The 144,179-nt window shown below is 36.1% G+C and overlaps 1 protein-coding gene and 1 long non-coding RNA gene across 2 annotated transcripts; one reads left to right on the top strand and one right to left on the bottom strand.

Annotated features, from left to right (window-relative positions):
* The first annotated feature begins 2,079 nt into the window (after nt 1–2,079).
* LOC129239322 (lachesin) lies at nt 2,080–120,883 on the top strand. The gene is made up of 9 exons (XM_054874758.1): nt 2,080–2,208; nt 54,164–54,273; nt 55,353–55,538; nt 68,740–68,840; nt 79,077–79,168; nt 79,340–79,468; nt 116,791–116,910; nt 119,509–119,679; nt 120,114–120,883. The coding sequence occupies exons 1-9, from the start codon at nt 2,118–2,120 to the stop codon at nt 120,881–120,883; spliced, it is 1,770 nt and encodes a 589-aa protein (XP_054730733.1). The 5' UTR covers nt 2,080–2,117.
* Nucleotides 64,667–120,303, bottom strand: LOC129239323 (uncharacterized). The gene is made up of 3 exons (XR_008581832.1): nt 119,458–120,303; nt 65,120–65,330; nt 64,667–65,045 (listed from the first exon to the last, which is right to left on the bottom strand). It is a non-coding gene; the product is annotated as an uncharacterized LOC129239323 (long non-coding RNA).
* Nucleotides 120,884–144,179: the final 23,296 nt, after the last annotated feature.

Consider the following 144,179-nt stretch of genomic DNA (forward strand, 5'->3'; position numbering starts at 1 on the left):
AGTAGTTGCAAATTTACAATCATTCACTATCACACCACTTGCGCCTTACACAAGCTTTGGCTTAACAAGAATTTTGCCCATTATGATGACAAGTCAATTTTACCGACAATTGGCCAATATTTCAATAACCACATCCTGTTACCAGGGCTGTCAACGTTACTTGCCACCTTGTTGACAACTCTAATGAGCCGGCAGACGACGTGATAGCATTTGACAGCATATGTGCTACGAGTGACTGGTGTTGGCCGTGAATTTGAAGATGACTATGGCCGCGACTGCAGAACTTATGAAGGACCACAAGTAGTGGTGCGCCAGCTGGGTGGCGCACATTTACAGATAAAACACAGTGTTCGTTTCAAAGTGCGTCTGTGTGTGCCTCTGCGTGTGCCTCTGCGTGTGTGGGTGTGCGTCTACGCTGAGGTCACTCAAAAAGTTCGCCCTACGGAAGTTTGCATATCGTTGATGGTAATTGGCGAATTGGGAATTAGACTTCCTCACACATGCATACATACATAGTACGTGTGCGTATCGATTTGTGATTACAGACTTTGTTGGTGTAATATTATATTTTTATTGTTAAATATAGAAATAGCAAAACTTGTGTGCTGCAGTATACTCGCATGGGTGGTGGAAACTTGTGGGTGGAAGTGTCACTTTTCTGTAGATGGTGGAAAACATAAAATTAGTTGGTTGATGGATATGGAAATCCTCGTTCGTCTTGATTTTTGATATTTTTCATATTTCTTTCCAACTTCCCTCTTTGTTTTGGAAGTATTCGTTGTGGTGTCAGCCAACGTCATAGCAGTGGAACCTACTTTCGTAGCCATTTTTCAACCACTAAAACCAGCATCATACATTTGGTATGAATAGACCCGTCAGCAGCTAGCTAGTATTTGCCGTACTCAATCCCACACACTCACAAGAACACACGTAGTTACTTGCTAACTCACACGCACACGCACCCCCTTCCCTTGAAGAAGGCATTGCAATGTTTCCATCCACACTACCGCACGCCACACCACCCAAACCAGCCACATCAGCAGCATTACAGCCACAACCACAATGGATATATGTATGTGTGCACATACCTACATATACAACGTAAACTTTATGCCCCTACTGAATCATCACGTCGCTGTCTGAATCAAAGCATAAGCCACCAAGTGCCACCACAGCTTGTAGCACTTGTCATACCATTTGTCAAAACAGCCAAGTATACTCCTCCTTCGCGATAGCATTGCGCATGTGCTGCACTTCTGCTGGCATTTAAACTTACATTTTTGCTGCCCTATTGCAAAATAGCAAAAAAAAAACATAGTCCACCATGTGCTAAACAAACTGCTTGCTACCCACCACGTGGTGGAAGGTATTACACCGCTCAGCCATTGTTTGACACATTACCTTCCACACATTTCGAAGTTCGATTTTTCGTCGCTCGCACGAAGATTCGCCGTTTGGGCATCATTCGGCGCTCCAAGCCAGTCCTTGCTCTCGTGCAACACAACACATGAGCCGAAAAGTAGGCCCGAACAGCTGCCAACTACATCGTGCAGCATTCGAATTGGTCCAAGCGTTGCGGCTGGGCCAATGCGAGCTGGATTAGGAAGCTGTGACTTTAGTTTCTGTGTGTCGCTGCTGTAAATTGGACGTGTGAATTGGGCCAAGACGAACGCGTGTGACATAGCATAGTGAGATTTGGTGGCTATTGCAACAGTATTAAAAAAAGATAATAATTAACCGAAGCGAAGAATGTTAGTGTTAATAAAAATACGAAAAAATAACTGCAGAATGACCGAAAGATTTTAATGTTGAAAACAAAAATACATGAAAATGCTAGCCAAGTTAAGAGCTTATTTGCAACGATTTGCTTCTAAAGTTTTTCAAACATATTTACACAAAAAGTGAGAAAAAATGGTGTCGAATAATATTAAAAATGTCAGCCTTGGTATAAATAAATACAACAGACAGGCTTTTAAGTAAATTTTGTATTTAAAAGTGTCCTTCCTTTTTTTCTTTAAAAAAAAATAAATTGTGTTTTGGTCAATGAAATAATATTGTTACCGCCAAAAAACAAAAAGTTAAGCAGAAAATAATATCAACAACAACAATAAAAAACAATGACATTAATGTATCGCTTCTTTCTGGGCTCGATCAGTGAATATGAAAAGATGAGGATCGTTTTATTGCTGATTATTACGCTTATTAGAGGTAAACAACAACAAAAAGCATTCAGTTTAAGTATTTCTTTGACAAAAACAAAATTCTAAACAAAATTTAAAAACGACCTTTTTTAAAACTTAAAAAAGAACAGAGACGCTAGAAAATAATCGTTTAATTTTAAGCATTTCTAGCTAGTAATAAAAAAAGCGGTATTTTATTTGGTATTGCAGAGCTGTCAAATTAAAGTGTCCATTAAAAAAATTTAAGTTATGCAAAAATGAAGAGTAGATTTTCATCAACAATAAAATTTCTTTTTATACAAAAATGAAAAAAATAAGTTTATTAACAAATAAATTTTGTCCCATGCAAAATCGATAAAAACAAACTATTCACAAAAAATTTACTCTCATGAAAAATAAAAAAAATTGGTTACCCTGCAAAAAAACCACACCGAACTTAAAAAAAGAAGCATCTATCAACAATTTTTTTTTCACTCTTTGGCAGATAGCGACATAAACCAATATTTCGAACATGAAATTGTATCAGTTTCTCCTGTATACTCATGCACCTCCGTTATTCATCTTTTTCTTAAAACAAAACAAATTCGGTATGCTAAGTTTAAAAATCTTCGAGAAGTGATACCAAGCCACCCAGATCACTTTTTTTCAAGGGGAGACTGTAGAATATACTTAAAGTTGTAACAGTACTTTGAGGTTGCTTTTGCAAAAGAAACCTAAGTTGAACTAAAGTTCTAATTTGGCCAAATCTTAGCTAAGCAAAGTGTCATTCAAAATACGCGCCTAATTCTTGTTTTAAAGTAAAAAAACAAAATAAGTAAAAATTTATATTCTTTCAAGTTTAAATGTTTTTACGCAAAATATGTACGACTTCTAACAATTATTTGTGAAAAACCATCATTTCGTGAGTGTTACTCCTACCGTAAGGCACCTTTTCAAGACGAACTTATTTTAATTTTTGTAATTACTCTTATTTTCACTTGCTAATAATCAGCTGTTTGCCCAGATTAGAATCACTTAAGTCACCGATGTGCATGCTCGATATTTGCTCGAAAAGAAATTGGTGAGACGCAAAATCTTAAGTTAGAATTGAGTCCCGCATGAAAATGCATTGTAATATTTGATCTTCATATTTTTCTATTTTCTTGAGACTGTGGGCACAAAACTCTAAAATTATAGAAAACGTTTTTTTTCTAATATCGGTTAGACCTCGGCAGGCGACCCCCGAGTAAATTTATGACACCTAGCAACAGCCAGAAACGCACTAAAAATTGGAGGAGAAGCTCGGCCTAACAATCCTAACACGACCAGCAAAAGTAGTACGCACTAATTATACAAGGTTGCGCAAAATGAATCACTCCCTCGAAAAATTTATAATTTTTTTAAATGGTCTCATACGTCAATCATATTTCACGCTTAAGAACTAGACAGCTGCAGTATACAAACTGGCAAGCAATGGAGCGCGCATTATGATTAATATTTCCTACGGTTCCAGGGATTAACAAAGGCCCACAACAAATGCCTTCCATTCAGATTTCTTCTGCTCCAGTCTCTTAGCTTAATTTCAGGTTAAATTCATGGCGCGCGTTTCCAAATCTAGCAATCGTCTCCAAGCATTCGATAGCCTCCTTCACCTACGACTGTCTTGGGAATTCTAGTCAATAGCACGTATAGGATAAAATAAAAATTAACGTCACTCAAAATCTTTTTTTATTTAGTTTTAATTTTGGTGGCCGCCGTAGCCGAATGGGTTGGTGCGTGATTACCATTCGGAATTCACAGAGAGGTCGTTGGTTCGAATCTCGGTGAAAGCAAAATTAATAAAAACATTTTTCTAATAGCGGTCGCCCCTCGGCAGGCAATGGCAAACCTCCGAGTGTATTTCTGCCATGAAAATGCTCCTCATAAAAATATCTGTCGTTCGGAGTCGGCTTGAAACTGTAGGTCCCTCCATTTGTGGAACAACATCAAAGACGCACACCACAAATAGGAGGAGGAGCTCGGCTAAACACCTAACAGAAGTGTAAGCGCCAATTATTTATTTTTTATTTTTTTTTTAATTTTGGTACTAATTTTAAATTTGCGCCACCCTATTTTACAATTATATATAGGTATATATGTCGTATACAGTGGCACCTCGATTTAACAGAGTAGCAGCGGATGGATAAGTTCTTCGAGATATTGCTAGTTCTGTCATTTTATGATGTTAAAACAACAATATAAAGAAATTCCAAAAAAAAAAAAAAAAAATCCAATGAAATTCAGTAATGTGTACTATAGTTCCATAAAATGTTTTCAGTCTTTGTATGTTGAGTATAAATTTCCCAATCGATTTAAAATTAATTTCCTAATGAGATAAAAATTGTATGCACACCTCAGACCTCGAAGATATTTCAATACAAATTTATGATTAATTCCCTAGTTAGTGCAAAGCTCGAAATATTTATAAGCACTACATTTAAAGTCTAATTTGACCCATATTGGGATTAAATGCTAAATTTGTATATGAAAATTCGTGAATAGGTAAAGAATTACAATAAACCAGAAAATAAAATGGTAGAAGTCTACAGAAAAATGATGCACATACAAGGCTGAAAAATGTATAACATTTTAGAAAAGAGCTAAAACAAGATTTCTCGGAGACTCACATAAATATTTAACTTTGTAGAGGTTGTCCTGAAAATGTACATTGGGGTTTCATACTTACTCTAACCATTCTAATTTTATACCTCTTTTTATATACACTCCATTTTTATAAAAATGTAGCTCATATTGCAGCAAAAATAATATAATGCAAAGTCTCAAACTTGATAAAAAATTTCTTCGAAACTTTGAACTTTTTAAACAGAATTAAAAAAAAAATTCTGAATACGTAGTTTTATAATCAATTGAATTTTAGTACAACATAGTGTAAATTTCGAGTAACTACAAAATCCCATGATGTTTGACTATTTTTTTGTTGTTTTGTTGAAGTGTCACGTTCTTTCTTCTATTTGTGGTATTTTGTAGCTACTGAAATTTGCACTTATTTACATTAAAATTATATAAATATAATAAATTTATTAATGAAAAGAAGGCCACCAAACTATGTATCCTGAAAAATTCGGGATGAAAATCTTCATACAAATTTTGAAAATTTGAATTATTTGGTTTTTGTAGTAGTATGAACTATATTTTTATAAAAAAAAGTGGTGTATTTATAATTTTGCAACAGGGTGTATAAGAGAAGAAAGCATAAGGGTACGTATTAATAGTGTTGAAGGCAAGTAAAAGACTGAAAAGGATACAAAAGTGGACTAAGAATTATAAAATTCTGACATGAAAAAGCTCCTCATAAAAAATATTTCCTATTCGGAGTCGGTTTAAAACTGTAAGTCCCTCCATTTGTAGAACAACATCAAGGCGCACACCACAAATAGGAGAAGGAGCTCGGCCAAACACACAAAAATGGTTTAAGCGTCACTTAATATACATATATAGGTATATATGTATATATAAATATAAGATTATAAAATATATTATCCGAAGTCCATGTAGATTTTTAATGTTTTAGAAGTTCTCCAGAAAACGTATTACGTTTTATTTAACTAATCTTGCAAAAAACTTTTTTGGACTGGCTGTAGAGAGTTTGGCACCTTAGTTGGTAATTACGGACATCTTAAATTTTATTACTTTAACGAAGTTATATTACTTCAATAGCTCGTTTGTGATTTTGAATGCTAAATATACGGATTTTCTTAATTTTCTTAAAACATTTCGTCACATCTGGGTCTCGAATCTGTGAGCTGTATGATTTACTCGTCTTATCCTTCAGGTGCAGGCTCTATGCGGGGTGACTGAGATTTCTTGGCTTTGATAAATCAAACATTAATAGAACAATAATGAAATACAGGTATATGAAATGAGACCAAATGTCAGCCTTTTTTTGAAGTTTCAAATAACTCTATGTTATATTTGCCGGGCTTTTGTCATTAGGAATTGGATACCCCTGTCTTTCATTTAATTTGATTTCATTTAGCTTAGATAAAGACGTTTCGTTACTGCTAGTACTCGTAGCTCAGAGCACTAGCCAAACAAAATTTTTAATGCCCCCTGTACTTTGAGTAGTAGTAAAGAACTCGAAATCGGCCGGAAACGAAATTATTAATGTGTACGATTTTTAACAGGTAGGCGAGTAATAATGTGAAAACAACAAAGCATTGAAACTCTTGAAAATAAAAGCTAGCGACACTAGAAAAACATAAGGAAATGCTTGGTTTTAGCAAATAATGAAGTAATTAGCGCAGCTGTTACATTCCTCAAATGTTTAAAAATGGCCGTTTGGCCATACAAGTTTTCAAAGACAAGCAAGCCAAGTACAGCAAGAAAAGCCATCATTCATTTGGCCACCACTTTAAAAAGAAAGTGGCTGTTGCTCACCAGTGACACAGCTTAGTATACGAGGATTAGGCCTATGAAACTGGAACTCTCGCTTAAATGGTGATGGATTTTCCGAACAATTAAAGCGTGTACTATCATTCAATAGGTCATGAGACCTACTATGGAAATGAAACCACAAGTAATAACGATCGTCCTTTGACTCTACTCATAAAACCTATTTGCAATCGAATTCGTTAAAAGTCAAAGTTCGCACTGAAAATTTAAGTTCCCTTTGTTATAAATAAGAAAGACTAAAAAAGCCAAAAAGATAACACAAAGGGATTTGCTTTGAAGGCAGTGCTCCACCAAAGCGAACAGAATGTGCAAAGAAATTGCTAGAGGAATGTAGCATGTCCCTCACTTCACAGATTTAGGATCTACTACGGAATTGGAGATATACCTCGTAATTGTTTATCTTAACGGGCGAAACCGCTTCCATAGAAATGCACAGTGGATGGCGGCAAAAAATAGTTTTTCTAAAGTGGAAATTTTTAACCTTTCATGAATGCAATGTTTACTGAAATAATTAAAATAGATATATGGAATCTGAAAGGACTTTTAGTTTGGTGATCACGTTCATACGTTGGCTGGGCCATGTTGTCCGAATGGACACAAACGCTCCTGCTCTGAAAGTATTCGATGCTGTACCAGCTGGTGGTAGCAAAGGAAGAGCAAGGCCTCATCTGCGTTGGAAAGATTAGGTGAAGCAGGACTTGGCTTCACTTGGTGTGTCCAACTGGCGCCGGTTAGCACGAGAAAGAAACGACTGGCGCGCTTTGTTAAACTCGGCTAAAGTGGGCCTTCCCTTAGTTGGACCACAACTATTTTCGGATTACTCTAATATCTGGCCGAAGACTAATTTTAAAAATTCGAATTTAGAGACTGGAATGTCTTGCCTTTTGTATGACAAGTGGGCATCACTGGTGAGTGACCACGCCCATTTTCAAAACTCCTCGTTATTCCAATGCAGTAGCAACCTACATATGTTAAACTTCAGCTTAACCGTATAACTCTTTCTTAAAAAGACGAGTCGACGTGGCAGTAGTGAATAATTCCTAAACGGTACCTTTCTTATCTCTTCTTTGACATTTGTGAAGTAGACAGAGCTACCTAATTATCCATTATAGAACAGCGCACTAAAATTATTAAAACTTCCTACGCTGTACTTTAAGAACAACTTATCGTGATTTTTTTAATTTAAATACGCGTCCAAATGAGTCGATAATATAAAGGTGGTGAAAAAGTTTCAAGCCATTTCTACGAGGCAGAACAGACGGGGGCTTTTTGAAAAGTGAAGAATATGTGAATAAACCAACAATAATTCCAAAGCTGAAATACAACATGCGGATCGAGATTTCCGAACTCAGTGTGATAATGTGTGAGCCAGTCCGTGAAAATATTAATTCTCGTATGACAGCCTGTAGACGTGCTCCTGGTGGGCATTTAAATGATGAAATTTTTCATTTTTTTTAATAGGCGTATTTTGGACAAAAATAATGTACATGTTTTATTTTGAAACAAGACTTAGGCTCGTCTTTTGAAACACTTTTTATTCTATGCAGCGTTTAATACTAAGCTCGCCCACTGAGCGCCATACCGTTCTGGCAGATATGTCGATGACACAGTCCAAAATTCCTTGGCATGGAGCATATTATTATTGCAGTGATTTTTTAATTATTATTCAGCCATCCTTTGGCGTATTCTTTTAATACCTCGACAGATTTTTCGATTACTCAGTGACTGCTATTCTGAATGTTCGATTTTTTCGCGAATTTTATAACTGAAGCCTTCCACACTCGTACAACATCTGACATTTCTCTATTACTGGACCTCGTCGTTTTCAGGAAAATAACTGCTTGTTATATTTATTCATATGGTGTTTTTAAATGGCAATAGTATTTACTTTCTTTTAACAGTATTTTTCTGCTTCGATTTTCAAGGCCGTCCTCAGAAAACCTAGTTGTCAAACTACTTTCCATACTTCCTAAAATATTAATAGTCATTCATCTGATAACCGTTTTGGACCTTAAAAAATAAGTTTAGCTAAAAGATTCGATGATTCTACGAAAACAATTGCGAAACAGTCTTCGAACATAATTCTCTTGACAGAACTATAAGCTTTAAAAAAACAATTTTCTGTGAACGCGTATTTGACTGAAGTTATTTGCGTAGAGCAACAGTTAGCTAGTTAAATCACAAAATATACCTCTTTGAGTTACTTGGACATAATAGATTTTTATGATTTTATACCAACTTATCAATTTAAAAAAGCAGTATTATATGGCCACGCCTTAAGCTAATTAGTAAATCGCTTGGAAAAGTTTCTAATTAAATTTTCATTTCATTTATTGTCTCACGACAAAATTGACGGATGAAAAGTATTATATAAAATACTTTACATATAGAACATGTACGCTTGCCTTTTAATCTGTCTGTTACAAAGATAATACTTTCATAAAAATCACAGGACTCGTGCACAATTAAATAAATAATATTTCCTTCAAATATTGAATTTAATATTGGCGAATATTTATTTACACCGGAGTCCATAAAGTAATAGACAAAAAATTAATTAACTATTCCGAAGCGCAAGCAAAATATTTAATATATGTAAGTACGATAAAGTGTTTTATTAAAGAGTTTATTAATATTAAGCACTCATGACACACAACGAGGGAAAATTATTTTTAATGACAACATCACCGGCGATGGGCACGGCAATAAGGTGCCGCGGCAATTGGCATCAGGTTTACTATACATAAATTGTTGAAATTGATATGCAAACGCTTGAACGTGAGTGCAATGTACAATAAACAAATAAATTTCCGAGTGTCACAATATGAGTGCCGTGCCGGAAAAGCGTGATTTAGTGGAAAAGTATTCTAATCCGCAATTCAAATTCAATCCATAAATTCAGTTTGGAAAATTACTTTTACTCAATTCAAAGTAAAAAATGTGACCCCGTTTTGCCTTGACTATGGCCTTGAGACGGTCCAGAAACGAATTGCAATTTTCCCGACTGTGACTTGCAGGTATTTTGGCCCACTCGCGGACAATGCATTTTTCAGGGCCTCGAGACTGGTGAATATTTTAATTCAAGCCTTGCTCTCCAAAATGGCACAAAGGAATAATCCATCGGAAATTGAACGCTTTCGACCAAGCGAGACAACTCCGCCTTGCTCTCCAAAATGGCACAAAGGAATAATCCATCGGAAATTGAACGCTTTCGACCAAGCGAGACAACTCCTGCGCTCTCTCAAGTCTGACTTGTTGCTGCTTTGGTGTGAGATCATACGCCTTTCGGGTCTTGTATGGCTTGACTTTGAGATCATATTTCAGTATGCGGCGGATGCTGTGGTCAGATATTTTCAGTCCTTTCGCCATTTGATTGGCTCTTCGTCGGGGATTTCGATTTCGCTCACATCACTTCTTCACTTTTTGAACCATTTCACGTGACGTTGCAGTCTTTTGATGATCACCTCTATGACGTTTCGCCCGAAAGTAAGCATTGAGAAGGTGAAATAAGTACGGGTAATTTACAGTTTTTCATACGAGTTTATTTTGGCAATAAAAAAAATTGTGTTTTTGTAATTTTAATGTTTCAGCACGGCACGCTATGCAGTGAGTATTAAGACTAGTTCTACAAGGAGTTTCACTCATGGCGTGCTCGAAATCATATTTATGGTACAATTCTGCTTACATTCAGGGAAATAAATAAAGAGTTGACACATTTTTTCAGAAATAAAAAAGGAGGAGAAAAATAAAAAAAGAGGATATTTTAAGATACCCCAGACCTATTCTATAAGAATTCTGCATGATTTTTATTTTTCTCATTTTGTGGTTCATTATAATAGTTCATTATAAACTATTAAAAGTCGACTTTACGCAAATTTAATTTTTATTTATTTAATTGTGTATTAATATTTAGGCAAAAAAAGAGCTTACCGAAATAAGAAAAAACCTCCAGGCCAATATAAGTAAATTTTATACCAATCGATTACAGTTTGATTCTACACTGGTACTGCCAAAAGAAAAATTAGTTAAAGTTTGATTTCCGATTACAAAGTAAAATCCTATTCTTAATAAAGATCCTTAAAGTATACTATTTTTTGTTTATGTCTATTGTCAATCTTGCCGTTATTTGATTTTGACTGTAATCAACTTTGAATTATTGCTTCTTAAAGAGCAAATGCATTTTTGGGGAATTTCTTTCAAACTCAAATTTCTAACTTACGAGGGCTGCCTTTGAAACTTTTGTTTCCAATAATGAAAATACAGTTAAATAGCAATAGAAATGGTTCTACTTCTTTTCAAAATATTCTCCTTGAACGGCAATACGTTTCTGTATTCGTTTGCACCAATTTTCAAAACAGTTTTGCCACTACTCAGAAGGAAATACCTTCAAAACAAGCTGTTTAAAAGCTTCAGGCTTTGAAAAACTTTGACATGGCTTTTTATTTTCGATTTTCGGGAACTAAAAGAAATTATTGGGCGCCAAATCAGGGCATTGTTTTGATATTTTGAGTGCTAAAAACTCTCTTGTGTTTATCGTGGCGAAGGATCATTTTTCTTCGACGGTGGTTATCCTTAATTCTGCAAAAACTTCTGGGAAACAAATAGTTGAAAGTTGCGGTATTACCAAATTTTTCGAAAAAAACTGGTGACTGGGTTGTAGGTGTTTTTCCGCGAACAACTTTTGTTGGATTGTTCGACTCGTCTTGCAATATCCATACTGTCGATAGCGGTTTTATTTCCGGCTCATGTGCAAAATCCAAGATTCGTCATCTGTTCCGATGCTATAGACGTGGGCGGCTTATTCAACATTTCTTAACATCAATCCTCACGAGTTATTTTATGGGCAATTGATAAATTAAGCGGTATCCAACGAAAGCAAATCTATTTGATCACTAAATGGTCAGGCAATATTGAACGTATGCTAGTCCCACTAATGCCCAAGGGTGCCTTTTACTCGCGATATATCACATGGCGAGCCTGTGTTATCAATTGACGCACAGCATCTGTTGCAAACAACAACCATTTTTGGAGGGACCCAATGAGTTCCGGTGATCGCACCTGAAAAACTCGACATGAAAATAGTACTAAGTAAAAGTTCAAGTATTACAACAATAATTATTGAAATTATATACAGTTATTCCTATGTTAGTTACATTGTTGGAGAGGTGTTTGATATAAGGCAAATGTGCGAGAGTATGCAGAAGGGAAAAGGGAATCAGATCGCAAATAGGTTTTGTCTAGTTTGTTGTGCCTGATAGACTTAACACCAAGAAATATATGGTTTTGATATCTAGAAGTAAAAACGGACCTCTTGGATTTAAATTTACTTAATATATATTGAATTGAACTCTTTTCAGTTATTTAGCCAAGCCAAGTAAACTTTTAACAATTAAATAGTTTATATTGAGCCTTTTGCAAGCAGAAAATATAATATTGTTCCCAAATCATATAAAATTCAATAATTGCTTGAAAAAATGTCACGTTATCCAGCACTGATGGGATATGTAATCACCCATTACATTACGGCTCAAATGAAAACCTTCCACCAAAAATTAACCGGTGTAGAAGTTTGAAATTTTTCACTCACATATTAAGCAATACTAGAAAGTACTGGTAAAAATTTGGGTGTGATCGGACCATTGCCACGTCTACTTTACAAAAGAGAATTTTTTATGGAAGTTTTGAATGGAACTCCTTACTTGCCGAGAATTCAACTATTTTTAGTTACATAAAACTGTTTGATGAATTTGAAAATTCCCTCCCTTTTAAATTCTGTGGGGTAGTTTTCGAGATACCGCTATATACTGTGAACGTCAAAAGTAAGGGTACACCACATATTATTGAAATTGATTTTGATGAGTTTTGACTATGTATTTATTACCTTGTAATTTCAATTATTTTTATAAAAATATAGTTTACTCTACAACGAAAAAATCATTCAAATCAAAGTCTCGTACTTTGTATAACATTTGTATAATTTTGCTAATATTCATAAGAATTCCAAACTTTTTACTCAGAATTTGTAGGAAAATTTTCGGAATGCAGTTTTATAGATCATTGAATTTTAGTGCTATAAAGTGGAAGTTTCAATTGGTTTAAAACTTTCGTTGATTTTTTTCACGAATGCTCGATAGATAGATATGAATGAATGAGATTTGCACTTTGATCTAATGGTCTTTTGTGCCCTCTACTCATCACAGTACCTCATCCATGCCCAGTTCCCTTATTAAACTCAGGACAGAGCTGGGTTAGATTGAGCGTATGTGCCTTTCTTCTACCTGGAATTGGCCACGATGACTCAATCTTCTATGCGCTACAGCGCTGCATTCCAGGAGAAGGTGCATTGCAGTCTCCTGGGATTGGTCGTTGAAACAGATAACTTCGCAGCTTGCAATGGCCTGTGAAGATGCCTGTGAACATTCTCAGATTATTCTTGGTTTTATTATTCTTATATGTTTTTAAACTTCTTTTGGTTGTACCCTCCCAGTTTGGTGCCAGCAAACCTCCCTTCGCCCTAGATCTTCGCTTCTGAGCTTCTCCTTGTTGGTGTGTTGTTCCATGACAAGGACGGACTCGGATCATATTAAAGGCGAAGTCGCAGCCTCTCTCTCGAATGCGTCCGCTACTTCGTTCCCAGTTATGCCCCTGTGTCCTGTGACTCAAATGCAATTGTGCATTCCTTGTAGATTCAGTTTTTCGATACACTCAAGTACCAGTGAGGATTTAATCTCAGAGGAAGATAAGGCCATGAGTGCCGCCTGACTGTCACTCAGAATGGCAATTCGCTCATTCCGAACATTCCTATCTAAGTCTATTTCTGCACAAATTTCATACAGCTCCGCTTGGAAGATGCTTGGAACACTGCCCATCGACACAGACCCTTTGGTTCTGGGGCCATCAATTCCAGCGCCTATGTCTTCTGGGGTCTTCAAGCAATCTGTGTACCAGTGCAGGGTACAGTCCTGGAGATTCTTTTCAAATGCAGGTATACTCCAGTTCAACTTACTGTTCAGTTCAATTCCGAATGTTAGTCACCCATTTGGCTACGGGCACGCCTTGTATACAGTAAATTGATTAAAATAAAAAATTAAAAAAATCGATGAATTAACTAATTTTTTTATTTTGCTTGGCCGCGTCGGATTCGAATCATTTTTAATCTTTCAATGCACTTGTTGATATTGATGCCGCATTATTTACCTATAGATGTTATTTGGTTGTTGAGAACAAACTTCTGATATTATTCTCCGTTATTATACCTCACTTGCTTCAGAGTAAGAAACTGTAGGCCACCTTTCTTGTGAATAAGTGGTTTCCATTGCTATTTTACTGTTACTTAAATTTTTTAAACTGTTTATTCCATTTGTGGGTGGCATGTGCACAAAAATTATATATATTTGTCATTCCATCTGTTTCACAATTGTTTGATTTTCAATTTTTTTATTGAACAAATTGAAAACGGCACCTTTATTGTTATTGCTGTCCATACAAACCTTGAAAATATCTTCGTTTTTGCTCTTGAATGTTGGCGATTAACAAAGGGGACGAGTTGTACTGCACGAAACAAGAACAACATTTTCAAAATTATATATCTATAACTGCTACAAAATTCTAAACACTTGGTAGCCGCTTTTTTCCACGTTTTTACAAATTATTTTACATACTTTCTCGCCTTTTTTCCATTAGATATGAAAATTTTAGCTATATTTTACCTTGCGCACAATTTTAACTTTCACTGAATTTTACAGCAAAGAAATTACGGAAAAAATCAGCTTCCGTTTTCTTTTTCCTACACGGTTTGGGTTTGTATGCGCGAGTTGACTATCGGCGATCGGTTTTTCGATGGCGGCTGCGGTTTGACGGCTGCACGCGTTGTGGTGGCGCCACAGTTTGCACGTGGCAAGTTGCAAATTGGCATGCACTTGAAATACACACCCATACATACATTATGTATGTCCATGAAAGCAGTTAGTGTGTGTATTCACACATACATATGTGTTTTAATGACGCAAATTATTTTATTGCGGCTTAATTGATTGCTATTTAAAATGTTAATACTTTTTTTTAATACTTTTTATTTATTGCCGTCAAACGCTCTCACACGTTGTCATACGCATAAACAAACACACGTACAGATTTATATTTTTATGGCTTTTCGGTCGACAAAGCCATTGAATGGCCCAATGTTAGCACATTGTTTTTATGGCAAAAGTTGGTTCCTTTGTACGATTATTTATTAAAAAGTTAAGTATTTAACTACACTGATTTTTCATAACAATAAATTCAATATTTAACTATCAAGGTACAAATAAACGCCGTTTTGGTTGTATTGGCATATACAGGGTCGTTTAATATTAAATATAGAAATAAAATAGTTTAAAAACAAAAACGCAATCAAATTATGAAACTGTTATCTAGGATTATGCCATAAAGAATACAACAGTACTTAAATAAATTTAATATTTAAATTTAATTTAAATAACATTAATACATTTTGATGACTTTATCTCGGCAGGCTAATCACCTACCCTACCAGAAAGCAAAATAGATTAACGAAACCAACGCAGGACTGAGTCTTGTCGAGGTCCTATGCTCCCGAGTGGAGTGAACAAGGGAAAAAACACATCGCGGCCATGGCTCTACGATTTTTTTCTTTGAATGCCTAAGGGCTGTCGAAAAGCCCACGATATTTTACTAAGACCTAGAAAAGAAATTTTACGAGTTTAAATCACTCAATCGTGATGGTCAATGCACGTCAGCAAAACGCAAAATTAAGAATCCTTCCAATTTTGATTGCTATGTCGCCATATTCGAACATGTTGTATTTGCCCTAATATGACCCAAAGTTTCAAACTTTGTGCAACATTTTTCAAAATTTTATAAATATTTTCAATATTTTATCAAAACTTTTAACTTTTTAACTAAAATTTCGAGAGCACTTCTGGATATGTATTTTTTAAACCTGATACATTTTAATTTATCAGAGTGCAAGTTTCAAGGCCTGCAAACGTTTCTTCGATACAAAGTACGCACTCGATTTTTTTATTTGGAAGAAAACGCTTAGCATCGTTAACAAAAATAATTGCCAAAAATTAACAATATTTGTAACTATTGAAACTGACGCTTTTTACATTAAAATTCAATGGGCTATAAAACTGCGTACATAGAAATTTTTTTAAAATTCTGCTAAAAAAGCTGAAAAGTTTAATGTTGTTTTGAAAAATTTATGCAAAGTTCAAACTTTGGGCTATTTAACTTTCGTTATAATTGAACTATATTTTTATAAAAGAAGTAGTAGTGTGCTTATAATTTTACAGTGCGGTGTATATGGCAAAAAATCGTAGGAGTAATTAGTACAATCAAGTCCTGTCGCGCCATCCTGCTCAAATCACGTGCGCGAATTATGCGTTCTTCATTTTCAGGCTAAAAATATTTAGTTACTATACTCCCGTAGTGCCATTGTCAGTAACAGTCTGTATATCCTCCTTTTTTTTTGTAATAAATACTTGACTTTGAAACCCATGTAACTGCAAGCCATAATGCGGGTGGTTACAATAGTTTCTCAACAGTCAGATGTGGGTTGTACCTAACCTATTTACGCATATACGGCAATTTTGAAAGAAAATTTAATGGGACATTTTAGCATTTTTGCGCTAACACCCAATTGGCTTATGCTCGATGAATTTCATGGTAGCAAAGTTCCTATTTCTGGGGGTCTACTCTGTAAGAAGATGGGAATAATAATTTAATGCGAAAAGAAATTTATTATTGTTTATCGTATTTAAATATTATTTAATTATTATGTAATAGGACTATGAATAAGTTCGTGCGGTTTTTTTTTCGAAATTTGAAACTTCATTGACGTAAAATGGTTACAAATTTAATATTCAAAGTATTGTCCATCGCTTACTACTACTTTTTCCCATCTTTCTGGCAATTCACGGATTCCCTTTGTGAAAAATTCGGTCGGTTTTGCCGCAATCCACGAATCGATCCATTTTTTGACTTCATCGTAATTACGGAAGTGCTGGTCAGCCAGGCCATGTTGCATCGATCGGAAGAGATAGTAATCGGATGGCGCAAGGTCTGGACTATACGGCGGGTGGGGTAGGACATCCCATTTGAGCGTTTCTAAGTATGTTTTGACCACTTGTGCAACATGCGGCCGAGCATTGTCATGTTGCAAAATAACTTTGTCGTGTCTATCGGCGTATTGCGGCCGTTTTTCTCGCAGTGCTCGGCTCAAACGCATCAATTGTCGTCGGTAGACATCCCCCGTAATCGTTTCATTCGGTTTCAGTAGCTCATAATACACAACACCCAGCTGGTCCCACCAGATACACAGCATAACCTTCAGGCCATGAATATTCTGCGCCGACGTCGATGTTGAAGCATGGCCAGGGTATCCATACGTTGCCCGACGTTTTGGATTGTCGTAATGGACCCACTTTTCATCGCCAGTCACAATTCGATGCAAAAAACCCTTTCTTTTGTGCCGTTGAAGCAGTTGTTCGCATGCCATAAAACGGCGTTCAACGTCTCTTGGCTTCAATTCATACGGCACCCAATGGCCTACCTTTCGGATCATTCCCATGGCTTTTAAACGTTTGGAAATGGTTGATTGATCAACTCCCAAAGTTTTTGCAACCTCTTCTTGCGTTTGAGCCGGATCTTGATCGAGCAATTCCTCCAATTCGGTATCCATGAACTTTGGCGGCGCACCCTCGCGTTCTTCGTCTTCCAAGCCAAAATCACCACTTTTAAAGCGTGCAAACCACTTCTGGCACGTTCGCTCAGCTAGAGCATGCTCACCATAAACTTCCACCAAGATACGATGACTTCCGGCTGCTTTTTTCTTCATATTAAAGAATTCCCCGCAAAAACACATTATTTGGCACGAAATTCGACATTTTCAAGTGTGGTAAAAATATTGTTGTTTACGCTTCAAATAAAAAACTTATACTGACGTTTGTGCCTTACGACAGTAGCTCTCCAATGAATGTTTGGAAATGTGGATCGATGGAATAATAATCAAGTTACGCCATTTGTTGTAAAACCGCACGAACTTATTCATAGTCCTATTAGTTTATTTCTATATACAACAAATATTCTACAAAAACAATACTATCTACTCACAGCTTTGGGTATTTAAATATAAATTTTTCAGTATGTAGTATCTTAGCAATCCAGTTTGTTTAGAAATACAGTTTAGAAATTGTTTTTATAATAAAATTTACTTTCGCACCGCATTAAAGCGTATACTCAATGAAATCCAAAAATTAAAATTAGCCTCAATTACCCGATCTACAAACCTTAATTCTGTTCCTGATATTGAATGGAGAATTCAATTGAAATTTGGGTTACACTTTCACTTACAGCAGTAAAATATTTCCAACTGAATTTCTATTACAATGACGCTTAGGCCACGTAATACTATATCTCCTAGTGAAACAATCTGCTCAAATTTATTCACTATATTGATAATTGGATGCTCTGTTATTAGGGCTCTGTCGATTAGGCGCACTAAATTTACTAATCAAAGCTCGATATGGAACCGAATTTTTAAGTATTGTTGCACTTTAACAAAATTAATTTCTTGTGTTATGGTATAACGGACCAATTTGTCAACACACAAATATTAAATATAAATCCATGGTTGCCATGACTCTATTTGTTATCAATTGGATGGTTGATATTTTAGGCAACCCGAAATGGTTAGCCCTGTAAAATGTGCAAATAATGCATGTATTAATATATCGTAGTGTGTGTGCGTGTATATTTTGTCACTTAATATGATTGTTTTTGTTCGTTTTTCGCCGCCCTTTCACAACACAATATTCACTGACTATTTTAACAACGATTAAATATTTAAACTTTAACAAATTACTGGCAATTCGTTAACGTTAATTGCTCTGATTTAAAACTTTCATTTTAAATCCTCCACTTTACATTTTTTAAACTGTTTAACTTTAAGGATATGAATGTTTATTTGAAACATTTAAATAATTATTACTATTATTAACTACAGTTACAGCCAGCTTACTGAGCGTTTTTATCGGAGATTTTTATTTAAACAAAAATCAATTATTATAGAAATATGTTATTCAATTATATTATATATTCGCCGTTGCTGTTTACAAGATCTTTCCAGCTCTCGACCAATTTGTTGATGCCGTTCCGCCAAAAATGGCCTGGTCTGGCATCAAAGAAGTTTAAGGACCTCTTTGTCATTGAAGGTATCGCCCTTCATATGGTTTGACAGAGAGTGGAAAAGATGGTAATCGGTGGGTGCAAGTTCCGCCAAGTTCCGGATGTTGGAGAACCTCCCATTCGAGCTCTCGGAGTGCGGTTTTGACGACTTGTGCAACATGGGGCCTGGAGTTATCGTGAAGGAGTATGGTTTTACCATATTGATTAGGTGTTTTCAGTCGAATAGTCTCATTCACGCGGTGTAGCTAAGCAACGTAGAGCTCCTTTTTGACCGTGCATTCCTTTCGAGCATTTCCCAGCGCATCATAACCTCTCAGTCCCACCAAACACATATCATGATCTTCTTTAGATGAAGATCCGGCTTGACTCTCGGCTTTGACGTATCTCTACACCAAGAAGCATTTCTCTCAAAAAACTGATATTGTAATATATTTAAAATATAAACTCAAATGTATTAAGTTAAAGATCATGTTTCACTAAAAGTTTAGTGGTAGTGAAAAGGATTACTGATAATGCTATTTTTTCCACTATGAAAGTTTAATAAACTTCAATTTAATAAATTTTTTTAACTATCAATAAATTTTCGTATTTGCATAATTCATTTTGCATATTAACGGCCACTGAATAGAAATTGGTTGTGCAAAAATGCCCAACCCAGATACTGTATCAAGTTTTCGATCTTGCATTCTGAGACGCTTAATAGAATTACGAAAATTTGCGACTTTAGAAATGTTGTGACCCAATGCTTTGGATATATTTCCAGTAATATGTATGCACGCGGTATCAATTGCAGAAGATTTTAATATATATTTTTGCTTTACCAAATGCCCTACAGTAGCAGGGTTGAGAGATTTTGGTTCTGTCACTTTAAAATATTTGTCGCTTTAGCAATTTTGTATTGCAGATAAGAGCGAATTATTTCACTTTTCTGTGGCTGGGTGTTTGTCCTCTCTTTTCATATATCGAACTTTCGCCTTCTGTTCTGCTATGGATAAAGTGGAAATGGCGGCAATGCGATCAATCATAAACGTCATCTGCAGAATCCTGGTACGCAATATAAAAGGCATTGTCAGGTGGAGTCGAACACGCAGAATAGAGTGGAAAAACCATGTGAAGCACATGCCTGACCATCCACTTACGGCAAGGTCACCCGGACGTCCCCTAACGATAGCACAAATGAAGGATATCAAGGTCTACCGAGAATTAATAATAACCTTTTACAATTATAAATATTTTATATTAATTATTGATCAGGATATGGTCCTAAAATAAAGAAGAAGAAAGAAGGAGAAAATTCTTCTGTATTTGAAAATATTTACCACTAGGGTAGGTAGGTAGGGTGGCTGTCGCAATGTCACATTCAGACCTTTCGTAGGTCCATTGTGATACCACTGGAACTTATCCTTACCCTATGGGTTCCTTTTCAAGCCATCCGGTAGCTTTAATAAACGAGCTAAGCTTCGTTAGTTTTAGATGAGCTATGCCCGCTACATCAGTTAAAAATGCCGAATCAAGAGTGCGGATCCTCTTTATAGCTAAGCTTTCACTAAGTGAGTGTGTGTCTGACTGTATGTCTGACTGTTTCCTCTTCTTCTGTATTAAGACAGCTTTTACAGAAATCGAAGTACCGGAGTCCTAACCTTCTGCCTATTAAACAATGACCAGTTAATATCCCTTTCATGTTGCTTATAGCTTCTCTGTTAAACACAAGCTTTTTTATCGACCGCGGTTCCATTTCGGCCATATTTGTCTGCTCAGTTCACATGTTGTGAGGTTTTGCCAACTTGTATTTACCTTATTGATGGCTTTTGATGGTAGTTTACAAGTGGCGAATCCATTTTCTGCTAAAATAGTTATTCTTATTTCAATGTTTCTGACTGAGCCGATAGGCTTGGTACTTTAAACATATTAATTTATAATTTAATTATTTTTTTATTTTATTTTAATAATCTACAGTACAAATTACCTTAGGGACTAGACAAAACTGTAATGAAAAACAAGCCAAATTTGCAACTAAAAAATAAGCAGTCAATATTAAGCAACTCAATTTAAAATTCTTATAAAATTAGAGGTACATGAAATGAGATCAAGTAGGCTGGAATTGGATATTAAATTATAGTCTCCAAGCTCGGGAGCAATGGTTCGCAAATTTAATCTTAAGGATTTGCCCATAAAAGGAGTAAACATTGCGCAGACTTTTTTGTGGAACATTAAAGCTTATCCGCTCAAGTAGAACTGAGCAGTCAATGTTACCATTAATAACACTGAAAATAAAGGAAAGTGATGCGCCTGTTCTTCTGTGTTCTAAAGATTCCAGATTAATTAGCTTTAGCCGAAACTTATTTAATAGAACAGGGGTCTCAAATCGTAGGGAATATAATGCGTGCTTAAGAAATATTTTTGGAGTGCGCTTTATTTTATTTATCGAAAGTTTGTTTAATAAATAATAATAATAAATACTATATTTTTTGAGTATGAATTTGTCGGACCATAACTACGATTTTTCGGATTATCTCTACCCATCGCCACAAACTTGTGAACCTTCCCTGAGTTTAGCGAGTTGTTTTGAGTATCAGAGTACAGTTTGCTAAACTCTGTAAACTACATACAAACAAGCAAACTGAGCGACATTACCCCAATGTATTTATGCATTGACTATAAAAAGCGGTCAGTTATGTAGTTGTTATTCAACAATTCATAGAATTGAATTTAGCATCGAAAATATTAATTAAATCCTTACAGACACACACAGTGTGATAATTGCAATGCAAACAAATTATTTTGTAAAATTATACATTTTTACACATTTTCACCTACATACGTAAATGAGACGCCACCAGGGAAAATAATGCAATATTATTTGGAAATACTGTTAATATTTTATCAAAGCGCTTAAAACCCGTACGAGTATTACGCCTTGTATACTGCAATGTTTGGAAAACCAACTGCAGAAGTGCAACTGGATGAATTAAGCCGTCGAATAGAAGCCACTATTTATTAGGCGACTATTCGATAGGGAATTTACACCCATGCGTATTTAGATGGTTATTTTTTGAGGCACACGCATAAATGTTTGCGTACGTTCATGTCGTGCCAAAGTTTTGTAAATCAATTGTTTAAATTGTAATAATTTTCAATTACGCTGAATATGATCACTAATCATAATACCTTCATAATTGCACAGAAATGTGTGAGTGAGAGTGCACACTCATGTGCAATAAAAAATATATATAATATAATTGAATGAGTTATTGGTAAATAAAAACTAAATTTAATTATGCTTTAATTTTCCACATTTGCAATGAATTCGATTTGATGAATAATTATTTAAAAGTACGAGGGTGCATCAAAATGTCGCCAAAAATTAGAGCAGCTGGTCTTGCCACCATTCCAGATTTTGTTTATTAAAAAGCATTTATTTTCCAGAAGAATGTGCTGAAATCTTCTCGCCTGCGAAATATTTTGCTGCAACAGTCTTTTGAAACCGACGCCTAGATGCGTTTTCGTATTGTATTCTAAAAAGTGAATTTCGTATGTTCAGCCAACAACATTTTTTGTGCAGGAAAATGTTTAATTTTTTATTAATTACATTATAAATTATTGGTCCTTAGTGGTACCAGATGGAGCATGACCCTTACTTTGCCTTGTAGCAGGCTTCTTGTCAAAATCCTGCGTTTTTTACGAATCTAAGTAAGCTTTGAAGCTCTAACCCCGAGATACATTTCATTCGGGTTCTAGCTAATGCAGGACAAGAACATAGAAGGTGTTCTCTTCTAGTGTTCTCTTCTAGTGTGTGCCGCTATCAAATGTCTATCCAGTATATCCACGATAGTTCTGCTGTCCTTTCTAGGCAGGGCTAGTACGAATCTGGCGTATTTGTCTGCATTCTGTGTGCGCATGATTTCCGCGGTTTTACAAGTGGCTAGATCATTTCACCTCCTTTCTATCCGTGTTTTCATGTCTGTATTTAAAGGTTTCAGTATGTCGTTTTCTTGTTCGAATTGTATGTAAACAGCGCATTTGGCAATTTCAACTACAATTTCGTTTCCTGCAATGCCCTTGTGTTCGTGTACCCAATAGATGTGTAACCGTCTGTCTGCGGCTAGTCTCTCTATGGCTTCCCTGGTCCTACGAACGTTTTTAAATGCAATTTCATATGAGTTTATTGCCTTTATTGCCGCTTGACTGTTAACGTATTATATTTATGTGGGAATTGGTCGATATCCTTGCTAGTGCTATTTCTGCAGCCTTTCTTACCGCAAAGACTCCTGCTTGAAAAATACTGTAATGCTCAGGGAGCTTAATTGACCGCCTGATGTCCAGCTCTGCGCAATAAATCCCTGTACCTACTCCGTCCATCATTTTCAAGCCATCAGTAAATATATTAAGCATATTGGGGCTAGGTTTCATACCTCTTTTCCATCTTTCTTCATCTATTGTTGTTCGGAATCTCTTCACTCGATTGAGTCAATGGAGTGATATTTAGTTAGATATAATTTTTCTAACCATAACATGGATTTCTATAAACATATTCATATTAAAATACCCTCGATATCTGTGGGTGTTTTGCGCTTTAGTCTTCTTGGTTGAAGTTCTATTCGCGGTATTAGCTCAATTTTTAGGTTTTAGTGCGCTAGTAGTCGTAAAATATGTGTATGCTTACTGCTGCTTCTATTCACTGTTCCAGTGACTGTGTCTCTGCCGAGGTCGTGGTGAATATGGCAATTTCTTATGTACCTATCTGCGTTTTTGTTGTACTTAGTATCTTAGATTGACTTCACTGTATAATTTGTAGGTTTGAATTACTGACAGCTTCTCATATTTCTAGTCCGGATGTTCATGTCGCTCTTATTATTGACTTACCTATCTAAATATTATTTGCATATTAAATAAGCTTAGGTGTGATGGTTTTCCTAGTAGCCAGTAGAGTTGTCGAGAAAAATATAACGCAAACTAAATACATGTTTGTGAGGCATTAGGGAACTTTTCTCTGTCGACTGAAAATAATCAAAGAAAAATTAGTTCTTGCTGCGAAGAAAATAATGGACCCGCGCTAGCAAGATTTTGTCTATGGCCGTTCAACAGGCATGAAAATTGCTTAATTTAGGCAGTTTTGTGTTTCATCGGTCTAAAATGTATGTCAAGTCGATACAACCCACACTAATTTCTCGAAAGACTTTCTACTGTGCGTAACAATATTATTGCACAAGTTGGAACGGTTAGGGCTCCAATCAGTATTCTTATGCCGGATTAGCTCAATAGAACCGTCTAAGTTGAAAATGAAGTAATACAGGGTGGCTGATGAAAGCCGCTACCAAAAAAAAAAATTGAATAACTTTTTTTCTTTTTAAGTTATCTGTTCCATTTTTGTTTTAATTTGCAGATTGATCTTTAAAATTTATTAAAATGGATAACTGGGACACGCAAACAAGAATTTGGATAGTCCGCCGCTATCACGCACTGGAGTCCGTAGTTTTGGTACAGAGAGAGTACAGGCGGATGTTTGGCGGCGATCCCCCGAGCAGATGGACCATAATGAGACTGGTGAATAATTTTGCTGAGCAAGGAACAGTCGCAAGAAGGCCTTATCATCGAAACCCACCAGTTCGGACGGAGGAAACGATCGCTGCTGTAGCTGCAGCTATACAAAGCAATCCAAGGGTTTCAACAAGAAGCTTATCTGCTCAACTTGGTATCAGCCGACAGTCTTTGCAAGCAATAATGCACAAAGATTTAGACTTCTTTCCCTACAAAATTCAAATGGTTAACAAACTGAATGCAGCAGACTTGCCGATTCGCTTGGAATTTTGCCAGAAGATCCTGCAAATGGTGGAAGAAGACCAAAACATGTTAAACTGCCTTTTCATGTCTGATGAGGCCCATTTCGATTTAAACGGCAATGTGAACAAACAAAATTGTCGAATATGGAGTACTTCTAACCCAAAGATACTCCACGAGACGGAATTGCATCCTCTTCGCGTGACAGTGTGGTGTGCGGTTTCTTCACGCTGTATTGTCGGGCCTTATTTTTTTGAAGAAAATGGTCACACCGTTACGGTTACTGGAGACCGTTATTTGAAAATGCTGAAAGAATTTTTCTATCCAGAACTACGCCGAAAGAGAATTCCTTTCAATTCTGTGTGATTTCAACAAGATGGGGCAACGTCTCACATAGCCCAGACTGTTATGACAGAGTTGCGACGAAAATTTCCCAATAAACTGATTTCAAGAAACTCCGAATTTCGTTGGCCCCCCAGGTCGCCTGACCTTACTGCACCTGACTTTTTCTTGTGGGGTTTATGTAAACAAGAAGTTTATAAAACAAAGCCAACAAATTTGGATGAACTAAGACAATCCATTCGGGCAACAATTGCGGCTATTCCTGTCGCAACTCTCAAAGCAGCAATGAACAACTTTTTACTAAGATGCCGCACTTGTGTCAACGAGCATAGGGGGCATTTAAATTCAATTATTTTTAAAACTAGTTAAGCTATATTTAATAAAATTTAATGACCTTCAACTTGAAAAAAAAAAATAAATGAATTCCATACACTAAAAAAAAAGTTATTTGAGTTTCTTAATGTAGCAAAATTCATCAGCCACCCTGTAGTAGTAGTCGTCTTTGTAGTAGTAAGTAGTATTCTTGGCCCACTTATTTTATTTTTTTCTTTTTTTTATGACATAGGAACTTGTTTAAAGCACTCAAACTTTCTGCTCTATGCAGATGGCTTAAACATTTGTAGAAATATTTTTGATCATATTTATTTAGTTATGAAGTCTGTCGGGCGGAAAGCTCTTGCTAAAACCATTTAAGAATTTGCGCACATCGATCACCATGAAAATGGTAAAACGATCACCACAGCCATTGGATACTACGCTAATTTGAAGCAGAAACAAACAAATGTGGCGGTGGAAAAATGCCTCTTCAACCCAGAGTACACATCGTCTCAAAAGTTCGCAGTCGCAATGGCAAATGCATAAATTAGGTTACAAATTGCTGACGCATACAACATATTTTTCAAATTTATTCTCCTCTTCAATATATTGTTTCGAAATGCGATGAAATCTCGGTTGTTATTAATACGTTCACATATGCATTAATCACCTATAAATCCGTCAAATTAATGTGTGTCCGTTCACATATGGCAGATTACCTGCAAAATTGACAATAAGCTGTCAATACTGTTGTGAGAGGTTTTTCTTCATAGAAATTATTTTGGTGAAATATTTCGGTGTTTTTGGTTTCTTTAATTATTATTAATGATATGAAGAAAATACAAGGAGAAGGAATAGCTAATTTAAATGCGCAATTGGCTGCTAATAATAAACAGTTGAAGGAAATCCGTATGCGACATTTACTGAGGTTGCAAAAAATTACCGCAGCAATGCGCATGAGATATTCTATATTACAATTTATTATAAGTAATAAGAGGACAAAACGTTTATGGACACACGTTTTTTTCTGTAAAATGAATCCCTAATTAATATAATAATATTTAACAAAACTTTTATTAGAATTATGTTTACAGACCTGTTTTCTTTGCCGGCATCCACTTCATTTAGTTTTTATTTTGCTGTTTCTCTTTACATTCGTAATAATAATTATCGATAATACAGAAAACACAAGGTTGTACCTCAAAAAGTATCGTTATTATCTAGGATTATTTTATAATCTTAGATTTTGGGAGAGAAATTTTGTATGAGAAATCGCGCTTTTTAATTGCGGATTTTGAGTTAAGCGCGAAAAGTAGATCATCTGAACGTATTATAAAGGATTCACAGTAGTGATCATTGCTGAGTACATGAGGATTTTTTTCATAATATTGACGAGGTCTTTCGAGTAAAAATTTGATTATTTTTTTTAATATTGTTAATTATTTAACCAAAACTATATGAATCGAGTTTTCAAACTTTATAAAGAATTTATAAAAACTCAACAAATTTTCATTTGAATTTTTAACATTTTGATCCGAATTTTTAGAGAAATTTCGAGTATGCAATTTTATAATCCATTAATATTTGTGCAATAAAGAGCAAATATTAAGCAGCTAACGAATTTCGTTGGTTAAAAATAAATCTTATTCTTGATAGTTCCTGTGGTTCTTTTTTTCATATAAGAAATGTAATTCATGGAAAGTGGGGCTTATTTTTTTCCGCAAATGCTCTGTGCATATTCTTCCACAAGGAATTCGCTTGTATAGTATGCATAAAGTATAGAGGGCTGTTTTCAAATTTGAATTTAAAATTTTCACCAAACTTTTTCCATTCAACGAATGTCCCAATTTTTTTATATAGACAAACTGCACAAAGTTAAAAGCGATGCTTTAATAGCTTGAAACACCATTTTTTAATTAAAGTGCTGTAGCCCATTGCAAGCTGCATACTCTAAAATTTTCAGGAAATTAAAAAGTTTGAAACTTATATAAAGTTGGTTTATGTGGTTTTGGTTAAGAAAGGAGCAGTACTAAAAAAAAGGAGCAGTACTCAAAAGCATTGTAAATATTTATTGAAAAAAAAAAAATCATCACATATTCAGTTATGTTCACTACTGTATGTCGAATGTAGGTAATTAGAGGGTTTTGAGAAATCATGAGTATTATTTGGCGGCTATAAAAAAGTAGAATAATCATTTGATTAAGGGGTACATACGCACAGTGCGGCCGATTCCCAAAAAGCTGGTCGAAAGTCGAAAAAAAAGTTTCTAGATAGAGTTTTTTTGTCTTTGGGTTGGCTACAGTAATGCCTTGAGTAGTGAAAACCATTCATAGCAACGTCCTGTACCCTAAGTATCCTCTGTATTTTCAGTCGCAACGTCGCCTTCGTTTGAGCATCGTATTACTGTCGATGAATAGTGAAAGTTGTACACATTTGAAAGATTTTGTAATGGAGTAAATTGAACAAAACCAAATGGAATCATCTTCGGAAGGTTAGTAAAATACGAGAAATCTTTAGTACATATCAATACCTCGACACAAAATTTTTAGCTGCAGCAATACGTAGATACATTTTTTGCAATTTTTTTTATAAAATTTGAGTTTTCAAACTGTATAGTAATACAACGCCGTCATATGCTGCTTTGAAACTTATTAAAGGTTACTCAAAAAAGTAATGGTTACTGAATAAAACAAGATTCAGCTGCTACCACTTGCTACCTTGCGACCCCGAAAACATATAAATTTACATGCATCTTGATTATGTTCTTGAATATACGCTATTTTACGTGAGGGGGTGGCCAATAGGGGTGGAAGGGGGTGGATTTTCAAAATTTTAAGATGAAATTCGTAATCAGCGACCCCGACAACCCCCGAGTAAGAAATTTTGAATCAATTACTTAATTTTTTGAGTTTTGGGCAGCTTTTCGGGAATCGGCCGCACTATGATACGTCCAGAATTTTCAAAAAATCGATTTTTTACAGATTATTATTCTTTACAGCTGAAATTGTTTTTCTATAGAATTGGTTTAGATACTTTTAATAAAAACTTTTATAAATATAATTCAAGTGTGACGTTTATGACGTAAAACGCATACTTTTTTTTTAAATGCCATAAATTACAAAATTTTTCGAAATTCAAACATCTAGCTGCACAGACTATAACTACAGCTTTATTCTACAAGAAATTTTTACTTTTTACAGATCCATCAACATTTCAAGGAGAAATGATGCAGACCGTGGAGCAACTTTTTTTCATTATACTTTGGGTCACGTGATTTTTTATGTACTAATTTTTGTAAAGAAAAATTAAAATAATTTTTTTAAAAAGTTTAATTACTAATACACAATGCATACATTTGTTTTATATTTATTTCTATTATCCTTTCTAAAAACAGTTTTTATTTTATAGCATTTTTGGGGCTGCTGGACGTATGTAACACCCTCAGTATATCGAGCAGATTATTTTGAAAAATAAAATTTTTGTTTTGCCGACGACAGTGATGATTAATTCAATTTTCAGGAACTTATTAAGCCACCCTCGTATGTGTGTAAATAAAATTGTATGAATGCAGTAATTTTCCGCTGCATACAGACTATAAACGAAATAAATTATCCAAATGCAATACTGAGATAAGAACTTTTTTGTTTGCAAAAGTGTGAATACATAAATTAAATTTTATTTAAACATTTGAAAAGAGTAATCAAAATAAAAGTGAATGAATATATACATTAAATATGTATATTCTATGCGTGTATTTAAAAATGATGGATAGATTTATTTACACATACACACAACTGCTGAGCTATGTTGATACCTATTAGCCCCTTTCAACTGGATGCACAAATTTAGTGTCTCCATAATAAGTATTTAGTAGATGTTGGCTATCCGCAGCCATATAAAAAGAATTTAAATATGCACACACATTCGTATATAGGTATGTATGTAGATACGCATGAGCGTTTGTCGTATTGCGCATAAAGGTGAGCGATGCTGGTCCATTGCTGTTCGTTAATTCCTGTGTGACTGTAACCATGTCCCAAATGGCGAATATGTATGTGTGCACATACACATGCACACATTTTTATGTATGTGTTTGATGTGTATGAGATGCAACAAGAACAATTTGCGGCATTCTAAAGCGCTTTAAAATCTCTCGGACCAATGGATTTCATATACGTCTATATGTATCATCTAACCTTTAAAGTAGTCTCTGCTAACTTGTATACTTTTCCTAGTACCAACTCTGCGACTGTAGATTCTCTACTGGACTACTAAACTTTAGTACTTATACTAAAGTACTAAATCGTTGGGTTCTAAAGAGTGATGTTGGTGACATTATACAAATTTAAATAGTGAGTTCAAAGCAGAATGAAAAAAAAGCAATTAAAACTAGAAGCTCCTCATAAAAAACCATACGGCTACAATAAGCAGACAGTCATGTTCGGGACGGGTTGCTGGAAAGCAGAATTAGTCTTAAGATTGAAATTGTAAACAAGAGTGGATCCTTAGTAACTTCTGTTTTCTTTTGGGCGGCTAGCCCATTAATTTTTTTAAGTGTAGCAGATCGGGAATCCTTAACCTGTATAACGTTGTATCAACAATAGTAAAACTCCAATGAAATTGGTACTCACTATGTTGCAAAACGCTTAAGCAAAGATGGCTCTGCATTTTATTATATTAAGCAAAAATTTCGAGAGCTTAGTGAGACGCAAATCACAGGGGGTGTTTTCGTAGGTCTAAGAATTATAAAGCTGATTGAAGACTTTCTATCTACTTTCAGCGTTACTGAAAAAAATCATGGAACACCTTCATTGATGTCACAAAATATATCTTTGGTAACAAGAAAATCGTTGAGTTTAGCGAAAAAATAAAATTGCTGTTCGGCTTCTATTGTAAAATGCAATGCAACATGTGATTGAAATTGCATTTTTTTACTTATATTTGAGCTTAATATTCAAAATATAGGTAGCAACGAACACAGAAACGGTTTCATCAACGCTCGCTGCATGCGAAAGCGTTCCCAACGAAAATAGCAGCTCACTATGCTCGCACATTACTATTAGAGCCTTATGAGAGAGGCGGCCCTGTATTCCATAACAAGAAAGCTAGCTGCCCTAAGAAAGCAATATGCCATTTCAAAACATCAATAAAAGTCGAAGTGAGTGAGTGACTTAGGCTTGGCCTTTTATCTGGCAACTGAAATTTGGTGAGTATTATTATTGAAATATGGCGAAATCTACGGCTACCTTTCAATTTGAATAACTCAAAGAATGATTAACCCTAGTCAAATTCATGAAGTCTGGCCTCCCGCCATCAAGAACAGATGTATGACTACAGTTAGTTTCTTTAAAATAATTTGTTCTGATTACTAATATATTTTAACTTTCTTTTGGGTATTTTTTACTCCGAAAAATACAAACCGATTATGCATGATTTTGCAATTGTTCCAACTTACCAAGAACCATGAAAGAAATGTGATACAACTTAAAACTTGAATCAATTTTAAGTTCAGTACGGCGTCGTTTGACAGATCTTAGTATGCGAAGATAATAAGGGATGATCAGATTGCAGGTACCTTTTCAAATAGGGTTTTTGTTTTTGGCAGATTACGCATGACTACTGTCAACCTACATTTATACTTTTTTTCAGCATACATCATGAAAAGACTTACACCTCAACAACGTTTGGAAATCGTACAATGGTATTTTGACAATCGACGCTCTTTGAAAAGTGTTCATCGCGCGCTCAGACCAACTTATGCTGTTCAGCGATGAGACCCATTTTTGGCTTAATGGTTACGTCAATAAGCAAAATTGCAATATTTGGGCTGAAAAGCAACCTAAGAGAAGCCATTCAAGAACATCCATTACATCCTATCAAAACAACCGTTTAGTGCGATCTATAGACTGGAGGAATCATCGGCTCATATTTCTTCAAAGACGAGACTTGTGCCAATGTAAGAGTGAATGGCGAACGCTATCGCGCCATGATAAACGACTTTTTGAAAATTTAAAAAATCCAAGCCCGTGATTTCCACAACATTTGGCTCCAGGAAGGCGGCTCTACTTGCCATACAGTTCGTGAAACAATGTATTTACTCCGTCGTCGTTTCGGTGAGCGATTTATCTCTCATCTCTAACCAGTGGATTGGCCACCAAGATCGTGTGATATCACACTTTTCTAAAGTCGAAATGCTTTGTGAACAAACCAACTTGGATTGAGGCATTGGAAGCCAACATTACTAAAGTTATTCTTGATATACCGACCGAAGTTCTACAGCGAGTCATTCAAAATTGGTGTATACGGCGTAGTTTGAAAGCCGTTATCTTTGAAAAATAAATGTCAAGAATGTTTCTACACAAAAATAATAAAGAGTGCCCAGTGAAATTAAATTTTCGTTGTTTTATTTCAATTTAAAATCCGATGCCTCTAAATTGATCGCACTTTATAAGTTTTCAGCAGCAGCGCCATCTGTCGTCAGACACAGAAAAGTTCGATAAATGGATAGTTTTGAGTCAGACAAAAGACATGTAGATGGGAAATAAAGGCGATGTTACAAAGCTAATTCCTCTTCAAATTTTCCTGATTTCTTAATGAATCTATGGAATCTGTTGAAGCAGAAAAAATTCAATCGATCCATTTTTAATACACCTGACCTAAAATTGCGCCAAAATGGCCTTTCAATTGCCGGATAAATACGGAAATTGCTCTGGATTGCCATCAAAAAGGCGACACATATGAGGTGGTTACTGATAACTATAGTAGCCATATACTGGTCTGATTCCTTCTCAGCTTGATAAGGAATCCCGCTATGCACCGGTGGTCGACCTATTTTTAAAAAATAAATTGTTATTTTGCAGGCGCAGCTGCACCAATCATCACTACGTTTTCGATAACAAAATCCCGAATGTACCTAACGATCCCTGTAAAATTTCGACCATTAATGGATTCTAATCGCATTAGGATGAGTTGAAGATCAGTTTATCAGACAGTTCGTTACCCTGAATACCACAGTGCTCTGATACTCACGTGAGCTCAAGCTTGCTGTTCAGTTACCTTTCTGGATAATTCTTGGGAAGGTAAGAACGTTTTCCATTACTCTGAATCGGTATTTGTGCCACCGCCTGTCATTTATCCCATCCACTAAGCTGAAAAGTGCAAAATCCACCGATTGAAACGCCAAGTTCAGCATACAAATGTATGATTTGTCCGAAAAAAAAGCAAATTCGTTCTTGTATAATAGTGCCTACACTCCTATGTGACCTACTGTATTTATGCATCCCAACACTACTACACAAACGCAAATATAAGTATATATGCATCCCAAAGCCTGCATACTTACATGCGATTAAATATCTGCCCGCAGATCTCCGCCTGCTGCTGCAAAAAGCGGCTCAACGCAAACACACCGTTCAACAGCTCAGCTGCAGCCTATAAAAAAAAATTCATTTGTGGGAAAAAATTCTGCTAACCACACAGCATAGTTAAATTTTTAATGAGTCCGGTTTATTTTATGGTGTGGTGGCGGTGGCTTACGATGAGGCAAAGGGGCAAATTAGCTTCGGAAGGGGTATGCATAGTTACCGGCTAGATTTAATGGAGCATTTAAACGTTATTTAACTGGCTGTTTTACTTTATTTATTTACTGTTTTTCTTACTTAATTTAATTTATGACGAGCAAACATAAAGGTCGTCAAATGCATTTTAAAAAAGTAAAGTGAACACCGTTGCTTCTTATTGCTCGTCTTAAGGAAGCCTGGATAGACTACGAATATGGCAATGTTTAAACTTTGCTTTAAAGAAGAGTCCATTATTTTTTATTTATTTATTTAAATCGGAACACTGCAATTTTTTAGTTAGTTAAGTGCGAGTTTCTGTACTAAAAGTGAGGATCTTGGAGAATGTACGTTTTTCGGAGCCGAAACTTTAGATGCGTAGAACTAAAACTAGGCATATAACTTACGTCAATAAATTTATTTTTTTGCCGGTTGCCTGCTAATAATAAAACCAAGTCATACCCAATGAGAGCTATAGATTGTAGCTTCAGAGGAGCGGACGGAAATTTAGTCTTAACATAAAAAAGTGCGCGCAGTTCAATACTATAAGTGATGATTCCAAATGAGATGGGGTGCATTATTTGTAACAAATTTGAGTGCGTTTTATTAAGTCGTCATGATGCGAATACAAAAGATAAAGAATACAATAAATTTGTAAGATGACATCACACGATGTCCAGTAGAAGAGATAAAAATGGTGCAGATATCAACTTTACATATTTAGCTCAGAGCTATGAGCCTACAACCTTCTAAAAAGCGATGAGTGGTGACTTAAGAACGCAATGGAAAGGTGTCATAGACGAGGGGGTTGAGTCTTTAGTCAATAATAAAACTTGGGGCTTGGTAAGCCAAAGAAACTATTTCTAATACAAGGTTGTTCAAAGAAAAACGAAATGAGAAAAGTGTAATTGCAAGATTCAAGGTTATAGATTGTGATGAAACATTTAGCTCAGTAGCCAAGTTTACCTCATTGCATATCATTTTGCATTATCCTATGAACATTCAAGGTTATAGATTGTGATGAAACATTTAGCTCAGTAGCCAAGTTTACCTCATTGCATATCATTTTGCATTATCCTATGAACATGACCCAACGATAACGCAATTCGTTGTTAGAACCGCGTTTTTGCACGGAAACCCTGAGGAAGAAATTTACATGCACCAACTTATTGCCTATGCGGATGATTCCGGTAGGCTTTGGAAGCTAAATAACAGCATTTACGGTTTGAAGCAAGTTTCCAGATAGTGAAATCGAAAATGTTCACGAACCTACGTTCTCTCTGTGATTGCCGAATGGTAGTAACGCACCAACCAATTCGGCTACGGCGGCCGCCCAATTAACCAATTTATAAACAGATCAACAGTCATCCATGCCTTTTTATTCGCCATCAAATGAACTGGAAGGTGTTTAATGCTCTTACCTCTTAAAGCTCGTGGTATAAGGAACTGGTTGATTAAGAGAAGCTTTAACATTTTATCATCAGATGCGTTACTGCAAAAGAAAAACGTCACCCGATATTTGGCCGCTTTAAAACCACCAGCTGATTTTTCTATGTACGTTCTTTTAGGCATTTTCTTCCAGGACAAACCCGTTTCGCCGGCCTTAAATATTTGATCTGTTCAATTATTTTTCCTAGTTTATCCGGAAAAGTTTTTGCAGCATTTTCGTCTGCTGATGCTACAGGGTTTGATTGAAAAGTAATGAGCCTTATTTTTTTCAGCAGTTTTATTAAACCTTTTGGCTTATACAACTAATATTCTTCAAAATAGGACCCTTGAGCGTCAATACGTAAAATAAACAAGCCGACCGACGGTTCGTTCATCAAAGGTATACCGGGGGTTACAGGAAATCCCCGAACCGTGTTATTTCAATATCGTGTAAAAAAATGCCGTGTATAAAAGGGGTTCATTGAAATAAAAATAATGAAAACATTTTATATTTTGGTTTTTTGCGGAACCATTTATAAGATTTAGTTGTAAAGTGTAGAAAACAGTTGAAAAGCGGAAAATATATTATCCTTCGAGTAAGATGAGTATATCGACTGCTTGAAAATATTTTGTTTTGTTTCGCTTTTTGAAAATAAATCGCCCACACTTCAAATCTGCTTTTTCACCCGCTTTTACAAAAGTGGAGTTACTGCGAAATGTCATAAATTAGACACTTTATAGACAATTTTTTTACTTTTTATTGTTGCTAAATATATATTTGATTGCTTAAAATAGTTTGAATTATTTTATAATACTCAAATGGGAAATAAAATTTAATCAAAACTGCTGGTCCATGTATGGACCCATATGCGGTGTAGGGTTAAAGAAGATGATCAATTAAAATACAAAACTGTCACCAAATAAATAAATAAAAAACTTTTGAAATGAAACGCACTCAATTTTTTTGAAAAGCATTAAAAAGTTCCAGAGCCCTTTTCACAATTTTTAGCACGAAACAAAGAGAATTTCGAATAAGACAGAAAACATTTTCTAGTTCAAGCAAAGAGAGAATTTGAAACTTTTACGCAAATTGAAAGTAACACAGAAATTAATTGTGTGTCATTTGTTGAAAAAAAATGCAAAATTGAATGAAATTTGTATGCGCGCCACAAATGGTAAACGGCGAATGGCAAATGGCGTAAAGCAAATGTTGCACGACTGCCTAACGGCTGCAAGCATTTACTTACATAAGGATTTTAGCGCAAATGGTTGGTTACAAAGAGAGGGGGGTGGTAGCAGCTGAAAATGATGTGCTCTGGCGGACAGACATTGGCGATAGTCGATAGTAATTTGGGCTAGGCGAAGGGAACAAGCAAAGGGATTGTGAAAGCCATGAGAGCTTTGCTTTGAAAGCGCCAAATGTATGTGGGTATGTGTGTTTGTCAAAATTTAAATTATAATGTCTTACAGCGCGCTCTAACTCTTCCCTCTTCAACTACGCGTCACTACCCTCTGCTTCAGCACTTGTGCGGCAACTCATTTCCCGCAGTTGCTGCTATGCGTCCATGAGTATAGTCTGCTGACACCAAATACAAATGACTTTCAGTCAGTTTCCCCAAGTTAGCACCACGCCAGGGCTTTAAATGAAAGACAGTAATCAAATATAGTATTTCTTGCATTAGTTTAGTCAAATTATTGCGTAACAGATATTTGCATGAAAGCTTCAATACAGCGCTAAGTAAAATCTCACAAAATCGTATACGTTCTGAGATTTTGGGGAAAAGACTTCATTCTACCTATTTCACTGCCTCAGTATAATATAAAGCAGTTGGTTAGCTGTTCTTTGCGCTCCTCAGTTCACCCTCGCGAATTTTTCCATTATCACATATCATTGCGGATTTGCAATTCTCGGCGCAGTCCGCGCGAACTCCACCACTAATCTTCATTCTTGAGCTGAACTCCCTAGCACCCACTTTGTGCCACAAATTTCATCACAGCTGATATTATATTTATCGCCATAAAAAGGTGTCATGCAGATTTGTATCTTTGGGTTACTTATGACCTTAACAAACTAACCACCTCCCTCCACGTTGTGTTGTATCTCGCTTTTCTTATTTTTACTTGTGTTTTGTTTTTGTTTCTTTAGCACGAGTTCAACGCCATTCTCCACCACGACATTTACTGCCTATTTTCTTTGCCAGCATACGAGTATACATAAATTTCGGTGCTCAAATCCCTCTTGTCATTGTGTGATTTAAACTTTGATCCGTTGCTCCCTCACACTCTGCGATGTTTGTTTTTGTTTTCGTATTTGTGTTTGTTGTACACGGCTTGTTGTGTTTTTAGTATTAAGAGCTTGACTTCATAATGGTTTTTTGTCCTTCGCAATGCTTTATGCGCCCAACAAATTGACATTGGCCTTAAGCAGCAAATAAAAAGGCCAAAGGTGCTTAGCGCTCTCAAAATTCTTGAAATTTTTATTAGAGTTTGTGAAGGAAATTGCACTGTAAGAATCACCAGTTGGTGAAGCTTATTAGGTGATCAACAAATAAGAGATACCATATCTCGGTTTAAATTATATAATACATGCATATAAATATACATACCTGATCATATGAAGCCTCTGCCGTGAATCCTTTAGCAGACCTGGTTTACATTGCTTTTAAGTCTTCAATTAGCCAGGTCTTAGACATAATTTAACTTAACTTAGATTTCGTACACACTTATAGATTATTATTCAGCATGACATCGCAATGGCACCAGCCATATTATTGTACGAGGCTGCAATAAGTACCCGTGTTAGAAATGAAGACACCATTTTTTTTATTTTAATTTTTTTTATTTTTCAACATAGTCCCCCTTAAGAAAGATACACTTCTCCCAAAACTCCAACCATCTTTTTAACCCCTCCAAAAGTTAGGATTTCCCAAACTCGCCAAAATACGCCTCTGTTTCGGCTATGACTTCCTCGTTTGAACTAAATTTTTTTAGGAAACAAGAAAAAGTCGCAGGGAGTCAGATCGGCTGCATACGGGCGTTGCGGTAGCAATTCATAATGCAATTCATGCAGTTTGGCGGCGACAACTCCGGATAAATGTGCGCTGTGAGCAATCGTGGCACTCATCGGGCCGACACTTTTTTCATAGCCAAATATTAATTCCCGTTCCAGTCGGCACACCTATGGCCTCTGTTACTTCCCATACTTTCAATTGCCGATCAGCGAAAATCATGTCGTGGACTTTTTGAATGATTTCCTTGGTAACCACGTCTGCCGGGCGTGCTGTGGTTATAGATGTCGTCCCCATAGGCAGGGGAGTTTAATCATGGTCTAGTTAGCTGACTTTCGTTTATTCGACAATTTATCCTGAATTTTATACAGGTGTTATTGGATGTTTTTTTTTTGCTTATTTTTTTCTAATATTTTATCTTCATCTTCCAAGTTAATCTAAAGCTTTATTTTCCCTACAAATTTAACACAAATAGGATTACGGGACTTACATTAAAATGCGCCATTTTAATTCCTGATAAATGTAAACAAAATATGGTATTGATAAACAAATTAGGTTGGTCGTTATTAAGGCTTCAAAGCGCAAGCAATTCGCCGCACCGTGGAATAGTTTGGGCCACCAACCACACAAGGATTTAGGCTCGCACCTCATTTGAAATGGTATTTTTTGGATGTTTCTTTAAAAGCTTTGTTTTCAGTATTTTATTTTTGACCCATTATTAAAGCATACACATTTTTTTTGGACATGCAAAGTTCTTTCAAAAACTTTTCAGCCTTAAAAAAAAGTGTTCCCATATTTTTTCAAAGATGTTGCATTGGAGACCATCTCTCGCCTCTCACACATTTGGACTTTAATTTGTGGGGTATGCAAAGTCTAAACGCTTTGTGGATAAACCAAATTGAGGCATTTGAAGCCAACATTACTAACGTTATTCATGAGATACTGACCGAAGGGTGTTAAGGGATGACCGAATTACGGTTACAGAAATAAATGTCATGCTTGTTTCTTCACAAAAATATTAAAGATTGCCCAATAAAACTGAGTTTTCCCTTTATTACCATTTTAAGTTCTCAAGCCCTTAAGAAGAACATAAGTAAATAGTAAATAATAAGTAATTTAAAACAAGTTTCTTGGAAAGTGAAAAGCGTTTATTGTTATCAAATTTCGTCACCAAACAAAAAAATACTAAACTTAAAAAATTTCGGGATCCCGAAATTTCCGGGATCGTAAAAGCATCGGAATCGCGGGATCGGCAAAAATCAGGAGCAATCACCGAGAAACCAGCAGTTCAACCCTATTGATCAGAAAAAGACCTAAATATTACATGTTGGCTTTCAACTAACGGTTTCCTCCAATCGTTTCTATCGTACTTATAAAGTTCTTTAAAATCGCAATTGATCGATGTCAATACTTATAACACACGGCATTTTTTAAATGACTCGCTGGCTTTTTTTAGTTGTGTTGCAAGTAAAGATTTCCTAATGCATTCACCTCATCATTGCCAGTCATGACACACCCACCATCACTTGCTTACGATACACATGTGTACCTACTTACTTGCCCATCTTCATATTAGCGTTCACATTATTACGCCAAAACTCCTGTGGGTCATTGCCAAAAGTTGGGAATCCGCCAAAAAAGCAGGGAAGTATTTATGGCAAAAAGTTGGCAGACACTAAACTCAGTTGTATTTATACGAGTTTGTATGTACAGGTATATAGTTCGCTTACCCACACATATATGTACACATACAGGCGCACATGTGTTAACTCGAAGACATAAATAATTGAGTGAATCAACGAAATCAACACAATCAACGAGGCGGCACTTCATTTGCAAATGCTACCAGCAAAGGGAGCAAATAACTGAAAACGGTAGGGTTGGAAGAACTTTTTCGATTCTCTACTTTTTGCTGAAATGGTTTTCATTGCCATGGCGCAGAAAAGCGCAAAAAAGTAGAGAAAATTTGAGAAAAAAGGAAATTATAAAAACTAAGTAATATTCACAGAAAAAAACTTTAAAATATAGAAAAACTCAGAACGTACAAAAAACTGCTGATGATATGCGAATCGATTTCATTGGCAACGCATGAATAAAATATGGATGTGCACAGACAACTTTCGCCTGCTCTTGCACCACATACCCCATCCTTCCGTTTGGCAGTGTAAATGTTAAACCCTCCACTTGACGCTCAACCATTCAACATTTAAATATTTATATAACTTTATGCAAGTTCATATTCAGAAAGACCAAATAAAACAAAAAAAAAGAGAAAAACGATGCAACCAACAAAAAACACTTTAGTAGAAAGCAAATATTGTACGCAAATATGCAGTTGCAAGCGGAAAAAGTTAAGAATGCAGAAAGGAAGAGGGAAAAGTGTTTAAAAGTGTTGGCATTTATAAGAATTTGTAATGTCATAGCATATGTGAGTGCGAGGGTCTGTGGGTGTATGGTAGCGAAACGGCTGCAGAAACTGGCTGAATCGACACAATTGACCGAAAATATGATTTATTATAAATTTTAGTGCGTTCAGACACTTCGAAGGAAGAAAATAAAAAGCCGGCGATTCTATCACCAAAACCAGTAGTAGTTTTACGGCAAGAGTGGCTGAGTTCAGGTGGGGAGTAGAAGTTGTACAACTTAATGGGCGTCGCTTTCGACAAAAAAAAGAAAAACTTAATGCCTCTGTTTGAATAACACATTATGACTAGATGCCCTTTAAGAATTAAAATACTACCGAAATTAATATATAATAAGTGTTTCATCAAAATTCAAAAAAAGTGGGTATGCAATTTCATAGTTCATTAAATTTCCGTAAAACGAAATACAAGTTTAACCTAATTATTTTTGTATTGTATAATAATTTTCCCCTAACTTTCTCCATATATCAGGTCAATCCATAAGTTCGTGCGATTTTTAAAGGTGGTTTTAAAATTAATAAAAAATATGTTTAAAATATTTATTAATCAATAATATATTTTCCTTCATTATTTACAAAGTCTTACCAACATTTAGGCAAATTTTTATAATAATTCCCTGCTCAAAAAATTTTTTGTCCTTGGAGCCAAGAGTAGCTCTTCTTACTCATATGGGATTGAAGGCCACGGAAAAGGTGATAATCACAAGGTGCAATATCCGGAAAGAATGGTGGATGCGCCATTAGCTCGTTCAGCTTGCCTAATGTTTGCCTTGCGGTATGAGGTGTTGCGTTGTCGTGGTGAAACAAAACTTTGCGTCTATTCACTAAAGACGGTCGATTTTTTTTTAAGTGCCTCATTCAGGTTTGATAGCTGATGGGAATAATAATCAGCAGTTATCATCTGATTTGCTTCCAGAAGTTCATAATAAACAATACCGGCCATATCTCACCAAATAGACAGGAGAATCTTCTTGGGGTGAAGTCCATCTCTAGGAGTTGGTTACGGTGTTTCATCTTTATCTAACCAGTGGCGTTTGTGAACAGGGTTATTGTAAGGGACCCATTTTTCATCACCAGTAACAATACGGTTCAAAAAACTTTCATTTTCAAGACGTTGCGGCAGCTGAGAACACACATTCACTCTCACGCATTTTCCCAGCTTTGAAATCTTTCCCAACTGAACCAGCTACCTGTGAACTGTTCCATGCAAAGAATTTAACCTCTGAGCTATCATATCGACTGTCAAATTTGGCTCAGCTTCCACGAGTTCGAGCAAGGCGTCGGAGTTAAAGACTTCAGGACGACCAGCGCGCGGGGCATCCTCCACGTCGCAGTTACCATTTTGGAATTTTGAAAACCACCACGCGCAGTCCTTACACTCACGGTATCCTCTCCGTGAACAATGTTTATGTCTGCAGCAGCAGTTGTTTTATTTTTACCGCTTTTATAAAAAAAATACAAAATATGCCTCTTATACGCGTTCGAAGATTCCATTTTATTTTTTACAACACGTGCTTCTATCCGCGATTAAAATCACTTGTTGAATGCACAATATATCAAAGAACATATAAATAGTTCCGTTATGGTCCGCGAATAATTTTTTGTATGCCAAAATCATACAAAAGTGAAATTCTGGGTAAAATACGCACGAACTTATGGACTGACCTGATAATAAATGCACGTCAGAGGACGAAACAAGCAAATCATCATCAGGAAAAAAACTCTCAAAAATGAACGAAAATTTTGGCAGACTTCAAACTTACACTTTGCTACACAAAATTTAATTGACTACTAAACTGTGTACCCAACTTAAAGGAAAATTCTCATTAAAAAGTTGAAGATTTTGATGAAAATTGCCGAGTTTTTGTAAATTATGCGATTAAAAACAAAAATAAGAAAATAGTCAAAACTTTTTGGTATGTAGTACCTTTGTAATAATTTTGGGGACTATATAATACAATTTTATTATTTTACAATACAACACATTTTTATTAAACCTTCCTTCCCTGTATTTCTTAACTGAGTTAAATGATATTTTGGTTCTAAATTTTAAATTGGAGAAGAAATGCAGAATATGCCCTTTTTCTGGCATGGTGGCGCTGATGTTGAAATAAATTTTGGAAAATATATGTCTCACCATAACTAAACTTATGCTCATATAATTAAGTTGCTATACCCCATAGTAATCGAAGAAAACAGTAAGCAAAACCTTGACATTTGATCGAACTTGGTGTGCTTTTTTTGGTCTTGGCTCTCCTGGACTCTTCCATTGGGATTATAGGACTTTGGCTTCCATGTCGAAAACTATATACCCCTGATTCGTCATCAGTTATGACCCTTTTAAGCAAATCTGGATCATCGTTGACATCCTTCAACAATTACTGATGCTCAAGCGACGTTGGTTTTGGTCAAAATTCGGCATTTTCGGAACGAACTTCGCTGCCAAACGCTTCATGAACAAAATTTCTGAAAATATTGCATGGCATGAGCCAACCTATATGCCGATATCCTCAACAACTTCTCTAATTGTGACGATTTTTCATAACAATTTTCTTCACCTTCGCAACATTTTAATCGGTTGTTGATGTGTCCTCCTTCCATGTGTAGTCCTTCACATCTTCTTGACTTTCTGTGAAAAGACTGTGCCACTTGTAAACATTTTTTTTTACTCAGAGCACTCTCACCGTATTCCACTGTTAAGATTTCAGGTGTTCAAGTGTTTTTGAGCACTTAATTCAATTTTTTACACAAATTTGATGCAACTTCTTTGATCAATTTTTTTCGTTAGCAGAAAATCGCAGAACACGCTTAACACTTGTCTTATTTATGCCTCTTACAAACAAGCTGTCCATTAAAATTTCATAGCAATCTTTGGGTCGCGTCTAGGTGGTGCAAAATTAATCATCCAATTTGTTTTTGAATCATTTTTACTTGATAAAACAAATAATTTTGAGTGAGGAAAATTTTTATTTGACCTTTTCGCTGTGTTTGGTTACCACAGCTGTCTAGTCATATATAACTGACGTACGATACCATTTACAAAAGGTATACATTTTTCGTTAGGGGATTATTTTTTCGCCACCTTGTATAAAGAACTCGAGAAAGCAAAAAACTAGCGCTGATAACAGACTTTATTACAATGAAAAAATCAACAGAAGTCGTTAGTAATTGGAATCAAACCCGACAGATGGGCTGGACATATCTGGCATAATATCTGACAGATCTACTGATGATAGTATTTTTGGTCCAGTACGTAAGAAATATGCACGCTTGTTGTTAAGTAACGATTAATAGTTGCAAATTTATTTTTCTTTTCTAATTTCCATTTCATTTTTATATGTTTTGTACTTATGGATTGAATTTTCCCTGTAGATATATTAATTTTTAATTTTTTTTTTGTAATAAAACTGAATGGTTTTTGTCTTATAAATACTTATGTTATATTTTATTACTTCTTTTGAATGCTTTTTTGAGAAAATATTGGCTAACCATGGCTCCTATACAAGGGCCATGTCGTAACCGTCCTCCTCTAGAGTAAGAAGTTCGGCTGAGGCCAGTTTGCTGCGATGAAGATTAATTTGTAGAATATTCAGCATTTGCCTTTGGTTGTATCGCGGGGCTGGTTTCCATATCCGTTCACCTTCACGAAGGTTTAGAGAAGAAATAAGGATTTTCTGAGGTCCTGCTCAATCTCCTCTGTCACTAGCGTGTTGTGGTTTTTGCCCTTCGGATGCCGGTTTTTGAGGCGGGGATACACGCTCCCCACGCCTAACTATATTTTTCCGAAGTGTGGGTATAAAATATCTTCGGCCAACTTTCTGATTTGGAGGATGTAAATTTGTCCCTCGCCTTTAACCGGCTTGATGACCTTTAACACCCTCTAATCACCCGTTGGCACATCAGGATCTGCTGTTGTAGTAGCCGTAGCTCATTTTCTGGCTTTACCACTTGAGGGATAAGAACATTCGCTTTGGGCATAGCCGGAATACGGTAGTTCTAGCTGTCGTCCTTGGATTTATATTGACAGTAGAATCATCCTTTTGCTTTAATCTCTCACCATCTCTTGTATTCCGTTGATCGCTCCCGTTTACTCGCTAGCTCTCCCTCAATACGGTTTTCAAACTTGGTATCCGAGGCCTCACACCTTTTTTTGTCCCTGAAGTACGCACGACATTCTTCAAACTTGACTGTTGCTCAGACCAACCTATCCTTATTCTCCTTCGAAAGATCGGTCCGGTTTTCCAGACGAGCGCAGAGCTTGATCGCCGCCTTGTATTACGCTTTAGCCTTGAACCTCTGTTTGTTTACCTTCTCCATTATGTCGCTTTCGTGATCAAAGTCTACTGGGACTATGGCATCACTACGTTGCAGCATGCTGGCGTTGTTGTTGGAGTTACGACCCGGGTCTACAGGGACCCTGGCATCACAACTCCTTATAGTGGCAGTAGTATTACAACAGCTAGAACCTGCTCCAATCCCAGCAGAGGTGCAGTCGCTGGCGACGCGGCTTATACACTCACCGATCGCTTCTTCCATCGACGTTTGGGCTGATATCCCAGCCCGCCGTTTACCTTTATCGGACTCCAGCATGATTTTTATTCTGGTAATCCAACCGTTGCATTTTATGCCTTCTGCCAGGCACCCCATAGCTATGTCTCGAGAAAGAACTAATATAGCATGAGCGTGCATATACGGCTCGTGAACTTATTTGCGCGATCATAACAAATGCGAGCTTTCTTTCGTCTTTGCTAGACGCACCGCATCTCCTGGCAGGCCGCGCCATGATCATAGACACGCTCCAAAAGATTACAAGAGAGAGACTTTCCGTTGAAGTACGCTGAGCAATAATAGATTATAATCTAAGAGCCTGTATTCTTAAGGTAGAATTCAATACCCAAGAAAGAAAAAATGGATCACAAATTAAACTGTTAATTTCATTCATGACCAGCTCATACCCAGCCATAGAGCGGGTATCGTCAAAGAGTACCATCAAATGTTATTTAAACGTCACTAATTTAATTTTTTAGAGTTCCTCTTAATGGAAAACTTTAAATTCTTAAAAATAAATATATAAACCAACTCTGCTGCGATTGAAATCGCAGCTTTCATGTGAATTTATCATAGCGGTAACAAATTATTCAACAAATTTCCAGATATTATTAATGACTTCAAGCAGCTACAAACAAGTGCATGTTTGGGATTGTCAATGTATGTATGTTTGCGTGTGCCAAATGACCATCAACAAGAGTGGGAATGTGCATAACATGCCAAGGAACTCAGTGGTGAGGCCAAGGGAGAAAAGCAAAGGACATATGGATGGACGCATGCTGACAGAGGCATTATAAACGGATTGGAGGCCGTAGCCGCAGGCAGAGACACCAAAAACAACACCAAAGATTGTGTTGTGTGTATGCATGCATTACATACAAACATATATTTTATTATGAATTTTTTTTTTTGCTTTGGAAAATTTATGTACATACATATGTAAGTTATATGGTACTTCTGTGAGTTACAAAATAAATACGGTCAGTTGTGCGAATGCTTTCTTTTTTCGCATGTACATACATATGTATACACAGATGTGTAACATTAATATCGTCTGTACGAGTATGTACTTCAAAGTATTCATATATACATACATATATATTTAATACTCATACTTGTATGCACATTCAGAATATGCAAGCCGACTTAAATGCCATATATAGTAAATGTGCATATGTGTGTTGGCACAGACTTTCGGTTTCGGAAATGTAAATGGTCATCGCCAGCTGCACTGTGGCTAGCAGAGTTCGCATTCGCGGGCAGCAAGGAAATCCTCACTAAGAGCTTCAGCATTTTACTATACTTTAATTGTTGTAAAAAACCACGATTACGTCCGAATTGTACAGTACATACATATTAACGTATATTTGTTTGTGAATATGTATGCTTTAAAATTCACCAAAACTGCCGTAGTAAATATTGAATATTTTACCTCAGAATATAAAATAATAATAAAATATTGCAGACGGGGAGAAGAGGCGTACCCTTTTATAAGTTTTGTGGAATTTTCAATTTATTTACACGGTAGACAATATTTTTCTCAGAGGTCTTTCTTCAAGCATGGGTTGTATATAGAAAAGTGGTTTCTCAGTTTCCTCAGGTTGATGATTTTAAGCGTTTATTTCTTTCAATTTAAACTACAAATTCGCCCATGCAAACTACAAGGTCGCCCATGAGTATTTGAAATACCAAAACTAATTTAAATACAAATATTTTAACCTTCAAAAGGTCTTCCTCTTTCTGGAATTTATTTAATCCAAAAACTTCCGATAGGTTGCGCTTTGGGGCAAAAAACGTTAAGAAAAATGTATTTAAAATATTTTAATGGTTTTTTTTTTCAAATAAGTTAAAAAAAAATACAGATATACGAATCTTTTACTTTTCCCTCTAAGCCACCTATACAAAAATTCTTAATTTAAGTAAACAAAAAAATTAATTTCAATTTTTTATTTAAAATTTTTTTAAGTTTTTTTTTCTTTGCACCAAATACAATTTTTTGTTTTGGGCCTGCAATATGCATTGAACTTATCGTACAAGCACCTGTGTTCAAAAGTTTAAACAATGACTTCTTTTATATTTTTGAAAATATAGTACATTTTACAATATAATAAAAAAAATAAAAAAAGTTAACAAATTAAAAAAAAAAATACATCAAAATGTGCAAATTTCTATTCAGTATTTTAAAATATTTAAGGTATGCAGCTTTATAGCCCATTCCTATTGAGAGGTGCAATAAGTGTTGCCGTAACCATAACCTTAGCCGCAACATTACAGCATTTGTCGATTAGTCATGCTGTAACCATAAACAGCTGATATTGAATTAGAATTAGTTACATTTGCATTTTGTCATAAAAATACGAATAATTTTTTTACTAAGTCAATTAATTTTTCGTCATTCATTTCTCATATCCAAATTTTTATCGGAAATATGAAATATTATAAAGTAAAGTAAAGTATTTTACAGCTGCTTATAGTTACGGGGAAAAACCAAAACTCAATAGATACATTCAACTACGGTTATGGTTATGGCGTTATGGGTTGGTCCATATAATCGTTTACAGTTACTCTCATATGTCTGATCAGAACAGCTGATTGCTATGGTTACGGTTATGGCTGCGGTACGGCAGCAGCTTGAATGAGATCTTCCAATTTAAATTGCTACATTTCTCAGTTGCAAGGAAAGAATTTTCTGTACTATTGAACCCTTCCTTTTAGGTTAGATAGATGTAAATGACAATTTAATTATTTCTTGATTTTAATAGTCAGCTCGAAATCATAAACTTCTAAAAATAATTTTTTTTTAAATATTGGTAGAAAAAAATAGGGTGCTAGTTTTTTCGCTGAGGTGTTGAACTTTTCGTTCCATATAAAAGCCTTCCGAACACGTGCTTTATACTCACATACAAGGCAATTCTCAATATAATTACTATGCAAAGAAAAAAAATTGTCCAAAATTAACACACTTGATGAGCATTGAAGAAGGAGTTAAAAACTGCATACCTTGAAATTTTCTCAAGACTCTAATTAAAAAGCTGAAATTTAAAAAACGCAAACAAGGTGAAAAATATTGAGTTTAAAGGGAAATATACACTGAAAATTCAAATGCCATTCAGAAAGTCCTAGCTTCTTATTTCTAACACCAATAAAAAACTTCAAATTATTTGATATTCAACTAAATGACAGGCCTGTTAGTACACACAGGTATGCAAAACTCGTTTTTAAACTGGAAGTCAAGATTTTTGAATGCTTTTCAAATTTCACAGTTCGATTCTCCTTCGCTCACATAACCTATAGTTAAGAGGACCCGGTGTTATAGAAATTTAAAGAAATCGATTTTTTTGTTTTTTCGATATCTCGATTGTATAGTATCTTAAGAATATACTGTGAAGATTTCATGCGGGAATTCCCAATATTATAGCTTCTACAGCCCATTAACTAGATAGAGCTCATTTATCTCGAAACATCTTTTTTCGGAATGGTCTTGTCCAAAAATATTCAACCGAATCGTCGGAAATTTTAATCACAAAAATTTTTTAATTTTTTTATTCTAGTACGGGACAAAGCTACAGTCACACTGAATACAAATTTTTTTGTTTTTTGTGTTTCAGATAAATAAAGGGTTATTTTTAAGCTATTATCTTTTTAAACAGTTGGGTTAAACAGCTGACGCACGTTTCGTGTTTTGTTTCACTGTCAAACATCTTCAGTTTGGCCTATAATTTAACTAAGAATTGTCTTACAAACGAACAACGCTTGCAAATCATTGAATTTTATTATAAAAATGCGTGTTCTGTAAATAAGCAGAATTGTCGATTTTGGAGTGAAGATCGGCCAGAAGAATTGCAAGAGCTACCAATTTATCCAGAAAGGGTCACAGTTTGGTGCGGTTTATGGGCTGGAGGTATCATTGGACCGTACTTTTTCAAAGATGCTGTGAATCGTAACGTAACTGTGAATGGTAAGCGCTACCGTGAAATGATATCAACCTTTTTTTTGCCCAAAATGCAAGAGCTTGACTTGCATGACATCTGGCTTCAGCGAGACGATGCCACATGCCACGCAGCACGCGTAACAATGGACTTGTTGAGAGGCGAGTTCGGTGAACATTTTATTTCTATGTTAAAGCTCATGTCTATTCAGACAAGCCTGCTTCAACTAACGCAATGGAAGACAACATTAAAGCATTTACTATATATGTGAGATACCGGCCGAAACATTGGAAAGAGTATACCAAAATTGGACTAAGCGGATGGACCATTTGAAGCGCATTCGCAGTCAACCTTTGCATGAAATAATCTTCAAACATTAAATTATATGGACTGTACTATAGATTTAAATAAAAATTAAATTTCTGAATTCTACGTGTGTTTTTTTGAAAAACTTTCCTATAGCTCTTAAAAAATCGCCTTTTAGAAGAGTCAAACTGGGCAACACCGTACAGGTCCAATTTATCACGAGGGTCAACTTCAGCGCCATTTTTTAGAATTTTTAAATTAAAACCTTTTTTTCATTTTTCTATGTAACGGAAGTTAAATAAAAATCTTAAAAAATTTAAATATCGTTTTTCATTTTTTTATTGTAAAAAAACTTCATAAAAATACTCTAAATTTTCGAGCTGTAGACCATCAGTCTTTGCCATCTTACTATGTTGTTAATTTCCAATATATTATATTAAGAGCGGTATCCAAATTTCTTTGTAAGAGTATTTTAGGTGCAATTATTGAAAAAATTTTGTTGAATATGTTGTAAATCATTATTTGTTTTTTTTTTTTTAATATTATTAACGAAATTGTTTTTAAGTGTAAGTAAATAAAAAGTATTTTAAATAAAATTTTGTAGTTGATTTTCCTTGTCTTCGTGTCAACAAAATTTTTTCCATGTTTAGAAAGGTCGACACCATGGCAAAGTCGTTCAACTACTGTGCGCTATTCTTATACGCACGCTCTATTGGTGCTTTGTCCTTCTACTAGTAGTACTGGCAGGCCCTTTTGAGTTTTCTATAGACGTAATCAAATTTTGAATAGCCCCAGCTGATGTGGGCTGTCAATTACATCAAGACAGCATACCAATTCTGAATTTGGACCAAACAACATGAACAATTCCGGGTGGATAAATTTCTATCTAAGCTACAAATATGCAAGAATTGTACTAAAATGGACCAGTAACACGATTTTTCGAAATATGTCGTTTCGAGCACCGATTACCTAACCAGTAAGTTTTTGTTTTTTTTTTTTTGTTTTTTGGAAATGCACTTTTTTTATTTATTCAGTACAACGAGTATGAATCGGAATATAGTAATGAATTTTCTATGTAAAAAGTATCCCATAACCTGCTCAAAAAATTAGTTTACCTATCAGTGAAAGTCGCATTAATTTAGCCGCCCCGAATAATTGTGCCTTCAATCAGACTAACCGACAAAGCTTATCTGCACAGTGCCAGTGTTGAATAAACCACATACCTGCACACATTTATATTTGTGGTCCACTGAAATACTTGTTCTCTTTCATAGCAGCTGCTGCCTCATTCTCCACTGCCTTTTTTGTTGATCATACGCCGCGCTGGCCTAAAATGCATTTGAATTACTTCCACAAAATTTTTCACAATTTAATTTGTATGCACACAAACAAACATAACACCCGCAATGCACGCACACATGCACCAGTGCATGCCAACACAAGCACTTGTGCATTTACTGTTTGTGTTGTTTGCGGCCATGTTTGCATTGTTTGACCTGCTGGCGTCAGTCGTCAGCATTGTTCGCTTCGCATCATTCAAACGCACTTCCTTTGCCACACTTCCGCTTCTCACTGAATTACTTGCTTCACATTTTTTGTTGTTGTGCCCTCTTTCTGTCGTACGGCACTCTGTTTCTTAGCCTATTTCCAACTGCATTTCACATCCCATCATCGTCGTAAGCGTCAGCATTGCCGTTCATTTCAGTCTTACCCATTGTCTTGCTGACCTCTCACCCCTTTTTTGTTCCGACTGTGGTTAGCTTGTTTGTCAATCTGTTTATTCACTTACCATAATCCACAAGTAACGCAGTAGCTCTTGTAACAACCTGCCATACGTTTGCACATACAAGGGTGCATATATTTTTATATAAATAAAGGGTATTTCAAAAGTGACGCCAAGAAGTCAGTAGTGAGTAATTCTTAGATGGTCTTTTTTTCATGTCATCTTTAACATTTGTCAAGTAGTTAAAATTGTTGAAACTTATTATGAAAATGGTCAACCTTTAAGAACCTTTTGGTGGATATAATCGTTCGAATGAGTCCAAGGTTGGAGAAAAAATTTTAAGAAACAGGTCCCGTCGAGAATAGAAAAAGGACTGGCAAACCAAAAACTGGACTTCAGTTGAGAATATTGTTGCTGATCAACCTACACCATCGATATCTGGACGTTTTCAAAAGATAGTCATTCATATTTGACGGAATCTACCTGTATACGTAATCATGGTTGGCATTTAAATTATGCCATTTCTCACGAATAGTTGTTAAGAGCCGTATTTTGAATAAAAAATAATTAAATCTGAAAGTATCATTATTTTAAAACAACATCTAGATACGTCTTTTGAAAAACCCTTTATTATATAAATTCATGTGCATATATTTGTAAGCATTCGTTAACAATTGCGCTTTCCACTGCTGTATTGCGGTGTCTGTGATGCAGCTGAGCAAATGATGTGAGGTCATCGCTGCTCACACGCACTGTTGCAATATATAAATAAATACACACTACATAGCTTCTGCAGTTGCTGCTAGCCGAGTTTTTACTTGTGTTGGCTACCTATTATTTATTTATTTAGCTATCGTCGGGTGAAAGATAAGTGCTTGTAAGTAGTTTGAGTAGGAATGACATAAGTTTTCTCTTACTTAGATCAGCACCTTAATTCACTCAGCCTCGCTGCTTTCTCTACAAATTAAAGGATTTGATTAGCAAAGCTTATTCAGTTTACGAACTGTATGAACTGCCGCTAGTTAGATCAGAGGTCATATATAATATACTGTAATCGAACTTAAAGGAAACTTTCCAATTTCTAATATGCAGATTCGAAAAAAATATTTGTTGGGTGTTAAAGGCAAACCTGTTAAATAAGGATCAATAACGACAATAATTACGCAGTACTACGGTGGTTACTTGAAAAGAACAAATGCTAATAATTATGAAAGAGAATGTCTCCCAGACCATCTTTGCCGAAAATGGTACTAGTCCAGAAAGTTTGAATTTATTTTACGAAGGATAAAGTTTTAAAATATTCAGCGAAAATGCGAATAGTTTATCACAAATATCGCGAATAAAAGTACTCCTAATAAAATTTTTGAAATGACGCCTCTGTGGTTGAATTTAACTAGGCTTTTTTTGTACTAAATTCTAACCCTCTAACTTTTAGTAGGCATTTTTGACCCGTTCTCAAAACAACTATAATGAAAGGTTATTAAAGAAAGTCACTTGAAGAATTACAATGTTTCAGTAAAATTTTAAGCAAACAATTTCACAGGGGTCGCCGAAGATGAAACATTCGAACGGGCTAAGATACGTGCGTATGAAAGTTTAGTTTTTAGACTAATGTTTACACATTTGGAGATCTTTACTTATACATTGCGAACACCTACAAATGTTGGGGACCATTTCAGGAGATAGGTTTGCATGGAACGCAATTTTTAGACCTTCTGTTGTGCATACAATTTTGACGTGAGAAATACAAAATGCACCCTATACAAATGGAATTTTCAATATTTCAAAAAATGGAATAACGTTCTACTGCTTTCAGAGTAAGAGTAAGTTCAAGAAAATTGGCAATAAATAAATAATTTTTTTAATTTGAGGACCTTTCAGAGAAGAAGACTATTGAGCGCTTTCTCTGTTAATGTCTGGGTCTGACAGCTAGACGGTTAAGGCCACTGGGTCGTCCTTTCTTCGACAGCCTGGGGCAGTGCTCTAACCTAATTCGCATCAATCTTCTCCATTACATCAACAGCGCTGGTTAGCTGTAGATATCTGACCATTGGAGATCCCACAATGGTATCAGAGGTTAGACAATTGGTTGGATACAAAATGAACAATGGAAACATATCAATATGTGACACAGACGACGCTGTTTTGTTAGCTGATTGCGAAGATAATCCGCAAAGGCTTTTGCTTTGTTATAATAGGACTATGAATAAGTTCGTGCGGTTTTACAACAGATGGCGTAACTTGATTATTATTCCATCGATCCACATTTCCAAACATTCATTGGAGAGCTACTGTCGTAAGGCACAAACGTCAGTATAAGTTTTTTATTTGAAGCGTAAACAACAATATTTTTACCACACTTGAAAATGTCGAATTTCGTGCCAAATAATGTGTTTTTGCGGGGAATTCTTTAATATGAAGAAAAAAGCAGCCGAAAGTCATCGTATCTTGGTGGAAGTTTATGGTGAGCATGCTCTAGCTGAGCGAACGTGCCAGAAGTGGTTTGCACGCTTTAAAAGTGGTGATTTTGGCTTGGAAGACGAAGAACGCGAGGGTGCGCCGCCAAAGTTCATGGATACCGAATTGGAGGAATTGCTCGATCAAGATCCGGCTCAAACGCAAGAAGAGGTTGCAAAAACTTTGGGAGTTGATCAATCAACCATTTCCAAACGTTTAAAAGCCATGGGAATGATCCGAAAGGTAGGCCATTGGGTGCCGTATGAATTGAAGCCAAGAGACGTTGAACGCCGTTTTATGGCATGCGAACAACTGCTTCAACGGCACAAAAGAAAGGGTTTTTTGCATCGAATTGTGACTGGCGATGAAAAGTGGGTCCATTACGACAATCCAAAACGTCGGGCAACGTATGGATACCCTGGCCATGCTTCAACATCGACGTCGGCGCAGAATATTCATGGCCTGAAGGTTATGCTGTGTATCTGGTGGGACCAGCTGGGTGTTGTGTATTATGAGCTACTGAAACCGAATGAAACGATTACGGGGGATGTCTACCGACGACAATTGATGCGTTTGAGCCGAGCACTGCGAGAAAAACGGCCGCAATACGCCGATAGACACGACAAAGTTATTTTGCAACATGACAATGCTCGGCCACATGTTGCACAAGTGGTCAAAACATACTTAGAAACGCTCAAATGGGATGTCCTACCCCACCCGCCGTATAGTCCAGACCTTGCGCCATCCGATTACTATCTCTTCCGATCGATGCAACATGGCCTGGCTGACCAGCACTTCCGTAATTACGATGAAGTCAAAAAATGGATCGATTCGTGGATTGCGGCAAAACCGACCGAATTTTTCACAAAGGGAATCCGTGAATTGCCAGAAAGATGGGAAAAAGTAGTAGTAAGCGATGGACAATACTTTGAATATTAAATTTGTAACCATTTTACGTCAATAAAGTTTCAAATTTCGGAAAAAAAACCGCACGAACTTATTCATAGTCCTATTAACTTGCATAAAATACAATATGGAAGTTTCAACGGAAAAAACTAAATCTTGCACAGATATCAGGGTGTCTGCAAGAAACCGTGGAAACATGGAAAATAAAACACGAATCTACAAAACAGTTGAACGGCCGATATTGACTTATGGAGCAGAAGCTCGTGCAGAAAGCATGAAACAAATTGAAAAGTTTGTATAGACTTCATTTTTCATAGAATTAATTAAATTAAAAAGAATTAATCTAAAATATACGTGTCTCACTCGCCGAACTAAGACGGAGTATATAGACTTCTTGCATGATGTATCTATTTGAAAGTTAAGTTAAATTTATAATAATAGTAATAAAACATTATAATAATCGTAAGCATGTACTGGCTGCTACACTTTGTTTCTTGAATCTAGATATAAGTATTTTTGATATATTTAAGAAATAATAACAATAATAATATATTCCAAATAAAATAAATGATTCTCCATAATATTTACATTTTTTAAAAATCGATATTTCTGTCCTTTTCTTTGCAGAAAGTTTCACCTTTCAACCTGAATTTGTGGAAAGCATATCAAATGTCTCAGTAGCAGTGGGTCGAGATGCTACATTCACATGCCATGTGCGACATTTGGGTGGTTATAGGGTAAGTGAAAATGGTAAACCATAGTTTGCTTAGTTACGGATGTAAAGAATGTTTTCGATAATTTTTTTTTTCAAAAATGCTGCAAATATTGCCGATCTATATTTATCAGTACACTTAAATTTGGGTCTATAACTTCATTTAAATTAATTGCGAAAACAGTTTACATGGAAGAAAAGCTTCTAATTTTGAGAGGATGATATTTATTAACTTTTTAAACCAAACTTCTTTGAACTGAAACTCTACATGCTCGAAATTTTTGTAAAAGTTTTGATTAAAAAGTTTGAAATTTTAGTGAATTTTTTTGTAGATTTGCAAAAAGTTTGAAATATAAATTTGTATAGTTTTTGTTAGTAAATCAATCACATTTTCATAACAAAATTTATGGAAATTAATTAATAAAGAAATCCGTTGTCAAAAATTGTCAATAAGTCCCAGAGCTGTAGGTATGGAATGCACATCATGTGAAATTTAAATGCATATCTTGACGGCATATTTTAAGCGCGTTGTATCACGAATTCAACTTAGGTCTAATTACAATTTATATAGGTCTCGCAAACATTTTATCATATCGATTCCTTTTTATTTAGTTATTTTTTATTCACTCTGCCAGCAGCCAGTTATTTAGTTTATTAGCGGAGTAATTGTTCATTTATATTTTATTATCAATAATAAAACGTTAAAAATTGTATGTCAATCTTAGTTAGATTTCACGTTTAAAATTTTCAATTATCAACAAGCATTTTGTGGTGTGTTAACATTTGCGTTCGCTTAGTCAGTCATATATACACAAATCCACAAACATATCAGCCAATGAGGCTTTTGTTTCATAATCTGTTTTTCTCTCCGATTTTCTCCACATGAACACTCGTCATCGCCTAACTGCTGCTGATCAACTTTCAACTATCACAATTGCGATTTAACAACTACAATTACTGCTGACTGCTTACGTCCATTGTTGTTGTATTGCTTTCTACAAACACCTACCGGCACTTCGTTGCTATTTTCCTGCCATTTGTGCTAATACTACCGCTGTCTATTCGGCTATCTGCCGACACTTGTCTGCGCGGACCCATTATCAGGTGGGGTGGTTAAAAGCAGATACAAAAGCTATTCAAGCGATACACGAGAACGTCATCACACACAATCCACGTGTCAGTGTTAGTCACTTGGATCAGAATACATGGAATCTACATATAAAAGCAGTGTCGGAAGAGGATCGCGGTGGCTATATGTGTCAACTGAATACGGATCCAATGAAAAGTCAGGTAAGTGTAGAAAAATGGCAATGAAGGAAAGAAGTGAGAATCAAATTACTGAATAAAGTTTGGCATAGGACGAAAACTAAACGGAAGTGTAAATCGTAAACGAGTTTCGATAGTAGTAGTGTAGAAAACTACTATTATAAGTTGCTTATAGAACAAAATATTCATACATAGATAAGTTAAAATGTGACATGTTGGTGTTGTTCAGGTGGTTCAGTATTTGTACTAAATAATCTTAATTAGCGACTAGCGCCGCCGTAGCGGAATAGGTTGGTGCATGGCTACCATTCGGAATTCACAGAGAGAACGTAGGTTCGAATCTCGGTGAAACACCAAAATTAAGAAACAGTTTTTTCTAACAGCGGTCGCCTCTCGGCAGGCAATGGCAAACCTCCGAGTGTATTTCTGTTATGAAAAAGCTCCACATAAAAACAAAAATATATCGGCCGTCGCAGTCGGCTTGAAACTGTAGGTCAGATTCATTTCGTGAAATACAGATATAACAGCAAATTTGTTATCTCTATGTCTGCGATTTTATTAATTTGCTGTAGGAAAGGTTTACCGAATGATCGAAGTCTTGTTCTGGCTAAACCTCGACATTCGCATAAATAGTGGAAAAGACTTTCTTTCACCCCCACCGCTTGACAACTTCTGCAGAATGGATTGAAAGGAAGGTTAGGTCTGGTTGCTTGATCCTCTACCTTCCAGTGACCAGTTGTAGTAATACTTGAAATGTTTGAGCGAGAGCTTCCTAACAGGTAATTCGTCCTCAGGATTTAGTACGACGGCCATGTTTTTCTTGTAATCGTATTCATTTGCTTCACCTTCCTTCGTATAAAGCATAGTAGTGAGACGCCATGGATGTTTTTATTGTATTTAATGGGGTAGCGACTGCAACCGACTCTGTTATGTCTAGTGTCGGATCTTTTCTTGCTAACTCGTCTGCTTTCTTATTACCCTCTATATTCCTGTGTCCGGAAACCGGGCAATTTGAAGCCAATAGCCAAACCGAGCAGCTCCTTTCTACATTGTGAAACTAGTTTGGGTGAAATGGGGTAGGAATTATGTAACATAATCACCGCAGTAATTTTTTCAACCATTTTGTGATTGAGTCCTCTATAATCAAAGTAAAAATTATTTGAGACACATGAAAAGAGCTTAGGTGAGGAAGTAAAGAACTCATTACCTAAGTAGCAACTAATTGCCGTTTTGATGCGATAGCTGCCGTCTAATTATACTAGTGATAGAATTTATTGTTCAGGTAATATAATAATCCAGAATATTGTGGATGACGCAGCTGGATAAATACTGCAGAGATTTGAACTCAAATGCGCCCAGAGTAGACCTTGATTTTTACATAAAAATTTGCAGAGGAGAAGCTCGAGACAGCTGACAGAATTTTAATATCTACAGTTTCTACAGTATCCATTGTACCTGTAGGATATTGTTGATCTTTTGGAATGAGCGGAAATAGACCAATGGCTTGTTATAGTCCATTTACTTTCACGGCTATATTCAGGTCATATGAAATTTGTGGTCATTTTTCAGAGCGCCTGATGTTACTGTGACGGCTATTGAGACACCCTGAGGTCATCAAGAACTCCTCCCTTAATAACTCATTGGTAACCGCGAATTCAGTGACTGAAAACCAAAAAAAAAAAATTAAAGAACTTGCTGAATGCGCTATTACTCGTAAATGGAGCTCTGCACTGCTTAACCATTCCCAGTTTTTCTGTCAAGCAACGTAAAAATGTAACGTATCTTCTTACAACCTTTCACTCACTGGCAACTTTTGATTAAAGCAAACTTTCCTGCCTGAAAGATACTCCCAATATTAAGCAAATTAGAGGATTCTATTACTCCCAGAGATTTTTAGGAAACCCTTGCCACAATCCAGAATTTCTACTTACAAGTGTATAAGTGGTGATTTCAGACGAGCATTTTGAATTTCCTTTCGCGGGTAGATCTTGCTTGAAGAAGAACCCCAAGAGGGTCTGTAGTTGAGCTTCAGGCCAGTAAAAATGAAATAGTCTCTCAGCAGGCACTGTGGGATGGGTATTATATGGCCATATATAGGAAAGAGATCTAGTACAATGTTGAGTGTTTCAGTAGTTCAGCAAAGTTCACATTGCATCCAACACCTCATTGTATGGTATTATCCGAACTTTTCCTAGTTTCTCATTCGGGACATAATTTGAAGACTAAATGCCTGATGGTACCGCCAAAGACAAATGAATTCCATATAGAATAGTTTGGTTTTCATTTGAGTTTTATATTTTGTTAGGCGGATATTTGTTTAAAGCTTCTCTATGAGAGCCAACCACTATAAAGCAAGACTTATAATGGTTGACGGGTGCCCGGTGGAACTTGTTGAAAACTTCTGCCACCTCGGCTGCACTATCACGACAGACGATGGAGCAGATGAAGATGTCAACTGCAGGCTAAACGAAGCAATGGCGGCGTTCGGGCGAATGCATACAGTATGGGCGAGTTCGCAAATCTCATGGCGCTCTAAACTACGAATATTCAGCTCATGTGCGAAGTCAGTATTGTCGTACGGAAGCGCAACATGGCTGGTCTCTAGCACCATCACACAGAGGCTACAATATTTCGTCAACCTCCATGGCTCTGCATCATCTGTAGAATATTCTGGCCGAATACCATCAGCAACGACGCACTGTGGAGATCAACGAATGAGGAGCCCATCCTATGGCAAATCAAACGCAGAAATTGGCGATGGTTAGGTCATAAAAATGGTACATCACGAAAATCGCACTGGACTGTAACCCGTAAGGGAGTAGAGGTCACGGTCGGCTAAAGATTACTGGCATCAAATGGGACGGCGCCAAAACAACAGCCGAGAACCGTGTACGATGGGAAAGTCTTGTCGAGGTCCCATGCTCCCGAGCGGAGTGAATGCGGATATAAAAAACACCTCTATGTAAAAATAGTGATTTTCATAGTAGTTTACACTTTTGGAATTTCTCGTAAATTTTTCTGAAAACTGTTTCAATTGTAAGCTTAGGTACAATAGAAAGTTAGTTAAAAAAATTTAATAATTTGAATATCTTTGAAATTCGAAAAATTTTGGTACAGAGTTTTTAAAGTGAAGTATTTTCGGTTATTAATTTTTTTGTATAAAATGTACCACTAAAAATACCTTCTTGGGAAAATTACTTAATTTAGTTATAAAAAATTTCCTGGAAAATTGTTTATTAAAAGCTGATATCAAGCCCAGTAATCCCTGAAAGCTTCATAATGGGGTTCTCATAACTTTGCGAGTTATATTCGAATACGTACCGCGAACCAATGAAAACTACCGTGCATTTGTTTTTTAATGTAAGTGGCGACGCTTCGATCGACCAACGACATAATAAACGAGCACTTGTGCCATATTTTAAAAATTTAGGTCAGCTATTAATGAATGATTTAAGAAAAATATAGGGAGTGATTTTCAAAGATGGTAAGGAAATAAAATTTCTCATAAATTTTTAACAAAAGATGTTCTCTTTTCGCCAAAAATTGTTTTTAAAAAGCAGATATAAATTATTACAATTTTCAACATAGAGTAAAAAACAAAATTATTAAATTGTTTTAAAAGTTACTTCAGCTAATTGTAGGCTTGTAGGCTTCAGTTAATCGTAATAGCTTCCTATTATGCTGAAGCCTACAATTAAACTAATTACCAGAAAAAATTGCACCAATGGTCAAAATACTTGAATCACTTAACATGGAATCGCTCATAAAGAATATTTCAAAAAACGTGCCTAGATGTTGTTTTAAAATGAAACATTCAAAAGTTTAGTTTGGTTTATGTTTAAATATTTTTGTTCAAAATATGACTCTTAACAATTATTTGTAAAAAATTACATCATTTAAATATTCACCATGAGCATCTATTACAGATCAAATCCACCAAACAGTCGAGTCATGGATGCCTATTGATGATTATTGAAAACGGCACGATGTCGATGTTGAAGGTTGTTCAGCAACATTTTGCGCTACAGCAGCAGTATTCTCAACAGCACATTCAGGTTTTAGTCTGCCAGCCATTTTTTATCTTCAACAGAACCAGTTTCTTGAAAATTTCCCAGCAAGCTTTGGGTTGTTAACTCATTCAAACGTTTCTTTGCACCAAAAATATCACGAACTTTGCGAACAATATTTAAAGATCAACCATTTTCCTAAAAAAATTAATAATTTTAAAGCGTTGTTCCATCGGGTAAAATTGTATATGTAATTGTCTGCTCGCAATATGTCGGATATGACTTAGAGTAAGGTACCGACGAGGAACTTTTCACTACCGACTTCTAGGCGTCAGTTTTAAAAAAGTCTCGCCATGGAAGAGGTCAACCAAAATAACTCCGTTTAAAATGTCTAAAATGCAAATACGTGAGAATAAATAAAAAAAAAATAAATAATTGGCGCGAACACTTCTGTTAGGTGTTTGGCCGAGCTCCTCCTCCTATTTGTGGTGTGCGTCTTGATGTTGTTCCACAAATGGAGGGACCTACAGTTTCAAGCCGACTCCGAACGGCAGATATTTTTATGAGGAGCTTTTTCATGGCAGAAATACACTCGGAGGTTTGCCATTGCCTGCCGAGGGGCGACCGCTATTAGAAAAATGTTTTTATTAATTTTGCTTTCACCGAGATTCGAACCAACGACCTCTCAGTGAATTCCGAATGGTGATCACGCACCAACCCATTCGGCTACGGCGGCCGCCTAAAAACGTGAGAATACGTATAACAAATGTTCTTTCGGATTGAATATGATACTAATTCTTTTTATTTCGTTAGAAAGAAGAATTTCGACATCTTAGGATTAAGAGGCTGGTTAAGAACTTTGAAAGCCACGCATTCCTCCTCTTAGTCCTCTTCCTTCGAATAAATCGGAAGGTAAAAAAAACTGGTGAAATAATCTGTTGCCTATTGTCTATCTATAGATTAACTGAAGACAACATGCCATATTTGCAGAATGTACTTACGTACTTGTTTAAGTATAATCAAACAAACCAAACTGCCGCGGCGTATGCGCAACATTACATTCCTTTGTAAAAAATTCTTTAAATATTACTTAGTCGCCACTTAGAATCTCATACGTTAAACATTACTTTATTTCTACAACTGAACAAAAAAAAAAGCAAAATTACGCAACAACAAAAACAAAAAAAGACATGCAAACAAAAACAAAAAACCATTTTATTTCAAAGCAATTCGTAAAGTGTCGAACTCTGGGTGTGCATTTTGGTCAAAACAAACAAACATTGCCATTAAGCTGAATATGGCATGGTGGCATTCAACTAAAAAACCTCTAAATGCAATGGAAAGACTGGCTTAACAAACGAGCAAACTCTAGTGTGTGTTCACATGAGTATGTAAGTTTTTTCTACAACATACACAATCAAGTGAAAGAGCAAACAAATATTGTACTAAAACAATGAAAATCATAGAGCTGCAGGGTTTAATAGGAATATTGCTTGCAAGAAAATACTACCGCTTCTCACCCCACCCCACTGCCCAATGCCCATCCAGGCAGGGCACACTTCAATGTCCAACCAAGTGAAGTTTATGGCGCCAATAAAATGTATTTCATGCTTCCTTAATTTTTATTTCATTTCTTCGTCTGCTCATTCACCTCGCTTGGCAGAAAATTTAATAGCATGAATTTTCGTATTTCTCGCATTTTTGCGGCTGGACGATGATGCGAAAATGCACGAGTGAATGGATACTTTTAGGTGTTTATTTTTGTTGTTTTTTTCTTGCCTTTTAACGGTATGTACAATCAAAAAAGCAACAGCGAGGGGCATACAAATATTTGATAGTAAAGTATATGACAGTGCCACCGGTATCTAACAGTTGGTGTAAATAATTGTATCAACAAATATACAACAGCCGTTTATTATAGCGGTACGTTTATCAGTGGCCAAAAATAAATACAGTCGTGCTCAAAATAAGAGTAATACGCCCATAGGGATAGCAATGTGGCACAAGCGGCAGTTCAAGTTCTCGGATCCCATTAGGTTACATCATACAAACTGGATATGGAAAGGATGTCATAATAAGGCGAAATCACTTTCTACTCAATTAGATGTGAATTTTCTGATTTTCTAGGTACCCGAAGACTCTGACTTTGAAGCAAATGGATTTGCTGACAAAGCAAAAATCGTAAACTCCCTTTATAGGTGCAAGGGTCCGAAATATTCAGCCCCCCTCACCCTTCAGTTCATGGGGGATTATACTGGGATCATCTACCAAAAAACTCAACAGCTCATTTAGCTCAAAATCTAACGAACCATTTGCCGTTCGGAGTCGGTTTAAAACTGTAGGTCCATCCGTTTGTGCAAAAACAGCAAAGCGGAATTTACAAATAGGAGAAGGAGCAGGGACAAATACGCAATAGAGAGTGTAAAAGACAATTATATAATCTGACACATAGGGACTTTAAAATCTCATAACCGAGCGCTTTAAGAAATGCACGAACTTATCTAGAAACAACCCAAATATTATCACTAGGTTTCTGACAGTAGACCGAGCTAACTAACTAACTAACTGAAAACTTATTCCAGTAAAACCTATACATTCCGTGAAGTACAGATCGAAACTGCATAATTGAGTAATGACCTGCGTTGATGTACACACACCCTGCGTAACCATCTACTCGTCTTTTTCAGTCCACCAGCATTTTGAAAGTGTAATGATTTCTAGAACCATATAAAGTGTGTACCGTAGCAGAATTATGTTAAACGTTTTAAGTTACTCCGTAACCGTTGAGGGCATTAGCGGGGAGAGACCGCGTTAATTTCATTATTTGTGCCGGTTATTATTCATTTGTTTCATCTCATTTAATTATTTTTGGAGACCCACTATTAAAACAGCGGCACTAAAAGAAAATATCTAAAGCGAATGGCATGGAGTACGCAAGCCAAATTCCAAAAGTGTTTCGACGTAGCGATGAATATTTAGAGGAAATAATTTGTAAAAAGTAAAATCCACTATTACGTAATTAGTTCTTGAAATTAACTTTTGTCATCAGTACTTCTTTTTGGATTATACCATTAACTCCTAACTTTGCCACCGAACAACCTGTAGTAAAACACCCAAATATTTTGTGTTCTCAGAGGAAATTTTTTTATGGTTATATTAAATTTGCAAGCTTTTGCTTTAGAGTTTTTAGAATAAATAAGGAAAGAGCTCAAATTCATGCCGGAGCGAAATATCTGGTTTAAGTAAAGTTTCCCAGTAATAACTTCGTAGATGTTTAGACCACTTCTTTATAACGTCTGAATAAAATGTCATTCTGGTAGGTCGCTAGAGGGTTGAAGTGCTCGAGAAAATTACCGGAAAATTTCACTACGAATAATCTCAGACAAAATATTTGTACAAATAACGAGATGTTCAATTACTTTTTATGCTCTGTTGTAGTGGCATTTACTTTGCAAATGATTAAAACTGCTACCCCATTTTACGAATATAAGTATATTATATATTATTGTATTCGTAAATATACATGTATATATCTCAAGAGTATTGTTTCAAGTCATTCGAAGCAACGTTGACAAAATTAATACCATATAACTGTAACATATACTGTAAAGCCGATGAGCTAGCCAGAAAAGGTACTGCTCTACAACTGCTCAGTGACAAAAGTATCATTGGGATACCTATGGCCACGAGTAAACTATTAATGGAAAACTAAATTATCTAAGAGGCCAATAGGTCATGGAGAAATGAAGATATATGTGTAACAGCTAAGGTACTATGGCCGCAAATAAACAAGAAAAAGACAAAGGAACTGCTAAGCCTCTCAAGAGATGATATCTCGAAGGTCGTGGCTTATGTCACCGGTCATTGGCTATTTGGCAGGCATTTCTTGTGATTAGGAGCTTTCTCCGATGAATATTGTAGTAGTTGTACAGATGAGGAAGAAAGAGTTGAGCACTTTCTTTGCAATTGTCCAGCCTTAGTTAAAATCAGAGAATGTTGTCTAGGTAAACACTTTTTCAATTCTCTTACGGAACTGTCTGGCGTGGGGATTAGACAAATCATGTGCTTCATAAGAGCCTCAAAATGGTTTCATAAAGATAAATAAACACGACTCCCGTGTCGCACAGTGGTATCATAATGGACCGGTAAGGTCTAAGTGAGTTGGTCGTACGGGCCGATTACCACCATAACCTAGCCTAACCTAATTTTACTAAAACTAAAAAGCAGATTTGTTTAGCGAAATCGGGTTTTTGGCTTTGAAGTACTACGAAAAACTTAAAAATTTAAAAATGGAAGGATTGAAGAACCTCGAGAGATTCACTATCACTCGCTCAATTGTCACTATTTTTTCGCAATAAAAATTAAAAACAAATATTGTTCAAATGTTTATTGTTATATAAAAATTTACTGAATAAATTAATGCTATATATCGTGCTTATCGGCCGCCGCAGCCAAAGGCGTTGTAGCCTGACTAGCATAGGAACGAAAGCCCGGGTACAAAACAACAATTAATAGAAAATAGTTTTTTCGAATAATAGTCATTCCTCAAAAGAACCATCTACAGACCGGAGTTGGGATAAAGCTGTAGGTCCTTCCATTTGTGGAAAACATCAAGACGCACAACTCGAATGCGAGGAGGAGCTCGGTCAAACACCCAAAAGAGGTGTAAGTGCCGATTATATTATGTGTATATAGAAGTATATACATATTACATAAGTATATATCTGGATCGCCAAAAAAATAATAAAAAAAAATGTCTTCTTAAACTCTTGGTATGTACGATATTAGAACAGAATTGTAATTTCTCCAAAGATGCTCAAGAATACACAATTCAATTAGACCTTTGTAAACTTTTTGCCTCAAAACAAGCAAGCCCACCACTAATGTCGCTGTACATTGTGAATTTTAAAAATTTCAAAAATTATGAAAAATGATTTTTTAGCTTCCTTGTAAACCCTACGTGACTTCACTGCCCCAACAAAAAAAAGGGGGAAAAGGTGAAATAAGGCATACTTATATGCTAAGTACATTTTTATAATTTGCTTAGAAATTAAAGTACAATATATATTTTATCTTGCCGTTTTATTTACACCTTTTAATTTTTTTTTTTTGCCGCTACTGTATTGTCATATATTTTTGTGTTTACTTGGATACCTACACATCTTTCTCAAGATATTTATAACTCCTGTTTGTGGGCTACAAGAAAGTAGCAAATTATTTGCTTTTTTCCTTTTTTCACAGCTGCCAACTATTTCCTATAGAATTTTCTTCCACCAGCACTCCTCGTCTTTGTTGGGCGTAAATTTCCCGGCTACATTGCCGGTAATGTGCTTTTCGCTCATTTGTTGCTACCAATTTATGTGGCCATAAGTTGTTGGGTAGTTGTCTTTGCTGTTTATTAAAAGGTGATTTTTATGCGCCCATCAAGGTGGACGTCATGTGAGAATTTTTATTTCCGTGCAACAATATAAGTTTGTTTGGGTATGTACTTTGACAGCTATGGCAGGAAGTTAGCGTCCAGACACTAAATCCGGACGTGGAGTTGATGACAGCTTTGATTATACATAGTAAAACTACAGTTGCTCTGAATTCACTTACCGCAATCACGCTAATTGGTATTATGGCACATACATTCATGTGATTCACTAAGTGGTTATTTTTATAACTGTGTGCTAAGGTTCAGAGACACCTGTTGTGTATCCTTACCAGTTCCCGTAAGTAGCATCTTTTATATGATGCTCTTGCATGACTAAGAATTTTCCTCTATGTCGTTATGCAGCTCTCGCAATTATTATAAAGCCGCCACCACCTAAAGATTGAGAAGTTTTTACTATTTTTTTATTTATATTTTAATTTGGATTTTTGTTTTTTTCGTTTTTTCTTCATAAAGATATAGTTCATCCTATAACAAAAGCCATAATAATTCAAGTTTTAAACTTTGTACAAGATTTCTAGAAATTCGAGAAAATCTAAATTTTTTTTTATTAGAATGTTTGGAAAAAAATTGGATACGCAGTTTTACAGTTTATTAAATTTTAGTTGAATAAAGTGCAAGCTTGAAGTGGCTCAAAATTTGTTGATATTTTGATCATTTTTCTTTTTGATCATGAATCACCATGCTGCACATTTTTTGTACTTATATAATGAATTCACGACTTCCGATTTTTATACCGAAAAATTTCGAAACATCAACAGGAAAAAAATTATAAAAAATCGACGAGACTCGCTAACAACTTCAAACTTGCACTTTGTTATATTCAAAGCTATAAAACTGAATAGAAAAATTTTTCTAGAAATTCTTATGAAAAACTAATAATTTTGTAAACTTTTTAAAATTTTTTTATAACATTTTTAACAGGATTTTATATGGCGATTGTTGATTTTATTGACAAAACAATACTGAGTGAGTCACAAGTGTTAATTAAATTAGAAATAAGTTTGAAAATCTCGTCTATACTAATTAACTATTATGTTCGACATTACGGTTGGGTTGCTTCTAAAGGGTTTTTCAATAAGGGCGGGTAGATGTTGAAATGGAATAAAATGGCGTTTGCTGTGTGGCACGTAGCGCCGTCCTGCTGGAACCACATGTCGTCTAGGTCCATATGGTTCAATATGGGCCATACGAAATTGGAAGGGCCACCACGTCTACCGAAAAATGGGCGGAATGCGCGCAACGGTTGCGTTAATGAACACTCATTTTGATAATAAAGTTTTATCATTTGAACAGCACAATCGTGTCAGATGTCACCAAAACAAAATGGCTGCCACAGGGCGCCAAAATCGATCCGCGCCAATTGAAAAACCCCTTATAAAGCACTAGCTCGAGGGCTCACAAAATATGTAGATTGCAATAAAATTTATACTTTATTTCTTCTTTTTCTTTATTGGCTATTCATAATCGAATGTAAGCGACTATTCAATTTAAAAGTAGTAAAATTTATTAAATTTTTTTTCTTTTTTTTTGTTTTTATTTAAAATTTGAACTATATTTGAAAATAATTCGCGATCTCTAGCTGCTTCCATGTTGTATACCGGTTACCGGTCCACTGCCTTATGTTTCTCAACCAAGAAAACTGTTTACGCCCGATACCTCTTCTTCCTCCAATCTTGCCCTGGAATATGCGTTGCAATAGTTAATATTTCCTGCATCGTAGAATATTATGCCCCAAATATGAAGTTTTTCGTCGTTTAATACACTTGATTAGTTGATTGTCGCCGTGAACTTTTCGCAGCACTTCTTCATTAGAAGCCTGGTCGGTCCATGGTATCTTGAGCAATCTCCGGAGAGGCCACATTTCAAATGCTTGCAGTGTATTCATGTCGAAGAGTTTTATGGTCCATATTTCCATGCCATATAGCAAATCTGACCATACGTAGGATTTTTTGAAACGCATTTTTAGTTGAAGGTTGAAGTCGCGACATTTTGGGACTTTGCCATATTTAAGAAATGCGGCATATTTATTTAAGGCTTAACAATTTCAAAAACCCATTGTGTTTCTTTTTTGACAAAATCTTCGTCTATACGTCCGCTATCATTTCATTAGTTGATACATATTCCATTTAATGTCGGTTCTCTCAACAACATCTCTCACGAAGTGATTTTTAATATCAATGTGTTTCGTCCTTGCATGGTGCACAGGATTATTTGCAGGATAGTCTCCAAATAAGTCGGTTGATGTGCGCACATCGCGACAACTAATTTCGTTGAGAATTCGTCGCAGATGTAACGCCTTTTTCACTGGAGACAGATATTCCATCTCGGTACTACTCAAGGCAACGCGTTCTGCTTTTTCTAATTCCAGGATCCAACCTGTCAGAAAGAACGCATAGCCGGTAAAAGACCTGCGGTCAACTCTAGCGCCGCCCCAATCAGCATTCCTTTGCTTTCATGCACGATAATGCAACTTCATATCGATCGTAGCTGCTAAATACCGTGACCAATTGCGCTACTGAGCGAAAGATGTCGGGTCTAATCGATAGCATTAGCCACATCAGCGTCCAAATTATAGACTGGCAACACTTTTCGTCAACCATCTTATGTATGGCCTTTTTAATTGGTTACACTTCGAGTACCGGACCCTTAACACACGAACAGGCGTTAAACCAATATTTTGTTGCACTTTAGGAAATATAAGGACAATGTGGGTACTTTCCAGTAGTGAGTAGGATAGGTTTAGAAACAAGTGTGTAGGTATTAGAAACAAACTTTTAATGTACTTGTGTCCATCAGCCCACCCAATTTTCGTCTGAGAAGACCTCTGCTAAAAAATATCGGGGTATATTTCAACCCTCCAGCGACAGCACAAACTTAGTATTTATCAGATTTTTAAAAATAAAGGTCAACATTATCTACACAGGTAATAAATTATGGGCTAAAATGCTCCTAAAAAATATGCGACATTAAATTTTATTGAAGGGTTTTAAAGACAACATTAGTGGGAAATGTTGTTTCATACGAGCCCATTCAAATAATTTATATCAACTTCAGGCCAAGTGAGGAAAACGTCAATGCACTGTACCAAAAAAATTGTGATGTTTAAAGACAAAGCAGCAGGTGCTTCTATATTGCGGTGTACAGAAGACTAAAGGTGGCGTCTTCTGAAAACCGCTATTTTATTTTTCGCTTTTTTGACAACCGACAACCTCATCCAATCAAATAAAAACCAACAGAAGGAAGAGAAGTTACTTGTTTGTAAATATTCAGTGAAAGGCTTGGTAGTATTGTGATTTTAAAACTTTTATTTTCTAGATTAAAAAAATTATTAAACATGTTATGTTATGAAAATACGAATTATGGAAATACCTCCAAATGAATTTTTTTGCATTTTTGGCGATGACGCCGTGGCCACTCCTCCTCACACTCTTCCTTCTGTTTGTTTATTTGAAGATATGATCTCACCGCCAGCGAATTTGGAAGGCGCAATCTCGCATTCTATCATTTTTGGTGCAATATTCTAAAGTTTTCCTCATTCATCATTGATATACCACATTAGTGTCTTTTTTTAGCAGCCGCATAGTGTAATTATATACATTTTCAGACAGAAGCAAAAAAATTAGCAATAACCGTGACAGATGTCTAAAGCAACTCACCAATCATATTTCCTTTTAAGCTTCCTTAACGCTTTTTCCATCAGATCTAAATATATTATCGATATCGTAGAATATTCGTTGTAGTCATTGTTTAAAATTTTATACTTCCACTTTTCTTTCAACAGATTGGCTTCCTGGATGTAGTAATACCACCCGATTTTGTTGCTGAAGATACCTCATCAGATGTAATTGTACCAGAAGGCAGCTCAGTCAAATTAACGTGTCGGTGAGTAGGAAATAAAAATGAAAAACTAGGCACGTTTTAACGCCAGAACAAAGAATGAAATTAATTATAAACTTTGCCTAATGTTAGAATTCATATTTAAAACTATTTACCACTCACTGAATTTCACATGTCCGCAAGCTTTTGTAATTATTTTTTGAATTGTGTGCAAAAGAACTGGAGTTATGTTTAGGTCCACCGTATGGATGCCCATCTGGCTGTGTCTCGGCGTGCGAGCACTGTGACCCTTGACCGCCATGAGCCACCGGCGACAAAAAGGGCATTACAACCTCTCATGTCCAGCACTTGCTGATGTGGCTTGTGACCCAACGGAACCTCCACACTTATTATTGGGAAGAAAGCACTTCAAGAATACGTTGTGAGCGGGTATCAATATAAGTTTGATAACGAAATATTGAGATGTGACCGAAAGAAACCTTAGACACTCCCAAAATATATTCGAGTGCACCAGCACTAAGCCCAGACTCTTCATCGCCGCTTGACTATTGACTTCTTCCTTGATAGCGACTACTTCCACTTGGGTGGCACTGAAAATATGACGAAGGATAAATTTAAGTTTAAAGTAGAGCGTGTTACAGAAAGAGTGACTGGGACTTTATTTACAAATCTTACGTCCTTTTCTTAAGCCTTCCTTAAGACTAATTGGGTAGAGAAGGATTCTGCTGGACACAACGTAAGTGTTAACTCGAAATTTTAGTACTTTTAGGGAAAGGTTTCTAGTACCTTTTGGTAATTTTTAAGGACGGCACGAAAACTTTGCCTAAATACTGCTTTGGTATACTTCTGGACAGGGCCACTTGAATGAAGTGTACGAAATTTCTTTCTCAGATATTGCAATGTAGAGCATTTCTTTTACTTCAGATTTGTGCTTGAATTTTAATTTCACATTGAAACCATATTTGTAAACATCATTTATATAAAATCGATTACTTGAGATTTGCTGATAAGAAAATAGCTTTCATGATAAAAAGCGCTTGGATTTTTGTTGAAATTTCCAATCATCTATCAGCATTGCGACTTTATTTCAGCTATTTGTTTGGCGATTTATTCATTTTACTTTTATAGGGCACTTTATTTGCAATTTTCTTTACGTTACGCAGATATAGGTAGGTAAGTAGGTAAAATGGCAGGAGTACCCCAGGTACACTACAAGTAGCACTTACGAGCCGTTATGATACCATAATGTGGACCACTACCTGTGGAAGGATTTAGGGGGGAAAAAAACAAAACCCGTCTACAGCCAGAGAGAAAAGGGATCTAGGCTGGAGAATTTTTTCAAGTTATCCCCAAAGGGCACGCTAAGGAGTCTCAAGCGTCTAGCCGCCAGAACCGGACATTTGTAGAAAAAAAGTTCCACAGTGTCTTTCTCTGCAGGGTCCCTGAATTTGAAGCTTCTTAGCATGAGTACCGATCACCCAGTGACCAGTGAACACCGCAATGAGTTTGGAAATTAAATGATGGGGGACTCCCATCAGCTTAAGCGTTCTGTTTCTATCGTATTGGGGCCATAGTGTTTTTGAAATAGCACACGATTGCGCTTTTATTAGAAAGAAATTGTGTAGTTTCCCTTTAACAACGGCCAAAGGAATACCGATTTCTGAGAAGGGGACAGCTGGGACCGGTTCTGCCGACCTCTTCCTGGCAAGCTCATCGGCAATTTCATTTCCCTCTATATTCCTGTGCCCGGGAACCCAGATAAGGGAAATGCTTCCTGCACGTTCGAGACGTTTCAGTTCCTCCTTACAGGAGTTCACGAGAAGAGAGCTGCAATACGGCGACGACAGGGCCTTGATTGCAGCTTGACTATCGGAAAATATATTAATGTCTCCCTCCCAACAGCGATCCCGAAACATTTTGCATGCCTGCCGGATAGCGAAGATCTCTGCTTGAAAAACGCTGCTTGTTTCCGGCAGTTTAAAGGAGCATTAAAACTTCTATATAAAATAGGTCCTGTAACATCCTCGCTTTAAAAAAAATATTTAAACTAAATATTTTTCCCAACTTCATATACATAAGTCGAAAAAACTTCATTATATGTTGACATCACAAAAATATTGCCATACGCCCAGTGAAAATGTTGAGAAACCATAAAAACGTATTGCGAAAAAAACCATCATTAACTACTGAAGCCTCTTGCATGTATTTGAAAAGTTACAGCGCTGGCTGCGCCTAAAAATATGCATGTGGCAAAATAAATTTGCATTCCTTATACGAGCGTCGTTTGAAAAGTGCGTGCAAAAATAAAACCTACTTAATTGTTGTCGGTAAACCCTTTTATTTTGCGACATAGTCTTCTTTTAGCCTTAAATACCAGTACTTCATCCAACGCTGTTCAAGTTTGTTCATCCCTTCCGATTAATAGAATTTGTCCAAGTCTGAAATATAACCAAGATTCATAGTCTTTACTTTCACTTCAAAATACCAAATCACAAGAAAAAAGTACAAATCAGCCGCTCTAGTGCACGTTGATTGAATTTGCCTTGATTTAAAAAGAGATGTGTGACCGCAGTTAAACGTTAACTGCAGTTAAAGCTCGGCTGAATTAAGCCTAAAAAGGATTATATTGCACATAAATTTTTCAGAAACTTAAAGGAGCTCTTAACTGCTATTTAGTTCATTGTGAAAATAGGCCTTTATGCTCAAGGCTTTCTCTCAATTAAAAGTCTCATATGGCTGTTTGTTAACAGTTGCAGCTGTGTGCTGAATGTTGGTTCCATCTATGCAATATTAGACTTTTTTTTGTTGTAGTCCTATACATTTTTTTAACTCACTATCATCTTACGGCTATCATACATACGTATATACGCACTCGAAATAGTTATAGTTTCCACTCTCTGCTCATCAAACTGGCTCAAAGTCATTTGTAGAATTTTTTGCCAACAAAAAAACCACTTCACTCACAGTAGTAATAAAACCACAACAAATAACTCAACAAAATCTTGCTGCCCCATCGTTAGAGGCGTGTGTGTCCACCATTAAGTATGTAATAATGTCAACAAATTAAGCGACACTTCATTCTTCTTGATTTAGTGGGCAGAACTTTGCCATTTCGCTGGTTTCATTTGCCACACTCGCTTGCCCTCCATTGGCACTGACCCAAGCATACGGACACTAAATGTACCACAAAGTAGCAAAATTTCTACCACATTTTCCACAATAATGAATGGAATGTATACTGCGGCATGGCGAAGGTTCGGCCATTCATTCTTCGAGTGAGGAGGAAGGAATAGCGGTATATGGATGGCAAAGTACAGCAGTAACGGGATTCCAAAGCACTTACTTTATTAGTGATTTATTGACTGGACGCACGTTCGTGCACACACATACACAAATATGCAAGTACGCATGGGAGCGCAGGGTAATGCATTGTAGAGCTTTAGTGAAGAGTCAAGTGAATTACGTTTAGTGTTTAACTTGCAACAAACTATTTGATTTAAAATATGTTGTATGCGTACCAAAATACTATCAACAAATTTTTTTATTTTTGTTTTTTGTTTTTTGCTTTTTATCATAACCCAGTCAAATCTGCCAGACCTTGAACTTAAATGGAATACTAAATAATTTCCGACCGACAAATGAATTAATTAATGCACTGCACTGCTCTACACTTTTTGCTTCGGCTGCTGTGGGAAAGTTTTCGCAAAAAGTTTTCAACACTCTTGCATTTTTCTATTTGCCTGTTTGCGCTTACTAGCTGCTTGCTTGTTTCACACTTGTGTTTATCCGCCCAAAAGTATGCAAACATGCTTTGAAAGTCTAAGCCAGTCACTGACACTGAGCAAATGGACCTAACCGAGTTGGCTGCTTTTCAGGCATCACCATTGTTTTCATTTGTGCAACTGCCGGCTTTTGTTCGCTAGACATTTGCCTGCAAGTAATATCATCATCAAAAGTGTTGCATGCATACATTATGGGTTCTTTAAACAAAGACAGCACCTCTGGTGAGAAGAACAGACATCACAGTCTTGCTGGCACATTTATTTTTTGTTTTTGTTTCTTTGTATAAGCGCCCAAAGAGATCTACAACTCCTGCTAGTGACATCTGTTTGTTGGGCAAAGCGACAAAAATAGCTAATAAATTTAAGAAGCTTAGAAGTAAATATTTTTAAAAATATGAAGCAAAATTCAATTAGCATCATTTTTAAAAGTTTTTAGTATCTTTCATTCCTGTCGGTTCGATAGGCTTTAAGCTAACTTTGCTAAGTATTTTAAGGTAACTTTCTAGAATTTTCACTATTGACACCTAGGTGTTACTTTTGAAAGATCCTTTACATTTCAAGTTTGGGCGGTAATGGTTGGTACTCGAGCCAGCGCAGGTAACTGGAACCCAATGTTTTTAGTACAGATTTTAGTTTTTACAATTTTTGTTTTCCATCGTAATTAATTTTGTGAAAATTTGAAATAAAAACGCCAACCTAAAAGTCGATGAAGCCCATTATTTGATAAAAATATGATACTCTATATTCCAAATTAGTAAATATAATTTATTAATATAATAATAATATATATATTATAATATAATATTAATATAATAATAATATATAATTATATATTATCTCAAAATTTCATATAAAATTAGAACAATAAACACTGAAGTAGCATTAAATCAAAAGAACTACTCCAATGTTTTAAGGTAAGATTTTTGCGCAAATGGTTTACACTCTTTTGAGTTGATTTTTAGCTCCTGGCCGATGCTAACACTACCAATATGCCGATCAACTTCGATTATTTCTGTGATTTCTTGACATTATCGACGTTTTCTTTAGCCTCGAAAATGTAATTTGCTGTTACAGTATCGGCACCACAAACACGATTCACAATTTCAGCGGCCTGGCTCACATTTTCTCTTTTTGCCTTTATCGAAGAAAAACTGTAAAATGTATCGAATTTTCTCTTTGTTGACTTCCATTGTTAACATCCTGTAACACACAATTGAATGGAATAAACAAAAAAAGAGTAAAAGAATTTTTTAGTGTGAAATGTCACTTTGACAACGAGCAGGAACTTTAAATTGTTTGATCGATGCTTTACGAGATATCGATCACTACATCCATTTACCGTTAATTTAATGGATTGCTTTTCCCCAAACTCTCATTTGATTATTTTCCATTACCGATAAAGAAAATGCAATGATTAAAATGCCGGGATTAAAATATTGTACTGACCCAGAAGCAGGCGATCCAATTCCTATGGAAGGTCAGTCGCTGAGTCCAAAAATCTACACAATTTTTTTTTGTTTTTTTGTCACATAGTTTTCGCGATATTATCAAATAACGAGTTGGGATTAAAAAAGGTAAATTATAAATATTTCTAATATTTGAAAAAACCGATTTTATTTTAGTATTTGTAATGTGCTCAATGGTAGTGGTGGCAAACTATCGATAGTCGGCACCATCGATAGTGGGCGATAGTATTTTAGTCACTATCGATAGTGAACGATAGTATTTTTTCTCACCATCGATAGTGCCGATAGTGTTAGACTTTCAATAGTATCGATTGCGTTCAATAAAAATTAAATGTAGAGTACAGAAAAAAAACATTTACAAAAATTTAATTAATCCAAGTATTTTTATTTAAAAAAATTAGCATATCTGCATTTTTTTCTTTTATGCGGCTTCTTTTTTCAGTTATAACTAAACCGGCTTTACTGAAAACTCTTTCCGATTCAGTTGATGTGGCCGGTATACATAAATATTTTGAAGCCAACTTCTTTAAAGGAAAAAAATCATTTTCAATTGCCTACAAATAAAAAAAATTCATTATACATATTATTTTTTTTTTAATTCATAATTTTAGTTTACCTTCCAAAAATCTAAAGGATTTGAATCTTCTGCCGTATTTTCCCTATCTAAATATTGACGCCTGAGAATGATGGCATCCGCTTTCTTCGACTTTATTTTCTCCGCATTTTTCTTCTCTATAAATGCGAAAAGAGAAACACTTTTTGGTGGTGCATTATTAGTTGAAGATGGCGGTTCATTTTCGAGAAGACTCATAACTTCATTATCTAAGCGAATGGTTGCTTGTTCTGCGTTGCTGCTAGAAATAAATCCTTCACACTTGAACCGAGGGTCGAGAAGTGACCCCAATCGTGGAGCAGTTCGTGTTTCATATTGAAACATTCGCTTTCTCAGTCCTTCAATTAAGTTTTCGCATAGAGTTATGGCTTCAATTGTTTCTATTTGGCATTTAATTTCATACATCCTTTGATACAGGCCATACACAATGGGTATTATCAAAGACAAGGTGATATTGTTCCCACAGCAAGTTTTTGTAGCTTCATTGAAAGGACGAAGCAGATTTTCTATTTCGCATACACAATTTTTTTCTTCAGCAGAAAGAGGTGGAGGAGCTTTACCTATAGCTAAAAGAACAATAGCGGCAGCATCGTGTAAAGTTAACAATCTCTCTAGCATATTATATGTGCTGTTCCATCTTGTGGGCATATCCTGAATCAATTTCAATGGTGTTGGTGTATTTTGCGCTTCTTTCAATTTTTCACTCGCAATAGAACTGCATTTGAAAAAGTGTACAATATTTTTACATTTTGTTATAATAGGCTTCAAATATCCATCCTCCGCCTTCAGCATCAAAGCGTCGTGCACAGCGAGATTTAAAGTATGTGCAACGCAAGGTAAGTGTGCAATTTTCAATATATCACATGCGTTTAACATTGATTTTGCGTTGTCAGTAACGATGCAGATAACCTTATTAAAAATGTTCCACTTTTTTAGCACATCAGAAACTGTATTTGCAATGTTTTGTGCATTGTGGTTCAAAACGTCATTTAATTTTTTTGTTTGCAGTACAGCATTCTTCAACACAAACGATTCTTCGATAAAATGACATGTCAATGTTATAAATGCTTCATTTGCGGCAGACGTCCAAAGATCCGTAGTGATTGCCACATGCTCAACTGCATTCAAATGTTCTTGAAGTTTGATTTTTTTTTTTCGTCATACATATTCTTCACAAAAACGTTTTTCAATGTATTTTTGGACGGCAACACATATCTGGGATCCAAGACTTTGACGAAGTTGCGGAAACTAGTATCCTCAACTAGATTAAATGGTTGCATTCCTTCACCAATCAAACTTGCTAGTGCAACGTCAATGTCAGCTTTTCTTTGAGAAGAGCTATCATATTCTATAGCCCTTTTAAAAAAAGAACTCACTGACCGAGAACTTGTGCGACAGCTTGACGAAGTTGTTGAAAACTCATCTTCGTCTTTTTCAATATTTGGATGCATCCTTTTTAAGTGATCTCTTAAATTTGTAGTGTTGCCACTAGTCTTGTACTCACGAGCACATTTAACACATTTTGCCATCCGACTTATTAAAATATTTCCATACCTTTGCAAATATAAAATAGTTAAATGTGTTATATAAGAATTAAGAATTCACTCACTGAAGATATTTTAATACGTGCTTTTTTGCCACCACGTTCTTCTTCGCTTTCCGAAGAACACACGCATTCGACTGCATTTTCTTTTGCTCCTATTAAAAGTAATAAAATCAATCTTCACACGGCTTAATAGATATATTTTCACCAAATAGATTATTACCTTTTCCGTTTATTGTTATAAACTTGTCCATTTTAAAAATTTCTTTTAAGCAAAAATAATATTACAAGTAAACGTGAAAATAACTAACGCGCCAAACAAAGAATAGTGATGGTAAATTTTCACAGCTGGATAAAGTAAAAAACTTCGATAGTATTTTTTCGATAGTTAAGGACCATCGATAGTAACGATAGTGGTACCCCATCGATACTATCGATAGTGCCATCGATAGTTTGCCACCACTACTCAATGGTCAACACTTCGACCTAAAAGATCTTTTGTGTTCTTGGGGAAACCGATAACCAATTTTCAGAAAAATCTACGACAATGTCCAACTTTGACTACAGGGCTATAATCAAAAACACTTTGGGGGAAATTTTATGGTACATCTTATTACATGGTTCACAAAATAATTTAAATTCTGAGAACTGTATGTTACATATAATCGTATAATTGGTGGACTTAGCAATACCAAATTGCTGACATGGAGCATCGCTTAGTATCGAGTAGAAAATTTTTTGTGGTTTGTCATCATCCGGTATGGGTAATCTAGAAAATATAATATTTAAATCCCTAAGAAGAATTCCGTTGGTTTATTACAAAGCCAGCCCATGCATCCATCAAAATAAGCCCACATACCTTCTACTCAAATATGAACGAGACGTTATCAATAAAACGGTCCGCGGATGACATATGGCAAAACTAAATTTTTCATTTTTTGGTAGGACTGCTATAAGCTTACATGTCAAATTTCAGCGTGATATGTCCCATAGTTTGTTTTCTGTGCTACTGTAAACAAGTCAAGCTTGAGTGTGTTCTTCGAATTTACGATGGAAATTCAAGTTGAACAAAGAATTTGTTTGAAATTTTGTTATTCCAACAAAATTTCGGCTGCAGACGCCTTAAAAATGTTGCAGACAACCTATGGGGACTCTGCTCTATCACGTGCGCGTGTTTTCCAGTGGTACAAATCGTTCAAAGAGGGCCGTACATCAACCCAAAAAACCACGCCAAAGTCGCTCAAAAATTAAGGTTATGCTGACTGTTTTTTTCAATTACGAAGGTGTGGTGCACTCGGAGTTCCTTCCGCAAGGCCGATCGGTTAACACTGAATATTATTTAGACGTTTTAAAGCGTTTGCGAGAGAACATTCGTCTTAAAAGGAAGGAATTGTGGGACAACAAGTCATGGTTCTTGCATCACGATAATGCACCAGCTCACACATCACGTCTTGTTCGCGATTATTTGAACAAAAATAATGTTAATATCGTTCCGCAAGCACCATATTCGCTTGATAAGGCTCCATGTGACTTTTTCTTGTTTCCCAAGCTCAAGTTGCCGCTCCGTGGAAAACATTTTGAGACAATTGAAGTCATAAAAGAGAATTCGAAGAACACACTCGAGCTTGACTTGTTTACAGTAGAACTGAAAACAAACTATGTGACATATCACGCTGAAATTTGCCATGTAAGCTTATAACAGTCCTACCAAAAAACAAGAAATTTATTTTTGCCGTATGGCATCCGCGGACCGTTTTATTGATAACCTCTCGTTCATATTTGAGCAGAAGGTATGTACATATACCAGCATTTCAATTACATTATTACTACAGAAGAACCGAACTTTCGATTCGGCCATGAAATTTCAGTTCGATTCCGGTTCGGCTTTGGGTCTGGGTCAGTGCTGCAGGTTGTTTTGCTCTTTTTACAAACATATGCATGTATATGTTATATACTTTTTCGCCTTTTTATTAAAAGTAGTGGATTTTTAAAAAATATTTGTTATTTATTACTTTGACCCTTTAAAATGATAGGTTCAGTTTCGGGTCGGCCTTGGTTGAAATTAGCTGAAGTACGCTTCGGCTTTAAAAATCGATGTTCGGTCGTTCTCTAATTATTACCAATTTCATTTGTTAGACGCCACTCTTCTCATTTTTTCTTCTCTTTATACTTATACAATTTTGTATTCTGCTTTTGTATCATACATTTAATCCTTGAATGCGCAGCTTTTATATGAGGGACCTATATGAAGTCCATATAAAACGATTGAAAAAAGTCCAGAAAATCTTTCTCCCCTTTGCTCTACGTTCTATTAACTTCTCTCTGGCCCGATTTCGTCTTATGGATCACAGTGGAGATTAATTAGTTTATTGGGAGGAGAAATCTCTTGTCAATTTCGTTCATTTTTGATCTGTTTGCCGTTTTTTTCTTCGGCCAATATATTTTTATACTCCATGCATTTTTAGATTTAGATTTGTCTAATACTAAATCTGTGCGTCTTCTTTTTGATTGGCGCGATAACCACTTAAGCGATTTTAGAGCTAGAGTGATTGTATCCATTCGGACAACATGACGTAGCCGGCAGAGCCGCTGCATCTTTATCCGTTCCACTATGCCTATGTCGCCATAAAGCTCATACTGCTAAGCTGTACTTAAATTAAAAATATAATAAGTTTTTGGCTAATATTTATTTATTGTTTATTTATTACTTAAGTCTCAAATGCCGATTATACAAATTAGATATAAATAAGGAAAGAAATAAAAAGTATTTCTGTATATTTACGGACACTTACTTCACCACCTAAACTGCTTGTCAAATGATTAAGGAATAAATTTATCATTGGATATTCTTTCTAAATTTTTTTCCTATTTCATCAGCGCTCGTGGCTATCCCGAACCGATCGTGACCTGGCGCCGAGAAGACGGCAACGAAATTGTGCTCAAAGACAGTATTGGCACAAAGTCTATGGGTAAGTAAATATTAACTAATTATTTCATTGAAAATTATTACAATTGAAACTAAATTAGAATAACACTCACTGTGACAGACATTTCGCTCATTGTAAATTTGCAACGAGTAATTTATTTACTTTTTTCTAAATACCGATTTTGTTTCTTTCTGCATTCTATCTTTTACATAGTGTCCTCATTTCGTGGTGAAGTGTTAAAGCTGACGAAAATTTCACGCAACGAAATGGGCTCGTACCTCTGCATTGCATCAAACGGTGTGCCGCCGTCGGTCTCCAAGCGCATCTCGCTCAGCATACATTGTAAGTACTGCAAATATATGTGTATATATACATACATATATATATATATATATATATATATATGATATATGTACGAGTATATATGATAGTTACCATCATATACATCACAGCAACACAGTTTGCCTAAAATGAAAGAGCACATGGTCGGTTGTCGGCGTAGCTGCTCATTAATTACCGCATGCTCATGTTGCCTCAACACTGTCTTTTACCTTATCGTGTTACTCATTGACTTCAAAAAGTAGTCCTGCCAGCTACTTTACCGCACTAACCACCCATCATTGTGTACTTTTTTTAATTTGGCAACTTATCACTCAGCTGCAGCTCGTTGCCGCACAAGTGGCTCACTTTGCCAAGCGGCCTTTTAGTAGCAAGCAGTCAAATGTGTGATACAAAGGTCTGCCAGCAGCTTAACTTATGTACCGTACAGCAACCAACTGACCACCACAATGTCTATTATTGTTCACGAAAAGTGCCGGTGGGCTTAACCTGAAGCATATCCTTTTACTCGTTACCTCATGAATTTCTCTCCCCACACTTTCTATCTCACTAGGTAAGTTCCCATTTGTTTTTCATGTTATTTCTTTTGTTGTTATTTTTTCGTTTCTTGTTTTTTTATATGCCTTCAAACGTGTTATCCCGCATTTAAACTCCACTAACACTTTGTCAAATAGAAAGACGGAAATTTTGCAAACATCCAGTGCAGTCCTCTTTTATGTATTTCCTCCTTTATTTCTGAAGTCTCATTTCCCACTTCCTTATTACATACTTATGCATGTACATACTGGCATTTTTACTCCTTTCTTTATTATGTAATTTTTTACTGTTGATTTTCTGTTGGCCGTTGGCTTAAGTTTTTTGTCAAAACGTCGCCAGCACGTGCTGTATTCAGTGCGCTCAACTGCATCCACTAACAGTTCACTCAATCAAGTGACGTGCAACAGCAATACGAATCTTCTTCTTTACAACGTGGCGCTAGCATAGTTTGTCGGCTTTGGCCGAAACACGAATCACTGCAGCTATAAAGATGACATGTGGAGCAAATGTGGTTACACGACGTGCTTCACTTAGCTCAGGTTCTTTGTTTTCTGTTATTTTTTTTTTGTTTAAGAAACTATTGTTCAACTGGTTTTTGGAATTACATCTGTTTGAATGCATTTCTGAGGCAATTTAATTTAGCTGGATTATTTGGGTTTTATGCATGCGAAGCTAAGAAAGGGCAATCAAGGAACCTAAGTAGCATCAGTAAGAGAAAATGCACGCCTGTGTATAAAAATATGTGGACTCCCTCCATATAGAAATGTTTCCTATATATTTTTTAAGTCTTCCGCGAATTCCCCCACACATCCATCTAGCTCTTCCAAGGGACAAATAAAATGCCTAGCTTTACTCTCATAGCACCTGTATTATGATTTATTTATAAAAAACAATTTCGTTTAAAGAAATAGCTCCTTTATTTTCCAGTATTATGCAGTTCAATTTAACAAATAATAGAATCTTAATTTTTTTAGTCATGCGTTCCTAAATTTCACCAATATATAATATATACCAATATGCGCAGAAGAGATAGCATTACCTCATTAATCAGTCAAAAAGAAAATACAATATCAAATTCAAAAATTCATTTTGGATTTTCAGTGAGCTTTTCTTAGTTTAGCTGAAGTAAATGCATCGGCAATAACCCTCAAGTTCAACTTCCTACCTAATGTTGATTTTAAATACACAACAACTAGCCCCGAAGCCCCTTAACCAGCATGAACTTTGAAGTTCTTTGTTTAGGAGCTCCGTGGCTGGAGATATCTCCACCAAAATACCACAACAACGGCGTTCACACGGCAGTCGGTTCTACGTTATTGTAACGACATGGATTTATATCCATAATCAAGAAATTCAAACCAGCAGCATTCCCCGTAATTGTATGGGATATGTCACAACAATATCAACAACCACAACGGCAGCAGAACTTTGGAGAACAAAAAATACTTTAATTCTTAAACTCGTAATCTTGCACTAAACTTTGAACGGAAACTTTGTGTAAAATTTAAAAAATATTCAACAAACTTTCATCAAAATTTTAACCTTTTTTAATCAGAATCTCCAAGAAAATTTCGAGCATGTAGTAGAGTTCAAGATTTTGTTCGCATGTCTTCGAACAGTCCGAGCAAATGAGCAACAAGTATATACTTGCACTCTTTTGGTCCATGCTCAGTGCTAGAAAATGTTCGAGCATAAGTTCGAGCATATCGACCATTTTCGAGTAATTCGAGCAATACTTTTAAGTATTTAGACTTTTTTGTCAGCTTTTTTTACGTTGTTAGAAAACGAAAGAAATGCTAATAAATAAAATTTACCATTTTTAGCTGAACAAATTGTTCAAAAGCACGAAAATTTCGAACAGACATTTGAGCAATTCCGTAATGAACGAATTACAAGCGAATATTGAGCTATTCGTACTGCTCGATATCCGAGTATCTAGAGCTCTAGTATACCGGTTTATAGCCCATTGAATTCCGGTACAATAAAGTGCAAATTGAAGTATTTTCCTTGTTGATTTGTATATTTCCTCCATATAAAAAAATGTCGTCAGCTCTCGCCTCATTTGAAATGGTGTTTTTTGGGAATTTGTTTGAAAGCGAGTAAAATAGAAACCAAAACAAATGTTTTCAGTATTTATTTTTTGATCCACTATTAAAAAATATTTTTTTTTTTTTGGCCAAACAATCACAAAGTTGTCAGCCTTCAAAAAATGGTCTTCCAAAAAGTGGTATGTCACTGGCGACACGGATTCCGGGGCTAACAGGTTGTCTGAAATATAAAACAAAAAGGTTTTTGTTCAATATGAATTTCATTATCGTATGAACTACGATCTTTTGAACGAACCTCGTATGGCCAAAAAAAATTTGTATTTTTTAACAATGGATTAGAAAATAAAATACCCAAAATACTCACACTTTAAAAACACACCATTTTAAATGAGGAGAGCACCTTAAATGGAAGAACATGCATAACATGCAAAATATATTAAAAACCAACGCGAGGGGATCAAACTCCGAAGTTGCACTTTATTGCACCAAAATTGAAGTGGCCACAAAACTACATACCCGTAATGTTTCTTCGGTATGAAAGATTTTTGAAAAATAACGAAATGGCGAACTTTTGAAAAAAAGGTATGTTTTTCGGGTGGAAATCAGACTGTAGTATGGAAAGTTAGGGCTGAAAAGAAACGAAAATTTTTTTTGTATACTATTTGATGTCAATAATAACATACTATAAAATCAAAACGATCGCATTTTATTTCTTAAAAAAATCCTAGAAAATATCTATAAAAAATGAGTATTTGACCAGACTACTAACTTAATTTATAGCTGCCAAAATTGTAAGTTAAAGTTTAGGTTGAATTAGCCTGGTTGGCATTAAGCCACGCATAGACCTTTTGTACCCTAGCGATACCAGATGGAGACCGACCTTTATGAATACTGAAAATATACATCATGTAGGATGTCAGCGCTTTTGGCGAATCTAAGCAGCGCTTGGCGATCCGCTTTTGAGATGTCCTCCACACCCTCAAACAGAGGGGATTCCAGGCATCTTAGTCGCGTTTTTTATAATGCCGGACAAATGCACAGAAGGTTTTCTAAAGTTTTCTCATCATCCTCTCTGCATTTCCTGCATTTCCTGCACTTGTCCGTGCTAGCAATTCCTATCTAGTACGCGTGTGCAACAAATAGATTACGACCTGTTAGCATACCTATGATAGTTCTGCAGTCTTTTCGCGAAAGCACGAATTGAGTCAGTTTTTTGTCGTTAGTTCTACACATAACTTTTGCTGTTTTGCATGTGGTCAGAATAGTCCACCTAGCCTCCACTCGCCTTTTAATGTAGTCGTCCATTTCGTTGTATATTGTATTTAGCGGTTTTAATATATCGTTCTCTTGTTCAAATGGTAGTCTAACAGCACTTTTTTCTATCTCATCTACTAAATATTTCGTTCCCCCTAATGCCTTTGCGATCAGGTATCCAATAGATATGCAATCTACTTTTTGCGGCTAGCCTTTCTATGGCCTCCCTGCTCCGTTGAACATGTTTTGACTTCATACAATATGAGCTTATTGCTTTTATTGCTGCTTGACTGTCCACGTATATATTAATTATTGAGTTCTTTCTTGTTCTTGTGTAGGCTAGCTCCGCGGCTTTTCCCACAGCAAAAACTTCTGCTTGGAAAATACTGCTCTGGTCTGGCAGCTTGATAGGCAGCAAATGCCCGCTCCCACTCCGTCTAAAGTATTAGAACCTTCTGTGTAATGGGAAAAGTGCTATGGCCAGACTTCATGCCTTTGAGCCATCCCTCCTCTTCAATTGTAGTACGAAACCTTCTCTCCCAATTAAAGCATGGAGTCATGTAGTCTGTGCAACCTGAACTACTCTTTCTTATTGAGCTATGTCCGAAAGTTCAAGAGGTGAATACTCCTGTAAGCAAAAAACACAAAAACAGAATTAAAAAACAAAGACTAAAAACAGCCGCTCTTGCTTTTAAAGCTTATGCAGAAAAGGTATCAGTGCTATTGAAAATTTGTCGATTCTTATAAAATTTGATGTTTTGAAAGTGCAAATCTCATTTTTTGCACCTTTTGAAGTTATGCCAGAATATTAGACCTTCTTTTCTCAATTCTTCTTAACATTTAAAACCTATTTATTAATTATACAAAGCTTTTGAATTTAGTGAATACGAATTAAAACAATAGAAGTGTATTCATAGCAAAAATAAAGAACAACAATATAGCAGATAATACTTAAGGGACTATAACAACATTTTTGAAAAAGGCGTACCTTACCTTGTGACATAGCCTCAAATATAGCAAAAAAGTGTTTCCGACCTTTTTTCAAAAAGAGTCCCTTAACATAAGTTTTAAATACAAGATTGGATTTTTAAAACACTGTTTTTGCAATACAGTCTACTGTACATAGCCATACCACATTTATTAACTAAAAAAACGCACACAGTGAAGAAAATTTGTCACGCATACAAAGTTCTTTAAGTAATTCAATAAAAATTTGGTATTTTCTTTGCTTGAAGCTGGCATTTTAGTGCTATTTTTATCAAAAAAATAGGCTACAGCTGCGAAAGAGAGACTTAGCTGCTCAAACGAGAAGGAAAAAGAACAAACTTGAAAAAAATCTAAATAAAGCGAACAAATTTCACACACCAATAATAACTAACATCAAAAATACTCGCACTCGCCGACAATGTAACCAAATGACAAATAAAAAGCAAAGTAAAAAAAAAGAAGCCAGAAAAATGTCAGGAAGAAAGACCGAAATCAAGTTACGAATATGATAATCTGATGCTACTGATCATCAAGTGCACGAGCAGTGAATTATTGAACTAATTTTTAAAGCTTTACAAAATTATAAACATTACGTTTTAATTAAAACAGGCTAGAAAAATAACGTGAAGAAAAAAGTAAAGCTCCGAGACTAAATAACAAAAAACAAAATGCTAAATCAAGTTACGAAAATGGTAATCTGGCTATACTGGTGCTAAAACCACGTAACTAATTATCAAATTCGCTGAGAGCAAAGTAACGGTACCACGATAGGCATGATGGAAAGAATAATGAGATGGCGCCTATCGCGGTACCGTTACTTTGCTCTCAGCGAATTTGACAATAAGTTACGTGGTTAATTTATATTAAGAGAAACTCTTTTGTTAAGCAAACGACTGTTTTGCTATATTTCAGGGTATGTAACAAGGTTCCTTTTGTAAAAATATCGTTATGGTTTCTTCAGCATTTTCTGGTATTTTTTTGCTTTTTTTTACTATGAATACATCTCTTGATGCCCCATGTCCCACTAAGAATTGAGGACCGGAAGAATTGATTACACCTCTATGGTTTTAATTCTCATTCAGTAAATTCAAACGCTTATTAAAATATGTAAAAAGGTTTTCAATGTTAAGAAGAGTTGAGAGAAGAACATTTAATATGCTTGCATTAAAAAAATTAAATTTTCACTCTCAAAGTATCAAATTTTATAAGAACCAACAAATTTTCATTAACACCAAAATCTTCTCAGAGTGACCTTTTTTAACATTCTTTTGTTTAATAATAAAATTTTTTTAACATACAGTTTCGGTAGCTTTAAAGTGAAAAAAAAACTTAAAAATTGTTGCATTTTAGGTATAAAAAAGCACTAAATTTATTGCGAAGAGCAAATGGTTGACAACACTGCACAACACAGTTAATGCGACGTCACGCAGTTTTTGATGGGCGCAAACTTGTTTGCATCATTCTTGAGCGCCACATCCTTATTCTCTCCATCGTGGTGTGGACTATAAATTTATAGGCCTCTTCTATTTGCCATTTCCCTGCTCCCTATCTCTATGCTCGATTGACTTGACGAAAAATTTGCATGTGAAAGAGACAAAAAAGTTATTGAGTACGATTCGCCGCTCGAATCTCTCATAAAACTCTCGAAACGAATTAATATCTTTGACCAAAATCTATAATAAAAATCTCGGTTAGGTGGGGAAATCATATAATATAATTAGCTCTAGGGCAACACAACGGACCCAACTTGCGGTCCATGTGGCACTCCGATGCGGGGTCACCCCTTAAACCAACCAACCAAGATTCGCCGCTAGCGAGTATGGCTATAACTCATTAGGCCGCACTGCCTTACCAGCACATGTAATTTAAGGCAGTTCTCTTCTTGGGTTGCCAAGACCTTATATTTGAGATTATATTTAATAAAAAATTAATAAATTATCAAAACATTGCTATATGTTGCACTGCTGTTATTATGAGCACAAGTGTAGTTCATCACACCACTCCTACTAGATACTAGATTGTTTCAATCGTCCGTCATTCAAGTATTCAGGAAATTCAGCTTTTCACTACTTTCACTACATGGTGCACTCCTCTATGATGCAGGAATCGAACTCTTCTTAATGGCTTTTGGAGCTGAAGTTCGCCCAACTACAGACGTAATGCAAGAGTCGCAAAGTGCAATTGTGAAAAACTGGCGAAATTCTACTTTCTTTTCAGCGTAAATGAAACACTTTTATTTTGCGGATTTTGCTAAGAAAAAGTAAAACAGATTTCCCTAGTCATTGGTGCCCTCGAAACACTTTTCCTGAAAAATGAAACAAAACAAAATAACAGAAACGCAGTGAAAATAATAAAACAAACAGGATAAAATACAAGAGAAAGTACTGTTTCCCCTATATATGTACATACATACATATAATATATGTAACGCTCTTACCTTCAAACACCATGTGGCACGTGTGCACTGGCACCATTGCAGCGGTTGCATACTTTTTTCCGTACAAATAAGTCTGATTAATTGCCTCATATGAAAATGCAATGCATTTCCGCCTTTTATTTATGCCTAGAAAATTATAAATGTGCATAGAAGATTTTTACTTACATGCATGCATGAGTGTGTGCAGCATACACTCATGTATAGAAATCAACAGATGTGGATGTATAAGTGTTGTTTGAATACAATACCACCAACCGCATGTAGGTTATGTTGCAACATTTCGTGGTATTTATTTAATATTTGCTCGCATATTAAAAAAAAGAATAGGTAAATAAATATAAATAAAATATTCCTGTGAACACAGGTGGGTGAAACATTTCCGTCTATGCATTTCGAAAAGGAAATAATTAAGAGAATTTTCTTAGAAAAACCATAATACTGCATGCAATGTGCCGCATTAAATTTGTTGCAAAAATCTTCTTCTACTTGCTATAGTAACCGTAAACTTCCCTTCAATGACAAATGCTAATGTAGAGTGTTGGCTTAGGCATCCGATTTACTAACACAGACATTGGCTTTGCAGAATATCTAAATGCAAGCACAAATAACAAACACATGCACACATGTAGGCTCATACGCATGTTTGTGCTCATGTGCGTGAGTTTATAAACGCTCACTATGAGCGAATGTCACGCAAATCATGAAAAATCACGTAGCAAGCAGAAGTAAAAATACGCTTACATTCATTATGTTGGCTACTGGTATTTCACATTTCGTCAATGTGTGCACAAAGGTATTTACACATAAGTATATGTGTACCTACATATGTGTATGTACGAAAAGATCTTCTGCAGTAAAAATTAGTTTTGACAGTGTCCATAAAAGTACGAGTGCTACACTGTCCATTTTGCAACTGTCTCTTTACCGGTGTAAAATGCATATAAAATGGGTCAGTTGTCAAAGCCGATGAAAGCACAAAACATTGGTCTCACATATGACTACTACTTGTATATACTAATCTTGGGATACGACAACTGCTTTGGAAATGAAATGAAATTGAATAATGAAATTTAATTTCGTAGTCAGCAAATGTCACGGTGTAAAAAACTCATAGAGTCCGGCCAATACCACACCGTCTACAAGATTTCAGGAAATTTGATAGAATCAGCTGATTGCCTGACGTAACCGGGCTGACAGCGGTTTGTTTACGACATTGTGCTGGTGATATAGGAAAAAAAGCAACATACCCTTCGCTGCCGTCTGAACAACGACCGATTGCACGAGTGTGCATATAAATTAATGTACTTTTTATGATATCGTCAAAAATGAACTATTAGAGGGTGGTTGTAATTTTAAAACTATATGGAATTCATTTAGTACCAATTACGAAATTGGTCTAAATCAAAAATTTAAAGAAATTATGTACTTAAACATACCTACATACTTGAAAATGGCGCAGGGCTCTCTTTTACGCGTTTGTGAACTACATAATAAGCCGATACATGACAATCAAATAATTATAATCATTTCTTTCTATGAATGGCCATTGGGTTGAAAGAAATGAAAATTAAACAACGAATTGCTTGTAAAACCCTGAACGTTATTATGAATTGATGAAAAAGTGTAAAAGAAGAAATACATTTTCGATAAAACGAATGTCGCAGTCGGATTTCATTTCTACGAAATCACTAGAAGAGTCAACCGCAAATAAAGTAAAAAATATCATGGGCGACACGTCGCATGACTGCAAATACAATGGATTAGATACTTGAAAAATGAACCTTATAAAACCCGCTGTAAAACTTCTTTCGATAATTATAAATTCCATGTTTTGGATCGTTCACCTAAAAGCGGAAGGCCAAATATTATTTAATAACGGAAAAGTTAAGCTACTTCCATTGTACACCACCATTAGACTAGTAACGGACGAAAAACTTCAAGACATTAAGTGTTTACTACCACACAAATGTATGGAACATTTTAAGAATCTTTAAAACTCAAAATGGTAAAAATTGATTAATTTTTTTGAATAATGAATTATTTCATTAAAGTTATTGTTTCAAAAAAAAAATCATAGGTCGCATAACGTAAAAATATTTTTAAATTTATTCAAATACAATTCGTTACATAACTTGAAACAAAAATATACGAGGGGTGCCTTTTATATTTCGGGAATTGGCAACCCTGGTGTTGCAATCTGGGAACTGACAGCTTTATCGCAATGTTTGACATTTTTTGGCTTTTACGTACTCAGAACGTTTTGAAATACCAGCGCTATTTGTGTTGTTTACAGTAACTTAAAAGATTCATCTCGGTCCAAAAATGGAATTAAATCGTGAACATTTTCGTGCAAAAAAATTTGTTCGCGTTGGATCCCACACAACTTGTGAATCGCTCAAAAAAAAGCTCGTGTCGATTGGTCGAAGGAAATGCTCAAAAAATACCATCGCGGGGCTTCGAAACACGTCTATGACATCGTGACTGGTGATGAATCATGGATTTACGCGTATGAGCCCGAAAGTAAACAGCAGTCGACTGTATGGGTGTTTCAAGATGAGTGAAATCCAACAAAAGTTGTTCGCGCACGAAGCAATTCCAAGCAAATAGTCGCCTGTTTTTTCGGAAAAACTGGACATGTCGCAACCGTACCACTAGAACAACGCAGAACAGTAAATTTTGAGTGGTACACAACCATTTGTTTGCCAGTTGTCTTCCAAGAAATTAGGAAAACCAATCGCCAAAGACGGATCACTCACACATCGGCTCAAACAACTGACTGAATGACTTCTTTTTATTCCCGTACGTAAAAAACAAACTGAGAGGTCAACGTTTTTCGACACCTGAAGAAGCGGTTGCGGCATTCAGAATGCATGTTTTGGAGGTACCTCATTCAGAGTGGCAAAAGTGCTTCGACAATTGGTTCAAACGCAAGCAAAAGTGTATAGATCTTCATGGAGAATATTTTGAAAAACAATAAAGTGATTTTCGATGATTAAAATTTGTTTTTGTTCTCTAATCCCGACATGCAAAAGGCACCCCTCGTATACCTTAGAGCACTTCCATAATTATGGGTTAATATAAATGTATTATTACTTATTATTATTAGTGGGCCATAACTCACAAGCTTGGTATTGCATCGGAGCACAAAGTAAAGTTTAAAGGTAAAATATATTAACATTATAAAAACAGTTATGCGACAGTAAATTGAAACAAGTAAAGGAGGCTGAATTCAGTCCGGATCGCACTTTATATACCCGCACAAAGTTTTATTAAAATGTAATCGGGGCTGGCTATTGATTTTTGGAATCAAACAAACTCATTGTTAGCTTCATAGCTAACATCGTACAAATGGACGGAAATTTTGTCTTCATAAACAAAAAGTGGGCGTGGTTTTTAGTTGATCTCAATAATAATTATGTGAGATCTGAATGAGGTGGTGAGCAGTACGTCTATAATGCATTGGGTCGTTTTATTAAGTCGTCAAGATACATGCAATTAACGTAAAGAGGGCGAGGACACAGTATATTTTTCAAAAGTTTATCTTTTTGCTTACGAAAGGTCTGGGTACGTTTCATTCCGCACCAATTAACTGAGGTCCAAAAATTGCTCAGAATTCAACATTCGAAAGACTTCATTAAAGAGGCGAGAACAGACGAAAACTTCCTTTACAACGTTGTAACTGAAAATAAGCGTCAAAGTGCCGAATAGAAGACCGCAGACGAGCCACCACCCAAAAAACCGCGTGTGGAGAAATCAAAAATCAAGCCGATGCTCATTTGTTTTTACAATTCCAAGGCATTCTCCACAAGGAGTTTGTTCCAATGGGCCAAACCGTCGAATGCAATTTTCTATCTTGGCGTTTTGAATTGTTTGTTGCATCGCATTCGTCGAATTCGCCCTGAATACCGTGAAGGAGGAAGCTGGCGCTTATTGCTTGATAATACACCATCTCATTGATCCACTCTTGTGACTGATTTTTTTACTATAAATCGCATTTTAACCATCAATCACTCACCGTATTCGCCTGATAAGCTCCCTGTGAATTCTACCTATTCGGAAATTTGCATTTGGCCCTGAAGGAAAAACTTTTTGCGTCCGTAGAGGCCATCCAAAAGGCTTGTACCAACATCCTGAAGGACATTCCGGTGAATGACCTGAAACACTCATTCAAAAAGCTTTTAGATCGCACAAAACAGTGTATCGAGGCCAGAGGGGACTATTTTGAAAAAATAAACCCGAAGACAGAAGAACGTGGTTATTTTTAATTTTCAATATCAAATTACCTTGTACAAAAAGTAATACACATATGTGCGTCAACTTGAATTACAATATATTAATTTTTGCTTAAGGTATCGTATGCACGGACCATCTCCAATATCACAACGAGCATGGTAAAAAGTCGGTGACTAAAAAATATGTGCTGTTTATCGACGCAATGCAGTATCAAATGCAACAACAACGGCGGTGTCAACAATGCGGTCCTAGTAATTGGACCTCGAAGATAGCGCACGCTTTCGTAGTTTTACTATCTCGCCAGGAAAAAGCTCATTTTGTGAGTGGCATACGAATTAAGACGCTTGATGCGCTAGAAAGGAGTTGAAGAATCCTATCCTCTTTTTTAAGCGCAAAGTAACTGATGAAATATATGGAAAATAGCAAGAATATGGAAAGAATAGTAGTTTAAAAATATAGTATAGTTAAAAATAAATATAGAAATAGTTACAGTTATGATCGAATCGGCTAATAAATTTTTGCTGTACGTTGGTAGAATGGGAAGAGATTAGAAGGTGATTGTCTAGTACGAGCTACTTTCGTCTGGCCAAACACCTAATTTGGAGCTCTACTGTTGATAGCAGACAAGATTGAAGAAAGCAATCAACCTGAATTGGCGAGGAGGAAGAAAGTTGTCCTCCATCAGGGCAATATTAGGTCACTTGCATTCCTCACTAAGCGCACCAGAAGCTCTAACAGTTTGAAAGAGCGATGCTATCGCTTATGCCGTACAGTCGAGGTCTTACACAAACCTGCTATCATTCCTTCAAGCATTTGTATAGCTTTCTTTATACATAACTATCCTCTAGAGAGATTTATGAAGAAGAAACCTTCTTCAGCTGCGTAACATTGAAGTGGCTTTCAAAGAGGACAAAAGTTATCGCACAAAATAGCGCACGTTTTGTCCTAGGTTAGATTTTTGCTCGAACGGACAGCCCACTGGGATGGAAAAAAAGAGTAATCCTAACTTTGTGAAATTCAACGTCAAGGTGCAAATAAGCTCACAATTCATTATTGCTTGTAATATTTTGCCTTTGTGTTTAATCGAACCTGGAGGGAGTCATCTCAGAAATTTGTAAATAAATATAACTCTATTCAAGATGCCTTGAATTGGTCTAACGAATCTTGAAACCCTTGAACCGATAATTGGATTATGGTCCTATTTCACCATAGGCCCTTGGTGCTTGGTGCATTTTAACAAATTATTTAGCAAATTATCAAAGTTACCAACCAATAAGTGCCACCTAATTGAGTATTGATAAGTAAAATATCACTTGATAAGCGTCGCAATTTTAAATGCTAAGATGAATGATCTGTGCGAATAAGCGACAAGTCATGCAAATTATCAATAAATTTTGGTGCATTTTGCTGCATCAAAACTTATTATCTTTCATTTTGTTCATTTTAATATTCTTTTGCTAAAAATAATTTTGTTAATCATAGCAATAATAAGTAAAATTGACTCAGTCTAAATGAATTAATTAGTGCTTGCATGAAATATTAAAAGCAGTACTTCAATAAAATATTTGAATATTTAAGATAAAATATAAGATATGTTTCGGTTTGAACTATTAAATTTATTGAGCATAGTACTAAGTTCGCGTTTCATGTGAAATGGCTCTCACCACCGCAAGGTCGTGTCCTTTCGCCACTCTTTTGGCTAGTTGTTATTAAGGAGGTTTAGACTATGTTAAATAATTGTGCGGTTAAGGTAGTAGCATAGGCCGATGACTTCACCCTAATGGTATTGCGACCATTTCCCTCAATCATAGCTGAGATTCTGGAAAAGTCATTGGCTGCACTCAGCTGCGGCCTCAGTTTCAACTCTGATAAAACGGTGCTGATATTATTTACCAGAAAATATAAACTTCCACACTTTAGACATTCCAGATTTAATAACCACGTTCTCCCGCCTTCATCGAAAGTGAGGTATCTTGGAGTGATACTTGACCCCAAACTTCATTGGAAGCTACACGTTGAAAAGCTTTCTACTCCAGCAAATCTATGTTCGGCAAAAGCTCTTCGGAAAGGCTCTAATATCACTAAACTGGGGAGGGTGCAAAGGACCTCACGTATTCCTCTCACCGGAACACAGAATGTGCCCCAGTGCTGCCCTGATTGACGTTCTGCTCCTACTTCCCATCGACTTTTACGTTATTTCCATCGCTGCTCAATATGCAATCAGGATAAAGGAGTTAGGCCTCTAGAAGAAATCTATCAAGGGACATAGTAGCATTTTCAGGTAGTTAACACCGCAATTCTCTGAACTTCGAGTCTGTACAAATTTCAATAAAATAAAGATGAAGACAATATAAAAAAAAAAAAAAATTTCATTACTTTCCAACCTATTTTTACCAAGAGTGTTGCAATTACCAATAACTTCACTGAAATTTAGACAGTTGAATGCTTGCGCAGACTAGTACCATGTCAAAGCCGACTAATATCGAGATAGTCCAGAAATAGTTCAATTTACTGCAAAATCACCACGCATGCATGTGTATGTCTGTACACACATATCACAGGATTACAACAACTTACCGTACCGCACCGGCACTCAGTTGACTGCTGTGCAGCAACACAATGTCGCAACGCGCAAAATGTGGCAAAGAAATATACCCAACACACACACACACACACACGCTCGCTTAGTAAGTATTTTTCATTATACTCATCGAGCATTGGTACATACATGCATTTGTATGTGTGCTGTATATATAACTCACTATCCTGATTAATGTTGCAACACTCCAGCCAGCAATGAGCCACACTCAGCAAACACTTGCCATTCATACGCTCGCATACACACACACATACAAATGCATTCGTTCCATATATTCAAAATGACCAAACAGCACTAAAGCAGACACGTTGTGTGTATGTTGACCAGCATTCAACATTGTCAACGTTGCTATTGCAGTGATCACTAGTCCTGTCTGCTACTAATACATATCTAAATACTATGCCTTACATCAACTTCATCATCAGCAAGGGGATGGAGGGCAGCAGCTTCATCAATGTTCTGTGTCCATCAGCAAAACTAACAAGCACACACACGCAATTATATGTATGTATGTATGTGTTTTTGTGGCATTTTAGTTTTTGCTAACACCTCTCACGTACAAACTGCCCCCCTCCATCTCTTACACTTTATCGGCAGGGCATCAAGGTTATACTTAACGCGACTTTTATTTGTAATCAACTTAGCAGGCAGGTAGGCACGACTATTGTCCGACATTCAGCACTCGCCTCTGCACTAAGTACTCTTCCTCATCCATTTGCTTCAGTTTGCCATTGGACGACTACAAATATTGAATTTTGCATTTTCGCAGCATTAAGTTGAATGACCATGAAAATGCGTCAGTCTGCGGCATAAATTTGTGGCCCTTTAAAATTTCACCAAATTGTTTTTGTAGTCTAACATGTACTTTATATACATATATGTACTCGTATGTGTATTGTTGCTGGATGTGCATATGTATGCTTGCCTTTAAGTATTGCATTTGAGCGGCGATGATGACATGACCGCAAGGCTTTTTGGTCGATAGAATTTTCAAAATATCGCCTATTTTATAATGAGTGGAGCGTGTTGATGCATTCGTGATGAGAGAAGAAATTTAAAAACCACAATTCGGTTTTTAAACTGTCAATGGTGCGAGTGGTGGCTTTAAAAATAGGACTATCCACAAAAGCGCAGATATAATTTCCTGTTTCCTATTTCAAGGAGTTTTTCAAAAGTTGGTTAGGACTTTACCTCGCTTGGTCTTTCAAGACATATTATTTATGCAATCGCCCCCAAATATCTCAACCACGTCAATAACTTTACCAAGTGATAGTGATGATCAAGGCTAGCTAAAATGTGTTTCAGCATGTTTTTGTGAGAAAAGAAATACATATTCCGACTTCCAGAAAAAACTGTCAAAAATCAACGCGATTTTTGAGACACATCACTCTTACACTTTGTTTAATGAACTATAACTCTGCAGACTCGAAATTTGTCCAAAAAGTGCGTGTAGCGTAGTACACATAACAGAAGTGAAACTTTCAAGGCAGAGGGAGAGACCCGAGAGAGAATGAGAGAGAGAGAGATAGAATATATATCTAAATAAATTCACAACATTTGCAGAGAATATAAATAGACAAAATTTAAAAAAAATAATTTTAGCCGAGAATTCATAGAGCATACAAGTTAGTGTTGTTCAATATATACCTACATACAGGGTTGCCCATATTCGACGGACCCGACGGATTTCGATGACTCTTTGGGCCCATTCCAATCGACGAGGCTTGTCCGCAGGCAACAATCTTTGCGTCAGTTGATTCTTAAACGGGAATAAATGCAAATCAATGCGGATAATTCGTTGTAAAGTGGTCCGAGGAATGCACAACTGCTGAGAACGGCGATTTTGAGATGTCCTTGGCGACGCCTTGGTCGGTTTTGATTTGGCCTCTTTGGATTAAAAAGAGCATCACCAGTCGAGAACCTTTCGTACAAACGTTCAATGGTGTTTTTAGAAGGCGCACTTTTCACATTATTTAATTTTTTATACGCACGTTGAGTTTTGACTTCTTTTGTTGAATGTAAATTTCAACAATTTGGGAGCGCTCCAAATTCCTGCCTAACAAATGCTAAAACAATTATCTTTTGCATATGCATGTACATAAGTATTTGTATGTGCGTATGCACACTTGATGCCCTAGCCTATGTACGTATATATTTGTATTCTGAACTTCCAGCAAAACAATGCTTATTAATATATGTACACATATGCACGTACATGTAAACGCACACACAGGGCACTCACTTTATTCCTCTAAATGCGTATGTCGTCCAAAGCTAAAATTCTATGCCTAGAGACTACAAGAACAAAATGCATTAATAGGCGCAGCCGTAGCGGCCATCATTCTAGTTGCTATAGTGCTGAACAGTGTGAAATAGTCACGGCGGCGCCGAACAGTTTCAAATATTGTACTGTACAACAAAAACTATAAAATATATATGTATGAGGCATAGCTCTCTTTCTCCTTTTCCTCTAAGTTATATCCTTTTTCTCTCTCGCGGAACGAAAATGCTCAAAACGTCGCATGGCCTTGAAATTTTACTCTCCATTTTCGCTCGTCCATCGACGTCTAAGAAGTTTTACTTCAAAAATTCTGATTGTCTAAATGATATAGACCTATTTTAAATAAACATGGAAGTTTAGATTCATATGATTATTGTACTACTATTTATACTAACTACATTTTCGTAAAAATTATTAAAATTATATAAGAAAATACAAATTTTCATATATATGGACTGTGCTATACAATGCTTCTGCTACTGTGCTAGTATAGTCGAAACTTTTTGCATGCAAAAACACATTGTACGAAGCTGCAATGATGATCGTAGGCGTCACTCCTATTGATACACATACCTATTAAAGCAAAAAGGAGCAGTCTCACACTAACGCACTATACGCAAATCCAAAACATCGAAAGATGATTAATCTAAAGCTATAGCCAGCTTAACTTCCAGCTAACACAATTCGTGACAGGTAATGTTTGCTACCAAAAGTACCAATATCGCTTTAGGCCACGTGAGTCGCCCTTTTTTTTATATGTGACTTCCAGTATGCGATAAGATTTCGTCAGCATTTACCTACATGCAAGAAGTGACACGCATTAAAGCAGATATCTACGAAGTCAGCGATATGTAAGCAGACGATTCTAGACAAAGAAACGGATTCTTAAGTCGACGTAGGACAAATATGGTGGGCGGGGAGCGGATAGACTCAACTGTGATGGTTTCCTTCTGAAATAAACGAGACTGGCAGAAGATTAAAGTGCATGCAACTTGCATGTAAAGAGTTATCTGACGTACAGCCTACCTGGAGGGAGTTGGTACTTAAACTGTAGGAGGTTTATATATATAATATATATATTGGTAATTGGCGCGTACACCCTTTTTGGGTGTTTTACTGAGCTCCTCCAATCACTTGTAGCGTGCGCCTGGAAGTTTTCCCACAAATGGAGGGGCCTACAGTTTCAAGCCGACTCCGAACGGCAGATACTTTTAATGAGAAGTTTTTCAATTGGAGGTTTGCTATTGCTTGCCGAGAGGCGACCGCTATTAAAAAAAAAACTTTTTTTTCATTTTGGTTTTTTACCGAGATTCGAACCTACGTTCTCTCTGAATTCCGAATGGTAGTCACGCACAAACCATTCGGCTACGGCGGCAGCCGATAGGAGGTTTAGTTCGGGTTAAAGTCCAACACGTACGGGATAGAGGCTTTCCATGTTTCCTCCTTGTAAAAAGAGAATTAAAAACCAAAAATACTGTGCTGTAGTTATGAAATGCACTGCGTATGATATTTAAAAGTCTAAGGATTTTTAATTAATTTTCGGAACGAATCAGAATTTAATGACAAATTTTAAGTGCTTAAAAGTGTTTGAGTTTTTAAATTCATGTTTCTTAAACACTATTACCAACATCAGTGCTTTATTCACCAAATGTTTCAAGCGCTGTCTTTAAGAAAAAATCAGCTTCATCGATCAGGCTCTTTCCTGATTCAGTTACTTCATAAATAAGCAAATTATTCTGATTTGCAACAACGGATATCCACAGAACTTTCAGCAAGTGTCTCTATACACCGAAACGGTCACTGTTTCGTGTGGAAGTTGTTGTTTTTGTAATACCTCACGGCGCTATAATTGGCCTTGATATTTTCTTCGAACATGCGCTCGCTGTTAATAGCGGCCAATATGCGAAAAGATGGTTTAGATCTCTCAAACATGTAATTTCAACAAAATTACGCCACTTCCGATTCTGTATTGAATTCATTGGTTCGGAAGTTCGAGCTGAAATTCGCTGCATATTTTTGTATGTATTTTATGTGTATGAAAATCTATTGATGTTGATAAAAGAAACGGTAAAACTTCTCAGTAGAAGAACTCTGAGCTCTGCAGCCACAGACACAATTGGGATATACAAGGAAGTATGAGTTTTATACTCCATAGGATGATGCAAAATGTGTGACGTTAGAAAATTGAGATGAGAACATGAGTGTAGTGGTCCAGTCGATTCATACGACATTTAAATCAAGCCTAGGTTATTTTCATACCTACTCGATGCAGGGCGACGGCCCGCTCTCCTCCTTATCCTAACACACTCTCACGCACATTCATGCATACAGATCAATATGCAGCAGTCTTTCTAGTGTCATTCATATATTCATGTGCTCCACATACATACATACATATACTGATTCGCTGCAGCCTCATATTAACGTGTCTTTGCAACAGCAGCATCATTAGTGCATATTTGTGGCTTTGTTTGCCACAACCTAGGCCCAATGAATGTGTAGTCGTAGTGCAAAAATTCAAAAACACCAGCCTAGACAAAGCATTGATGGAAAGAGAACGGAGCAATTTTTGAAAAATTTGTACACCTCCCAGCTTACGATTGACCCACAGTATTCCAAAAATATCTCCTAAATTACATGTTGGCGATGAAAGATTTCGTTTAGGCTACAATGGCATAACTTACCTCATATATGTATGTGTGTGTGTGAACATGAATATTTGAAGTTGTTCAATGAAATGTGTCGCTTTGAACTCGTAGCAGTCAGGTCCCAATTTATGTATATGTTATGTAATGTAAATATGTTTATTAAGCATACCTTTATGTCCAAAAGGTATTGTGTCAGCTATAAGAATACTCCAGTACATAGGTAAAACTATGAAAAACAGATTATATTGTTGGTGGCATTGAAAATTTAAAATTTTCAAAATCTTTTTCAGCGAAGTCCATTAAACTAAACTGGTTCACGCACATCTCCAATGGGCTCAACTTTAGTTAATTAATGGAGTTCTACAGAGATGGAAATGATGGTTTGGATGGAGTACCAGGTCAGGTCTATATGGAGGATGAATTAATACTTCGCAGACAAGCTCTCCAAACTGGCGTTATCATGATGGAACTCGTTGCACGTTTTTCAATTCTAGTGACTTGAATTGAACTGTTTGCTTCGTCCTCACTAATCGTTAAGAGCAGTGAGCGGATTCAATCATTGTACAGTCAATAACAGCTCAAAGTGAACCATAATTAAGCAGATGCGTAAAGTGTAAAACCCTGAGAGCTGAAATGGCTCATATTACCAAAGTCAATCACTCGTTTCTCTCACAGACATGACAGTGAAGGCAAATCGGAACAACAAAACTGCAAGCTGTTGAGTCAATTGGACAAAGCTTAAGTAAAACCAAAGACAAATAATTGCTACTCTGAGCGAGTTTGACAAAATCAGCTGATGGGCTGACGTCACTTGGGTCACGAAGCGGTTTGTTTACGAAAAACGGGGATTGTGTTAGTGATATACGAAAAAAAAACAACAGAGTTTTTACTCGTATTGGTTCACTGCTATATGAACAACGACTGATTGGTTGATTGTGTGACGTGCCAACCAAAGATCCTCTCACATTTTTTTGTTTTTCACCATAGCTAAATAGCAAACCTGGTAATCTATCATTCTAGGCCTATCGGAAATCCGAATTTTTTTCTGCCATTCAAGTACTATATGACCTTGAACAAATTTTAGAAAGATTTTATCAATATGCAGTTTTATAATACAAGTTTATCACGCCAAGTGATTTGTTACTAGGAAAATCTGTGAATGGTATCATTCGATTCTATATTGAACGCTTGTTAAACTTTTCTTAAGAATCCTCAATGTAAAAATTAGTATTTTAATGCTGATACGAACGATCTTTTTTATCTACTGTAGGATTCTTTTCAGTGATACCTCATATTTTTTAGATATTTTAGATTAAATGAATTAGTAAAAACATTCGAAAAACGTTTTCTTATAGATTATAGGAGCATAATTCACTTCGACCTCTGATCTGACCTATTTCCCTTAACAGTAATCCTATATTTCGAGGCTTCTGGTGAGCTTGAATACCTCCTCAGGTTTTTTTGCTCCATATAACTAATGGATTTAGTGTATACCAATTAAGTGTACGAGTCTTCGTCTTGCGAGAGCTAGACATTTGCAGTGGATTTGTTTTGCTGTTTCATCTTCCAGTTTACAAAAACGGCAGATGCTTTATTTACTGATTCTAGTTTCCTGAAATGGGAATGAAGACTACATTGTCCCGTACCCAGTCAGAGCGAGTAACAGGTTACGAGTTTATTTGATGCTCTCCTGGAGATAAGGATAAAGTGCTTAGCCTATCCCTCTCCTGGACTCTCCAAGCAGTGTCGTATGAATTCTCTGACCCACAAGCCTTTGGTAAATTCCTTTACATGGGTTTGGTGCACCCATAAAAGAGTTCTGATTCATGGGATCTTGACGTGAAGGTAGTCCTACACAGCTTAATTAATTAAGCCCGTTCTTTGTTCCCAGGATATTGAGGACAGGAAAGCATTTCTCAACGAGTTTGTATATTGTAATATGAAAATTCATTGCACATAATACTACCTGACTGTATGATAAAAAGCAGATGCGCTCGTGTGAACTCGTGCCTCTTTGCAGGCATTCTCTTCCACAGATTTCTATACTATGGATTTCTGTTTGAAAGGTTGTGGGATGGCCGCTCATAGGTCCAGATTTTTTTTTAAATTCCACCCAGAGCTTCAGAGCGAGTAACAGTTTACGAGTTTATTTGATGCTCTCCTGGAGGTAAGGATAAAGTGCTTAGCGTGTCTCTCTCCTGGACTCTCCAAGCAGTGTCGTATGAATTCTCTGGCCTACCAGCCTTTGGTAAATTCCTTTATATGGGTTTGGTGCACCCACAAAAGAGTTCTGATTCATGGGATCTTGACGTGAAGGTAGTCCGACTCAGCTTAATTAACTGAGCCCTTCTTTGTTCCCAAGATATTGAGGACAGGAAAGCATTTCTCAACGAGTTTGTATATTGTAATGTGAGAATTCATTGCACATAAGACTGCCTGACTGTATGATAAAAAGCAGATGCGCTCGTCCGAACTCGTGCTTCTTTGCAGGCATTCTCTGTCACAGATTTCTATACTATGGATTTCTGTTTGAAAGGCTGTGGGATGACCGCTCATAAATCCAGATTTTTTTTTAATTCCAGCCTGAGATTTCCGCACTATCCTTATCACCCACACGCTTCGATTCATCTGTTTACCTAACTTCCGAGGTAAATTCAATGGATGAGTCACCTATCAGCCAGAGTGTGCGATCTAAAGTTAAAGTTATCTTAAAATTGATAGATAGGTATATTTAGCACAGTAGTTATTCCCTTACGATATTGTACTACAGCATCGTTCATGAATTTTTTTGATGTTTCCATACGTCCTTTCAAATTGCCAATCCCTTTGTCAGAAATTTTATTAAGTCTCAGTGTTCTTAATATAAGATATCCTCCTTTTCTATCATAATAGGAAAGGAGTGAATGCCTCGAAGTGCAATGAATGTATCGATTGGGTAGGTTCTCACTGCTCCAGTTATGCCGACCCACACAAGTTTATGATACTTTACCAATTCATTTAGTTCTTTGACTAGTTTTAGGGCATGCTGCTAAAGAAGCATTGGTGACAGACTTTTGGTTTCATACATACATATATGTTGGCTATTACACCCGGCCAAATATCCAATGACCGAGCTCCTCGACCTATTCGTGTTGATGACTCCAAACGGTAAATTCTCTTTTGTAAGGAGCTGTTTCATGGCCAAAATACATTCGGAGGTTTGCCATTGCCTGCCAAGGAGCGACGACAGAGAGTCGAATCCGTGCGTTATTGAGTGGTAGACACTCACCAACCCATTCAGCTACGGCGGCCGAATTACATAACAGTAGTAAATTACAAGTAAGTAATTTTGGGAGATAGAACCCTTCTTCTCGTCGCTATTGGTAACAGCATCTAAGTGAGCATTACAAATAAGAGTTCTGCCAAGCATCCCATCAAAATATCTTGCTTATTTAGAAAAAGTGGTCCTTGTACTGCCTAGAGTCGGTTGTTTCGCAGATACTTTCCTTCTCCAGGTGAATGGTACAAGGATTGTCCCTCTATTTGTGAAACAATTTCTAGATGCACACCACAAATTAGAGGTTGGTGGAATGTCCAAAAAAGATGTACGTATCAGTTATATAAATAGAATCCTATTTTCTGATTAAGATGTATGTTTCAAGTATCTGTAATCAAAATAAAAAGCGCTCGTATGAGTGCAATTACTGTGTAGCTTAGAGAGAGTGGAGGGGCCGGGGAATGAATCAGTGTTACCTGAGCTTCTAGGTGAATCAATTTATTGAGCTTTGAGACTCAAGGACGCTTAGAAGGAGTCGTTCTTATTGGGCAGAGTTTCCTGACGCAATGCTTTGGAGCATTGTATGGCTGTAGTACGCACGCAGTGTACGCTATATATAATATGAACCATTTTAGAAGCCTTTTTAGGGAGGAGTAATCAGCTCGGCAAATAAAGTAAGAAGGGAGCGAAGCATGCTGTGCATTTACAGGTGGAAAATAAATTATTAAAAGATCTTTTGAATAAAAATAAGAAGTAACGCCAAGATGTCAGTAGTGAATAATTTCTAGATGATACCTGTTCTATATCATCTTTGACATTTGTCAAGTAGACAGATGTACAATTTTACACGGTAGAACAACTCAATCAAATTATTGAAATTTATTACGAAAATACTTCTAATAGATTGATGAAATTCGTATACTTTTTGAGAGAATTAGTCATTCGAATCAGTTGACAATTCAAAGTTTGGTGAAAAAATTTCAGGAAACCAGTTCTGACGAGGTTAGAAAAAGGAGTGGCAGACCATAAACAGGATATTCTGTTGAGAAAATTGCTGGTGTAGCGCAAAGTGTTGCTGAACAACCCACAACAACCAACACCGACATCACGACGTTCTCAACAATTGGGCATTTTTGAATTGACTGTTTGGCCGATTTTACCTGTAGACCTGGTGAACATTTCAATGAAGCCATTCTTCACATATTCCACATATTTCCCCCCTACGTTCTAATTAAGAGCAGCACATCTTCGAAATTTACGCTTGCATTTTTCAATTCTTAATGTTTGTATAATTTTAGGAAGTTCCACTAAATAAATAATATAAAAATTCTTCACATATAATTGTTAAGATTTGTATTTTGAATAAAAGAAAGTGAAACCTAAGAAGTCTAAATGTGTACATGTTTTACTTTAAAACAACATCCAGGCGCGTCTTTTGAAAGACGATTTTTCCGAAGTTAGACATATTTGACATGAGTATTGCCATATCCAAAAACTTAACAGCAACCCTCGTAAGAATAAATAATTATTAAAACCAAATGTTAGAAAGTAATTAGAAACAAAAATATGTACAGGGTGAACGATATGAAGTGTTACCAACTTCGCACCGCTTTTATCTGTAAAACAGCTCAGGACATCAACATCAAAATTGTTCTAATGACAGTTCAATATATTGTTTATTAGCCATCAAAAGCATTTGCGTCTCAGTTTTGTTGATTTTTTTTCTGTGATGGAATTCAAACGTAATAGTGTGATTGCGTTATATTTGGCTGGAAAATCACAACCAGCCATTGATCGTGAGCTCAGTCACCTCAAAGTGAAAAAAATGTTTGTGTATCGCACTATAAAACATTACAATGATACTGGTAGCATTGCAAACGCTATGGAAGTGGACTAAAAAAAACCGCAACAACGCCAGAAATGGTTCGGAAAGTGAGGCTCGACTTGAACGAAATCCACGTCGGAGTGGAAGAAAAATAGCCAAAGAACTGAAAATATCGCAAGACAGCATTCGACGCATATTGAAAAATGAGCTCAAGGTCAAGTTTACAAGTTCCAAAAAGCACACGATCTTTCACCCCAGCAAAAAAAAAGTTCGGTGCGAAAGGGCAAAGGAGTTGTTGCGCTTGCACGAACGTGGCGAATTTCCTAACATTGTGTTTTCTGATGAAAAACAATTTTCCAATTGAGCAGTTCATACACACTCAAAACGATCGTGTTTACTTGACCGAACGCTCATACGAGAATTTGAGCCTGCGTATGGCCACTCGAAGCAATTTCCCATCGCAAGTAATGGTTTGGGTCGCAATGGCCGCTGGTGGGCGCTCTCCAATCGTTTTTATCGAGCCTGGTGTCAAAGTGAATGCGACTTATTATAGGGGAAATGTTTTAGAAGCTGCTTTAGAGCCGTGGACACGCAAACATTTCGGTCGTAGACCATAGACGTTCCAACAGGACTCGGCACCCTCTCATAAAGCTCGTGTGAACCAAGAATGGTTAAAAAATCATGTTCCACACTTCATTTCGTCCCCACAATAGCTTTCGAATTCGCCAGACGCCGATCCAATGGACTATTCCATCTGGTCCATTTTTGAGAGCAAGGTTAGGACTAAAAAATATGGCAGAATGTATGCGCTGAAAAAAGCGATTATACGAGAATGGGCCAAAATAGCTCAATATCACATTCGTGCAGCATGCAACTCATTTTTTGACCGTTTGAAGGCTATAGTCAAGACAAAAGGTGGTCATATCGAGCTAAAGTGAATATATGTTAATATAAAAACTAATTTCACACAAAACAATTATGGTGTTTTGAATAGGTAACACTTAATATCGTTCACCCTGTAATAGAAGCAAACTCAAAATTTCATTTAATATTTTCATAACAAGCAACTTATAATTTTGTTTTTTTTTAATTTTCATAACAATTTTCGTAACCAACAATATGAACAACAAAGCAATCTATCTTAGTTTCCTTTATCAAGTTAAACAAAAAAAATGTCTGTTTTCACGCCTACTGATCTCCTGAAAAGTTTCTTTAAACTTATGTGTTAATTTGATTTAAAATTTTTACACTCTGGAAATGAAAGCGCACTTCCCTTTTATTAAAAGCTGCAAAATGCAATATTATTATCCAAGTCCATCTAACAATTGCATTGTTGCTAACAATGGTCGCATATGCATATATATATGTGCATGTTAAGTTACATAATTTCCAAAATTTGCCAAGCAAATCCAATTTAAAATTTAAAAGAGCTTTTGAAAATTGTTGCTTTTGGAATTTCAATTAAATCGACTTCAATAGATTATCGCTTACTAGCATATATGTACGTATGTTTGTGCATATGTACATACATGCAAACCTATTGATACAAACAATTCCAAGTGCATACAGTCATATATCCATACATACAATACACCTTTGGAGACACGTTTCGTCTGCTTGCAACTTAGTCGTCAACTGCCACTTTTCAGCCGCAAGTGGCACGCATTCTTGTGCGAAAATCAATTAAAATCTCAAAATCTCGAAATCAATGTGAAAATGCAAATACATTCACACACACATACACACGCTAACCTACTCGCATGCATGGGGATGTAATGAAAATTGAGACATCCGGGCAGCACTGCACTAATAGTCGAAGTGCACTTGCACCTGCACATAGCTTTTCGGTGACAGCATACAAATAATTGTTGCATGCAACATGTGCATGCAGCTTGACCTGCAATCAACTGTCATTTTAACTTTGCTATGGCGAGTGCGGCTGACCACAGTTTTCGAAGTTTTTAGCCTCACTCTTATTCTGCTTTTGTACTACACTATTTTGTTGTGGTATTTGCTGATAGGAATATACAATTTTGTGGATATTGTCGAATTTATTTTTCTTTTTCATTATTGTCTCTGTTGTTGCTGCTAGCGCTTTATAAACCGACGACAAATGAGACAATAAACCTCTTAGTACAGCGGCAAGCTCGTGATTGAATACATTAGGGTAGCACTTATTTTAGTTATATTACATTTTGGGAGTCATAATTTTAGAATGAATCGGAAATGTATTGGTTCGAAGCAACGATAGTGCAGGTTGAATGAGATAAAAGCCAGAACTACAAATAAAGTGCGTTTCATAATCATAAGACAACTTTGGTATACAATTTTTGAACTACCATAAGCTCGCTTTTACTTTCCGGAGTAGCTTTTATTTAGCGTCATTTTAACAGTTATAGACTTCCATCAATTGTTTCTAGTGCGAAAGCTCACTATATATTTGTCCAACAAGCTGTCCTTTGCTAGTCTTTTCGGCGTTTCATAATGATAAGACACTAGTCGAAAATAAGCTGCTGAAGAGATAGATTATTCAATTTAATCTAAAATGTCGATATGGAACCCCATATTATCACAAGAGGAGCATGGAAAAATTTTGACCTATAAGAATTCAGACTTGTCAATCAAATTAATTGCAAAAAACAGGCAGAAGTCATTGTATTGTCCGGAGTTTTTTTCGGAGTCCTGAGAATTACAACATTTTAAAGCCCGTTGGAAGAAAATTATCACTATCAAGTCGGGAACAGCGAGCAATCATAAGAAAATCTACTAACTCGATGCGCACCAAACAACAGTTTGGCATGCATTACAGAGGAGCAATCATTTAAAATTACCAAAAATGAGAAAACCCCCCCATCTTTTGCCACGGCACAAGCTGGCGCGTCTTCAGTTTGCAGAAAAACACCTAGACACGAACTAGGACAGAGTAACATGTTGGAAATATTTTCAATGTTGCCCAATTTTGTATTATTTTTTAAAAGCGCAACTCCGGTGGAGGGTCTCTTTTAGTTTGGGGTGCATTTATACTGTGGGCAAAAAGTAAGGTGAATTTATTTGTCAAACTTCGCGGGATTAAAATTTCGCTCTAGTTATTTCTTTAATGTGTTGGCAGCACTGTTAATAACATCTGGACCAACTTTCAAGTGAATGTCATTATCAGTAATATATTTACGCTTGTGTTTACCAAACGACCAAGAGTGCATTTTTTCGATTTTTACAATGTCTGATTTGATTGAGCAGAGAAGTGCCATCAAATTTTGTTTGCGGAATGAAATTTCGGCTGCGGAAACGTTTAGCATATTGCAGAAGGCATTTGGTCATTCGACCATGTCGCAGAAAAATGTTTAGTGGTACAAAGACTTCAAAGAGGGTCGAGCACGTATTCATGACTTGGAGCGCTCCGGACGACCATCGACGTCAACAGATGACCAACACGTCAATAAAGTGAAGGAGTTAGTGCTCAAAAATCGTCGGTTGACTGTTAAAGACCTTACTGTTATGATCGGACTATCAGAAGGATCTGTGAAAACCATTTTGAAAAACTATTTGGGCCTACGAAAAGTCAAATCTCGTTTGGTACCGAAAACTCTCGATTTCTTGGAAAAAAGTCGTCGCGTTGATGTGTGAGAAAAAATTCTTTCAGACTATCAGGACAAGTTCAAATGCATCATTACGGGAGATGGTCGTCTAAAAAGACCAGAATTATGGGCCAACAACTCTTGGTTTTTGCATCACGATAATGCACCGTCTCACACTGCACTCGTTCTTCGTGACCATTTCTCCAAAAATTCCACGCATATCGTTCCGCAGACACCGTATTCGCCTGATTTGGCTCCGTGTGACTTCTGGCTATTCCCAAAACTCAAGAGACCACTCCGGGGAACGCGTTTCGAGTCGATTGAGGAGATAAAAGCTGAATCGAAGAAGGTGCTGATGGCTATACCGGAAATGGACTATTTGGAATGTTTCGGCGATTGGAAAAATCGTTGGCATAAGTGTATTTCATCGAGAGGGGATTATTTTGAAGGGGATGAAATTGATTTACAAGAATAAATAAAGATTTTTCATTTTACAACCAAATTCCCCTTACTTTTTGCCCACAGTAGTACATCGAAAACAACTTTTAATATACAGTTTATATCATCGCGAATGCATAGCGGGGACTACAAAAACATTTTGGAAAATAGTCTCCTTCCTTTTATTCAGGATAATCGGGAAGTGTTTTTCGTTTTTCAGCAAGGCAACGCCCAAATCTACGTAAGCAAGGAAGCAAGGCAGTATTTGACCGATGGTTCCATAGAAACTATGGACTGGCCGGCGTGCTTTCAGAATCTAAACACAATAGAAAACATTTGGTGTACATTAGCCAGAAGAGTTTACGCCAACAATCGCCAATTTGACAACAGCAACGAGCTTAGAGCGGCAATTCAGGCAGAATGGGCTTTTCTAGATGTGAATTTACCTAAAAAGTTAGCAGAATCGATGTAAAAAAGGTTACTTTGTGTCGCCAAAGCAAATGGTGCCTCCACAGAATACTAAAATATTCTAGACGATAGAAAAAAAAATCGAAAAAGTATACTTTTGTTAAACGATCACTTTAATTAAACAGTGTCGTGTCATTTTAAAACACCTGGAAATACTTTTTTGCTAAATATATAAATTCTAAGATAACTTTTGTTACTTTAGTCGGTGTGTAAAATTTTTATTTTCCTCTGAAATCTATAAATTAAAATACTTCGAAAAATTAGGGATATCTTATGATTATGAAAAAGGCGAAAGATTTATTCGACAACTGAAAAGAAGACAGACAGAGAAGCCAGAACAACAAATAGAAATAGCGACTAATAATAATAAACCCAGCGATTAGGTACCCTCACGCCAAACGACATGAAGTGCGTAGTTTGACCGACGAACGATCTATTTTTATTGCGGCGCAAGATCAAGAAAGATAGAATTTTGTTAAGCGCTGGGATCTAAAAGTGTTTAGCTAAAGGAAAAATGCGTATACAAATTTGGAAGTGTACGATTGTTAGTTCTTTTGTTGTGAGTAAAGCAAATCCGATGCACAAAAAGTTATGGAATGAAACTTGAAATCTTGGCATAAGTACAGAAATGGTTCATTAAGGTCGTAATTTGCTGTACGGGTTATAAAAAAAGAGGCTTTGATACCCAAGCGGGAGCTTCCTCCTAGAAGAATTGAGCTAGAAATCGAACCTGCGAGCAACTTAACTATTGTATAAATATTATTCCTAGATAGAAAAAGCTTTATCTAATAGCCGTAGCCCCTCGGCAAGCAATGGCAAACCATCGAGTATATTTCTGCTATGAAAGGCTCTTCATAAAACCATCTGCCATTGGGATGGGCTTAAAACTATAGGTTTCTCAATTTGTGAGACAACATTATTCCTAGCATGTTTTCTAAAAATACTAAGAGTAACGGGTCCCATCCAATATCTCTTAAAGTCAATAAGAAAACCATACCACAGTTTATCCACAAAGACGGCGATGAAAGCCAATGTATTCATCTGCTCATACAGGCAAGCAGCAAATCAAGACCAATACTGTAGATAAACTCGATGATTTTGCGTGCAATCATACAGATTCAGTGAGCTGGGTAAGCATAACAGAGTTTACTAATGTTGAGGCCAATAAAAAAATCTGGCATACTTGCATGAACTGTAACAGTTCAAAAAGTTCCTCAATACCTCAACAGAATTATATTCGGAGACTTAGATTTATGTCAAATGTGCTAAAATTTGACGGGACTGCGTCCCATAATAATAAAGGGTATTTCAAAAGTGACGCCTAGATGTCAGTAGTGAAAATTTTTCAAGTAGACAGGTATATACATTTACATGATGGAACAACGCGCTAAAATTATTGAAATTTATTATGAAAGTAGTCGATATTTATGTAAACAACATATCGCAAAATTCATGATTCTTTTATGCAAAGAATCCCCTGAAGACCCGAAAATTGAAAGGTTCTTGAACAAGTGTCAGGAAACTGATTATGACGAGGATAGATATGGACTGGGAGATCAAAAACTAGACATTCGGTTGAGAGAATTGATTCTGTAGCGCAAAGTGTTTCTGTCAATACCTCGACGTTTTCAAAAATAAGGATTTCATAAATCTCTGTGGGCATTCTCAAGGGGTACATTTAAATGATATCATTTTTAACTTATAATACAATTGTTAAAATTCATATTTTTACTGAAAATAGTGCAACCTGAAAGAATCTTAATTGTTGCATGTTTTATTTTAAAACAACTTCTAGGTGCGTCGTTTGAAAGATCCTTCATGTCAATGTTCAAACTTCGGACAGATAGGATACACATGTTTCAGCCAGACAGTCTTCAAGGACAACGGTGTGATGGAACTCGACTTAAGCGACCTTATTCACTTCATAAAACCGACGCTGCGCCTGGTTGAGCTTCAGAGGCTTGAGGAACCTTAACAAGAATAATTAGTTAGCGATAAAAAATCACGGAGATGTCTGTAACTGAATTGCTCCCAACTACTTAACAAAAAAATCATAGTTTATCTTATATGTACGTCAATAAGGTTCTCAATGCAATGAAAGCACTTCGTTTCTGCAATGCTCCAAAAACTAAAAAACATAACTTTCATGAACACCAAAAAAATGATAACTGAATAAAAGTCTGCGTTGAACGAGACCAGGCAACACCATTTTTCTGGGAACCAGTGACATGTTCATGGAGGAAAACAGAGAACTTTTTTATCTATTATAGATCCAGGGCCAATAAAGAAGGCATGAATTCCGCAAAGGTAAACAATTAGACTGGCATCAAGATTCACTCAGTAAGATTTTTACTGAACCATTTTATGATTTCCAGAGCAGTCTAGCGTCTTTCAGGCTGATTTAATTGTGACCCTGTCTAACCAGTCTATCTAGTCCACCTCTACACTCCTCTCACAATACATTCTTCGGAGGTAGCATCTGTACGTAGAAGATTCTTAAATAACCTACCTATGAAATGGCCCCAAAGAGTGTGGATTCTCCAGCAAATAGATAATCCTAGAACTACGCCGAGAAAGGAGTTAAAAAAAGGAATTGGCCTACAATCCGTAAAATCTTACAAAAGCGTGGGTAAACATCTCTCTTCATGCAAACTTTTGCTTAGGACGGCTTGCTTTCGTCGGGCCGCTAGGAAACTCACATATTGGGTGGCAAGGTAGTTCTGAAACGAATCAATGAAAAAAAAAGTACGTGTTATTGCTAAAAATTACTGCAGATGCTGCCACTTTGTGTAGATGTACAGAAACCGATTGACCTTCTCTTCAAATGGCTTTTGGCGCAGCTGAACAGATGAGACGGATGCGGAGAACGTTGAGCACCATCTCGGCCTCTGTCTCGCTTTGATGGAAACGCTATATCACTGCCTTAAAAAGCATTACTTTGAATGTCCATCTCTTGGACTCAGATGTGGATCGGAATTTTTAGAGTTTCAGTAACGAAACGGAGTGGTTTCACCATATCAGGAAGTCAAATGCGTCCAGAAGAGGAGATTTTGTAAAAGACCCTTCTGTTTGGCTCTGATTGGAAACAATTTTTTTTGTTTTTAAAACTCTCTCATAGTATACAAATAGAGGTTTACTATTTTCGGCATATGCGCGACTGCTATTAAAAGAAAATAAATTCTCAGATTTTTATTCCCATTATTTGATGTTCCCAGAGAGTTTCAAACCCGTTAACAGCATGTAAATACAAGCTTCTGCCTGTGCTGTACTTCAAAAGTTGTAGCTCTCTCACTACACTGAAGTTACACCCTTTCCAAGTAGTCCTTAATAAATGTGGAAAAGTCCTTACCTTGATTATACATATTTCTCAAATGGTTTAAATAAAAATCGAATTTAAACCATTACATATCTGAGCAACACCAAAGATATGGGCCTACTAAATGGCGATACTGACGTTGCTATAGAAGAAGTACGCATACGCTAAACTCCGACGATCGTCAGCTTTTTAGTATGCAGTACTCTTTCGAAGGCAATACCTCTCGTTTCAGTGAAGAAATCAATATAGTCGTAGCTCTTTGCCTGACTCCTATGATAAGTCTTCCTAACTTCCTAACTTAGACGGTTGAAGGGTCATTATATGCTGGAGTTATTTGTCACAAATTATGGATTTTTAGTTACCGATTTTTGGCCTCTCTAACTTAATTATTCCTTAATGCCAAAATTGATATCATTAAGAAGCGAAAAAAAATTAAAGACTCTAACGTAAGGGCCAAAGTTTTTATTTTTCTCTGTAAAAAATATAAACGTGCTATTTCGATTATGGCGAAATGACCTAAGGTTCTCACCATAAGTACCTACCTATGTAGGCATCTAAGTATTTGTGCAATATCAATGAGTTCACAACATCAATGAGTACACAAGGTATATAAATACTTGCAGTGATAATCTATGTGCACGTCCAATAGCTGAATAGCCTTTGCTGCTCCTTCCTTCTACATATGTGATTTTTCCTCAACTTTTAACTTCGTTTGAATATAGCCTCTTACCTCAAACTCCTCACTCTAAGCTGCAACACTTCACTGCACTCCCTCTACGTGTTTCAATATAAACATTCAACTGTACACACATCTCAGTCACCATTCTTCATTGGAATAATAACAAAATGTCACTCGCTTCGGTTGCTCTGTGGTTTCTACTTCACTTCAGCATTTTACAACCAAATATTTTCCAAATTGTATTGACTTCAATGCCTTCGAACTGAACTCGAACTCGAAATCGAGTTGATGAACTGGTTTTTGATGTTGTTGCTGTTGCTGTTATTGTTGCTGGCATTCATTACTGTTTTGTCTTGTTATTATTATTTGTATCGTCGGTCCTTGCTGATCTGTGCTTTCATCTCAGAATCTTTGTTGCTGCAATTTCTAAAATATCCAGTAAAACCACAGTATTCAAACGTTGCCAAGAACCACAGTCAGTTGATTTAGACACACAAATCTATGAAAATGTGTGTGAATGTGTGATTTTGCTCCTACCACTGCTGGTTATTTGCATCCATGCGTATGTGTTTGCTAGTAGTATTAAATGTTGCCTCTGGTCAGTTTTTACTCGACTCTGAAGTCACGTAAACTTTTCGAAAGGTGTGGCACGAATTTCTATTGATTGTTGATTTACTTTCAAGTTACAAAAAATTAAAAAAAAAACAACAACATATGTGTACAGAAAAAATCAAAGGAATACGAAATCTCCAGTTTGAATTTGACTAATTTTAAAAAGAGTTCTTTATTAGTTTCGTAGTCATTAAATACAAACTTTGTATATTCTATAGTTGGTTGGAAAGTTTAGTAATCACAATTTTTTTCTAAAACTACGGTTTATCAATTTAATTGTTAAAACAAAAACCAAGGTGCAACGCTCTTAACCAAATTCTCCAAAAATTTTATTAAGTTTTACCGAAATCAATAATGAGTTGAAATTTTGGAAAAACTATAAAAATTAAACTACGCGAGAAAATACCCTGCCATCCGATTCACGCTGTGATCGTCCTGAAGATTTATTAGGCCCACTTCTCTTTAAGATACTTTATTCAGATACAGTGCCTTATAAACTCTAAAAGCGAACTAGGTTATAGTGAATTAATTCGAGCTATCTTCGCTCTCGCTGAACTAAGCTATTTCCGTATCCTTCTCGAGAAGCGTTATATTCCACAACCAGGCAGGCAGGTGGCATGTTGAAAAAATGGATTCGCAGTCTGCAATGCCCCTTGAGAATTTATTATTTAAGAGATTTGTGAAGTATCGTGCGGTACCAGTACAAACTTTGGCTGGTGTTGTCCCATTACTCACTGTATGTACTGTAAATTTGTATACCCTCTTTTCCTCTTTCCACCATGAATGGCTGAAATGGTGGAGTTTCATAGTTCTCGTTAATACCTTTCTGTCCAGATTGTGATCGCTAGCCATTCGAGGGTATTTTTTAATTTTTTTGGAAGGAGATTTAAATTAAAATGTCAGAAGCATCATCGGAGGCTTTGTCGCACCAGTGGTATATGGGGCACGCTCTACAATAACAATCCTCCAGCTTGTCTAAATTCCAATCCGGGACCGAAGGATATTTCATCAGAATGGAGCCGCGTTCATGTCTGTTGACGCAACATATACCTGTGTCCAGGGTCCTCTCCCGTGGCATATAGAGACTCTACGCCTTCGTGATACATCGGAAATTTTTCGATAGTATGAAATTTACACGCTATCGTCTTGTTATCTGTCTCATACTGTAGTGAGTGCTCATCTCAAGTGTCTGTTCGATTGTTTGTTTATCTAAAACAATTTGTCATCGGTGGTACGCTGCTGCTGCTGTCGCCATTGAGCTTTGCTTTCCCAATCAATTTGTTACAGTTTCGTCATGATTGCCCCCGCAAACGCTTCTACTGCGTCTCATTTGACGCTGTGCGAACACATGTCCTACACGAGTCCGATCTCTGTCAGCGGATGTTCTAAGATCCTCACGACCAAGGCCCGATCTCCGCTAAAGAGAATGTAGCGGAAGGCCACATGCTCTGCTGTATACAAGCTGGAAGTGATGTAGATATTGCAGAAAACAGCCGTGACCGGTAATAAGTTGGGTGAGGTAATAGTCAGTGTCGCCAAGTCTTCGATTCACCCATTTCTCCAGGTTCGGAATAAGTAGACTCTTCCCATATTCTTTACCACTCGATTATAGATCGTGCTCTTTCCGTTGCCTTTTCTGCTGCCGTCGGTTTTGCCATTAAAGGATATAATCTTTCTAAACACTCCAGTGCTTATGCGGATTTTATCTCAAAAATGTGTATAGTCTGAAGAACAGCTTGACTGTCACCTGAAAAGGAGTTGTGAAAGTTCATTTCTGCACACAGTCTATTGGACTTCAAGCATACTTCCGCTTGGAAAATGTTCGCAGACGTCGAAGATCTCAGCATGCATGTATGATTTTTCACATCTTCAATTTGTTTGTGTACCAAAGGCTGGAGTTGCCCCATTTAATTTAATGTTCTGCTCGATTCTGATTATTTTCTTAAATTTACTATCTTTTTAATATCATATCTAGGGAGTTGGCAAAAGAGAAGCTGCAATACTCCATATTCCTCGATAATATCACTTTTCATAACCAAAATATTGAGCAGGGTTAATTTGGTTGTTATTTTTATTTATTTTATTTTTATTTTATAAAGGTTTACATAACAATAAAATTATTATACAAACTGAAAGTAGTGCAGCGCTAGCATCTAAGGCTTTCGGCTGGCAGGTTGATTATGGCTCGATTAGATCCGACGAAGTAGATCAGTATCTTTGAGATAGTTATATAATATACATAGATACGTTGTTGTTGTTATTAATATTATTATGAGAAGATTTAGCACTGCGACCTGAAAGATCTGTTGTGGATTCATAGATTTAGAGTAAAAGTATTTCTTTAACTACTAACTCTTCTATTATACCATTAGGGTAGATCTCAAGAACAAACCGGCCATCAGTGAATTACTACTGGTCAGACTCTTAATCTCTACACACTTTTCACTATTCGGTCAGTAACACTAAGATTTACCTATTTAGCATCTGTGATAACAAGCAATAGCCGTCTAAGTGGACTTAATGCATGAATTTTGTTACACGTGAGTATGTCTTATGGCCACATATTGGAAAACCCAGTAGTAAATTGAAGTGGGAAGAGTTTTTGTTCGGGAAAAGAGAAGAGGCGCAAAGTGCATATAGTTGGAGAAAGTTCGGCGGCATCAAACGTTTCCAATGATGTGACGCGATCCTAGAATAATTAGAATGACAACCCGGTTACCACAGTCCAGAGCATACTGAATGATGTCAGCAGTGAAATCGATGAAGAAGGTGAGGACTCCGAACTCACAGTCATAGACGACGATGTTAGGTATATAAGCGGCCTATACCGAAGCAAAAATAGTAATATTTAGCTATAGAAAAAACTAACCCACAGCCTCTGACTGATTGCCTGTTTTGATATGCAGTAGAATAAGGTCTGATTAACTGTTCGGTCTGTCCACTGAAATGTAAGAGTGCTCTATTAAATCCACGAGATAGCAGCAAGAACCTTCATTATTTCTTACAAATTTTTATTAAGCATATTGTGTAAAAGGCGTTCAGCTTTTTATCAGGACAGTATCATTATAAGTTGAAATATGTTCTTCTTCTTCTTAATTCGAGCGATAACCGCTTACGCGATTTTGGCCGAGTTTAACAAAGCGCGCCAGTCGTCTCTTTCTCGTGCTAACCGGCGCCAAGTCCTTCTCCACCTGTTCTTTCCACTGGAGAGGAGGAATGCATATTGGTTGTCATTTACAAAAAGTTATTTAAAAATAGAATTGGATGAATAATTTTGCGCCACCTTGTAAAATCAATCTGAAATACAATACTTTCCGTTTTCTTTAATTATTATACTCAAAACTGGTCTTTATCCTCTATCCTCTTCAAGGTTATGGAAAAAATTATTAACACTTTTTAGATCCTAATATTTTAAATGGACAACAATACGTTGTAAAAAAACGAAGAAAAACCATCATTTTGTACATAATCACATCATCAGTTCCTTTAAAAAAGAGTTGCCTTAAAAAATTATATTGGGGCAACATTATTGTTAAATCTTTAAAACTGTCAAACATCTCTTTTGTATTATAAAAGAATTGTTAATGGAAACTAATAAAAAAAGCTTCTCCATTATATTATGGCTAATAGTAGAACTGATTTGCCTATTTGCACTCATGGCATTTACTGCTCGTTTTTTTGTGTTTTAATTTTAAAGCTCACGTTTCAGTTGCGCCACATTTTCAAAATGGTTAATGCTACTCTCTATAATTCATATAAAATATATGTACATACATACTCGTATATATCATATATGTATATATATGTATATGTAATTACTTACTAACCCATCATTCTCTGAGCACACACATACATGCACAAATTTATATTAGCGCTCCCATGAACTTCGTGGCAAACTCCCAACTCTTTTGAGTAACGAACTTTAAAAATTACCATAAAATTACCCTACTCAAGCGCTCCTTAATTGACCTAGCAACATATGTTGTTAGCAAAAACAACACCACCAATACACATATATTGGCATAAAAATACACAAACCATACAGCGTAGGTAATTTTCCTACCCACTCGCCTGCCGCACAGACTAACACTTTGTTGGCATTCTTTTTGATTTATGGTCTTTGTCTTTGCAGTTCATCCTGTCATTCAAGTACCGAATCAATTAGTTGGAGCACCGCTTGGCACTGATGTGCAGATCGAGTGTCACGTCGAGGCCTCACCAAAATCAATTAACTACTGGATTAAGGACACTGGTAAGTTACGAGTAGTGAGAGTGTTCTATGTGAATATGCTTGTAGTGTGATCGACTGGATATGATATAGTGTGCGTGGAGTGGTGTGATGTTGTGTGGTGTGGTGTGTTATGCCGCTGCTGCTGCTGCTGGCAGCGTTGGTAATGGTAAGTCATTATTTTTGCATTTTATAGACATTTCGTACATGTGCCGTCATTACACAAGTGAGCGCATACATTTGTATGTATACAAGTGTTTTATATGCATGTACATCTACGAATTAGAACTGACCGAATTAAACAGTAAATGACTACAAAGTCGACCAGTAAAGGTCAAATACCCAACTGAGAAGGAGAGAGGAAGTGCCTGAATTCTTAGGCAGTTTACTGAGCAATTAGGTATACGATGAATCGGTCTTAGATTATACAGAAAAGTTACTATTGGGAGTGCATGTGTATGCCTGAGAGAGCGCAGAATTATGCATAAGTGCATATAATGAGTTAGTATTGCGAGCAATTAAAATTTGTTTATTCCAAAGTATAGGTCGTTATATTTAAAGGCAAATTGTTGTCAAAATTCTTTGAATTCAAATTTTGCGTGGTACAAAAAGTTTGGTGACATATTTGAAAAAATAAAATAGAGCAGTTTTATTCTCTCTTTATACCAGTTCAGTCAATGATCTTTTAAAATTTTTCGGATTATTTTATTTATGTATTATTTTATAAATACGGAACTTCCGTGCTAAAAGCTGGTTAAGCGGGTTATGCAGTTTGCAGAGCTCTTTCTTTTCAACTTTACTGCATTCAGGTTACTCTTAACTACACTTGTGCTTTCATATTTAATTAATTTTATTTCTTTACAATATTACCTAATATATCGCATGCTAAATTTTTCGTTAGTTTTTTATAAAAATATAGTTTACTGTATAACAAAAAATCTTATAAATCAAAGTTCTTAACTTTGTACAAAATTCACTATAATTTAAGAATTTTCAAAATATTATCAATAAAATTTTAAATTTTTAAACCTTAATTTTTAGAAAACTTCTGGGTTTTATATCCTAATAACTTTTAGTACAATAAAGTGAAACTTTGATATCGTGAAAAATCGCGTTGATTTAAAAAAAAAATTGTTTCGCATTGGATGTTGAGCATTTTTATTCATATGAAGCGCACGGCTTTTATATGGAAGAAAAGGATCAACAACATGTTTACTGTCCCTCGACATAGGCCGCTTCAGTTTAATTACGTACTTAAAATACATTTTTTTGGCTATTTGGTTAGCCTACCCTCGACACCCAGAAAAGAGTTACCTTTCTGTCCAATAGATATTTTTCAAACACTAATGATTTCAGTGTGTCAAATTTAAGATATTAGGGTATCTCTTCGGGTAAACTTCGAAAATACTATTAAAGAGCTAGCGTGTCTTTTAGCCAAGTGATGATTTTATTTAAGAAACTACCAACAAGACGCAGTATCGATTCGAAACAATACCTGTTTAGTACCTGGCATATTTTAAACAATAAAAAAAAATCGAAAAAATCAATGAAAATAATGAGAACTTGAGCCAGAAATAATGACGGTCATGCCAAGAACGAATTATAATGAATAACTTTATTTAATTATTAAGTTTGCTGTATTTTTTTTTACAATTGGCGCGTATACCCTTTTTTGGGTGTTTGGCCGAGCTCCTCCTCCTATTTGTGGTGTGCGTCTTGATGTTGTTCCACGACTGGAGGGACCTACAGTTTCAAGCCGACTCCGAACGGCAGATATTTTTTATGAGGAGCTTTTTCATGGCAAAAATACACTCGGAGGTTTGCCATTGCCTGCCGTTGTTGTATTAGTCAAGTATTTTAAAAACTGTTTCCGTCTTACGAAATTTGAGTATTATTCCTTCTTGGATAGCTAGAATATCCTGCTAGTTTTCATTATAATTCGCAGAATAGTTTGCATACGCAATCGGTTTTTTAATGCACCGATATAGGAAACAAAAAAACAGACAAAAAACGTAAATTGAAAATTTTTATCAAGCAGACATTTTTAACTCACAGACCTAATTTTTATTAACTAGCACTAACTTTAACTAAAAACAAAAAAAAGATTGGACCTTGAACTAACATTTAAAAAAAGGGGGCATGCAAGCTAAAGTTCATATTTTTTATAATAACCTTCAAAATCGAATATTTCGAAAACCGTTAAGTTTCGGACATCATGCCATCATGCCGTACAACCGAATTAATTAAAAATGACTAAATAATAATATCCTTAAGTATTTCGGTGCCTTTCCCGGCAACCCCATATATGTACTTGCATTGCTAATTTGAGCCTCTTGCCGCTCTGAATCAAGCAATCTATGTATTATCTTTAAACACCTAAACCTAATAATCCCACTTTTGCGGTTGCAGTACTCGTGAAGCTTTATTACAATTGTGTTCGTATGAATCTGACTAAGCAGAAGAAAATGAAGTGGCAAGCAAAATCCCACGTTTGCATCAAACAGGCTCTTTAACTTTATACGACTTTTAATAAACATACGACTTTTAGTAAACATATGTACACTACTATACATATAAATAAATGTGCATACGCATGCATTCATTTGTATCTTTCATCAACAGGTGAAATGATTGTGTCCTCATCAAAATATCATGTACAGGAATCCTCAAAATCCATGTATGAGACGAAGATGACAATGATTGTGCGTAAATTCCAAAAAGACGATGTCGGCTCGTATCGCTGCATAGCGAAGAATTCACTTGGTGAGGTAGATAGTAGCATAAGACTTTATGGTGAGTTTAAAATACACTATTCCGCCATCAAATTACGCTTTTTATTGGCTGCAGGGCATTTACTTATGTGTATTTTTTTTTTTTTTTTATTTGCTCTTTTTTATTTTTTTATTTTTATATAATATATATTTTAAGTAACTTCTCCTGATACTTTTGACTTTATTTCAATTATGTTGGTAATGTTCTGCCCACGTTGATGGCCGTAAAATGAAGCGCGAGAGTTAGGGCCAACCTTGATTAACATTCGCGCGAATTTACTCACCCTTGTTGTTTTTGTGTTTTGTTTTCTTTTTGCGCTTTACTTTCTTCACTTTTTACTTTTACTTCATCTGCTGTTATAGAGTTTCTTTACACTTATATTCGCTTACAGTTTGTTATTTTATATATTTCGTTTCATGGCTCTACGCTCAATCTTACGCGCACTCGCCACACAGAAATTCCCGGTCCGAATCGTAAAAATCCTGCAGGCAAACATGCCGGTGGTGGCAACAACGATGCCGACACCAATGACGTGTTAAAAATGAAGCAAGTCAAAGTCACATATCAGCCAGACGATGAGGACCTATACGGCTCGGCGGAGGATTTCGATGACAGCGAATTACCGTTGCCGCCGTTAACGCCCAACATCTATTACACGAATGGTCAGAAGCTGCCGACACATCGACCGGCCACGTCCGGCGCTGGTGCTGGCATTGGCGGCGGCAGTGGCGGTACTCTTGCCACAGCAAATGGTGGTGGTGATGGTGGTGGTAGTACATCTGATGGTCGCCATCACCATCATAACTCAGCTGGCGTAGGCGGTGGTAGTGGTGGTGTTGGTGGCGGAGTCGGTGGTTTGAGCAATCTCGATTTCGGCAACTTAGGCGCCACAAGCGGCAGCATCAGCATTGGTGGAGGTTTCGCGGCAGTAGCTTTTGCTGGTATGACGCGCAAGGCACCGTTTTATGGTAGCGTTGGTGGCATATTTGGTGGCAAAACGGAAGTGCGCAATGCAATGGACGACAATAACGAGTTGACATCGGCTGCCGGTGGCACACGACAACAACGACGACGCATTGCGTCACTGTGGCAGCACGGTTGGTGGTGGTGGTGGCAACAGCAACTGGACAGCAGTCATTACCGATGGCGCGGGCAGTGGCAGCAAGCGCTGCTCGTATTGCTCATTCCCACTTTAATCACTTCATTCTGTTGGAATTTATTATAATACGCGGTTGTCATTAAATGCCAATGCATTGGCCCAGCACGGCGCGCCACAACAGCGAACGCAGCAACCCGCATCAACATTTGCCGTAAAAAGAATGTGTGCCACGCGGGGAACGTGTTGCAAGTGCGTCAGTGCGCGGCGGACGTTGTCAATGTGTCGAATGTTTGGAATTCGGATGTGTTGTCCCCTGTTGCAGTTGCGAGTTGAATTTTGCGTTGCATTGTGTTGCGTTGAAAATGAATTTAGGCAGGTTTGTATGAAAATATTTAACCTTTAATAACAAAAATTACAAAACAAAAAACGGTAAACAAATGAAATGAAGGCATGACAGACAGATAAATATTTATAAAATAAAGCTCAATGAGAGTTAGTTTAGCTAAAATGTAACAAAGCAAAAAAAGAATGTTAGCCTAATTGAAGCTTAAAATTTGTAAAAGGGAAATCAGCAAAAAACCGATTTTTCACTCTCTGTAGAATACAAGGAAAAATTAATATTGAAAAGCGCGAAAAATGTTATGTTGTTAACCAAGTTACCTAGTAATTGAAGTTGGTGAAAGTTAAATGTTACACAAGCGCAAAAAAACTAACTTTACATACGTTTTTGTACATACTAATTCATACATAGTACCTACCTTTAAGAATATGTATATGTATATCCTTCGATCAAAGATGGAGTGTGGAAATTAATCCTCATAGGCATAATTAAGCTTAGTGGATGAGGACAACAATCATTTAATGATTAAGATATTCTGAAGTTATACAAAATATTTGTATTTGTAAATAAAAATATTAAAAATATATGATTAGGTTTCACCATTTGTATAATTACACATTTTCTCAGTAGATGTATGCGCATATGGTGTAAAACACCTCAAGTGTACCCGCCTCAAAACTTCATCTCCGCGATTTTTATGAAATTTATGGAAGATGCTCCACTGCACAGTAGCATAAATGGTGCTAAAGGGGGGAAGGGAAATATTAGTGGTTGCCGAGATATATGTATTTAGGTGCTAAAACATTTTTTTGCAAGTATTTTTGCATTCCGACCAGTTTTTGGTCTCCCAGTCCTTTTTCTATCCTCGATAGAACCGGTTTCTTGAAATTTGTTCATGAGCCTTAGAATTATCGACCGCCAAAAAAAACACGAAAATTGATGTACGTTGTTAGAGATCGGCTATTTTCTTAGCATGTAATTGATTTGGGGAATAAGTTCGTAGCGTTTTTACCGAAAACGTTTATTTAAACAAAACACTATCCATAGGTTATATCAATAAGTTAATCAATTATATATTCGCCGTTGGTATTTACAGCCTCTTCCCACTTCTCGACCAATTTGTTAATGCCGTTCCATTACAAATCGCCTGATCTGCTGTCACCAACTTCTGAGCCAGGTTTTGAGGATTTCTTTGTTATCGATGGTAACGCCCTTCATATGGTTTGACAGGGAGCGAAAAAGATGGTAATCGGTTGGTGCAAGGTCCGTAGACTACGGCGGATGCTGAAGGGCCTCCCATTCGAGCTCTTGGAGTACGGCATTGACGACTTGTGCTACATGGGGCCTGGCATTGTCGTGAAGGAGTATGGTTTGACCCTGTCGATCAAGCCTTTTCAGTCGAATAGCCTCATTCACGCGGTGTAGCTGGGCAATGTTGACCGTGGCATTGTTTTCGAGCATTTTGCAGTGCACCATGCCCTCTCAGTCCCACTAAACACACATCATAATCTTCATTGGATGAAGATCCGGCTTGACTCTTGACCTAGCGTAGGTCCTGGGGCCTTCCACTTCTTTCTTTGCTTCATATTGATGTATGGGCACCATTTCTCATCTCCCGTGACCATTCGGCCCAAAAAGCGTTGTTTATGGCCGCGTGTTGCTCGATGGCGGGCGAGATGCTGAAAAGCAATTAGAAGGCGGCTTTCTCTGTTTTTTTCGTTGAGCTCGTGAGGCACCCAGGCTCCCAATTTATTGGTAAATCTCATTAAATGAAGGTGATTGAGAATCGTTTTATAATCGCAGTTTATTTTTTCTGCGATATCGCGACTGGTTTGGCAACCGGTCTGCTTCAAAAGTAATTTGAGACCTTCTTTATCAAATTCAGAAGGCCTTCCGCTGCGGGACATGTCATCGACGTTAAAGTTGCCATTTTTGAATTTTGCAAACCATTTCCGTGCTGTACACTAGCCTGTGACACCTTCTCCATACACGTTGCAAATGTCTAGGGCTGTTTCGGCAGCTTTTTGACTTCGATAAAAAGTAAAGAAAAGCAGGTGTCGAAAATGTTGATTTTTGCCTCCTGGGTATTCCTCAAAACTATATTAATAAAAAATTAAATAACTCAAAAATACAATTAACATTGTTTTGTAGAACAGAAAGAGTTCTATAGAATGAATATTTACCCATTGCCAAATAGCAAACAAATCTTTGTTAAATTAAATTAAAATATAAAACTTATTCCCTAACACAATATGCAAAATTTCGTGCCTACTTGACAGTTGTCAAAGATGATATAAAAAAGGTACTGTCTGGAAATTATTCACTACTGACATCTAGGTAACTTCTCCTAACGGACACCTCTATTAGATGATTTTCCCTCGGGCGAATATTTTTTCCTATAAAAAATCGTAGGTATCGGACAAATTAGCCTCTCATGAGCGGACAACTCTGACTGACGGCTAGCGTCCGTCCAAGATAGGTTTCACCGTAAATGCTTTTTATAGTACTATCTACCCGTACTTTTCGATAAAGAAATATGTAAAAAACAAATTTTAAATTTTTCCATTTAACTTTTTTTTTAATTTTTTTTAAATTTCGGCGATGAAGTATTTAGACGAGTACATCTGACTGACCCATAAAGCGATTCCATCTCAAATGATTCAAGTAAATTGGACATTGTCGTAATTTTTTCTGAAAATCTGTTTATTTGTAGGCTGAAGAATAATAAAAAGCATCTAAACTGAAAAAATTTGGAAAAAAAGTAAATAAATTCAATTTTCGCAATATTGAGGATTTTTTTATAGAGTTTCTTAAAGTAAAAAATATTCTGTTCTTTTTAACGTTAGAAAAAAACTTTTTTTAGGATTAAATATGATTATCTACTTTTTAAAACCCATTTTTGATTTTTTATTTTTGTTTAAAATTTTTGAGACAAACATATTTTTTTTTTGTTTTTAGTATATTTGATTTTGATAAGGTGCATCAGATTTTTTTATTTTTATTTTTTATTAACAGCTCAGTATTACAAGTAAGTTTCATAGTTGCATTCTCATAACTTTTTGAGTTATTCTCAAATATGTACAGCATACCAGAGAAAAATCAGCGCAAAATGCCGCTCTAGCGAAGCGCTGGCCCACGTGCTCGTATGTAAGTGCATATTTCGTAAGTCTACAAATCCATCGAAGCGTTGCTGCGTTCATTAGTAAGCAGCTACACGGCAATTAGTAGCACATTTCTTGGCGCGCTGCCCAATATTAATAGAATACAGAAAAGTATTTTTCGGTAAATTTATATACAATTATTCACAATCGATTAAAGAGAAGAAGATTCACAACTGATTGAGATTCTCAATGGGAAAAATGATCAATTTGCTTATAAAATATTTTAACTGATTTTAAGAACCGAAAACTGGATACTTGTAGTTTGTTTTGCACGGCAAATAAAACGATTGCATGTCGGCATGGCATTGTCTTTAAATTATTGTAAATATTGTTTTTTTTCCTAATACTATAATAGAATAATTAACACTGCCCTGCAAATTTCAATTTTTCTGATGCGAATAAGATGGGACCTAGTGATCCCGAAGAGAATTTTCGCGCTAAGCACGAATCCGAGCTCAAAAATTTTCCATCACGTCAGGTTTTCGAGAAAAAGGGGGTTGAAACACCTAAAAATAGCGTATTTGGCCATTTTTCAAAAATTGTGGAGCAGAACCCTGACGTGCTACGATCTTCGTTATTGTCAGTAATTGAAGGTTGAACTTTGCTCTTTGAAATAAGCCCAAACCCAAATTGGATCCGCCATTTTGAATTTTGGAAATCTGACTTTAGATTTGTAATCAGCGGCATCAAAAACTCCCTAGTAACAAGTTTCAAGCAAATCGGATAAATTTTTAACATTTTCGTCCGCCATTTTGAATTTTGGGAATCTGACTACAGGTTTGTAATCAGCGACACTAAATACCTTAGGAACACTGCACTTTTCATTATATCTTATCTTGGGTGTAGATAAATTCCTATGTTCATTTTTTTCCCTACCCCCGTAGACATAAGTACACCCCCTACTCTAAGGGTGCATGCGAACAATTTGGGTTTGGGCTTATTTCAAAGAGCACCGGGCTTATTTTTCGGCCACCGTAGCCGAATGGATTAGTGCATGATTACCATTCGGGAGTGCGTAGGTTCGAATGTCCTGCCAAATGAGGTGAATATGAGAAATAGTGCAATGAAATAATTTGCGTTTTTGTCCGAAACTCACTCACAAGATCTTGAATTGAACTTGCTGAACACTTTGTCAAAATATGATGCACAGTCATCAGAGGAACCCAACCAATTCGATTTTAATGATTTTCATAGACAACTTCTTCTTATTTATAATGAAATCTCGTACGTTTTTATTATTTTCTGGACTAGTTTCACTATGTGAGCGACCTAGCATTTCTTCGTCATAAACCAACTCTCTCTCTATAGCCGATTGAACACGTTTGCGTCTCTCGGTCCTGACCTAAACCCAATCGAAAATGTATGGGCAATACTTTCTCAATCGGTTTTCAAAAATGGAAGACAGTTTAATAGCGTTAAAGCCTTAGAAGTGCGATTAAAGTGGAGTCGTCAAAAATTGATCAAAATATCAAAAAAATCTTAATCAAATCGAAGCCTTGAAGTCGTCTAGTTATAATCAAGCGAGGATCCAACACAAATTACTAAGCTCCAAATTATAATATTATATTACCATAAAAATTATACTTGTTTATTTTAAATATAATAACACTTTGAAATAATATATTACTTTTTTCATTCTGTACATTAATAATTAATTCAATTAAGGGAACCCCTAGAGGGTGGTCTACAAGTTTTAAAAAGTCGACATTTTATTTTTTCGATGTTTCGAAATCATAGTATCTTAAGAATACACAGTGAAATTTTCATGCGGAAATTCCCAATAATATACAATAGCTTCTACGGCCCATTAACTAGGTAAAGAGCGGTCCGCGCGCTCCTGTAAACAAATTAATTTATCTCGAAATGACTTTTTCTGGCCTGATCTTGTTAAAAAAAAACTATTCAACCGAATCGTTTGGAATTTTAACATTACATTAACCCGTACTAGAATCATATTATTATTTCAATTATTTCGTTTTTTTTTATTAAAAAACTGAAAACCCCGATTTTTTAGAGTGTCAAATTCAAAAGTGCGCCATTTTGTCAATTTTTTTTTATTCTAGTACACAGAGACATAGCTACAGTCATACTGATTAATACTTTTTTTGATTTTTATGTTTCAGATAAATAGAAAAGCTAAAATGGAAAACACCGTCCAGGTGCAATTTTTCGGGAGGGCCATTTTTAAAATTATTAAAATTAAAAAAAAATTGTTTTTTTTTCATTTTTGTATGTAAAAAAAGTTAAATAAAAAGCTTAAAAAATTGAATATCGTTTTTCATTTTTTGTTTTCTTGTTTTTTTTTTTTTTTTTTTGAAAAAACAAATTCTTGAAAATTCACTAAATTTTCGAGCTCCAGACCACCGAAACCCATAATAATTAATTCAAGTTTCGTGAAATGTGTGTTTATATCTGGACATTTTTAAAACATTCATCATAAAAAGTCCAAGTATTAAAAACATAAATTGTTAACCCTAAACTGTTAATAAAAATATTATAAATTTAGTTGGTCTTATAATTTTTTCGTATGGGTATACATATATACATTGTTCCACAAATGGAGGCGGCACAGTTTTTCGCCGCCTCTGAAAGGCAAATGAGGAGCTTTTTATCGCAGAAATATTGTTTGTCGGATAGCGACCGCTCTTAGAAAAAAACTTTTCTATCATTTCTATCATTTCGAAATGTATTTTTTCAGTCCTTATAAAACTTCAAGGCCCTCCCACAAAAAAATACTGGCATACAATTTTTCGTATGTTTTTATTTTTAAAGAAACTTTTGCATAGATCTGCACAAGCCCTTGCTACACGTTTAAGGCATAGTTTTGGTGAGGAATAATAGAACTCCTTATCAGAAAACGTCCATAAATTTTTTTAGAGATACTCAAAATGATAGCGCCCCTTTTCGCATAAAATTGAATACTTATCTCATATATGTAGATAGACATGTGGGTGAAAACTTATTACAAAATTATCTATTAAAAATACGGCTCACTGACAGTTTCAGGGAACAACCATGGATATTAAGTTGATACGAGCACTCATTTACTAAAATGAAGCTGTCAATATTTCAACAATACGTAAATATCAACTTATTGAATGACAACTTGAAGCAGTTGAAAGGTCGAAAGTGTCCGAAAATTCTGAATAAAACAAAAGTAGCTGCTGTTGAAGTGTCAGTTCCGGTAATGCATTCATATTTACGCATTGTTATGAAGTGTATTTTTGTAGGTATTTTGTAAAGAGATGAAAGGTTACAATTTCCTATCTATTGCTAGGAAACTGTCAGTGAAAACACTACAAATGAAATCGAGTGACAGACAGAGCGGAAATTTATTTATTTTTTTTTATTTTTTATTTCATTGGCCCTCGATTAGATTGGGTGAGAAATATTTTTGATTTTGTGCTGTGTTTTTGTTTTCTCCTCTTTTTGTTTGAAAGTCATTTGTAGCAGTTCTTTTAATTTATTTGCAATTTTTGTTAAGAAAATAGATGTTTCGGGTTGAACTTTGATTAATATTCAGCTTTTGTTTGATTGAGTTTTTGGCGTTTGTGTGCGAAGTGAAATGGGTTAATGAGGTTATTTGGCTATTATTTACGCTTCAGCATAGATTTTTTTCCATTTGCTGAATTCATGCTCACCTTTATCCACAGAGAGTTGGAGAGTGTCAGTGAAAAAGGGTTGCGCTAATGAATGATTTTCCTTTCTTTCTAACTTGTTATCAATTATTTGCTGAGATCGATTCTTTTTTTTTTTTTTTTTGTTAATTTGCATTCACACGTTTCTTGGTTTGGTTATTTTTTATTTCTGTTTCTTGTTTGAGAATCACTTGAAAATTGTTATATTCTTACTTTCGAGTTTTTTCCCCCTGAATATCGCTTTTAATTAAAAACTAAAGTTAAATTATCTTCCGCCACAACCATTTTATATAACAACTTTTCCTGTTTTGAAAAAAAAAAATTCACCAGTAACTTTTAAGTTTTTAAATTACTTCGACATTTGTTGCCACACCCCACTAACGTAACTTGTCTTCGCGTTTCTTTCAAAGTTTAGGTTACTAAATGGCAAGTATGTAAGCGCAGCTGTCAAAAATACGACGAAATGTCAAAAAATTTATAATTTATGCAAATTAAATGTGGCGCACTAATACAATAATGCAAGCACACATGCATACATATGCTGATATGTGGCTTAACTCTCAAATAAGTATGTGTATATGCATTGCATGTAGATATGTATGTGTTTATGTGTATGTAAATATGAAGTGAACACACTTGTCATTCAACTTGACATTTCAATGCGCAACAACTTACACGCACACTTACACACCACAGCACTTAAACCGAATGCTATAAAGGGTGCGCCAATGGCTGGTATCTTATTAAAGCAACTGTTTTTTAACAGCAACAGCTATTTCACGCTCAAAAAAGTGGCAGCTAGCCACTGGCATATTTTCGAGGTACTCGAGGTATTTAAAATTTATATCCAAAGTGAGTCAAATTGTGAATTTATTTCTATTTATTGAAATGAAAATTTTGAAACGTGCCCATTTTCAGCCCTGTAGCTTTATTTGCAAACTAAATTTCCGCTTCTGCGAATGGCAGAACCCATACGCGCCATTTTCACGGCTGAGAGAATATGAAAAGCTGCTCATGCCCGTTAATCCGTCTATTGAATTCTTAGTGAATTTCACAAAATCAGTTTTAATGCAATTTGACAGACTCGTTAAGTTTTTTGTTTTTTTGTTAGAAATACAACATTTTTCTATTATTATCTGCTACTCCCTTTTAATCAAGAATGAGCTGATAGATACCAGGTTTGCTCGTTAGGTATGGAGAAAAAAAATTTTTTGAGGGGAACTTTGGATTCTACGTCAATCGTTTTGTGTTTCACAAAATTTAGCTTTAGCTTAGCAGACCGTTATTCGGCTCTGAGCGAATTAGACAGATATGCCGACGTCATTCGTTTTGTGTTTCACTAAGCTAAAGCTAAATTTTGTGAAACACAATACGTTAACCAAACTTAACTTTTCATTTTTGTTTACAAAAGCTCGATATTTTTACAAGTTTCTGTGTCAATACTCCCTCATAGTTCGTCTAAGCTGACGTCGTGGTAAAACTACTTTCAGAAATTTTACATCAGTCTGCGTTATCTGATATCTACTTTTATCGCTCTATTTCTCTTGATGGATTTTAAAGTCATTCTTTCTTCTGTAAAAGTTATCCTGGAAAAATTTCATATGCACGTGAAGCTGTAGAATTTATATAGTAGTTAATGTTGTATACTCAGTTTTTCATTTCCTCATCTCATCATTTCAAAAAGGCTGGACTAAATAAAAAAAAAATTAATTTGGACTCACTCTATGTTCTTTATATGGGTATCACACGATGCTTTAAATTTGTTTTTATTCTTCGCTAGCACAATAAAATAGTCCTTTGAAAAATTTATTGCTCAATATTCATAAAATTTTGTAACGGATTATTTTGAAAAAAATGTTTTTTTTTTTTTCAAATATGTTAAAGCTATATATGTATATACTAACTTAAGCATATATGGACTAATTAATACCTCAACTTCTGTCTTCCTTCAATTTAATGAAAACGTTAAAAAAATAATTGGACTTTCCTCCTATGAAATAAAGTAAACCCAATGGATACCTATATCTTCTCCCCTTCGAGACTGTAAAAACTCTTGAAAAAATTGTATTGATGGAAATAGAAAAGCTTGACTATACAGAGCTACCGTATGAAGTATATATTAGGTGTTTTTTTTTAGCTGCATGAGAACTATCCGTATCGATAACTATGGTTTGACAGGCGAGAATGGCAAACTGTGTTGGCATTTCTATCCATAAAGGTTTAGCAAGTCGTCATGAATAGCTTAACGCCACAATAACGCTTCCAAATTGTGGAAATTCACTTAAAAAAATAAATAAATAATTCGTTCGAAATGAGGAAGAAGCTGCCGTAAAGGTGAATAACGAGCGCTATCGAGCCATGTCGGCTAATTTTTGTGTTTCCCAAAATTAATCAGCTAGGCATCGACGATATTTGGTTCTAAGGAACTTAACAATCGATTTATTGCATTATTTTCCATTGACATCATGCAGCCGGATTTCGGATTTTTTGGACAAAATAGTCATAAATTAGGCTGATCGAAAGAGCCATGTAACACGTAGCCGCGACGGACATATGCCGGATAGGTTAGGCTAGGTTGAAGAGGTTGTCCACTGTGTGGCACACTCAGGCTCATGGCCCATTGTTATGCCGCGTGGGAAACTAGCCTTTATCCCTCCTGAAAGCAATGTGTGCTATTCAAAAATTTCGCAAGATCTTTAATTTCGACAGAGCCGAGGTCTTCTAACTCGTTGAAGAAATGTCCGCCCAAAATGGCGAGTCTACGTCTGGATAGAGTAGGACAGTGATACAGACGGTGCAGAAACCATGTGTTTGCACACTCATAATCTGGGCCGTAATAACCGAAGTGAGTGTGTTAAGACTGTGCTTATCTCTTCTTAGTAGAAGCTCCGTGCGTTTAGTATTGAGAGTCGGCCACAGCTGTCGGGCGATTTTGCAAGTGGCTTCATTACGCAATCTTTTATTCGCTACTCTTACAATTTCCTCGAGGATACGTAGTTTACATGTTTTCAAGGGTATACTTATATCAATGCCTATATATTCATCAGTCAATTTGGTACCCATTTTCGCTAGTTCATCGGCTCTGCAGTTCCCCTCAATGTCACAATGGCCAGGAACACATGTTATCATTAGGTGAAATGACTCAGCCATCTCGTTAAGAGATGCGCGGCGTTTCGAGGCTATGCCGGATGTCATACTCTAAAAATAAATGTCATAAATCATCTATCAGATTGTAATAAAAAGAAATTCATTTCAACATTATTTCTGTTTTTTCATATCATTTTAAGTTGTCAAGCGCTTAAAAAACACCCAATAGTTGTACGTGCATGTGAAATTTTTCCTATATAACAAAAAAGTTCACTTTTGCCGCATGGGGTTAGCAGCTGTCTTGCCCATATTAATTGGCTACTATTAACCCAGTTAAATCTTTTCTTTTCTTTTGAGGAATGTCTTTAAAGGTCACTGTTATGCGGATAATGCAGAAATGTTCTAATTAGAATTAGAATTACCGCACTAGCCAGTTTTGAGAGAACATCCAGAAACCTTCTTCTATAACCGTGCCAATGTTTGATTGAAAAATTGGCTACTGCTCAATCAGAAAATTTACTAGCAGAAATCATTGAAAAATATCAAAATGAAAAACAGTGAACGTTGCTGCTTTTCTAATACATTTGGCTTAAAACAAACCAGCCAGTGGCCCGCCCTTTACCATACACGCAACCTTCCTTGCATAAACGAAAGTTCTTCAAATACGCACACCACTTAGTTATTGTGGCAGTCGCTCAAGTTGCGCATTTTTCATACAACATGACAACATGTTGAAGGATACTCTAAGTAAGACATGCTGCTACTACTGCTACTACTGCTACTACTGAAGCGTGTGGCACAACAGGCAGCGCTGATAAAATGTTCTTGGTAGTTGTAGTAGTGTACGCACTTTGAAAAGGTTAAAAACTTAAAGATGCACTTCATCATGTTTTCCCTGCAACAGCAACAACAACAGCAACAAAACAAGCATAAAGAACACATCTGCAATAACAACAAGAACTGTGGGAACGCTATCAGCACAAGTGCAAGTAAACAAGCTGCAATCGCTTGCACACTCATACATACACAAATACACATGAAGCAAATTTCCACAATTGTATACATATATATACATACATACATCGTACACGTGCATATGTATTTGAACTCTGCTAACTCAATGATAAATACAATGAGCGCAGTCTGGTACCATGTAATGAGCGTTTTGGCTGGGAGGAGCGCTGCCCAAATTGCGAATGAAGTCCTTTTAATCTACCCAAACGAACTTTATTTCTTTCATCAACTTTGTTCAGTGTCTTTTACATTTTTGTTTGTGGCTTGAGCAATCGTTGCTGTGGGGCAAAAGTGGTGATGGTTTCTAATTCACAGAGTGAAGCCCTGCTGATGACTTGCATCCACAATTATTGCATTAATGCAAAAACACTAAAATATGCACACACACAGTTTGTTCAAGAATTGTCCGAACAAATTTAAACAACTGAACGCATTCAGTTAAGAATAGAGCTTTATTTTTGTTTTATTAGAAGAATTTCGGTGAAAGCTAGTAATTTCATTGTCATTTTTAATTATTAGTAAGACCGTGACTTACACGACCCCCTATTCTATTAGAAGTGGATGCAGTATATAGTGGGATATATGTAAGGGCTCCTATTCAGACTTATTTAGTTATTGACAGCTGTACAAACTTTTAAACTGTTAAACCTTTTATATGAGACATCTGAAGATGATCTGATCTCTATTAGAAAAGGTAAGACTGTGCAAAATACCAGCAGCCTTCAACTGGTTACCGTGAAGCCTTCTCTATGTATGCAGCCATAATATTTTTTCGAAGTTCAGTTATTTTAGAATGCAAAGAAAAACTATAAAGAAAAGCACCTGAAGGAGCTGAGGGAAGAAAAATTCCAACACTGTTTCGATAGGTGAAAGATTCACCCATAAATATGTAAGTAAGGCTTCTAGCGATAAAGGAGAGGTGTACGTATACATTGAAAGTAATAATATAAAATAAAATAAATAAGAAAATAGTTTGCAATGTCAGTATGGACTGTTTGAAATAGCATAATACAAAGTTATTGGTATCTAGCATGCCGACCCTCTTTACCACCTGGAGCAAGGTCAACCATTAACAACCCCAAAATGTGCGATGTCACCTTCGACAGTTTGCACTCCTTCTAGCCGCATACAACCGCAATTGCCACTAAGGTCCAAAACCGCAACAAGGTCCTCAAATCTCTAACCGGCAGAACTTCAGGAAAAGACAAAGAAATATTACTGGCGACATTTAAACCCATTGGCCGATCGATACTAAATTACGCTACGCCCATCTGATCGCCTGGTACTGGTGATTCGCAAGGTATAAAGATTCAGACCCGTCAGAATGCTGTTATCAAGACAGCCACGGGATGCCTTCTGATGTCCCCCATGCAACACCTTCACAACGAAGCTTCCAAGCTTTCGGCTTCCGTAGTAAAATGCTCAACAAGCAATTTCTGCTTGAGTGAGGAATCACCTCAGCGGGTATTTGCTAGCAACGGAGCCACCTCCCAGACGAGTCAGGAGGCTGAGTCATTTCGTCCGGACGGATGCAAGCGCTCCGGTTCTGAAAGTATCATATTTGATGCGATACCAGCTGGTGGAATAGCACAGGAAGAAGAAAGCCTCCTCTGCGTTGGAAAGATCAGGTGGGGAAGGACTTGGCTTCACTTGGTGTGGCCAAATGACGCCGGTTACCACGAGAAAAAAATGGTTGGCGCACTTTGTTAAACTCGTCCAAAATCGCGTAAGCGGTTAACGCGCCAATTAAGAAGAAGCATAATTTTTCTCTTAAATAATTCCATTGTCTGATCATTTCTCAACGCAACTGTAAAAACAAAAAACTTCACACATACTCCGTATGAGACTAAGAGCAGAGTAGTCTGTTGTTTTGCTGCATTAAATGGGTGACAAACATAAAGCAAACCTATGATACGTGGGATAAGACAATATTCATGTTTGTTATTCGGCGAACGCCTAATGAAATAAAAACTTTTTAGCCAAGCTAAAGTAAAACAAAATATTTCAAATTTTAAAAAGGATTGTAGTCAAAATAGCTTACAGATTATCAGTTAGATGGCAAGAAAACTGGATTGCACTTGTAAATTTGAATTACCAAGAAGAGCCAATAATAATATCGAAATCCACTTCTTCAAAAACTTTAACAACGAGAAAAATTTTAACGAAATTGTGGTACTCTTACGGGAATACTAAAGATACCAATTTTAGTATTGACTTTTGATCCCGCATTTCTGAGACTCGGAATCACGGGAATGTTTTAAATATAAATCATGAATCGTCCTGGTATATAAATTTTTGTAAAGTTCAAAAAATTTAGCGAAAATTCAATAAGTTTCTTATTTTCTGCTAAATATAACCGAAAAATTTTGCTGAAATTTAAAGATAAATAGCTTTCGAATATTAGTTATTAAGTTCAAAATAAAGCCGGAACTAAAATGTTTCACTTATTAGTATTTTCTCAAATAACGGCTCCTTAGAAATACTTTAGATTCATGGTGGAAAGATGTAGTGATGGATAAGTTAGTGATGTTTAAATAATGGAGAAAGTAACAATCGAGCCAACAATCGGCTTGTCGAACAAGTAAAATTTAGTGAAAATATCGCTTTTCTATATAATTATAATACTATTCGCAATATTAAAACACTTATTTTTTATCTTTGTAAAAGAAAAATTTAAAAGAAATTCCGTATATGCCCCTCTATCTGATAGTTACTTTAATTGATCTCATTACAACAAGGATATTATTTTTTGTGTCTTCTTCATTATTATTTGTATTAATTGCAATGATTCCATTTTTTCTTTATGAAAATTTACTGAAATGTGCAAATAAAGTTGCCATAGGCTACCAGCTTCCAAGATATTTTGATTGAGTGTAATCTTATGTTAAACGGGACTGGCAATTCGTTGCTAGGAACTGCGATAGAGAACCATCGATGTGTCTTAACACTCTCACTTGCAAAAATTAATAGTCTCCCAAAAACTTGAAAGAGGTGGGGTAAAAGTGGTAGCATATGCCCACGATGTGACGGTAATGGCATCAGTATGGAGTCCTAACACGATCATTGGGGTCATTTCAAAGGCGCCGGGCGAGCTCAACTCTTGGGCCACAGGCCGTGATGGTCTTAGTTTAATCCCACGTAAAACAGAACACCAGATACAAGGTACCAATTTTTACCCTACCAAATATTAATGGATAAGCTCTCCCAATTTCATCCAGCGCAAGAAATAATCTTGGACTCCAAACTTAGCAAGAAAATTAAATTGAAGTAAGGTAAGGAAAGCAGAAATGGCTCCATATGCCTAAGAACGTATGCATGGATGAAGATTGGGTCTTCAACCTAAGTATACCGCATGGCTGTATAAGGCGGTGGCCGGCCGCCGTAACCGAATGACTTGGTACGTGACTACCATTCGCAATTCACAGAGAAAACGTAGCTTCGAATCTCGGAGAAACACCAAAATTAAGAAAAAATTGTTTCTAATAGCGGTCGCCCCTCGGTAGGCAAACCTCCAAGTGTATTTTTGCCATGAAAAAGCTCCTCATAAAAAATATCTGCCGTTCGGAGACGGCTTGAAACTGTAGGTCCCTCCATTTGAGGAACAACATCAAGACACGCGCCACAAATAGGAGGAGGAGCAATTTTGTCATACGGATCGTTAGTTTGGTGGAAAGCTCCTGGAAGAGATGTGAATATCAAAGTACTTAGCAAAATCCAAAGATTAGACTGTGCAATTAAGGTTGGTGCATCTAGATCATGTCCTAGGAAGGCTCTTAATGCGCTGATACACGTTATTCCGGTAGATGCCCTTATCAAAAAGATGGTAACCATGAATGCATTTAGGTTAAATGAAGCGGGTCGTTGGAGGGGAAAAAACTTATGGTCATGCCAGTCTATTATTACGACAAACTCAGTTCTCCTCGGGGAGGACAATCAGCGCCAATTATCATTCAATAGGAATTTTGCCACTCTCTTTCCATCTCGAAAGGAATGGAGTAAGGGACTTTTACTAAACAACTTCGACACCACAGTCTACACAGGTGGTTCAAAAATGGATTGCGGTGCTGGAGCTGGCAAATATTCTTAGGTATAGACTTAGAATTGAAAAATCATTTGCATTTTCCCAATGCTAGCAGTAATGAAAGTAATGGCAATAGAGGAAGCTTGAAGGCTACAAATCACAGGCTTCTCTTCTAAGGATAATATTACTATTCTTTCAGATAGCCAAGCTGCACTCCAAGCACTTTATTCAGCTACAACAGCCTGTAAACTGGTGAAATAAAGCTGAAAAAAATTAAGAAAAAGGAAACGAGTTTCCATTTCCTCTGTGAATGCACTGCCTCATGGATGGAGAGAATGTCAACCTCGGGCAAAACACTATTGAGGAGTCTGAAACAACCATCTGGTTTAGACGTCAACAACCTAGTAAGGTTCTTAAACTGCACAGACTGGATATAGTCATGCTATAAATAACCATTAAACTAGCTGGTAATAAATAAACCACCCCTTAAACCAATCAACCATTTCCAAATTCATAACAACTAAAACCGTGACTTTCTGGAGATAAAGATCTCAAAGATTTCAAAATTGCTCTCAAAGATGCAGAAAAGCTTGCCAAAATAAAAGGATTGTCACTCAAGAGAAATACAAGAGCGGTAAAACGAAGCCACATAATGATGACTAAAAGACGATGTTAATAGTGACATCGCAGACAATAAAAGGCACAACAATAATTAGAACTAAAAATACCAGCGGAAGTATAGCAAAACACCAAAAGAAATCTACAACAGCAACGTTGACATTGCACATCAAAAAACAAAACAATTTCAAGCTTTCGCAAAAATCATCAAAAATATATATAAATATAAATATATACTCATGCTTATTCCTTCCACATACACGTATAGTATGTATACTTCTGCCAACTAGCATAAATTGTAGTAACAACAACAATAATAGCTGCACAAGTGTTTTCAATTACGACGTGCCCATTGATGCGCCGCAAAGTGTGCTACTCTATTTTGCATATGCCAACATATTTACCCAACAACAGCGAATTTTCCTCAAATATTTACTTGCTCAAAATTCATTCTGTCGACTTCGCGCAAGTAATGGAGAATGTGTGTACATGTATATTATGTGGTGTTTTCTTTCCCTTTTCTCAAGAGTACGTGCTGGTAATTTTCCCACTACAAACTGCTTTCCGTGCTCTTTTTACACTACTCCATAAATAATCTGCGGTTGCTCGAAGAATTCAAAAATATTACTATAAGACAATATTACAGATTGCAGTTTATAAATATGGTACACCCACTCGTCGAAGAAAAAGCCAACCCACGCACCTTTTGTGATCATAAATTTTGGCATTTATTTTTTTTAAATTTATTTTAACTCATTTATTATAAAAATATGGTTCATTCCTTAACAAAAGCTATATGATAATTCAGAAAAATGCATGCAATTTCCGGCAAAGTTCAGCGCTTTTTAATCAGAATTTTTAGAAAGCTTTTGGATATGAAAATGAATAGTAGTAAGAAACTTAGCCAAAAGATCTGCTCTAAGACTGAAGATGTCTCGACAATTCTCACAGAAGCTTTCTGGTCAGGTCAACATTGTAGATTTAAACGGAAGATCAGACTACGTAATTCCACGAAATAAATTTGGCAAAAGCCTAGCGTCATTACAGAGCAAAATGAATGGCAGAAAGGTCTAGAATCTGCATACCATTGCAATATAATTTATTTACATTGGAGTCCACATCTGCGGAGGGAGTAGAGCGGCTCTCTTTTGTCCGTAATTTGATCCCCAAAAGTCTTTCAGACTCTCTAATGACTGTAGTACACTTCAAGCTGAAATCTACGCCGCAACAAAAGCAGCTGAATTAGCTCTGGAATTAACTCCTCTCAAACGGCTATTAAAGCAATTACGTTTCCTTGCACCAAGAGTGCAGATCCAAAATGGATGAACTCTGTGGAAATGGGCAGCCAAAATGGGATACCAGGTCACAAAGTACTGGAAGGAAATGAGAGATTCGATGAGCTCGGTAAGGCAGGTATTCGCTCGCCTAGATTAAGCACGTCAGACATATACCCATCACTGTCCTTTCTGAAAACGGATCTAAATGAGGAACTTACTCTGGAAACGCAGTCGATATGGGAACATTCAACCTCTTACAAAACTGCCAAAATTATGCTAAGGACTTGGAATACGAAAACTGCAAACTTTATTTTATCACTGTCTAGGAAAGACTGCAAAATATTATTTGGAGTACTGACGGGACACTGTCTCACCCCACATCACTCAGGGATTAGTTCAGAGCGATGCATGACTTTAGAACACCTACTTATTTTTCCACTGCTCTGCTTTCTTTAGGACTCGGCAAATGTGCATAGGATTAACACATTTTTCATCCTTGAAGAATATTATTGACAGGCTGAACGGCTTGTTAAAACTCGCGAATACGTGCATTAAGAATTGCATAAAATAATATCTTCGACTCCAAATACATAGAACTGGCAGCACAATAAAGTCTAGAGGTCTAAGTGAAATCATTTTACAGATCAGCCACCACTACCTAACCTATCCTTTGGGAATAAAATTTTACAGCTCACTCAATTTTAGTAATACAGTAAATCGAAAATTTTAAGTACCTCAAAAATCGCGGAGGTTTTTATTTTTTTATGGATTTTTGAGTTTTTTCTAAATAAAATACACTTTTAATATGGAGAAAAAGTTCAACATAGTTCTAGATGTAAACCTTAACCTGGAGTTGAGCTTTATGTTTCTTGCTACTTGTATGTGCAGAAAGCCCGCGCGATATATATATTTTTTTTTTTGTGATGTATCCGCTTTGTTCTATGATTTTCTTTGATATGACCTACGAGGACAAAGTATCAAGAGTAAGCGTTTGTAATCTCAAACCAATTTTTAGAAATGTACTTTAGCACGTAACCTTGTTGAAAAGGGGAAGACGAGGAAAGGAGTGGTCACTGAGTTGCTCGTTTCAGATAACTTGCCTTGTGCTTTCATTACTCTCAATGTTGTTATTGACTGAATTGAGAATTAAAGCAATTACAAGCGTCGGAGTTACCCTGTGTGAACGTCGCAGACAGCATCAGAGAGAATCCGCAGAGTTGAAGTATGAATACGGTTTAAGTAAATTTTATCTATAGCACGCGCAACTATTTTTTTTCTAGCGAGTAATTTTTTCAGAAAATTTGCTTTGCATATTATATTAGTTAGGAGCAAAAGAAATCCATTATTTTTGCGTAAAATTTTTGCGCAAATGGTTGAAAACTGTTTTATTGTCTATCTGTGGCTCCTGGGCGATGCTACGACTACTAATATGCCGTCAGCTTTGATTATTTCTGTGGCTTTATTGGCATTTTCGACGACGGGTCTGCCTGTGCGAGGTGCAACTTTAACATCAAAAATGCCTGAACGGTGTCATAATTAGCTGTTACTGTATCGGCACCAGAAACACCATTCACAATTTCAACGCCCTGGCTTACATTTTCAAAGAAAAACTGTAAAATGTACCGCATTTTCTCTTTGTTGACTTCCATTGTTTACACCCAGTAACTCACAACGAGTGGAATAAACAAATAGCAGGAAATATTTTTTTTAGTGTGAAATGTCACCTTGCCAATAAGCAGAAACTTTAAATTGTTAGATCGATACTTTACAAGATATCGATCACTACAGCCGTCTAACAGGATAATAATGACTTTCTTTTTATCTAAAGAAATATTTAACGTTCACTCACAGCCCACACAGACCATTTTCGTTTTTTTTTTTCATATATCTCACAGTATAAATAAAATCGGACTATAAACGCTATTTTTCCAAATATTTTCGCCGTAAGAGAAATATATTTTATCAAAAATATTTTTTTTTCCAAAATATTTTTTTTTCCAAAAATATTTTTTTTTTTTCACAAATATTTTTTCTTTTACAACGCCTCTCAATATATGCCACAAGACCTTATAAAAATGTTTTTCGGTTATCCTAACCTCAAAATAAGGATGATACCAGACCGTAAATGATGCTTTACTAAAAATCCGAACTCCGGCACCCCCCAGTGGGTAAAATTTTTACGAAGTTATTTCATTCATTGTAATATTATTGTATACAATATTACTAATAAACTATTATTTTTAACATAATTTATATTCTAAACAGCAGGCAAATAGGATCATAAATGTTACATACTTCGACCCCACGCCACATAACGGGTTAATTGATGCCAGGTATTTAAATGCTTTAGAGACCTGAGCATTATATAATATTTGAAATCTCTAGCTTGTACCGAATAGACCAGAATATAAGCAACCTAATAGAAATGTTTTAAATACATAAGCATATTACATATTTTTGACTACCCCACTGAAGATATCTTTTTCATTTCCTTTCCACACACACTTAACAGAAACTTTCTCTGAGTCGTCCTTGTTTCATAGGCACTCATGTTTTTGCTTTGTTTTGCGGCTCATTTCAATTGCGTATTCTGTAGTTATTATGGTTATTGTTATTGTCATTGTTGTTATCACAACACAGCTTATTGTTGTTGTTACCATAATTATTGCGGTTGTTGTGATCATCGTAATTGCTTTGTGCTACATTCAAGTTTCAAATATTTATTTATACAATGTATACTTATACATATATACTTATCCATATGTATGTAGGCTCAGCTCCAAGCGCCTTTACATGCACCAACCGCTTCCGGTTCTAATTATGTCTCACATATTGCATTTTGAGGTGTAACAAGTGAATTAAAGATGTTACCTGTGAATAACACTCAATCTACTCTACATGAATCCATATACTTAATAGGCAACAGCCTCCACTTTATGAGTTTTTTAGGAACATTAAAGTTTTTTCATTGTGGCGGAAAAATAGGTTACTTCATACTTTCGAACAGCTGTTGGCGCTGCTGTAAATGTTCGTAGATTTTTTATGTAGCGCGTAAGGGTTTTCTACGGTATAACTAAATAGGGGTGTGTGAGTGGGTAGCACTCATCGAGGAGGCGAGTATATTTGAGAATGTTGGTGAGAAATATTTCAAAGTATGCCTTGTATTTGTCGACGTCTGTGGCAAAACTTGTTTCAATTTAAATTTGCAGTTTGTGTTGCTGTTGTTGTTTGGGTGGCAGCATGTTTACTTTATCGCCACAAGGCAAGGCTGTAAGTGCGCGTCAGTACTAAGGCATGGCAATTGATTTCAATTGGTTGTTTAAGCGGAAATTTTGGGTAATTTGAAAATTAAATAAGGAAGTTAAATGGAAAACTTCTCGAAATGTTGAATTAAGTTAAAGGAATCAGTCTCTTGTTAAAAAGTGATTCTTTTAGTGTCACAATATTGCGGTGTATTAAGTGTAGCTTTGATCTTTCAGAGGTTTTAAGATTTTTCCCAAAGTCTGTCAGAAAATACCGCAACTGATTAAATTACTCATCTTTATCAGGCCTCTCTTAAATTTTTGAGTAAGCATAAGCTTGATCTGGTGACCTAATGTTCGTGGTTTTAAGAAAAGCAGTACCTCAGTTAGTGACGTTTGGCTTGGCATTGCTTAAGGGGTTACATGGGTTTCGTCGGGTAAAAAAGGCCTATTTTCAATATTTTTTTTCTATGTAAAAAATTATTTATTTAATTCAAACTTTTTTCTGTCTTATAGATACATATTTAAAGAACAATTTCTGATATTTTCAAAAAACAAAAATTAAAACTCCTCCATTGTGACGTCATTTTCGGAGACCCCTCGAAAAAAAGGTGCGTCCGCGTTGTCAGCATAACTCCTGACAGGCTCATCAAAAATGAAAAAACAAAAATAAGTGCTTTAGTAAAGACCATAAACTCGTGCTTGAACGAAGGAAAGAAAAAAAGTAAAAATTGGAATTTTGGCAGACATTTTTGCAAACAAATGAAAATTTCGGTCAAATTTGCTTGACATTTCGTTTTTTTTTAAATAGTTGTAATTAAAAAAAACAAAATCCTTCGTTCAAGCACGAGTAAATTGTGTTTCGAATGTGTAAAATTTCATCAAAATCGGTTGAATAGCTTTCGAGAACATTTGACAACCGACTTTGAAAGCACGGTTCCGAGAAAAACGCGTTTAAAGTTTTGAGTAACAATAAAAGTGGCTTGGAGCGCACACATTCCAAAGGCTGTATCTCCGAATTTATTATTCGGATCGACTTAAAAATTTTGGATAATATTCCAGAGAAGTTGTAGAAATTAATAAGCAAAAAAAAATCGATTTTTTGAACCAACGAAACCCATGTAACCCCTCAACAAATCATAATTGACCGCTGAGTTATTTCATGCTAAGTGGCTCAAGTATTTTGGACCTTGGCGTCAACTCTTCTAAAAATTGATTTATTTGTAGGCTTGAGTATAATAAGAAGTAAACTGAATAAATGTTTAGATTTATTTAATGTTGAAAATTTTGGTCCACACTTTTTTAAGGGGTTATATACAATTAGAAAGCCCAAAAAAGCGGATTTTCCAGAATTTTTTCTGAGAAAAATTTAATTTATTGATCTAAAAATTTGTATACATAAATTTGTATTTTGCCGCTCTGGCCTTGTGCTTTCAAGCACTCTGAAACTTCTTTTCAAATTTGCGTGTAACTTCGAAAATATTCACCGGAACGTTATTAAACTTTCTGTGTGTATTCTTATGTAAATAAAATAAAAAGAATTGATTTTTGAAAATTCTAACTCTATATAACCCCCTAAGAGAGTTTTTTCGGTTTATGTAAACATTTATATCATAATTCTTAGTGATCACTTGAGTTTTTACAGTGTGGTTGATGAGATTAAAAATAAATCATTAACTATGAATTACCCGCCAGACAACTCCTACAATTAGCAATTGATCAGATTGAAATGTGGCATCGTCCATAAAAAGCCAAAATTTGTAAAAAGTGAGGATGTGGAATTCCGTCAAGAAAATGTAGGATAATTAACGACGCACCTGAAACTCCAAGATCTTGGGTGCAAGGTTCTATCGCATTCGCTGTATAGTCATTTTTCGCAGATGCACACTAATACATACTCTGAGAAAATTAATACGTTGAAGCACAAATGGGCAAACAACGTCACCCTTAATAACATTGAAAACAAACGAGAGAGCAAGAATCGATGTTCTACTTTCTAAAGACTGCAAGTTGATCAGTAGCAAACGTGATGCGCAAGATGGGATAAGAGCAGAAAATTTTATTGACCTTAGTACGTATTTCGGAGGCACTTTTGCAAACGTTTGATTCTGCCGAGAACAGAAAATTACCAAATGAGAAGTAATCGCTAATGTCGTTGATGAATAACACATGGATTACTGGAGGCACTGCAGAGCAGGCAATGAATGTTTCAGGGGATATACCATCAATTGTGACCACACAACGCCTTCTGCATAAATAGGATTTCAGGCACTGCAGATCAACAGAGCGAAACCCACGCGAAGATAATTTATATAATACGTTGTGAGAGATCTGTCGAAAACTTTGGAAAAATCCTTGTAAATGCAGTCCACTTTCTGCCCTACTGAGAAGGCTCTAATGCAATATTCACTAAAAAGGCCTTCTTCATTCGCGGAATTGTGAAATTGAATTCAAAATGTAAGAACATCTATTAAATAATTTGGCGTATACCTAATCTCAATTCCAAAATTCTAACTACATCTGTTGACGTTAGTGTCTAAATAAAGCAAAAAAATGCTCAGCACTTTTCATTTCACCTAATAGAATTTAATAAGTAACAAATTGATATAGAAGCCACTAAATTTAAATTCCTCAACTGTGTAAATTAACATATCAATTTAATACCTTAGCCATTTTCGGTTGCAGTGAAATCCAGAGAATTTAATTTAAACTGTATTAAATCAAATCAAATTAAAATCGCCACACAACTGACCATCAATTAATGAAGCAGAGACACACTTCAAACGTTTCAATACAGTCAAAATTAAATGTCGTCTTTCAATTCAATTTCTATGAAATTCCACTCACATTTCTATGCTAACTTGAATTTACAATAACATTACAGTGCTTAAGATATGCGGGTATACGATTTTGGAAAGCTATTGAAAATGTGGAAATTACTTCATCTACATGTACATATATGTATGTATGTATCAATTTGTGATTCATCGGTTGCTGTTACATATTCTATAGTTACTGTTACCG

The sequence above is a fragment of the Anastrepha obliqua genome, chromosome 2 (genome assembly GCF_027943255.1).
Source record: "Anastrepha obliqua isolate idAnaObli1 chromosome 2, idAnaObli1_1.0, whole genome shotgun sequence".
NCBI lineage: Eukaryota > Metazoa > Arthropoda > Insecta > Diptera > Tephritidae > Anastrepha > Anastrepha obliqua.

What these genes read in the sequence shown, in the direction of transcription:
- LOC129239322 (XM_054874758.1), top strand. Translation starts at nt 2,118, where the DNA reads ATGACATTAATGTATCGCTTCTTTCTGGGCTCGATCAGTGAATATGAA. An exon ending in TCAGTCAAATTAACGTGTCG is followed by an intron (nt 68,841 to 79,076) that starts GTGAGTAGGAAA and finishes CTATTTCATCAG; the next exon opens with CGCTCGTGGCTATCCCGAAC. An exon ending in TATTGGCACAAAGTCTATGG is followed by an intron (nt 79,169 to 79,339) that starts GTAAGTAAATAT and finishes TCTTTTACATAG; the next exon opens with TGTCCTCATTTCGTGGTGAA.